The 144,179-nt window shown below is 38.8% G+C and overlaps 2 protein-coding genes across 2 annotated transcripts; one reads left to right on the forward strand and one right to left on the reverse strand.

Annotated features, from left to right (window-relative positions):
- The first annotated feature begins 13,872 nt into the window (after positions 1-13,872).
- Positions 13,873-49,532, forward strand: CLGN (calmegin). Its single transcript, XM_022582460.2, has 14 exons — positions 13,873-17,165; positions 19,896-19,969; positions 20,640-20,698; positions 23,881-24,022; positions 27,589-27,670; positions 29,106-29,298; positions 32,252-32,441; positions 40,175-40,288; positions 40,413-40,563; positions 42,107-42,322; positions 43,472-43,597; positions 43,816-43,975; positions 45,252-45,352; positions 47,175-49,532. The coding sequence occupies exons 1-14, from the start codon at positions 17,022-17,024 to the stop codon at positions 47,253-47,255; spliced, it is 1,833 nt and encodes a 610-aa protein (XP_022438168.2). The 5' UTR covers positions 13,873-17,021; the 3' UTR covers positions 47,256-49,532.
- Positions 49,533-53,947: 4,415 nt separating this feature from the next.
- Positions 53,948-63,917, reverse strand: SCOC (short coiled-coil protein). The gene is made up of 4 exons (XM_022582459.2): positions 63,722-63,917; positions 57,457-57,528; positions 57,003-57,086; positions 53,948-55,559 (listed from the first exon to the last, which is right to left on the reverse strand). Exons 1-4 carry the CDS (start codon positions 63,900-63,902, stop codon positions 55,417-55,419), a joined length of 480 nt encoding a protein of 159 aa, XP_022438167.2. The 5' UTR covers positions 63,903-63,917; the 3' UTR covers positions 53,948-55,416.
- Positions 63,918-144,179: the final 80,262 nt, after the last annotated feature.

Here is a 144,179-nt window from a genome sequence, read left to right on the forward strand (position 1 = left end):
AAATGTCTTGTGGAATTTAAAATATGTAGAACAGGGGGCTTCCCTGGTGGCGCAGTGGTTGAGAATCTGCCTGCCAATGCAGGGGACACGGGTTCGAGCCCTGGTCTGGGAGGGTCCCACATGCCACGGAGCAACTAGGCCCGTGAGCCACAATTACTAGGCCTGCGCGTCTGGAGCCTGTGCTCCGCAACAAGAGAGGCCGCGATAGTGAGAGGCCCTGCGCACCGCGATGAGGAGTGGCCCCCGCTCGCCGCAACTAGAGAAAGCCCTCGCACTGAAACGAAGACCCAACACAGCCAAAAATAAATAAACAAATAAATAAATTTATAAAAAATAAAATATGTAGAACAAAATGCATGACAACACTTACAAGATAAGGTAGGAGAGGGGATAAATGGAGTTAAGTGTACTCAACTTGTAGGACCATTGAGAAGTGAGGTTGTAAGAATTTGTATTAAGCTGTAATAAGTCAAGGATTCATGTTGAAATCTCTAGTCTAACTACTAAAATAATAGTCAAATAATGCATAATGATATCACTAATTATAGTAAATGATCCAAAAAAGAAATTAAATTATTTCCTGACTGGATATAAAAACAAAACCCTGTTTGATGACGTTTACAAGAGACACACTTAAAATTTTTTAAAGACATGGAAATGTTGGAAGGAAAAGGATGGAAAAATATATACCAGCAACCCAAACCAAAAGAAAGTTGGTGCAGCTATATAAATATCAGCCAGGTAGACTCTAAGGCCAAGCACAGCATGTGTTGAACAAGAGTAGAAACACTTCATGAGCAATCAAGGAAGTGCAAGTTAAAAACTCGATACCGTTTCATACCATTCAGATATTTTAACTTATGAAATCAGACATTTGGTGAGGATGTGGAGCTGTAGGAATGAACACACACTTCCCTTTGGGGGGATGTGAAGTACACATTCAATCACTTTCATGATGAAAGCTATGCCTTTCCTACGTCCTAGCAACTCTCCTACTAGTCAGGGCTGAAACTGGCGTGCAGCCTTATCAATGGCTTATGGCCAGCTTCTCTTCTCACTGATGAATACCCATGCCTTATAGCTTGTTAAATATTTAAAATAACATCCCTACCACCATCTATATCCTAGGGAAACTTTTGAACATGTTTACTAGGGAACATGTACCAGAATATATTCTTGATAGCATTTAAAAATAACTTTTCAACAGTAGAAGAGATAAAAATGTTGTTGTATATTCAGAAGAGTGGGACATTTTACAGTAATAATAATGAATGAACTAGAGCTTGACTTAGTGATATGGATGAATTTCAAAACATAAATTGAGCAAAAGAAGCAAGTACAGGAAAATACATATATTATTTATTAATGTCTAAACACCAAATGTGCATCAGCTTGCAAAAGTGGTAAAACCTTAAAGAAAAGCAACAATTAATACAAAACTCAAAACGGGAGGAAGGGGAATTTGATCTTGGAAGGAAACAGCATATCTAAGGCTAAGGTAGTAGTGGGTTCATGGATGTTCGTTTTTATTATTGTCTTTCAAACTTTTACATACTTAAAAAAAAATTAATAAACAGAAACCTCAATCAAACAGAAGTGACCAGAAGGGGGAGCTCTCATGCCCTGAGATGCTGGCAGAGCCCAACAGGAAAAAGAGAGACTCTTCTTCTTTAATGTCAAGGACTCAGCCAATGAAAAGCCATGGACTCTTTGTTTAGCCCTCCCAACTTCCTTTTCCCCTCTGTAAAAGAGAGCGCCTTCCTTTGCTGTGTAGTGACTTGCAGTGACTTGCCATGGTTATGGCCTCCGAATTACAGTTCTCTGCTGATATCAAATAAACTCATTTTTTTTGTGGAGAAATAACTGACAGTCTATTTGTTTTAGGTCATCAATACTCTTTGTAATGTTGAAATATTTCACCATAAAACTAAGGAGTAGAGGAACCACTCATAGGGAGTTTAAAGGGCATGGTACATAGTGTAATTTGATTATTGCAAAGCATACATGGAGGGGTGTAATCTGAAATGTACTTACCTTTTTAGCTTCATCTCCTACCAACTGCTTCAAATATTCTTTCTTTGGAACCACACTGTGTATAAAAATAAGTGAATAATAAGTTTAAAGTGGGCCAGTACTTAAACGCAATGCTTTTTCCCCTTCTTTCTACCCCTGAGTGAATCACTTGCTTTCCCCTCACTACGCCATACTAGTTTATAGTTATGCATTTATGTTGTAGTTTTCTTAGTCAGGAATACCCTTCCCTGCCCTCTGCTGTATGCAAAATTCTATACCTTCTTCAAGTTTTCAAATATTCCCTCTTCTCTGAAACCTTTCCCACTTCCCTCCCCGACACTTCAATCTTCCTTAAGAATTAATCATTCAAAAAAAAAAAAATCATTCCTGCCTCCCTTTGCCTGTGGCACTTAAGGATAATTCCATTTTAACAATTATTTTATAATTAGTTGTTTTTTTAAACTGATTTTTTAACATAAATTTATTTATTTATTTTTGGCTGCGTTGGGCCTTCATTGCTGTACGCGGGCCTTCTCTAGTTGTGGCGAGCGGGGGCTGCTCTTTGTTGGGGTGTGCAGGCTTCTCATTGCGGTGGCTTCTCCTGTTGTGGAGCATGGGCTCTGGGCGTGTGGGCTCAGTAGTTGTGGCACGCGGGCTCTAGAGCACAGGCTCAATAGCTGTGGCGCATGGGCTTAGTTGCTCCGCAGCATGTGGGATCTCCCCAGACCAGGGCTGGAACCCATGTCCCCTGCAATGGCAGGCGGATTCTTAACCACTGCGCCACCAGGGAAACCCCTAGTTGTTTAAATATATGCTCCTTTCCCCTATACCTTGCATCCTGATTGTCAGTTATTTAGAGCAGGAATCTGGCTTTATCTGTGTTTGTTTACCTATCACACAGCACAGTGAGTGACACATGGTAAGTATTAAATGTAAGAAAGTATGACTATCTCAGCTTGCTTATCATTACCAGAGGTGTTTAGTAAATGAAATAAGGTGGAAAAGTCAGGTCGCGGCCATATTGTATCGGATCTCCTATATTAAGGCAAGCGTTTAGATTTTATTCGGTGAGCATCCCGGGAATCATTTAAAGTCTTTGAGCAGTGTTTCCAGAAGATTAAACATAGATTGGAGGTGAGGGACTATTTAAGAGACAATTATAACAGTGCATCTAGAGGCAATAAAGACTTGAACTATAGTAAAGTCAATGCTGAGAAAGATAAAACAATTAAAAGGGTCTATGATGGTGCTTCTCAAATTTTAACATGCACACCAATCACCTGTGAATCTTATTAAAGTACAGATTCTGACTCAGTAGGTCTCGGGTGAGTCCTGGGACCCTGCGTTTCTAATAAGCTCATAGCTGGTGCTGTAGACCCATGCTGTCCAATATGGTAGCCTTTAGCCAGGTGGCTGTCAAGCACTTGAAATGTAGTTAGTGCAACTGAGGAACTGAATATTTTATTTTAAGTAATTTAAAATTAAAAACGGAAACAGTGCAAAATATTTCTCCATTAAGCAAAATTTTGTTGTTTTGGTGAGACTGCATTTAAAAGAAACCATATAGTACATTTATTACGTTAACATTTAACATATCTATATCATACACTGTCACGAAATAGTAAGCCTCCCTGCCCACCACAATGACGTCTCATCAGAACATCTACAACTCTATGAAAGGCCTGAGGTACTAACTGGACGCTGCTCAAATGTGATTTACTCAAAATCCAGGACCTAATTATATGCATTAGGAAGCTGAACCTCACAGTTTGCAGAGGGCAGGCGCTCTGCGGGAGGGAAAAGTCTTCGGATGGATAACGATAAGGATAAGGAGGAATTCCAGGACAGCTCCGGAGCCGGATCCACGGAACGATTGGCCGGCTGCGGCGACGCGGCGAGTGGTCGAGAGGGTGCACCCGACTGCGCCTGCCTCGCCCAGCGGCGCCCCTCTGCGGCCGTTGAGCCCCTCGGTGCAGGTGCGCGCGGCACTCGCCTCGGGCCGCCGGCTTTTCCCCGCCCACGGCCGCACGCGCATGCGCAGTTACCAGTCGCTGCTGGGCGGCCGCCGGCGGGATTGCTCTAGGGAGACGCGGGGACCAAGTGGCAGCGACTCGAACATCTGAGCTGCCACCGCCGAAAACGGGCCCGCAAGGCAGGTGCGTGGGCAGTAAGCCACTTTCCCGCGTCCCTTTGCCCACGGGCTGGGGTGAGGAATCCGAGTCCTGGCTTCTTCCCTCGGGGCTGGGGTTCCTGGGCCGCACCCCTTTCTTTGGCGAGCCGCCAGAAGGAACCGGTAGGGGCCAGTGAGGGGGTGCGTGTTGAGTTCGGGGATGGGGATGCAGCCAGCGAGGTTTTTGGGCGGGCTCTCCTGGCCTCGGGAGTGGAAAGGCCGGCCCGGGCGGCGGGCGTTGAGGCCACCTCCGCGTCCGTTGGGTCCTCCGGAACTGCTGTGTCTGGAGCGGGGGCTGGCGCGGGGAAGGCCAGGTGTCCCCCTCAGCCTGGCCTGTCCCCGTCGGTTAAGAGGCCCCAGGGAGCCGGGTCCGTTATTCCGGCGGTTGCCATTTCAGCCCCGTTCCACGCTCGATCCCCGCTGCGCGCTCCCGAGGGATGGAGAAGGGGCGCGGTAGCCTCTCGGCGCCGCTCACTCCGCCGGCTACTTCTCACAAAAACGCGAACCAAACCAAAATAGGCTCAGCTTACGCCCCCCGCCCCGCCTTTGTAAAGGCGAAGGGACCTAACCCTCACAGAGGTGTGTCCTGTGACTCGCGGCCGCTCCCTCGAGGCGATGCCTGGAGCCCGGTGCGCGCGGATAGGGAGGGCCCTAGAGGGTTGTGTTGAATCCCACGAAGCCCTGAGGACTCGAGACTCATTATCCCCGAAAGCCTGTTTACGATGATCAGATACTTGAGCTGATTTTATTTATAGCATCTGCCTGAGAAACAAAGAGGATGGAATCTAAAAAAAAAAAAAGGTCATGAAGAACCTAGGGGCAAGACGGGAGTAAAGATGCAGACCTACTAGAGAATGGACCTGAGGACACGGGGAGGGGGAAGGGTAAGCTGGGACGAAGTGGCATGGACATATATACACTACCAAACGTAAAACAGATAGCTCGTGGGAAGCAGCCGCATAGCACAGGGAGATCAGCTCGGTGCTTTGTGACCACCTAGAGGGGTGGGATTGGGAGGGAGACGCAAGAGGGAAGAGATATGAGGATATATGTATATGTATAACTGATTCACTTTGTTATAAAGCAGAAACTAACACCATTGTAAAGCAATTATACTCCAATAAAAATGTTAAAAAAATCACTGTAGAATTAAAAAAAAAAGCAAATGGCAACAAAGCTCAGAAGGGAGAAAGTAAATCGAGTGGCTATGGGAAGACCTCTCTAATTAGAAGAGAGTTATTTTATACTGAAGTTTTTGATGCATAAAAGCCATCAAAACCCTGATCTAGCCTTCTGAATTTGCTTGCTTTAAAATTTTTACGTCACTCTAGGTCCTTTAATCACTCTCGGTAGCCCTCCTTTTGGTAGTTGTTTGACTTCTTTTCAGTTTACAGTTTTGTCTTTATATCTAATTGGTTTGATCTTCCAGTCACGTTTAGACCTTATCTCTAAATCCTTCCGAAGATAGTCTTTATCTAGTTAATAAAGTTAATTATTGAGTGTGAATGATGCATGTTAATGGATCCGTAGAAGCTGAACAGTGCTATAAATTGACCTGATTGCTTGTTTTCAGTACCTAATAAGTTTTAGTGCTCTTAACTACAAAGCTACAATGGAACTTTAGATCATCCAGGTTAAACTTGGATGAATCCTTAAACTTGACAAATGAAAAAAAAGGTTTAGAACATCCTTAAACTTGACAAATGAAAAAAAAGTTTAGAACATCCTTAAACTTGACAAATGAAAAAAAAGGTTTAGAACAGTTTGAAGCCCTTCCCTTTTTAATAACAGAACAGTAAACTTGGTGCTATGGTGCCAAGCTCAGTGTACTTTCTATTATATTATTTTGTAGTTGAGCTCCTGAAGCTGCATGACAACTAAAACTTTAAATCGTGATTTTTCAAACACTACTTTTGAGCCATAGTGGTGTTGGTGAGTCCTCAGTCAGCCATTAAAACCGAATAGCAGAAAGGCATTCAGTTATAAGAAATAGTATATAGAAAGCATGAATGTGTTAATAGGTGAGTGTTAAGAGTAAGAAATGAGTCTTAAAAGGGCAGAATTTATACTGAGAACTACAGACAACTATTGAACATTTTTATAAATAGGTAATAAAGTAAGACTTGTTCTTTTTTAGAAAATTCATGCTGGAGAGAAGGTGGCAGATAGATTGATTGATTGGGAAGGCTGGAAGTGAAGAAGCAAAGTCAAAGTTTACTGATCTTTTTCGGAAACCATGGATTCCCAAATTAAGGCTGTGGCATGGATGTAGAAAGATACATTCAAGAAATATCCAAATGCACTTAGTTACCAATGATACAGGATATCAATGAGAAAGAATAATCTTAAGATAGTGGCAAAGCAACTTGGCTAATTTGGTTGACTGGAGGTGAAGGTAATGGGAGAAGGGAATTGAGGAGATAGAGAACAGGTTTGGGAGGAAAGACCAGCCTCAAATTAATGGAGGCTTTGGTACATCCTTGAAGATGGATAGTGATTTGAAACTAAAGAGTGGCCTCTGTGCTGTGGAGATAACATTTGGGAGTTTGTAGGTAGCTTTTATAGGTAGAAGTCAAGAGTATATGAAATGTAAGGAGAAAGTCTGGGGACAGAACCCTAACGAACAGCAACATTTACAGGAGATTAGAGAAAGAGCCCGTGAAGGTGGCAGAGCAAATGAAGAGAATCAAGAATCAGGAATAGCATCATAAAAGCCACGGGAGGAGAGGGCTTCAAGGAGGCAGTAGCAAGGTCAAGAGAGAGCAGTAGGCAATGGGACTGAAAAATGCTATTGCGTTTACCAGCTGAGACGTGGTTGGTAGAACTGTTTCAAAGCTAGAATCAAGTACAAGAATGATAAAAGTATTAGTTTTTCATTGTTGCCACACCAAACTTAGCAGCTAAATGCAGCACAAATTTATTTTCTCACAGTTCTATAGGTCAGAAGTCTGACACAGGTCTCACCAAGCTAACATCAAGGTGTTGGCAAGACATCATTCCTTACTAGAAGCTCTGGAGAGATTCCGCTTCCTTGCTCATTCGGGTTGGTTGCAGAATTTACTTCCTTTTGGTTGTAGGACTGAGGTTCCTGTTTCCTTGTTGACTGTCAGCTGAGAGTTGTTTTCAGTTTCTAGAGACCACCTACATTCCTTGGCTCATGCCCCCCTTCCTCCATCTTCAAGATCTCTATGGTGGGCGGAGTCCCTCTCACTCTTCAAATCTCTTCTGTCCTCTTTCACTGACTTCCTCTTCCACTTTTAAGGGCCCATGTGATTATGTTGGGCCCACTTGCATAATATGGAATACTGTCCCTATTTTAGGGTCAGCTAATTAACAACCTTAATTCCATCTAAAAAGCCCCCTTTGCTATGTGAGGTCACGCTCACAGGACCCAGTGAATAGGGTGTGGACATCTTTGGGGGGTCATTGTTGTGGCTACCATAGGAAGTTAAAAGTACTAACAGTTCATGGATACATTCTTTCTAGATGCTTTTGTTAAGGAAAGGTGATACCTAGAAACATTTACATTATGTACCATGTGATAATTATAGTCAATAGTAAGCCTTACTGTTTATCCTTGAGTTTTGTAACTAAGAAATGCAAGTATCTTCTTAAATACTCTGAAATTTCTGTGAACACTATAAAATTTTAAAGTCTCATAGGAGTATAAGGTAATACAATGAAGTTGTTAGTTTTTATATTTTTATGTAGCCTTAAGCTGCTTTAAAATCTTTGCTGGAAAGATTTTAAACGCCATTTAACCAGCTAACTAGATATATGTGCATAAAATATAATTTGGATACACATCAAAATATGGCTTTTAAAATATAAAGCCCACAGAAACTGGAATGGATGTCTAAAGGATGGAACATACTAACAAAATATTTAACCTTGTATTTTATAGGCCTAGAACCTCACTGCCATTTAGTGAGTTAAATTGTTAAACCTTCTAACCTTACAGCCTTAATGAAAGGAATGTAGAGTTTGAATAGACCTAACTTTGAGTCTTGCCTTTGTTGTTTATTAGCATTCTGTATTCTTGAGTAAGTTACTTAACCTCCCTGAGCCTTGCTTTTCTTATGTATAATGGGGTACTAATACCTTCACCGCAGAGTAGCTGTAAGGATTGGAATTAACATGTCTGAAACACAGTAAATACTTGAAACAGCACTTCCTGTTCTCCTTGTTCCATTCCTCCCTTTTCAGTTCCTTTCTCAAGTGCAGCTTCTTTTGCCCTTGGCCTAGGGGAATCAGTCCTTTGCATCCTTTGCACCTCACTTTGAATGTAACTTTCTCAAGGAGACTTTCTCTGCCCCTTCCCCTACCCTATAAATTCAGTTCCCCAATTACCAACTCTTACAACTTCTTTACTAGTCTGTCACTTGTTACAGTTTACGTGATATACCTGGGTTATTTGTTTAATGTCTGATTTCCATCCCAGACTATAAGCTCTTTGCAATCAGGGGCCATGTGTGTTTTACTAATTACTGTAAATTCAGTGTCTAACATCATGCCTGGCACATAATTGACAACCATAGGCATTTGTCAAATGAATTTGTGAATGATGAATTTTATTGTCTACTGGCTAACCTCTCTTGAATTTCTGGAAACATCAGCCACCACAAAGTTAATAAATCCCTGGTGCAGCTTATTCTGAAGGATGCTCATTTCTTCTGTGAGAAAGTACCTGCATTTCGAATGGAGTCTTTGGAAGAAGGCTGCCTCTTTAAGATGCCACTATTACCTACCTCTCCACCGTATTTGTGATCCTTCAAAGTGAACTTTCTATGTGCTACATAGCCTACATAGCCAGATAATTCCAAGAATACCCTTTAATTTTGGTGAAAATTTGTCCAGTTTTATTTTTCTGATGTGGTAACACAGAATTTTTTCATCTAATTTTTTTGTTTACTGTCTTTTCTAGTAAATTATGAATTGAGTTGTTAAAATGCAGCATGTCTACAGCAAGATTCTGAAATAACTCACAATGAGATGTTTCTTCATAGATGTAGAGTAAAAATGAAAAATATGTTTAATTCCCCCATATTAAATTAGAACATAAAACTGCAAACTTTCTAGATTATTATCTCCTTATCTATAGGAAAGCTTTAACTATGTTAAGTTTTAACAATGTTCTAAAAAACTTTAGAGGGCCATTGTTGGAAGCATTGACATACCCATTTCTCTGTCATAAAACCATAGTTAAAGACATCTATTGTATAAGGATTCAGTCCATAAATTTTTCTAGGAGTTAAATTCTAAAAAAGGATTTTTTCCTCCAAGGATCTTGTAGAGTTTTATAGACAGTGAAAACTCCTTCATTTTATTTCTGGCCTTCCCCTAATTGCCTGGAAACCCTTTTGCCAAATTTATCGTTGCAGTGCTGCTACAACAATAGTCATTCTAGTTTGTTGCTTAGTAACATCTATTTCTCTCCACCCATAACCTTTTCTTCTTGTCATTTATGCATTCATTCATTCTGTGAATATATATCTTTCTCTGTTTATCATGTATGAGCACTCTTTGGCTAGCACTGTGAATACAGAAGTAAGAATTCTGGCTCTCGGTGGGCTTATATCTTTGTCTGTTTTCTGCTGCAAGTTTCCTCAAGCAGTTCTTTTGGAACTACGTAGAAGTAGGATAAATCCTAAATAAATAAATGTATCATTATAATGTTTATATAACCATTGCTTTGAAAATGATGCTATTTAGTCCATTTTAACTTTAGTGTGTAGCTATGTTTTTAAAACCCAGTGCAGAGTTAGTTCATTCTTTCTATAAGTACTATGACCAAATACTATCCCCATATCCTGGATTTCAGCTCCGATCAATTCACTAATCTCAGACCTTAAGTAGTTTCTGAATTTTATAGGATCAGATCCAGAATCTTTGCAACACTTTGTAGGTCTTTGCCTAAATCACCAGAAAGTTGTATTTTCAACTATTATTTCTGCTGTTATGCTTCTTTCCCCACTTTTTACTGTATTTCTTGAGATATTTTCATTGTTTCTAAGTCCTTCTGATTTAGAAAAAAAATACTCAGTTTTAGTTAACAGTATATACTAGATAAGATAATGCTCATATAGAAAATTTTAAAATCCCAGATGCCTAACATAATTTTTGGTTGCTGGTGTCCTGAGGAGTAGATGACTGTGATGGTTAATTGTATCTGTCTACCTGATGGAACCACAGGGTGCCCAGATATTTGGTCAAATATTATCTTGGGTGTGTCTGTGAGGGTGTTTTTGGATGAGATTAACATTTGAATGGTAGGCTGAGTAAAGCAGATTGCCCTCCCCTAGGTGGGTGGCCTTCATCCAAACAGTTGGAGGCCTGAATAGAACAATAAAGCTGATACTCCAGTGAGGAAGAGGGAACTCTTCCTGCCTGACTGGCTGAGCTGGGACTTCAGTTTTTTTCCTGCCCTTGGATTCGAACTGAAACATTGGCTCTTCTTGGGTCTTGAGCCTGCTGGCTTTCAGACTAGAGCTTATAGCATTGGGTCTCCTGGCTTCCAGGCCTTTAAACTCAGACTAGCACTACATCATTGGCTTTCCTGGGTCTCATTTAACTCCATTCACCTGAGTCATGCTTAACTCCAAGAAAAATATAGTATAGTCATGTCTCCTGAAAAAAGAGAAGATAGCTTAGTGATCAGCCAGCAATCTCTCCCAAGTATCTCATACTTGGCCAAAGTTACTTATATTTCAATTTGTTATTGAACCAGCCCAGAGGGAGTGCAGAGAACATACAGGAGATCAAAGATATATGCAAATGGATGGGCTTCTCCAGTGCCTCCTTTCTTCTTCATGAAGGCACAGATATTTTGTGATTTCAGCAACCTGTATGGAGTGAGGAATACACAGGACGCTTAGAACCATGGGCTTGCTATCTTTTATACATTTGTAAGGCAGCACGGAGGTGGTGTCAGCACTAAAAGTTCTGTATTATACCATATAAACAAATTCTTGCTGCACTAAAACTATATAACTTAGGACAACCATATAGCTCAATAAGGAATTAGAAGACTTGAACAACACTATAAAGCAATTGGACTTAATACACATACACAGAACACTTCACCTAACAATAGTGGAAAGAAAAATTAATGCCAGTCTTCCTCAAACTCTTCCAACAAGTTGAAGAGGAGGGAATACTTACACACTCAGTCTATGAGGGCAGCATTACCCTGATACCAAAGTCAGACAAAGACACTGTAAGAAAACTACAGACCAATGTCCCTGATGAATATTGATGAAAATACATATTTTTCTTAAGTGCACATGGAATATTCTCTAGGATAGACCATATGTTAGGCCACAAAACAAGTCTTAACAAATTTTTAAAGTTGAAATCATTCTAAGTATCTTTTCCAGTTACAGTGTAATGAAACTAGAAAACAGTAGCAGAAGGAAAGCAGGAAAATCCACAAATATGTGGAAGTTAAAAAACACACTTTTAAACAACCAAATGGGTCAAAAAAGAAATCACAAGGAAATTAGAAAATATCTTGAGATAAATGAAAAAAAGAATCCCACAAGAGACCAAAACTTATGGTACAGAGTGAAAGCAGTGCTAAGAGGGAAATTTATGGCTGTAAACACTTACAGTAAAAAAGAAAGATCTTAAATTAACAACCTAACTTTACAACTTAAGGAACTAGAAAAACCCAAAGCTAGAAGAAGGAAGGAAATAATAAAGATTAGATAAGAGATAAATGAAATAGAGAATAGATAAACAACAGAAAATGTCAGTGAAACCAAGAGTTGGTTCTTTGAAAAGATCAACAAAATTGATAAACCTTTAACTAGACTGAATTAAAAAAAGACGACTCAAATAATTAAAATCAGAAACGAATGAGGGGACATTACAACTGATTCTATAGTTATAAAAATATTATAAGGGAATGCTATAAACAATCATATGCCAACAAAATGGATAACCTAGATGAAATGGACAAATTCCTAGAAACATACAACCTATTCAGACTAAATCATGATGTTGTAGGAAATCTGAACAGACCTGTAACTAGTAAGGGAATTGAATCAGTCATCAAAAACCTCTCAACAAATAAAAGCCCAGGAGTAGATGGCTTAACTGGTGAGTTCTACCAAAGACTGAAAGAAAAATACCAGCTTTCCTCCAGCTCATCCAAAGCACTGAAGAGAAGGGAACCCTTCCAAACTCATTCTATGAGGGCAGTATTACCCTGATACCAAAACCAGACAAAGAAACAACAAGAAAACTGCAAACCAATATCCCTGATGAATAATGTTGCAAAAATCCTTACCAAAATATTAGCAAACAAAAATCAAAAGCACATTCAAAGATTGGGACTTCCCTGACAGTCCAGTGGTTAAGACTCTGCGCTCCTACTGCAGGGGGTGTGAGTTTGATCCCTGGTTGGGGAAGTAAGATCCCACATGCCATGTGGTGTGGCCAAAAAATAAAAAAAATTAAAAAAAATAAGAAGAAAAGATTTATACACCATGACCAAGTGGGATTTATTCCTGGAATGCAAAGATGGTTCAACGTATGAAAAACAGTTGGTGTAATGCATCACATTGTCAACGGAGGGGAAAGAAACCATATGATCATCTCAACTGATGCATAAACAGCATCCGACGAGTTCCAACACCCTTTTATGATAAACACTCAACAAAATATGAATAGAAAGAAACTTCCTCAATGTAATAAAGGCCATATTTGAAAAATCAACAGCTAACACCATACTCAATGGTGAAAGACTGAAAGCTTTTCCTCTAAGATCTGGAACAAGACAAGGATGCCTGCTTTTGTCACTTCTATTCAACATAGTACTGGAAGCCCTAGTCAGAGCAGTTAGGCAAGAAGAAGACATCCAAAATGAAAAGGAAGAAGTAAAATTATCTCTGTTCACAGACAACATTATCTTATATGTAGAAAACCTAAAAATTCCACCAAAAAATTGTTAGAACTAACAAAAGAATGGTGGTTGCCTGGGGCTTGGGAGAAGGAGATATGGAGGAGTTGTTTAAGGGGTATAGGATTCTAGTGTTGTAAGATGGAAAAACAGGTGTGGAGATAAGATGTACAGCAGTGTGAATGTTCTTAACACTACTGAACTGAACAGTTAAAATTGGTTTAAATGATAACCTTTATGTGTATTCTACCACAATTAAAAAATTTTAAACTGCACAAGTTAGTTACTTCAGTGTTTTGTAAATTACCCCATTGTCAGGCCTCTCAAAGCTCCAGTGCAGGCCTAGCAGTATCTTACCTCTCTTCTTAAGAAATGATGTGTGACAAACCTCACAGTTTTGTTTGGAGCTTGATGACATGTTGGCACCATAGCATGGTAGACGTCCAAGTAATACTGCAAACTTCATGATGTAATTCTCAATTGTCAGTTGGTGCATCACTGAATAATGATAGAATACTGCAGAATTAAGCAGAAACTGTTAGGTCTGTATTTCTGATTTTTTAAGAAAGGAATAAATAGCAAAAACAACCTTGGACTATATCATTTTCTTAATGGAGACTATTATCCTGTAGAACTCCATTGTCTGCAGAATGGTTAATGACCACTAACAGTTTATTTTTAGATATTCCACTTGTATAGTAAGGTTGATATGACCATTTCTGGGTGAATATCTTCATAGCTTAATACTAATAATAATCTAAATTTTGGAAATTTCCAGGAGGTTTGAAATGTGTTATGTTACGATTTTTGCAATTTCTTTCCATTGCTTTATCAGTAAACATATAATCAGTGGGGTAATATTAAAATAAGAAGTAGAATGGTATATTGATGTAAAGTTTTGGATTCTCATCTTGTCTCACATTTCCAGTCATGAGAATTTGATCAGGTTTTTGAATCCTTCTGCTTTCAGTTTGTAGATTGGGAGTAATGATGGCTATCCTCGTGATGTCCTAGGTTGCAAAGATTAAAGTAGCTAGTTCCTTTATGCAAATGAATGATTATAGTCATAGAACTTTAGAGAAGAAACAAACTTTCCAGATAAAGGGTTTTCTAAACTTTTTTTCTGAAGCTTTGGCAACTGTTTCTGAAAGAAAGTTAGGAAGAACCTAATGTAGAAAACAAATAATATACACTGCTGTATTTGAAATAGATAACCAACAAGAACCTACTGTATAACACAGGAAACTCTGCTCAATACTCTGTAATAACCTAAATGGGAAAAGAATTTTAAAAAGAATAGATACATGTATATGTATAACTGAATAACTTTGCTGTACACCTGAAACTAATACAACATTGTTAATAAACCATACTCCAATATAAAATAAAAATTTTAAAAATAAAAAATTATATAAAGCAAAAAAAAAAAAAACGAAAGAAAGAAAACAAATAAAATTGGCTGAAGTAAGAGTAGGGTTCCAGAGAGGACACTGCCTGCTTGGTTTCCCCTTAATTCTTCTCTGGCAGCCCAATCCACCAGAGCTCAAACAAAGCACTTAGAACATGTTTTTTCAACAAATTTAATTATTAAGAAACTAAACTGTGCATTCATTTTGAAGGAGAAGATGTGGGGCTAAAGTGATATTAATGTTCATTATTACTGCTATTATTTTATGCATTTCTATTTTACTGAAATGTTATTGATAGCAAGTCAAGAAAAACACCTTTTGCTTTGTTATATAAGTCATGGAAGGCTCTTAAACTTTTAGAACAATGAAGCTTTTAGGGTCGTTAACAGTTAATAAGCAATGTGTAAATATACTCATATCTGTGCCAATAAGTGAAAATTTTAAAAACCCCTACCTTACTGTTATTAAGTCAAAGTGATCCCTTTATATTTACTTTCTATCCCAGTTAACCTCTTTTCTATGACTCAAGAGAGATTAAACTCTTCTAATTATGATTAGTATGCATCATTTTTTGTGTTGTCTTTGTCTGTAAAAATGGTGGTATTAACACACCTTTTAATATAGAATGTTCATATTATGGTAGAATGGTGTTGATTTTTTTAAACCTGCATTTTCAAAGTAAACTTTAAAGTTGTACCCAGTGGCCTTTAGAAGAAATTAAAGCTAACTGGCCCATACATTCATGTAGAGTTTTGATCTCATTTAAAAGGGTTAGTTGAGCTAACCAAATGGAAAAATGCTTTTTATAGTCTGATGCTTCTTTTTTGAAAACAGCTTAATTGATATATTATTTGCATGCCTACAAGTTGACCTGTTTAATGAGGGTAGTTCAGTGGGTTTTAACATATTTACAGAGTTATGCAACCATTACCATATTCCCATTTTAGAATATTTTCATTACCCTCAAAAGAAACCCTGTGCACATTAACCCTTTCTTCCCATTTCTTTCCTTTCCTTAGGCAATCACTTATCTATTTTCCGATTCTATGGATTTGCCTATTTAAATGGGGTCATACAATATGTGGGCTTTTTATGACTGACTTCTTTCACTCAGCAAAATGTTTTTGAGATTCATCTGTCTTGTAACACATTAGTACTCCATTCTAGTTTATTGCTAAATAATATTCCAGTGTATGAATATTCCACATTTTGTTTATCCATTCATCAGTTGATGAACATTTGGGTTGTTCACACTTTTTTGGCTATTATTAACAATTTTTTTTAAACATTTACATTCCAAGTTTTTGTTTGGACATCTGTTTTCATTTCTCTTGGGTAGATACTTAGGAGTGGAATTGCTGAATCATAAGGTAATTCTATTTTAACGTTTTGAAAAACTGCCACACTGTTTTCCAAAGCTCATTTTGTATTCCTGCCAGCAATGTATGAGGATTCCAGTTTCTCCACAGCCTCCCAAAACTTGTTATTATTATCTCTCTTTGATTATAGCCATTCTGGTGGGTGTAGAGTGCTATCTCATAAATTCAGTGTTTCTTAGGCAGACCCATATAGGTCTGTAGATATGTTCTGCAGAATCTAAGAGTTCTAAGAATATACTTTTTAAAAAAAAATTTTCATGTTGATGGTAATATAACTATACTCTGGAGCATCTGAATGACTGACCACCTAATAACCAAGACTGCCACACTATTTCAGTATTCATATTTACTTGTTTAAAAGTCCACTGGCACCAAGAAATAAAACTTTCATTTTTAACATGCTAATGGGAATAGAGAGGGCTGTAATTACATAAATTATGTATTTCTGCCAAGAGGCAGCCAAATAATATTTGGCCTCTACTCATCTCAATTAATGCTATAAAGAACAGAGGTTTTGCAGTATTTGAATAGAGAAATGGTTATACAATTGACTCATCACAGTATTGTGGGGATGATAAATGCAAAAGAACTTTATGCATAGCACTCAACCTGGTTGCAATAAATCCTATATTTGTTTGAATTTCCAGCTGTGATTTGATTTCAGTAAAATACTATCACATTCAATTGTGATAAAATTATTTTTCTTTTTTTGGTGTTTACATATAAATTTATTTTGTTTTTATGATTGTAAAATTTCCAATTGTATGGTTATATACACTTAAACAACATTATAATAAAAAAGTAACTCGAGCGAACATTTAGGAATCACGATCCTTTTTTCTTTCTTTTAGAGGAGTCCACATATTATGAGTTCATTGGTTACTGTTATCTGTATCTTTAGGTTCGTGCCTTTGGCTCTTTGCTTTTAGAGGCAGGCCTTCAGCTGTAGACTCCTGTGAGATTTTGAAGTTTGTGTTATCACTTGTTCAAAGCATAATTTAAGTAAGTTTGGTAATGATTTGTTTTAAAAGCCATCCGAGAAAAAAAGAAGGATTAAGGAGAAATTATTTCTTTGTAAATATACTTACACATATTTTTCACAACTTTGTTTTGTTTTTACTGATTACTGTCAATTTCAGATAATTAATATGCGTTTCCAAGGCTTTCGGCTATGTTTGGGTCTTCTTTTCATCTCAATTAATGCAGAATTTATGGATGATAATGTTGAGATGGAAGACTTTGATGAAAATTCAGAAGAGATTGATGCTAATGAAAATGAATTCTCCTCAGAGGTAAGGTTATTGAGAAACAAGCTATAATTTATTCTTTTAGGGACTTCCCGGGCGGTCCAGTGGTTAAGACTTTGCCTTCCAGTGCAGGGGGTGCGGGTTCCATCCCTGGTTGGCGGGGAGCTACTAAGATCCTACATGCCTCGCGGCCAAAAAACCAAAACATAAAACAGCAGCAATATTGTAACAAATTCAATAAAGACTTAAAAATTAGGTCCACATCAAAAAAATCTTTAAAAAAAGTAATAAAATATTCTTTTACATGAACATAGGGGTGACTAATTTCTTAAGATTCATTTCTATTCAAATAGTCTTTAGTTTCAATATAAATAGGAAAAACATTGCCTTTTACCAACTGTTTGTTGCTGTGTTTTTAATTTGTGCATGGCACCTAGCACAGTTTTATTACCAAATAAATATGGGGAAGATCTTTACTATCAAACTAGGAGTTCATCACTGGCTAAAGAGGACTAAATACTTTAGCTAAGGGAAAGGTTTTTAGTCTTATTTTTGACACTGCAAGCCCTTTTCAGATAAAAGAAAAGGTAGTATAATTTTTTCCTAGAAGTAAAGAAAGTAGTGTTTCTTTATTTCTCTGAGGGAAGAAAATGCTAAATAGGATGAATTAGAAAGGGGAGTGATGATGAGGTAGGCATTTAGTAAGGCTCACAGTGTTTCTATCTCAGCATTAAGATGTGTGTCTTGAGGTGGTGACTGATAGGAGTCTGGAAAACAGGAGCCTGGAGGTTTTTGTACACTTCGACAATCCATAAGAGCTTTCACATTGAGAATATTCATATCTAATATTGAGACAGTCAGAAAATTTTTTCAGAAATATTTTTGGTGAGGAAATATCAATTATATTGTGCTAGCCGCTGTTAAAGGGCCAAGGAGAATAATATATAGTTGTCACAGACTTCTTTTTAGAGTTTTTAATTTGCAAATGCAAGTGTTATTTAGCTGCTTAAGGCGAATATTCTTTCTCCTGTTAAGTTTTAAGCTCCACAAGGACATTTCTTTTAAAACCTGGTTCTGTGATCCACAGAAACTAAGTAGTAATCAAAGTGCTTATGGCTGACTTAGATACAGCTACTGCGAGGGTTTTGGAGGTTAATACTTCAAAGAAATTTCAGATACCTACGACTCTTAACTATATTTGATGATAATTTGAGAAGATGATAAGAAATGGGAGGAACAATTTTTGATGCTTCTAATTTTATAGCATGAGTAATCTAGATATAGTAAAATACAAGTGAAGTATAAATAAAGCGCAAAATAAATTGCTGGTGATTTAAAGGGTCATCTAACAGAAGGAAGCCTCTTGTAACACCATTGCCCATTTTTGCCAATCCATAAAAATAAAGAGAACAGTAAAGTTGTAAGTTCTAATTCAGAAAACTTCATGGGCGATTGGCAATTTGGGTAGCAGAATATTGACCTGTTAGTAAGTGTATGGGATTTTGTTTAATTACTGATTTTCCTCCCTTAGACAGGAAATGTACTATTAGGGAAGGGTAGGGACAGTGAAAATAGTGAAAGTACTTCTGCATCCTTTTCTCTTAAGGCTGAGAGAAGAAATTTCATAATTAATCATATAGGTAAAATCATAAAGGCTGATTAAGAAAGGACCAAGATTTATGTATTACTGTAAGCAAAATTTTATTTATTCATCATCAGTTCAAATTATCTTTTGAGGGCTTCCCTGGTGGCGCAGTGGTTGAGAGTCCACCTGCCGATGCAGGGGACATGGGTTCGTGCCCCGGTCCGGGAAGATCCCACATGCCGCGAAGCGGCTGAGCCCATGAGCCATGGCCGCTGAGCCTGGGCGTCCGGAGCCTGTGCTCCGCAGCGGGAGAGGCCACAACAGTGAGAGGCCCGCGTACCGCAAAAAAAAAAAAAAAAATTATCTTTTGACAATTTGTCAATAAATTTAATTTAAATTATTTTATTGGTGCATTCGGTATAGTGTAATGGTTAAGTGTATAACCTTTAGAACCTAGGCTCATATCTTTTAAGTCCTGCAAGTGTCTAACTGTATGACAGTGGGCAAATTATTTTGCCTGTCTCCCACAGTTTCATCATACGTAAAATGGGAACAATAAAGTACTTCCCGCATAGAAATATCATGAGGATTAAAAGAGCCATCAAATCACACTCCCCCCATCATCATTATCATCATAGCAGCTAACACTTACATGGCACTTGAAACAATGCTTTGAGATAATTGCTTTGCAGTCCTTTCTCTTTTGAATCTTATTTTTCCTCTGGGTTTCTAATTTCTCAGAATGTTGTCATCATCCTCTAGTTACATAACAGTGAAATTTAAGAGTTAATTTTAAACTAACCCATGTGCTTACTAAGTTTTTCATCTTATATGTTTTTCATCTTACATCTTTTGCTTCTAATGATTTTTTATCCTCAAACATTGTCACCTGTTAGAATCCTTTCAAAGCCACATCCACTGCATCATGAGGCCTTGGCTAATTACTTCCTCCCATCCCTCCTGTGTTAGAAGGAGTCAGTGCATTCTGTTTGCACATAGAGTTTTTTTCCATCGTGTATCTCTTATATTCTTCTGTATTTTCTTACCAGTAGAATACAAAGTTTTGAGGCCTACCATCTATCTATATTACCTATATGTGCATTCCATACTAGGTTCTTATTTAGTGAGATTATTTAATTAAAATAGTTGTGAAGGTGAATAACTTTAGATTTTTAAAATCTATTTTCTAGATTAAATATAAGACACCTCAACCTATAGGAGAAGTATATTTTACGGAAACTTTTGATAGTGGAAGGTTGGCTGGGTAAGTATTCATTCAGGAGAATTTTTTCCTTGATTTGATTAGCTTTTTTGAAGTTATTGGTTGTTAGCCTATGAAAATTGCCTCTACCACAGTACCTTAAAAAAGGGTTAACATACTTTATTTCACGGTGTAAACCAATACCTTAACACATTTTTATTATTGATAGAAGTGTTTAATTTGAATTGTTATCATTTATACAAAGAAAATATACAAATGAATCATGAATGTAAAGTGAAAACTTACATTTCTTCATTCCTTAGGACAGATATTAATAACGTAATTTCAGATGACAAATTCAAGTTAATGTTTTATCCTAAATAATGGTAAAAAAACAATAAAAGTTATTATTTATTGATCATTATATGCCAAACACTGCCCTAAGTAGGTGGGTAAGAACTATCTTTATCTGCCTTTTACCAGTGAGGAAACTGAGGCTTCGTGTACCTTAGCTATGATCACACAGCTAGTAAATTGCAGATTCTAAATTTAATTTAACTCTAGCTTTACAGAATTATGTGTAGACATCCTTGTTTAGCCTCTAAGTATTCATTTATCTTAGAAGGAAAAGCGACTGTTGGGTAATCTTCTGTTGTATTTCTGATATGCATTGTATCTATAAATTGTTAGTTGTATTTTTAATGATATACATTTCTTTCAACTTTATTTATAGGTGGGTCTTATCAAAAGCAAAAAAAGATGATACAGATGCGGAGATTTCTATATATGATGGTAAAATATTTATTTAAATATTCAACATAACCAGTATGACCCAGAGTTCACTAGCTTTTGAGATTATATTTTTATTAAATATACCTGAGGCCCCATCCTGCTTTACAACAGAATCTTGTCAAAAGACAAATAGAGTCTTTTGTCTCCTTTCCAATATTTCTGGAAGTCCAGGTAATCCATACTTAAGCCACCATCCAGTTTTCTAACTCTGAACAGTTAAATTTTCACTCCACTGCAGTTAGTCTCTTGCAGGATTTCCCAGGCTACTGCTGTTCTCTACTGTTTTCTCTCAAGCATGGGCCGCCTAGATCAAGTTATAACTTTCTGCAGGGTCCTCCTAGAGGACATTTGTGAGAGCTGTGGGACATGTGGCTCCTAGCCCACAGCCATTATCACTGCGTCTCTGATAGGTTATCTTCACGCTTCACTGTGAAGGAAAAGTCCTATATGCAAGGGTCATCTTTTCTTCTCCAACAGGACTCTCCTGGAGTGTGATGGAAGACTTTCTTCCTCCTCTTAGTCTAAAACCAGCCTCCTCAGTTGTTACCTCCTAAAGCAGGATCAGCCTCAGTCAAGGTGACAGATAGTGGGAATTTCCTCTCTCTCAGAGGACCTCAGACCCATAAGGATGTGACCTCACACTGAGACTCCAACAGGCGTTACATGAGAATAACAACAGAACAACTAACAGCATGTATAGGCTGGCAGCTGCCTACTTCCGTTTCATAGTGTCTGTTTTAGTGTGAGATAAAGATCATGCCTGCATGTCTTCCTTTGTAGTGTTCTCCATCCCAGTGTATATGCTTATGTACTCCAAAAAGAACTCTACCATATGCCCAGAGCAAGCAATACTGCATTCAGTCTAAATCCATTTAGAGAAAAGAATAATTTCCCTCAAAGAAGCAGCAAGTCTGCAGAGATAGAACACTACCTAAAATAATACCCACAGAAATACCTGCCATCGAACAGAATGCTTGACTTAAAACATCTATGTTTAGCTTACTTTACAGTTTTTTTAGAACAGCATTGGGTAGATATTTGCTTTATGTTTGTGTAAGTATCTGTTGATGGAGTTTTCCTAAAATTAGGATATGGTCTATTTTAGGAGTAAGTTTGTCTCTCTTTCTTGCTGGACAAAAATGACTTAGTGTTTAAATGAGTTTTTTCCCCCCCAGCTTAAAATTAGAGCTCAAGCAAGCAGAAAACAAGCTTCTTAACACCTAAGTTTGGTCTGTAGTCTTATTAAACAAAATTATCCACGAAAATAATTTTTTAGCATATTAGATTTGGTATGTTTGGTTGACTTTTTTCAATTTCTTGAAAGCAACTTTGAAAAATACAGAATCTCTTAAAGTTCCAGGTCCTGAAAATGGCATTTTGTATATAAATATTAGCAATGTTGTTTATATAGTGGTTAGTTGAGACCAATATCAGTTTCTTTGCAGGAATATTTAGTATTTCTAGTCGTTAATCACAACTTCTGTCAAGTGCCATTTGAGTAAAACTAATTCCTGTATTTTCAGGAGTAAGCAAATCTGTGTGAAACATTATGTGCTGGGTAACAGGGTTTGCATTTGGAGGAGACTTATTTAAATTTTTCAGATTAAGTTATTAATAAAAGTATAGCTGTTTTAAAAATCACCAATTCTTTAAGTGACCAACTTTCAGGATACCTTATAAAATTTTGTGAATTCTTTATGAAATTATAGTTACATCAGAGTTCATATTACCTGGCACTGTATAGAATTTGAGTAAATGATTGGTTAATGAAAAGTTATTGTTGATTTGAAGTTGGGAAAAACCTCTTGTCCTTGAAGAATAATCACCTTGTCACAGGTTTTCTAAAATTAAAGTAGTACTTTTAGATACTACCTTTTCATAGTGGATAAATGTATGCATGTAATTACAAAAGAAGGCAACATAGTTTAAAAAAGCCTTTACTATCAGGATCCTAAAACCCCTAAAGATAAATTTGTTACTTCTTAAAAGAAGACCTTTGTGATTTGGTCAAGCCACAGGTTGGCAGTGATAATACAGTTGCTCATCAGTGTGAGAGAAGAAAAACCAAACGAATTCATTTTTTTAAGAAAAGTACACTATAGCCAAATTAGGGGACAAAAAGGAAAAGAAACTTGAAAACTTTAAAAAATGAATTCTTAAAAACCCAATACTGTGTGCACAATGATAGACCAAAATATACCCTTCTCTGGTTCATGAGACTGTCAGGTTCTTGCACTGTTGTTTTTTTAGAAAGAAAAAAACGTGTATAAAGTACATTAGTAATTCAAAAGTGCCCATTAATATTTCAAGTTGGCACAATACCGGAAAATAGCCAGTTTTCGCTAAATTGAGTTTTCTTGGAATAGGCGATACCTCTAATTTTCAAAGCTAGAACATTTTATACAAATTAATATAAATTAGTTATTTTCTGTTTTAAAAAGAGTAAAGGAGGAAAGTCCAATCCACAACTTTGGGGCTGCAGCTAACCCATCTAGCTTTGTATTATATGCTGCCTGTGATCTAATTGCAGGAGCTTCCTGATCTTAAACATGGGAAATTCCAGCCCAGAGAGGACCTAACTCAGCTTTGCTGTGCTACAGCCTAGTGCTTATCTAGTATGTATGACTTCCTTGGCCAAAAGTTCTGAGAACTGATTGGTTTAGCTTAGGAAGTGTTAACTTTAGTTTGTGTTCTTTGGGCATAACAATTTTCAAATTAAAATTTAAATCTCTACAATAACTTCTGCAAAGTAAGAAAAGTAGCTGATGATACCATAAATTTCAAAAAAATTGACTGAGGCAAACTCATTTTGTGTTAAGGATGTACTTTGTCTCCTGTGTAATTTAAAAATACCTCATTTTAAAAGTACAATGTTGATAGACCGTATGAGACAAACCACATTTTGTGATTTCATTGATTACAGTCTTTCAGAGAAATCCAAACTAAGCCAGCTTTAGAGGTGCTTTAATTAAATACTGTAGGGTCTGTTATTTATTAGTTTCCACAGTTTTAAGAGAAAAAGAGAACATACATGTACAGATATTATTTTCTGATTTAAAATGTGATTTTATTTTCTCCAAAGTAGCCTTCATGGAAGAATCTTATTGGTCACCACTTCTGATAAATAATTCTTAAGTCAGTGTTTTTGGTTTTAGTTTAACTTGCTTTGTTTTGTATTTTAGGAAGATGGGAAATAGAAGAATTGAAAGAATATCGAGTACCTGGTGACCGAGGACTGGTGTTGAAATCTAGAGCAAAGCATCATGCAATATCTGCTGTATTAGCAAAACCTTTCATCTTTGCTGATAAACCTCTGATAGTACAGTAAGTTTTATTATGTTTTTAATACTTTTTCTGACATTTATATTAGTTTTATATAATTTGGCTTCTGAATATAGGTATAATGGGTATAAAATGGGCATAAAAAACCAGATTTTCCTTTTCCATTTCATTTGCTTAAATACACAATGCATGTATACACACAGACACCCTGAGGTTTCGAGAGAAAAGCAGGTTAGTTGAAAAATTATATAATATATGCTGTAATATGCAACATTCCACCACCATAAACTATATCATACTAAATCTAAAATACTAAAATCACCATTTTTATTTTAACTCTTTACTTAAAATGACTTGCTATTAAGATATATTAACCTCAGTATATTCAGAATGGAACCATAAATATTGCTGGTAAACCAGTGATAAGATCCAAAGGCAGCAAATTCATTTTAAAGAGGAAGTGCCCTTTTACAGGGCACATGATCTCACAGACAGTCACCCCTTCCCTCCCCTGCAATATGACATAAACTAGTTTTATTGTCATGTTGTTTGCATGTGTAACTGTCGTAAAATCCAGTGTAAATTCCTCAAGCTGTTTCACCTATACTGGTGTAAAACCAAAATAAGTGTGTACAAATACAATTACAAAACCAATGAAATTCATATTAAAAACAAAGAAAAGGAAATGTAGAAATGTTACTTTCTACCTTAGAAGATTGGGCTGTCCAAAGTTAATTACAGTGTAAGGAAATACCATTAACTGTAAACTTAACACTACAGAACCACTTCAGTTTTTTGTTAACATGTTAAATATATTCCTATGTGGTGTAACTAAAATGCCATTTTGTATTTTAGAAATTTAAAACAATATGGCATTTGGTATAATTGGGCTAATTTTTCAGCTGTGATGCTTTGGCTTAGTTGCACTGTTATTTCAATAAATTTAAAATATCAAATAATGTCAAAGAGTATACAGCCATTTAAACAAATGAAAAATATTGTTATAAGTACTTATTGGGATTAATATTTGAGCTTGATATATGTCATTATTCAGAGTTTGGAGTTTCTTTTTTCTTGAAAATTTGAAAGTAATCTTCTTATTCTGTTGAAGTTAGGTGAATATAATATCATTCTCTATTTTAATCCTTTGTGGCTTAACTGAAAGGGTAACGGAAAATAATATAAAGTTTAACTTCTCCAGAGTAAAATGAATCAAATTTGGTATTTTCAGGAAGTATAAATCACTGCTAGGCAAGCAAGTGAAAGATAGCTTGCAAGATTAGAAGCAAAGATAATAAGTCTAAAAAAATTATTAAAGCAGTTGTGAAATTATTATTCTGAAAAAAGAAAAGGAGAATCAAGAAGAATGGAATAGCAGTGTTTGATATGCTTGAAAACAGTTCAAAAAAGGATAGTGAATATTTGTTATTCTTAATTTTGATGAAATGAGATAAATAAAAAATTTTATATTAACTACTATAAATACTATAGATTTATGACATAACTTTACTCTAAAGCTGCTTTTTCCAAATTGTGTACATACTAATATGCATTATGTGGTCATATAAGTTTTAGAAACTAAGAATATCTGAACCTTAAAGATAAGGAAGCATATTTGCCCATTAAAGACTTTGAGAAGTTCTCTGTATGAAAACCTGTTTTTAACTTGAATATTGTGTTTCCCAAACATAATTGACCACAGAAGTTTTTTACCCCCTTAGCAATAATTACTATTTCATGGGACAGTTTAGAAAATGCTACTCTAAAGAAAATAGGGTTAACATATATTCTGCATTTGTCCTCATTTTTCCTATGATCTAAGATTAGCAGCAGTGAAGCTCTATGACATACATTTCACTGATCCTCAAATCCATTGTGAACTATTTATACTAGGCACAAGTTAATGATTTGAAAAATCTGGAAGTTTGCAGCGTATGAAATAGACATAGTGATCGAGTCTAGGCATACTAAGACAGCAGAGCTGTCTTAACATTTATAGAGACAATTTACACAATTGTTCTCTCTAGTTCTTTTCACAGAACCCTTTTTCCTTGGATCACCTATGCTAAAACTATATCTCTTTTTATTTTATTTTACTTAGAGTAGCAAATATTTACCTTTAGTTCACATTATGCACCATTTCTTTTACTTTGTACTCTTCAAAGACATGTTTCATGAAAAAAAAGTTTATCAGCTACTGCTTTAAAGTATTGATAAGGCTTTGAGGAAACAAACTATTTAAAAACTGAAAAAGAACAAAACAAAACTTTTCTTCTGATCATAACAGAAGCTAACATTTTTGAGCATTTATTGGCCCATTACTGTGCATGACAACTTCTAATCATCATAACAGTCCTTTGAGGTATAGGTATGGGCAATATTCCCACGTTACAGATGAGCAAATAGAGACTAGAGCTTCAGTAACGTGCCTTTAGCCAAGGTATTACCAGAATCCAGAAAAAATCTCAGGTCTTCCTGACTCAGAAGTACTTGCTTGTAACCACTGTTGCAGATATCTTGAGAAATAAAGCAGAGTAGAAAGTAGGGAGGGGAAATCACCATAATCTCCAGCAACTCAGAGATGATCACGTAAAAGTTTACTGTATTTTCTCTATTTCTTTTCCATACAAAATACATATACTAATTGGGTTCAAACTGTCAAAGTTTTGTATGGCTTTTTTTTTTTTTTTTTTTTTACTTTGTCTCTAAACTTTCTTCAGAAACATTTTAAACTATAGTCCTTCATTAAAATTATCACTGTGTCCTGTTGCTCCTCTAGTTTTCATCTCTTTTTGCTTTAATTCATTAAACCAAATCATAACTTTTTTGGTTTTCACTGCTTTTCAGCTTGATAACCGGTTTGTTACATGTAATTCATCAATTTACTAAAAATCTCTTCTAAATAGTGTTCAGTAAGACTGTCATTGCCTAAATAAGACAAAACAACAACAGAACTATTGCTGAGAATTAGAGTGTTGTAAATCTGTGAAGAGACTGCCATGTCAGTTTGCTCTTTTAGCTGTTACACTGTGTTTTCCCTATCCCCTGGCTGTTAAGATCTGGAATATTCCAGGTTATTGACTGAGATTATGAAATCTCTTTGCTGGTGGTATTTAATTAAATGTACAACTTATTTAACATGGTTTCAGTGTAGCTGAACTAAAAGACAAATTAGCAGCAGACTGGATATCTAGGATCATTAGCAATTTCTTAGAAATTTATGCTGTAGCCATGACCCCCAAAGTCTTTGTTTTTAGTTTATAAAGACTATATATAGTACGTACCTTATTTTAATTTGAAGTTTCCTGTTAAAAGTTTTAGTCAAAGTATTTTATTCTTAATTCAACAGTTTTGATAAACAAATTATTTCAACAAATTGGTTGGCTTTTGTATAGTTGATTATAATCATTCTATTTTTAATATTTTAAGGATGTGCACAGAAAAGTCATTTCTGCTTGTTCCCTATAGGTTGGGGATATACTTTGTATGAGCTTTCTGGTAATGTAAAATGTTTGTGTCTAAATGAATTGAGAGTAATACATTAGATTTTGAAGAACAGTTAGTAATTTTTATTTATCAGCAGTATGATTCTTTTTCCCTTCATTTAGATATGAAGTAAATTTTCAAGATGGTATTGATTGTGGAGGTGCATACATTAAACTCCTAGCAGACACTGATGGTTTGAATCTGGTATGATATTTTAATGTTTAAGAAAACCTTATTAAAGTTAATAAGTATTTTTAAGGAGCAATTGACACAACTGAAATTTTCATTTTCAACTGAAATCGAAAATAACTTTGAAAATTTTTACCCACCATGAGTTTATATAGCTTTTACAGTGCGCCTTCAAGTTTCATACACAGCTTTGTTACTTGATGGCATCAGTTTTGTAATCATTAGCCACATAAAAAAGTTTGCTGTGTCTATAAATAAAAAATAACCTGGTGCTTATAAATGTCACTAAAAGATCAGCTTACAGTTATTTTCTTTACAAAATAATAATCACAGAAGAAGTAAGATAACAGAGCAAAGCAGTAAAACACAATGGCCAAAGAACCAAATTAAAAAGGCGGGCCAGTTCAGGAATTGGCAGTCTGCAAAAATTTACTAAGTTAAAAATGTTTTCATAGTGAAGCAGGTTACGTTAGGACCATTTGAGGTTTGGAGACATTTCTTATAGCATCCTCCTACAGGAGGCTATGTCAGGATTTCTGCATATAACAAAAATAAGATAAATGAGACATTAATGAGATATTTGTCAGAATGCGTGGCTATGAAACAGATTAAAGGATTCATTTACTGTTATTAGGATTGGGTAACGGGGAAGCCATTTGTAGTAGATGGTGAAACACTTAGGTATTGTGAGGTGATGATCACCTGAAGGTACAATGGCAATAATAAAGTCAAATACCAAGTATTTGTCTAAGCACTTTATCTAATTAATTCAGTTAATCCTCAGAGAAACCTTATAAGGTACGTACTATTATTATCTTCATCAGAGGTAATGAAATAGAACCACAGGGAGGTTAAGAAATTTGCTCAGGTCCACACACAGCTGGTTTAAAGGCAACGGTAGGATTTGAACTCCAGATCCCATGCTCTTAACCAGTGTCCATGCCAAATGAAGAGAAATGACCAATAATGAAATGGGGAGCATGTTGCAGTGTCTGCTTTTGACAGACACAGTCTGTCAAATCAAGAGTCTGAATCTCTTCTTCACATTGTGCTAAGGGGCGCCATTTTCTGGTGTCTTACTGAATAGTAGTAATGGCTAAGTAGGCACTGTAGTCTTAAGTCACAGAATGCTTTTCTCTGTGCTTAATTTTCTTAATAAAATTTAATAATACAGATCTATATAGAGTAACTAAAACGTTATGATGTTGCTAGGGTGGTTCCAGCTTCTCTCCTACATCTTGAGGATGGAAGTAATGTGTGCACTTAAAAAACTATTTTGAAATAAAATTTGTTGTGTTTTCCACATCCTTTATTGTCAATTGTGTCAACTAATTCTTTGGTGAATTAGCATTTGATACATTTTTGTGAACTCTACCCACTGGGGTAGAATAGAGAAATCCATTAAATACTCTAATTCTGGACTAATCCCAATACTCATCTCTCTTTGAAGGAAAACTTTTATGATAAAACATCCTATACCATTATGTTTGGACCAGATAAATGTGGAGAAGATTATAAACTTCATTTTATCTTCAGACATAAACATCCCCAAACTGGAGTTTTTGAAGAGAAGCATGCCAAACCTCCAGATGTAGACCTTAAAAAGTTCTTTACAGACAGGAAGACTCATCTTTATACCCTTGGTATGTCCTTTTAATTCATTCATTAATTCAGAGATATTTGCTGACTACCAATGTTTTCGTGGCAAGTGCTTCGGGAGAAACACAGGTCCTTCTGTTAAGGGCTTATCTTTTTAGGAGAATAAGACACACATACTTATAGCACAGGTAGAAAGTAAAGTGTCATATGAGGTACAGTTAAGAGCTCAAAATCAATATCACTTTCAGTTTGGAAACTTGGAGAAAACCTAGTGAAGGCGGTTATATTTGACTTAGTCTTGAAGTGTAGATATAATGTGGAAGATAGGAGAGGAAAGGGATATTTTAGGCACCCTGACATTAGTGGTGCTGAAAGAATAGAAAACTGGAGAAAAAGGTTAAAGAGGAGGAAGCCCTTAATATTAGACTTTATTCTACAGGCATTTGTCATTGTTGGGTCCTGCCTTGTGGTAGTTGTGGGAAAACTTTGAAAGGGAAAGCGTTGAGCGACCATCTATTAACATACTTAGCTTTACTTTTGTAACTACGAGTTTGCATGTATATTGACTAGGAGGAACACTACATGGGATTCTTTCTCCTCTTCCCAAGAACATACAATTATAGAGGTTTGTTCTGCCCATGATTACTTAAAATCACAGCATGTCAGAACCTAACAGGACAACTCCATCCAAGACTAAGGTATTTCAGTTTTCTTTCCAAAAACTGCAGTTACAGAAACATTCATTTTGTCTGCCAACACAGGGAACAATTTTATTTTTAATATCAGTATTGATATCAAAGACCTTTTTCTGAAATTGGAAAATAGTACTAGACATTTTGGGGAGCATAAAGTAAACTGTAGAAATGTAGAGATAATGAGAAATTATAACTAGAAAAAATGAATTTTAATTAGACTTTGTATAAACCTGGTCAAAAGCACCTTGGTAGTGTAATCAAAGGCCACAATTCCACTTTCAGGAGTTTATCCAAAGAAAATAATCCAGAAGAAAGAAAATGACCTATGTGTAAAAATATACTGTAAATTGGAAGCAACCCAAATGTTACAGTAGTGGTTTTCTTTCTATACAATACAAAATGATAACTATGAAAATATTTAGCAACAAGGAAGAGACGTTTATAATATTAAAATTGGGAAAGAAAACGAGATTCAAATTGGAGGCACATCCTGATGGCCACTAGACATATTATGCAAACAAAAAGAAAAAGTCTAGAAAAAACTAATTTTTATTAATCACCTGATAGGTACCATGCTCTATGCTAGACACTTTGTTTACAACCGTCCTGTGAGGTGAGCAGTTTCTCTCTATTTTGCCTTAATTTAGGTTAAGTAACTTGCCCTAGGAAACAAAAGTAATTGGTTAAGACTGGAATTAAAACTCAAGTCTGACTCTTAAAACATTTGCTTTTCTTACTACTGTACACAAAAACTTTGTTGTGCTAGGATTATCGAGTGGCTATTTTCTTTTTAAAAAAAACTTTCTGTAATGCTACTATATTTCTATAACATTATCCTGTAGTTGTTCTAAGAACCTTACAGGGTCCCTTAAAAGACTTTATAATCCAATGTCTTTTGTTTTAGATTCATTTAGAACATTGAATACAGTTTTCTAAACGGAAAGGTTTTCTGGCTAAAGATTTTGGGCAAAGATGTCTTTTCACATATGTGTAATTGTCATGTGCTTTTCTGATTTACTATAATTTTAAAACATTTCAGATGCAAAATTTATTCAGAAAATAGTCTTTTCAGGATTTTTCTTGAGAAATGTCTTTTTTTTTATTAGAAAGGGTCTAGCACGTTTTTGCATTTAAGATCTTATTCTCAGTTCTGCTTCAATCTTGACTTTTTTCCTTTGTGTAGTAATATAGTTTTATAATCTCAGCTGTAATAGAAGACGAAATGGTGGAGAAAAAAGAGAAGGGAGAAAATACTGAGTGTTCATTTACATTATTTGAGTTTGTATATAAATTGCAATATTTGATTTTGATATAAATAATTTGGCATTGTTGTGACTGAAACCTTTGGAGAGTATTACTTCAGATTATTACTTTACAGAAAGTGGTAGCCCATTTACCTAGTTAAGTCAGGATCATCCTGACATTTATTGACAGCTCCTACTTCCTTAACTTACTAAAAGCAAATGTTAGGCAGCTACTTTCGTCTACAGTTCTTTCCAAAGATATAAATTATACTCAGTGACTCCCCACCCCATGTTTACAGAAGGGAGAAAGAGCTTTTATTTTGTCATTACAATGATAAGGGAGTCCTTTATGAAACTTTTGGCTTAGGGACTTTTAAAGAGCTAGAATTTACCTCAAAACAAACGTACTAAAGTGTGAGGTTGAATATTTTCAATCATCCTTAAGACATTTTTCACTATAGTGCATGAATCAATAAATTTGAAATGCCAATGAGCTTTATAGATTTCTAGGAAATTATAAGAATGTATCAGTGTTAAATTCCTGATTTTGGTGCCTAGATTTGGGTTATATAGGAGAATGTCCTTGTTTATAGGAAATATACATTAAAACATTCAGGGATGATACGGATGAGGTCAGTAATTTACTCTCAAGTAATTCAAGAAAAAATAAAGTTCTTTATAGCATACTTGCAACTTTTAAAGTTTGAGGTCGTTTCAAAAAATTATTTTAAAATAGTGAAGATTGGGTTGTATTCTGTAACTATGAAAGAGTGAAGCTGACTGGTCATGTGAGTCCTAAGCTGAGTTAGCTATTGGGTATTTTTTATTTGAGAAGTAATCGAGTGTTTTATTAAATTATTATTATTACTTAAAATTTTATCTTTGGTTTTAGAAAGCATTATGTCTAGTGATTTCAGTGTATTTTGATTTAATATGTTGGTAATTCCTCTACTGTGGTTGAGAGAAAATTTTACCCATGAAGTTCAGGGTAGAAGATTATCTTTAACATGTCATGTCTGTCAATATGATAAGTGTAATATGTTTAAATTGGTCTTTAGTGATGAATCCAGATGACACATTTGAAGTATTAATTGATCAGATAGTTGTAAACAAAGGAAACCTACTGGAGGATGTGGTTCCTCCTATCAATCCTCCCAAGGAAATTGAAGACCCCAGTGATAAAAAACCTGATGATTGGGATGAAAGAGCAAAAATCCCTGATCCTTCTGCTGTCAAACCAGAAGACTGGTAAGCAAAGAATTCAGTAGCAAAGCGTTCTTTGGCATAAAGTAACGTGTGTTTATGTGAAGTAACGTGTGTTTAAGTGAAGTTTACAACCAATGAAGCTTATTCTTTTAAACATCAGTACCACTTATTTTGACTATTTTGGGTGAAATACTTCTCTAAAACGGATTTTGCAGTCCCCTGCCTCTTAATTTTCATTTTAATTAATATTTTAATTTTGTTGCCCTTTTCAATATAGTATTTGTATTTTGTATGTTTTCAATGCTGTGGGGGAAAAAATTCCATGAATCTAAAACACCAACACTTTAATTTCAGTTCCCAGTTTGATCTTTATCATGTATGTGTGTGCGTACTTTACATAGTTGCGGTGTTTTCAGTTAATGATTAGTTGGCTTAAAAAGCCATATTCTCAGCATCTTATATAGGATTTACTCATACCAGTTTGCTTACCCATAAAATGTTCACTAGCTGAGTATTTGTGTGTTTTCCATTCTACAGGATTATGAATATTTTCCTTAAAAGAAATGTATTCAGTTCCAGATTACCTATAGCCTGAATTCAGATGGTGAGGGATAGTTTTATATCTCTACATTCAACTGAGATATTCTTTGTCCTTCAAATATGTTTTGTAATTTCTCCCTAAAATCTTGTTACCTTTATTCCTAAGAACGTTTTTTTTTTCCTGCTGACAGTTAACTCTTAATTATGGTTTTGCTAAGTAAATTATCTGTCTTTATGTATTTAACCCACCCTATTGGTTATCTATTGCTGTGTAACAAATTACCAAAAAACTGAAGACAACAAACATGAACTCACCCACTTCCTGAGAGGCAGGAATCTGGGAGTGGCTAGCTCCCCGGTTCTGGCTCAGACTCTCCTGAGGTTGCAGTCGAGCTGCCAGTAAGAGCTGCCTGCATCTGAAGGCTTGACTTGGGCAGCTGGAGGATCCACTTCCCACTGGCTTCTTGTAGCCTTTGTCAGGAAGTTTCAGTTCCCTGCCACCTAGGCCTCTCCTTAGGTCAGCTCATGACGTGGCAGGTGGCTCCCCTGGAGGGAGTGATCCAAGAGGGAGAGAGCACAACCACAGAAATTGCAGTGCCTTTTATAACCTAGTCTCAAAAGTGACATGCCATCACTTCAGCTGCATTCTGTTTGTCACACAGACCAACCCTAGTACAGTTGGGAGGGGACTACATAAAGGTAGATGTACTAAGTATGAGTAAAAAAAGTTTTATTCTTAGTTTACTAAGAGTTTTTTTTCTCCATGATTGGGTGTTGTATTTTGTAAAACACGTTTTGTGCATCTATTGAGATGACCACGTGGTTTTTCTCCTTTATTTTCTTAGTGTGGTGAATTATATTGATTGATTTTCTAATGTTGACTAACCTTGCAATCTCCTTGGTCAACAAGTATTGTCCTTTTGATGTTTGCTGGATTCTGATTGCATGGTTTTTTTTCTGTCAGATTTATTGAAGTATAACTTTCATACAGTTAAATCCATTTATTTTAGATATACAGTTCTATGAATTTGGAAAAATATACACAGTGATGTAACCACTACCGCAGTCGTGATGTAGAATATTTCCATCATTCCCCAAAGGCCTGTATATCCTTTTGTAATCAGTTCCCTCCTTCCACCTTTAACCTCTGGAAACTACTGATGTGATTTCTGTCCCTTATAGCTTTGCCTTTTCCAGAATATCATATAAGATGGAATTATACAGTATATAACTTCTGTTTCTGATTTCTTTCAGTCCGAATGATGCTGTCTGAGATTTATCTGTACTTTTTCTTGTATCAGTAATTAGTTTTGTTTTATTGCTGAGTAGTGTACCATTGTAGGGATGTATCATAATTTGCTTGTCCATTCACATATTGATGGAAGTTTTGGTTGTTTCCAGTTTGGGGCAATTATGAATAGAGCTGTTACAAACATTTGTGGTCAGGGCTTTGTATAGACATAATTTTTCCTTTTTCTTCGGTAAATGCCTAGGAGTGTGATTGTACGATAAGTGTGTGTTTAAATTTGTAAGAAACTGCCAAACTTTTCCAAAGGGCTATACCATTTTGCATTCCCACCATTATGTAAGAGTTCCAGATGTTATACATTAACAGCATTTGGTGTTATCTGTTTTTTTAACTGAGATATAATTGACATATAATATTGTAATAGTTTACGTGTACAACATAATGATTTGATATATGTATATATTGCAAAATGATCACTACAGTAAGTTTAGTTAACATCCATCGCTTCACATAGTTAACAGCTTTTTTCTTGTTTTGAGAACTTTTAAGATTCACTCTTCTTAACTTTCAAATGTATGATATAATGTGGTGAACTGTAGTCATCACGCCATACCTTACATCCCCAGGACTTATTTATCTTATAATTGGAAGTTTGTACCTTTTGACCTTTTGGTATTATCTGTTTTTGTTTTTCTGTTTTTCTTTGAATATTCTAAAAGGTTTGTAGTGGTATCTAATTGTAGTTTTGATTTACATTTCCCTAGTGACTAATCCTTAATCTCCCCAATTTTCATTTACTTGCCATTCATATCAGTTTCTTTGGAGAAGTATCTTTTCAATTTTTTCCCCTGCTTTATTTGGGTTATTCTTTTATATTCAGTTATGAGAGTTCTTTATATTCTGGATACAGGTGTTGTGTCAGTGTTCTAGTTCTGTATAACAAATTACCCCAAAATTAAGTGGCTTAAAACAACATTTGTTATCTCTCAGTTTCTTGTGATTCAGGATTCTGACTGCAGCTTAGTGGGTCCTTTGGCCCTGGGTCTTTCAGCTGCAATTAAGATGTCAGCTGGGGCTATCGTCATCTAAAGGCTCAAGGAGGAGCTAATCCAGTTTCAGTTTCACTCAAGTGGGCATTGGCAGGATTCAGTCTCTCAAGGGACTGAATTGTTGTTGGACCGAGGGCCTCGGTTCCTGGCTGGGTGTTGGCCAGAGTCATCCCTTGGTTCCTTGCAATCTAGGCCTCACCACAGAGTATCTCACAACATGGTAGCTGTCTTCAACGGAAGCAAGGGAGAGGGTAAGGGAGGGGAGAAGACAGTGCGAAGAAGATGGAGGTTACAGTCTGTACTGGGTTAACACTGTCCTCCAAAATTCCATGTCTACCCAGAACCTGTAATTGTGACTTTATTTGGAATTAGGACCTTTGCATCTGTAATCAAGTTAAGATGAAGTAATACTGGATTAGGGTGGGCCCTAAATCTAGTACTACCGGTGTCCTTGTAAGAAGAGGGAAATTTGGACACAGACACACAGGGAGAACACGATGTGACAACTGAGGCAGAAATTGCAGTGATGCATCTACAAGACAGGGAATGCCAAGGGTCGTCAGTGGCCACCAGAAGCAAGGAAGAAACAAGGAAATATCCTGTCCTGGAGCCTCTAGAGAGAGCATGGTCCTGCCCAAAACTTTGATTTCAAATTTCTAGTCTCCAGAATTGTGAGATAATAAATTTCTGTCACTTTAAGCCACCCAGATTGTGGTGTTTTGTCACAGCAGCCTAGGAAAACTAACATACAGTCTTTTATAACTTAATCTTGGAAGTAGCATACCATTACTAATTTCTGTTCATTAATAGCACGTTATTAGGTCCCACCCACACTCAAGGAGAGGGGACTTCACATGGACATGAATACCAGGAGGCAGGATCATTGGAAAACAATTTCAGAAGCTGCCTACCTCAGTCTGAGATTGCCAGTGCCAGAGTCCCTGAGGTGAGGACCCGGTTAGGTGGCACCCAGATTTCGCAGTACAGACACCGCAGTAATAAATGTTACTTTAAGCCCCTAGGTTTTGGGGTAATTTGTTATGCAGCAATAGTCAATTACTATAGATATGCAGTATGCAATATTTCCTTTCACTCTGGGGCTTGTCTTAATTTTCGTAACAGAGAGCAGAATTTTTAAATTTTTATGAAGTCCGGTTTGTCAATATTTGTTTTTGATGATTCATGCTTTTTGCATCTTACTAAGATAAGATGTCTTTGCCTAAATGTGACAAAGAATTTCTTTTGTTTTCTAGACAAATAGTTTTGACTAAAACTCTGTTCTGAGTTAATTGTTCTATGTAGTGTGAGGTATAAATCAAGATTAATTTTCAAAAATATGGGTGTCTAATTGTTCCAGCATCTCTTATCATCCATTTAATGTCTGTAATGAGCTGTACTGATGTCCCCTCTTTCTTTTCTGATATGGCAGTTAGTGTTTTTTCTTGATGTGTCTAGCTGAGGGTTTATCAATTTTATTGAGCTTTTTGGAGGACCAGCTTTTGTTTTAGTTTTTTCCCTTCCATTGGCCTTCTTTGTATTTCATTATTGCCTTCCTCTTCTTACTTTGGACTTAATTTGCTTCTCTTTTCTACCTTATTAAGGTAGAAAATAATTTTCGATAGAAGCAGCTGTAAAATTTCTCTAAGCACTGTTTTAACTAAGTTCCACAAATATATATTCAGTTCATACTGTTATATAATTTCCCTAGTGATTTTTTCTTTGAATCATGTATTTTTAAATGTGTTGCTTTGTTGTCAATTATTTATGGATTTTCCAGATATGGTTTTCATTTTAACTCCCAAGTTAATTCTGTTGTGGTCAGAAAACATTCACAAACATCAATTACATCAGCATTGTTCAAAAGCTTTTATATTCTTAATGGTTTTCAGTCTGTTCTCTTACTGAGAGAAGAGAACTAAAATCTTCAACTATGATTGTGGATTTGTCTTTATCTCCTTTGAGTTCTTTTAGTTTTTGCTTCAAGTATTTTGAAGATCTGTTACTAGATCAATTCACAGTATTTCATGACCTCTTGAGGAGCTGACCTTTTTATTATTATAAAATGTCCTTCTTTATAAACTCTTATAATACTCTCTGACTTGAAGTCTACTTGGTCTGATATTAAATCAGCACTCCAATTTTCTTTTAAGTCATGTTTCCATTGAATATTATTTTCCATTATTTACCTGTAACCTGTATATGCCTTTATTTTTCAGGTGATTTTCTTGTAGGCAACTACATTTGGGTCTTGCCTTTTAATTTGAGTGTTTTAAATCATCTACATTTAATGCACTTATTGCTGTGGTTGGGTGTAAACCTACCATCTCACTACTTGTTTTTTCTTTGTCCCATATATTCTGTGGCTTTTTATAAAATGTTTTTCCTGGCTTTTTTCGGATTGAGTTATATTTTATTTGAGTCTTCTATTTTTTCTTCTCTGTTGGCTTTTTGGCTTTTCATCTGTAGCTGGTTGTTTTGCTGGTTGCTCTAGGGTTTGCAATATGCATCTTAAACCTATTTCAGTCTACTCTCAAATAGTGTTATGCCACTTCATGTCTAAGTTAATCATATGAGAGTCTTATATTTTCTCCCGTACATCCTTCATGCTATTATCATACATTTCCTTCTTTATATACTGTGAAGGCCATGCATATTTATTCTTCAATCAGTCTCTTTTTATCGGACAGTTATGAAGGGAAAAGTTCTTTTATTTACCCACATATTTACCATTTCTGGTACTCTCCTTCTTTTGTGTGGATAGAAATTCCTGTCTGTTATTGTTTTCCTTCTGCATGATAAACTTGTCTTAATACATTGTAGTACATACCTGTTGTCATTGCATTCTCCTAAATTATTTGTCTGAAAATCTCTTTATTCTGCCTTCAGTTTTGAAGGATTTTTCACTGTGGGGTTATAGGTTGATAGTTATTTTGCAACAGCCATTCCTTATCATGAGGCTCACACTGATTCTGATGAGGAGTCAGTTGTTATTCTCATCCTTGTTCTCCTTTACCTAATATGTCATTTTTTCTATTTGGTTTTAAGATTTATTTTCACTGTTACTGGTTTTCAATAGTTTGATTTTTGTTGTGCCTTGATGTCATTTGTTTGTGTGTGTGTGTGTGTGTGTGTGTGTGTGTGTATTTGCCTTGCTTTGGATTCTTTGAGCTTTTTGAAATGTGGGTTTATAGTTTGTATCAAATTTGGGTAACATTTGGCCATTATTTCCTTAAATATTTATATATGGCTCCCCATCTCTTTTTTGGGATACCACTTAAATATGTGTTAGACTGCTTTACGTTTGTTACACAAGTCACTGAGAATCTATTCATTTTTTAAAACCAGTTTTTCTCTGTGTACTTCATTTTGGAAAGTGTCTATTACTATTTCTTCAAGTTCTTGTTGTTTGTAAACATTGGGGTTTACCACCTATTCAGATAGAATGTTGCTCCTGGAAAACCAAAAGTGTTAACTTGTTGACTGTCTTTTAGATAAATAGGGGTACTGGTTAGCAGTGAAAATGTCTTTGCCTTAAGGGAAATAGTATAGGGAAGTAACTTGTGCAAGGTAGGAAGAATAGTACTTTTTAAAAAAAATTAATAAGTCACTTATTAGTGTATCACTTCCATGAATTCATGCTATCAGAAAAGGTAGGACTACATCCCTCCATGTGGGCTTTCTAACATTGCTTCACAGTTGTTTGCCCATAAAGAGTAGGGTTGGGACATGAGAGAAACTGTACAATGAGAGAAACTGTATATACCAACCTCATTCTGATTGGTGAAATGTGTGAGAATTTTTTTTATAAAGTGCTAAAAGAGATGCACCCTTAAATTTTAAACCCCGGTTACTCTGAGCTCTCAGAGACCCTAAGATAACATTAATAACAGGCAAGTACAAGTCTTTACATACATAGATTTGATTATTTCAATTTGTTACTCAGTCTTTACATATATATTGTTGATTATTTCAGTTTGTTATTCAAGTTTTGTTTGGAAAATCGTAATGTAGCTTCTTATTTAAAATTTTTACTTTTCTGTAAAGATGAAAATTATGTTAGTAATTCTATTCACTACTTACTGTGACTATGTTTATATACTTTAGAATTTACTTTCTAAGTGTTATTTTTTAATGAAAATAAAAAAATTACTAGAATTAAATATGGAGAGTTTTAAAAAAATAATATTGGAGTAGGGAAGACCTTTCCAAATATGACATAAAATTGAAGAATCATAAAGGAAAATGTTAATAAATTTCAACTACATGAAAATAAATGTTTTACATGGCAAAAAAAAAAAGAAAACCTCACCATGAGCTACATTAAAAAATGCATGAGAAACTGGAAAAAAAATTTACTTCATATAGCTGACAACTGATTTCTTATTAATTTCTAATATATTCCAGGATATTAATTATAGCATTATTCATCATAGTAAGTTTTTGAAAACACTATTCTCAACAACAGATAGATTAAATAAATTATGATATATTCACAAAGTATAAAATTATGCAACTGTTAAGAAGAATGAAGCAGATATATATTTATATAAAACAGAGCTCCTAGAACAGTCTTGACATGTAGTAGTCATCCCATATGTTTGTTGATGAATGAGTTTTTAAGTGAACAAAAGCAAGGTCTAACATACTCTATATAGAGTGCTATCATTTGTGTAAAAAAAGTATGTGTGTGTGTGTATATATATGTATATATATATACACACATATACACACACATACATACGTGCATGTATGTATAGAACATAACAAGTAATATATATAAAAAAGTGTATAGTAGAAGATTTAGGTGGATGAGAGAGGGGAGGTAGTAGGTACAAAGACAGGGTAGGAAATGCCTTTTGGTACCTTATGAATTTTGTAGCGTGCATTTTTAAACTGCTTGAATAGTTAATAATTAGCATAAAATACTGTATTTACAGGGATGAAAGTGAACCTGCCCAAATAGAAGATTCAAGTGTTGTTAAACCTGATGGCTGGCTTGATAATGAACCGAAATTTATTCCAGATCCTAATGCTGAAAAACCCATTGACTGGTAAGCATTCTTCATCTTCAAATGTCAATTTCATATGTTTCTTACTTGCTTTTTTGTTACTAGTTTATATGACTGACAGGAGAGACTTGAGGTTACTCCATTTGCTTTGTTCTAACATCCTAAGGAATGAAGACATGGATGGAGAATGGGAGGCACCTCAGATTTCTAATCCGGCATGTCAGATTGGGTGTGGCGAGTGGAGCCCTCCCATGATAGGTAACCCAAAATACAAAGGAGTATGGACACCTCCAATGATAGATAACCCTAACTACCAGGTAATAACCACTTGTTCCAGTCCCATAGTAAACTTTAAAATGTTGTGCTATTTATCTAGTTATTGATAATGTTATGTTAACTTCAGGAAATTTGATTTGTATAATAGTGTGCCTTAGCTATCTTAAGAAGTCAAAGAACATAGTACTCCAACTAATTTATGTTTAAAAAGTGAAACATTCCTTATTTAATTTTCTGGGGGAATAAAATTAAGAACTAAAGATAAGTTACTTTATACTATATTTTTCCTTATACTGATGATCACTTTGAAATAAAATTTTATTTTAGAATTAAATATAAGAAGTGACTTCTGATCAAGAAGACTCAGGTTGCACATTTTAGTAATTAAAGTCTGTGCTTAATTAACATGCTCCTTACTCTCTGGTATTATTAAAATTGAATTTTTTTCCCTAATATGAATCAGATATTTTTTGAGTATACCTAGTTTTGGAGGTAGAAATCCTTATGTTATCCATTTAACCCTCTAGTTTTATCTAATTATTCATTGACATTTTCTAACATTTATTTTATATATACAGTTATATATTCTTTTTGCTCACTGTAGTTTTTCTTCATAGTATTTATCACAAAATGTCTGTTTTGGTAACTTTTTTAACGTCTATCTCCTTCATTAGATTTTAAACACCATAATGCAGGGACCATGTCTGCCTTGATTACCACTGTATCCTAGCATCTGGCATAGTGCCTGGCACAGAATAGACATATGTGATGGTGGAATAAGTCAGTGAGTGATCATATTGTCCAATGTATTTGATTTGATTGAGTTTAATCATTCAAGATCTAATGGAACTTCTGTGTTGAATAATTGTTCTGAGATTCAACCGTGGTTGATTATTGATGCCTATCATGAGTATATGATGAAAGGTGCGGTTCCGTTTTTGCCATACAGTGATCTCTGATTTGAACAATTTTAATGATATCTTGTCTTGAATATCTTTACTAAATGTAAAAAAAACCCAACTTGTCTAATATAGTGTCAGTTGTGAAATTTGATTACTCAAGTTTCTGTACTGGATTTTCACTCTGCCTCTTTTTTTTTTTTTGGCAGTTTACTTATTTATTTTACTTATTTTGGCTGCACTGGGTCTTCATTGTGGCGCTCAGGCTTCTCTAGTTGCAGCGTGCTGGCTCTAGAGCACACGGGCTCAGTAGTTGCACTGCGTGGGCTTAGTTGTGGTATGTGGGATCTTAGTTCACCAGCCAGGGATTGAACCCAGGGCCCCTGCATTGGGAGCACAGAGTCTTAAGCACTGGACAACTAGGGAAGTCCCCTTTTGCAGAGTTTAAAGTCATTGTTCATAGGGAACATTGTGTACAGGATATATTTCATAGGGAACATCGTGTTCCGGATAAGAAGAAACAAGATTTTATTTCTAGTGAATTACTAATGAATTAATTATAAGTTAAAGTTTTCTTTTTTCCAGTTAGTATTGCTAATTTCATTCAACACCAACTACTTCTTGAGTAACATTTATAATGAAATTATTTTATTTGAAAATGTCTTTAAATTATTTTTTCTCACAGGGTATCTGGAGTCCTCGAAAAATTCCTAATCCAGATTATTTTGAAGACAATCACCCATTTCTTCTGACTTCCTTCTGTGCTCTTGGTTTAGAGCTTTGGTCCATGACCTCTGATATCTACTTTGATAATTTTATTATTTGTTCGGAAAAGGAAGTAGCAGATCGCTGGGCTGCAGATGGCTGGGGAGTGAAAATAATGATAGAAAATGATAATGAGGTACAGTATTTACCATACGGTAATAATAGGATGTGGTTCTGGTTATAGGTTGTACAAATGGCCTTTAAAAAAGGTAAATAAATGTGCCATAATTACTAAATGCTAAAGAAGCATATTTAAATAAATTTATGTAGACAGAGTATTTAGCTTTACCAAATATGATACAGCTTCATTATAAACTAATAATGAATTATATATATGTAAGTCTTCATTTCATTTATTAAATTATGATAGCATAATGGGATTGAGTGCCTTTTGATGGTTATAGAAATGAGACCACTACTACTACTAGAAATGAGACTTAATATCTTTGTCACCTATCATTTTAAGGCCTAAGTGGGAACAGTAATCTAAATATTCTTTATTCATTTTAACTACTTTTCACTTAGAGGAGTATAGAAACTTTTAAAATTTAATATTATTATGTTTCAGTTTTTTTCCCCAAATCTTAACACTACTTAGAAAAGAATAAGCTAAGTATTTCAACACAATGCATCTTGGAGAATCTTATCTTTAAAACGAATTACTGTAAAGAAAAATGTGTACCTCACATTAGGTCTCTTTGGATATTAGCTAAAACCATCAGAAGAGTAAGTAAAGGTAAAGGGATTCTCATTTGGAAACTCTTTTAACTAAAACATTTGATGATTTTAGATTTTATTTTAGTAAGAGAAACAATTTCCTTCCTGAAGGTTGTGTGTAAAATTTGTTAATAAACAAGAAAAAGAAAACACAATGATTATCAGGTTGATTTTTTTTTTTTAGTAAGTTTTTTAAATGTACAGGTTGAGTTATCAGAGAGTTGTGTACTTCTAAATGAACCAGATAATACATCCATAAAGAGTAGTTCTATCCTGAAACTTACCAAAAAAGAAAACTGTCCAAATTCTTGCTGGTAGGTTAGCAATATTCACCTATATAGTATAATGTACCTTCTACTACAAAGTGTCAAACAGCAATGCATGCGAATAATTGTTTAAACTTTATGAAGTATAAAATGAGAAAATAAAATATCTTTTATCTTACAAATTCACGATTCCTTAATATAAAACCACCTAGGTGAAATAAGTTTTTTGTTTTTGTAGGCTGTATTTCTGAATGAAGGTTTATAAAATCTTAATTGCCTTTTTATGCTTATTTCTTCTCTAGCCTAGTATATTCAAACAGTTGACGGCAGCTACTGAAGAGCGCCCATGGCTTTGGTTCATTTATCTTGTGACAGCAGTGCTTCCAATAGCATTAATTACTTCATTTTGTTGGCCAAGAAAAGTAAAGGTAAAGAAAATGAATTTTTGTCAACAGTAAAAAAAAAAAAAAAAAAAACTCTTAGTGTTTAGGAGTTCTATATTGGAGCAAGTGGCTCTTAAAAGTAATAAACTAAATTGCCTGTAAGTTTTTACTGATAGTTCACTATGATATCACTTATTGCAAAAAATCTTTTTGTAAATAGAGCTTTGCTTTTAGTAAAAATAGCTTGTGTTAAACTGCGACAGAAAGGATATGAAGATGCAGAGTTCAAAAAACTGGACATATGTAAACCACAAACAAAGGGAGCACTAGAGCAAGAAGTAAAGGGAGAGAAAGCAGCCCTGGAGAAACCAGTAGACTTGGAAGAGGAAAAACAGCAAAGTGATGGTGAAATTCTTGAAAAAGGTAAGACGATGACGGTGATTTATAATGGGGACAAAGCTGGGCAAAGCTCCCTTAAAATAGTAGATTAAGTGGTAAACACGGGCTGTTGCACTTGTTTATTGTCAGATTTATACCATTTGAATCTCCAAGAAGGCGTGACTGGCGAAGAGGAGTAACATCCTTGCCTGGGTTGTACCTGAGCAGACATCCAATGTATGACTTTTGTTTTCTAGGAAGAAAGAGGTGTAAAAATTGTTCAGTTGCTTCAGAACCTAGCAACTATGAATCCCATATGCCATAGCTTGTTTTTGTTGTTGTTGTTTGTTTGTGGTTTTTTTTTGCGGTACGCGGGCCTCTCACTGTTGTGGCCTCTCCCGTTGCGGAGCAACAGGCTCCGGACGCGCAGGCTCAGTGGCCGTGGCTCACGGGCGCAGCCGATCCATGGCATGTGGGATCTTCCTGGACTGGGGCACGAACCCGTGTCCCCTGCATCGGCAGGCGGACTCTCAACCACTGCGCCACCAGGGAAGCCCTGCCATAGCTTTTTGCAAAGATTTTTCTCCCCTCCAAGGATGAGATGGGAGGTACAGACCATGGCTTCTGTAGAAGAGTAATCGGTTTAAGGCAGGTGATTGCAGCAACAAAATCCACACCAAGTCTCCCAAGGGCTGTTGTTTATCAGATAATTTATCATGTGGAACGAACAGTTTAATCTCTTGAAAGGATTACTAAATCATACGTCCCCTTGCCACCCTCTACTAAACTCCAGAAGATGTTAGAACTGAAGACAGCTGAGGCTTTTTGGTGCCTCTCCAATGTGACTTCCTTATGCACATTGAGGTAGCAATAAAACTATTGATATTTGTCAGGCATCCCAAGCCAGGCTACAGAATGAGCCCTTTATAACCTAAATTATATCTTGAGCACTGTTTTTAACTTAATAGTTGATGCAACAGTTGACTTAAAAAACATACTCCCTCAAAACACACATGCACACACGTATATTTACATATATGTGTGTACACACACACACACACACACATTCTTTGGTTTTCATTTTACATACAGAGTGCTTTAAAATTCTTTAAACCTGCCCCTTTCCTCAAATATGATTTATTTATAAAATGTGATAAAATAAATATTTCTATTTAAATTTTTAAAAATGTCTAATGGAAGAAATTGCTTATAAATATTGGAATTTAAATACATCCCTCCACTTTTATTTAATACTTTTAAGTAGCAAAATTCTAATTCGAGTTTTTGCCTTTAATAAAATCTATTTAATAAAAAATTCCAGAAGAGGAAGGTGAACCTGAGGAAAAGAGTGAAGAAGAAATTGAAATCATAGAAGGACAAGAAGAAGGTAATAAATCACATAAGTCTGGATCAGAGGATGAGGTAAGCAACTCTTTAACAGAAAATAAACTAGTTTCTATGTATGACTGTTAATCCATAAAAAAATATTTAATAAAAACAATCTGGTTTTGAAGAATTTTTTGCCATATTTCTCCCAGCTTTCTTAAGAGCATACATATTGCTTTAAAATGTATCCTTAAGGAAAGCATGAAAATAATGTAATTTATGTCCTCTTAATGCCTAATGAAACAGTATAAAGTAAGCCTTTGGTTTACAAAATATAAAGAGAGAGCTACGTCTGTAAAAAATGACGTCATTAAAGTGTTTTGTTGAAAGGTGTAATAAGCAGACCATCTGAATATTTAAAAAGTAAGTCTGTTTATTACAAGACAATTTTCTTTTAGCCATTGTGAAAACGTTCTCACTGTCACAGTTATTTACTGTAATATTTTGAAAGATTGCATTCATTGGGTAGTTGAGTACTATGCCCGGTAATGGTGTTTTTCTCAAATCTTTAATAAGCTAGTTTCTCATTAACTTGATATGTCTGCCCCCTTTTCCATCCTGATGTATGATAGAACTTTCCACAGTGCCTTTTTTTATAGTCAGTTATTATGGAATCAGAAACCATCCAGGTATAATTCAGAACCCGAGCTTTCTTCTTTCACCTAGTATATACCCCCCAAGCCTGTTTTCTCTGCTTCTCTAGCCCTCTAAGAGCTGCATAACCCCACCTGCCGGTCACCGTCCCCAGCACTCTCATAGCTTAGAGTTAGGTAGGGTAAAGGTCCGTTATGCCTGGACTGTTGCATGTGATGAGATAAACTTGCTATTTTGTTTATTTGAAGAAATCTCCCAGATAAACTTCTGTTGTTAGTATTTTAATTGTTTTCTAAAGCTTATTCAGTACATATACCTGGTTACTGGTCTTAACTGCCTAGTGAGTTTTTTTTAAATGGGCTTTGGGGCTCATTATCTAGTATGCATATCTTTATTTAGAGGGAGCTGGGTGAAGATAATTTCTTTCAGAACAGAGTTTTAAGCAGTCCTTGTTTCCCGCCGTCACTCTTTTAATAATAATATTTGGAATCATTCACTGAATGTGTATTCTAGTTATATTTTGCTTTGTAAAATATTTTGTGTACTTTTAAAAGTATCTAAATTCCATCTTTTCAGTCTTTTAATCTTCTTATATGTTTGTCAGTGAGCTAAAATAAATCAATTTTTATATAATATAACCTTTAGAAATAATTATAACTATTTTGTATAATACCTGCATTATTTTATTGTTATACAAGTTTAATTTATATATAAACGATTATTCTGGAAGGATAGAATTAAAGGAGAGAAAAAGCCCAAACCATAAGTTTAATGTTTCCCTTTCCTCTCTGTTAATTTTTCTCAAAGTGTTAGGTACCAGAAGTTCTGAAAAAGTCTCTGTAAAACCAGCTCAGCAATTCATTACTTACAGAAACATTGTGATGTATAGTTAATGCTTAATATCCCACAATGAAAATATCATGTAACCTTTAATTAACCATGACATTAGATTAAGTTGTAAATCATGAAATAAAATCATGAATTGAGTTATTAGCATTATTCCTTGTCAGATGCATATTTGACAAACAGTTATTCTAAAAATGTAATCATGGCAAAAGATGAACAAATTGAAACATCAATTTATATACACGTTTTTGATCAGTTATTAAGTAAAGGAACATAAAAATAAAGATATATATGTATTATAAACATAAAGATGTTTTGTTAGAAACATGTATTTTAGAGAATAAGAAATACATTACTTACTACTCTCTACTAGTTGCCCACTGTATGAAAATAAACGTTTTCATATATTTTTCCCTAGATGAGGGAAGCAGATGAGAGCACAGGATCTGGAGATGGGCCAGTAAAGTCAGTACGCAAAAGAAGAGTACGAAAGGAATGACCTGTATTCAAGTATTTTTAATTCCTAAGAGAGAGAGTTGGCATTCTCAAGTGAACTAGACTCAATCTGCACATCCTGTTTCTACTATCTAGCAATGATATTCTTTCAGACATTTATTTTAATCTTATTTTTCAGAAAAAAAAAAAAACAACTTTGAAGTTAACCTGGTCTTTGAATTTAGAATAAAAGAAAAGTGGCACGTTACATGTCACATTTTAAGAGATTAATAGCATTAGAAGTTACACAGTTTTAATAGTTTGGAGAAAGTTTTGGTTTCTACAGAGCAAAATAATATGCAGCCACTTCACTGCTATTGGAAGAATCAGTTATTGGAATTTCCCCTTAAACGGCTATACTACAGTATAACTGGTAGTTCCATAGTATAAATAAGTGTGAGTTCTGTTGTACAGAGCTAAATGCAATAAAGTTTCTGCATGGTTGTTTGTTTCTATCAACAACCGAAAGTGTTGTATGTGACCCACATTTACCTCCTTTGTGTCAAATTATAGTTATGGTCCATTGTTCACGTAAATTATAGAGTCCTTTAAAGAGGTGCTTTGTTGACAGACAAATCAACAAAACTGAAATGTCTATGTGTCATTCATAGAATCACTGGTCAATAGTGCAGCATACTTATATTTGAATACAGAGATAAGAGGTTTATCAAAACGAAATGGTGTACAGATTTTTTTGAAGCTGTTACAGTTGTTTTATGCCAGAATGGCTTACTCTGTTTACAAGATTGCTTATGCCTACATTGCTCTTGAAAGTAACATTTAAATATTTTTTCTTCTTTAAATGATACCATCTTTAATAGGTAAATTATTATGGGGGAGTCTTTCTTTTATCTGATCATTAAGAGATTGTAATGGCTAATAGATATCAATCATCATGCTTTGTATTTTTATCTTTTTTCCGACAAAGTCAAATCTATCTTCTGACAAATTCAAATCTATTGTCTCATCTAGCTTCAAAGCTGCCTCTATGGTAGACTATTGCTCCTCTTTTTAAAACACAGTTGACCCTTTTACAACAGAGGTTTGAACTGCGTGGGTCCACTTATACACAGATTTTGTTTTCAATTAATTCTATAGAACTACACGGTATGTTGAATCCTCTGATGCAGAATCTGCAGATAAGGATGGTCAACTATGGGACTTGAGCATCTGTGGATTTTGGTATCTGCCATGCGTCCTGGAACCAATCCCCCATGGATACCAAGGAACGACTGTAGGTACCAAAAGTCACAGAAGTACATTATAGTAGAGCTGTATTATTCCATTTAACATATTTAAGAATTTTTCCGGTTTGGGTGACAGACCCTTTGGAAGGTGATCTAAATCTTTGAGACCATGGAACTACTTTAATACCAACTATCTAGAGAACGCTATACTAGTTGGGTAATATTTTGGATTCCTTCATGGACATATACATCCCATCCTTGGGTAAGCCCGCCTCCTATACATCCCCCTCCCCAGTAGTACATTTAAAGCTTATGTATAAGGAAAAGGAGCCTCTAGCTTCTCCTCTGACATAAAGGAAGCCAAACACAGCCAGTATAGCCACTATTCACTCCTTATTTCAGGGAGTGAACTGAAAATGAAAATAAGTGCTTTATTCCATTGCTGTGTTCTGAACTTTCCATAAATTGGTGGTGGACAATCTTAATATGTAGTTAACCATACTTTGTATTTATTTAATACTGACTAAACTTAACGCATCTTGCAAGGACTCCCTTTCTTGCTTTGTATTTGGAATGTCCAAGTGAACTAGATATACTGAATGATTCTAGATGAGATTGTTTCTGAAAGTAAACTACTACTTCATGAGATAAATCCTTTCTTAACTTTATGGAAAACTTCTTGCCGACAAGTGTCTTATATATGATCATTTTTTTCTAAAGATTATTAAAGCTTTTTTTACTTTCTTGGTTGCAGATTAATTTTAACTTTCACATTTGGTTAAACTCCATGAGCTTGCAGGGGTAAAATCTGAGCAACCAGTTTTTGCCAGTTCACTGCTCCTTCCTGTGGATGTACCATGCCTGATAGGTTTAAATTTGTGTATTAGATCCATGCAGTAGACAAAGCATAGAGTCTTCTTTAATAACGAAATGGCTTTTTCCTTTTACCACCGTAATGTGACTTTATTGTTTAAAACGATTTAAGTTTTATCCTTTCCTCTAATAAAGGAGAAAAATAAATGTATTTTGCCCTTTATTTCAGTTGGCCTTTTTAGAGGCTTTTTAACTTGACCAGGCTAAAGTAACTTCCTTTTCCTTGAACTTTTTTTGAAGGTAACCTTGCTTCCATTGGTCATTCCTCTAGGAAGATACATACTGCTAGAACTAGGAGCCTTTTTAAAGTGTCAGTCTACATTTGCAAAACACAGAGGATAAACCTGCTTACGTGTTAAAATTAACCACTAGCAATGAATATAATGTACCTTGGAAATTTAGAATACTAATTTAGAAAACTAATAGTTTTCAGTGAAAACTATTTAGAATAGTTAAAACATAAATATATTACACTCTAGGTACCTATGAAGCTTTTTTGTTCTCTTTTCAATTGTGGTTCTGTTTTTAACTTCAGCAGGATTTAAAGATGAAATATCATATGGTTAATATTGGATAACTACTTAAATCTCATGTAAAGGATTTATTTAAACATAATAGTAGGATTTTCTACATAAATTCTAATAATCTCTTTCCAAATTATAGCTCCCATTTCCATAGTATGACAGCTGTGAGGAGTTAAGGAAATAAAATTATCCCTAATCCGACAGGTCAGATGAAGCAGGTTGATGGGAGAGAAAATGTATTTTTGAATGCATCTGAAGTTTGTAGAGATCCAAATACATGGAAAAGCAATGGTAATTTTAGAGAAAATGGGCAACAGGATAATTTTTTTAAATGATCTTTTAACACCTAACATAGTATCTTACCACATATTTTGTGTTTCTTAAATGAATACAGTTTTACGTCTTATGTAAAATTTTGGAGTAATTTCAAGTTTTAATTACTTAGACTAAACATTTGATAAGCCATCTATAGATAATAATAGAAAATTTAAAACAAGGCAAATACATTATACAATTGATTACAGTGTATTACTTTAGCTTCTGTCATCACTCCTCAATACCCCTTCCATTATATGGTAAATTAGGTCCTAAGGTCAACATAAAGTCCATGTTATAGTAAATATCTTCAAATACCATTAATCTCTATGATTTAAGTGAAATAGACTGTAGCTTGTTTTTAGGATGGAGTAGCTAGAGGCAATTAAGTCATTCTTCCAATTATTAACCTTTCATTTAGTCACACCTCTCTGTTCTTTCATGATGTACAAGTGGTCTCACCAACTAAGTAATACCTGGTCTTTGCTGGCAATTTTGATTATATCAGCATTGAAGAAATATCTGATGACAACCACTAGAGGGTGTTAACTCAAGATAGGGAAAAACAAAATTATCGGGGAAAGTAAAGAAAGACTGCATTCTAAAGAATTAAGATCAGTTTTGCTTTGTTTCGGACCATAAAAGTAATTCTAGAATATATAATTCACCTTTCACTTCTCGTTTGGAGAAAGGACTTGATCAGGAATATAAATATGACATCATAAACTGGTTGGAACTGCATGCTTGGATGACTTTGGTTATTTCTCCACAAATTGTTTTATTGTTACACGTACAATTCCAAATTCCAAAAATCTCTGTAAATCTGAAGTTTTTCATGTTTGACATCAAAACTCATTTGGCAGCCAAACCTGACCTCCCTGACAGGCTATCTGTAGTCTTTACTTACGTAACTTAGTATTAAATTCATATATTTCGCTACAAAAATATTAATGTATTTGATTCCAAGTACTGCCCCAAGCTGTACTGGTGTATGAGTCATAATACTTTATGAAATGAAAAATTCCAAATTCTGAAATAACTGGTCCCAAGAGTTCCAGATAAGGGACTGTGAGCTGTATTAACTTGCTATAAGTCGAGTCCAAAGTGAATACAAAAAGGACAAATTTTGGATGGAATACTAGTGTTAGTATTGAGGGAAGTTCTACTGGGAGACCCTGAGGAAAAGCGGTCCCTGCCAGTCATCATTCCACCAGCATTTAGAGCTAGGAAGTATCACTATTAAAAATGTCTTCTGACACTGGTTAAAACAATAAGGAAGACTTTGTTTAGGACTATCGCAATAGGGCCAAGACGATCACCATAGGGGAGAGAGAATGGGCTTAACTCCAGATACAGTGAAGACAGCTGGGGATTTATAGTCGTTGAGCAGAGTGGGTCGGGGGAGGGTTGGTGGATGGAAAATTCCTAAGAGGAGACATCGAGGGTAGAAGGGTGCTTGCCATGCCGATTTAACAGGATTCTTGCTGAAGGCAGGCAGGGTGATCAGATTCACTTAGCAGGATTTTTACTAAAACTGGACTAGGCAGGCTGAAGACAGGGCCTAAGATGAGGCCTAGACAAAGAGGGCTCAGAAGAACCTGGTTAAAGTTTGGTCAAGGAGAGAGTCTTGATCAGAAGCTAGGCACAGTCCCTGTGCACACTGTTTACCACCTGTATTTCTAATATAGAAATGACATCCTGAAGATATTGCCATAATGAAAACAGAATATATAACACTGGTTTACCATTCATATGACGAGCAGGTGGGGCATGAATTTCAGGTAACATTTTGTCACTTGAGTTAACAGCTGTAGGACAGCAGTTGGATAAGCCAAAATGTGAAATGAATTGGCTGTTCCTTGATGCTTTTAGCAAGGTATCGCAGGAAGGAACTTACCAGTGTCCAAGCAGAGATGGAAGGGAATAGAGAAGGATCACACATATTAGGTACCTCACAAGATTAGAAAAACTAATTGCTTCTGTACCCTGAATAGCAGAAAAAGTTCAAAATGGTTTTATTTTTGAGGTGTGGGAGGTAGAAGGGGAAGGCCAGTTAAGACTTCTCTTCCAAGTGTTAAGGCAATCAAAGGGACCCAGCCCTGCAGTGACACCTGGGTGTTGCAGTCCCAGTGCAGTCTTATTTTCAGTTGGTTTCAAAGTAGCCTCCATTAAAGAGAGGCAGGGTCCTGTGAGGAAGGAAAGCAAGCAAACTTTTGAGAATTTGGTCTAGAAAAGAGCTTGATTGTGATTCCTAGCCTATGGAACTGAAGCATATCGACAACAAGGTTGTTTTTGAGGGAGTTGTACAGCCCAAGAAATGTGAGCTTGGCCTACAAACGATGGGCAGCAGACTCACACCAGCGCGAATTGGACTGCTTTCACAACTCCCATGAGAGGAATGGACAAGGAGTAACTTTCCAGTTGGGGGAAGCCATGGAGAGCAATGGGTAAGGGAAGTCCCTTGCCAGAGATTACAGTCAGGGTCTAATCAAGGAACTTCGTCCACTATCAGAGACAGGATCTTTACAGGGTCTCTCTCCCAGGAGTATTCCACAACTGCTTTGATGTGTTTCCCTTTATTCCGTTGTCCATATTTCGAGTTCCTATTTAGGTATCCTATCCCCACTACACCATTATAAATGGGCAGAGCAAATAATCTGTCATCAGTTTAGAGGCGGTCAGACTATTAGGAGTCACATCTACAACTGACAGACCTTGACAGAGATCCTAGATTTTGAGCCAAGTCAGTAACTGGATGAGGAGAGGTTGAGTACGTTGTGTGTATGGGAAGAAGGCTGGGCACAGATACTTAATAGCGAGAGAAGAGGGCTGTGCCTGAAGCTGCTGCCACCCTCATCCTCTGTCGGCTTCCATAATAAAGTCATAGCTGGAATATGGCTTCCAGCCAGCAACTACATTTCTCAGCCACTCTTGCATCTAAATCCCCACGCCCTTGGGAATGTGAGAAGACATGAGCCATTTCCAGGCAGGCCCAACCCAAAAACCGTGCATGTGTACCCCATGCATTTTTCTGCAAATCAGAATGGTGATAACTAGTGTGACTTGGAAGCCACGGTTGAAAATGGCAGAGAAATCCTCAGCTCACAAAGCCTGTTTGTTAGTTTACAATGCTCACCTCAGAACCATTAGTTGGAAGAGAAACTTGGTTTTTTTACCACTGCATCTCGTTACAAGAGCTTAGCCTAACCTAAAAAATACAACCACCTTTCCCCTGGCAATCTTGGATCCTTTTCTTTGAATTCTTTGCTTTTATTTTTTAAATTAAGGTATAATATCCTATATTTGTTTTAACAAGAATAGTATCCCCGGACTTCCCTGGTGGCGCACTGGTTGAGAATCCACCTGCCAATGCAGGGGACACGGGTTCGAGCCCTGGTCCTGGAAGATCCCACATGCTGCGGAGAAACTAAGCCCATGCGCCACAGCTACAGAGCCTGCGCTCTAGAGCCTCTGAGCCACCACTACTGAAGCCTGCGCGCCTAGAGCCCGTGCTCCGCGACAAGAGAAGCCACCGCAATAAGCCTGTGCACCGCAATGAAGAGTAGCCCCCACTCGCCACTACTAGAGAAGGCCCACATGCAGCAACAAAGACCCAATGCAGCCAAAAATAATACAAATAAATTAGTTTAAAAAAATAGTATTCCCTTAAACATCCAGTAACTGGTACTTAAATAAGATATGCTACTTATCCTGTGGCTTTGAACAACCCCGATACACCACTGCACCACTGTATATATCCCAGTTACTTACACAACAATATCAAAACACATGCAATCTTTGAAACAGCTTTTTATTAAACAGCAAAGCATAATGGCAATACAGTTTTAAATGTTTAAAAATTAGGTCACAAAGGGATGCAAAATGTTTGCAGTATGACTATTATATATTCATACAGCTAAAGTCATCAAATCTTAACACCAATACAAACATTAAGATTATTCCATGATCAGCCTAAATTTAATAACCATAAACTATATTAGTGGATCTCTTTTCCTATTTAATATTTTAACATTACTTCTGATACTGATTTCTTTACCAAATGGAATGTACAAACTAAATTTTAAAAAAGTGTTAAATGACTAAAACTCTGCAAACCAGTAGTTGGGTTTACAGAAAATTCTGGGAGAAGTAGTGAGATAAGATACTGAGAAAGCATCAATTAGTATACATGTAAAACTCTCCCATTTTATTCATGATTCTGATACTAATACACTTTTTAAGGGACTTTGCAAAGTTGATCATCTGGGTACTGCAAATAAACCTGAGACCAAATTTTATTCTCTTCTAGATACGGTTTATATAAGGTTAGCCAAACTTAATCCATTTTCTTATATATTCCCCCCCCCCCCCCGGCCCAAATCTAATCTGTGCCAGAGATAACACAAATCTGGAGTAAAACTGTTTGGAGTTGGTTACAAGTACTTACCAAGTATTGAATACTTCTCCTACTCTATTTCTATTTTTCCTCAAAATTTTCTATTTCAAACACACACACAACCAGAGCTCATCTTTTCAGGTATCAAGTGGATTATTTTGTGCAAAGGAAGTTTTTAACAACAAATCTTCCCAATACGATAATTCAGTTTCAAAGAAAAATCTTCACCTTTATAGCCCCCGTTTTCAATTGATTAAACAGAAACCAACTATCCTATCTTATTACTAAATATAACAAATAAGCCCTAAACTGAGAAAATATCTTATTTTGGTTAAGTTTCAACAGAGTTCGGGCTACTCTCTTAGATGATTAACTACTGAAATTACTTTTTACAAATGTGAAACCAATTTTTTCCTTAGGGAAAGGAAAATGGGAAGAAAGCAAATGGAGAAGAGGCACACGATGGTGGACAGGGTATATAAAGCTGTGCATTCAGTACGTGATTTTGGTCACTTTTTCACAACACGGTGGTTATTTTCTTGTATCTCTAACTATGCCTATAATAAAAGACAATGCTAAACCTATAAATCAAAGCAAGTTTGATATAACATTCATTTTCAAGTTTCATAAATATATGCATTTCTAATTATAAAGTCTCTACAATACCTTTGCACATTTTCATAGACTAACATAATACACAAACTCATGAAAGTCTTCTGTTAGGCTCTTAATTTTGCTTAGGTCTGACATTATCTTCATAAATACTCAGTGAAGCCACAAACAAAAGTACTATAACTTTTGGAATCTATCCAAGTTTTAAAGAAAAAAAGATCAGCAGCAATTCCGTAAGACATAAGGGATATCAATCCCTTATTTTCTTTTGCTTTTTGTGTCAGTTGTTTGAAAAACACTAGAAGCTGACATGAGGTTTTCTATATATTGTCCAAGAACTTGGTTTTCTGATTTTAGCTTCAGATTTTCTTCCTTAACTGCATCTACTCTTGCAGAGAGATCTATATGAAAAATAAAAAAGCGCATTGTCAATAAAATGATGGCAATGACTCCGTGTTATAAAATGCTTATTAAGATTCATTCTTAAAAGAAATACAATCCTTAAATTTTCTGTTTTTAAACTCAGACTACTTTAGAAGTTAAGGTAAAGAAAGTAAACTGAGTGCAAATCAATAGCCAAAATTCCTAAAAAGAGATTTCACATTAGACTAAATGTTATTCTTTGTTATTCTTTAAACAGCATTTTTGTTAAGTAGTTAACTCTTAAAATGGTTATTTAAAAAAACACTGTTTTTAAAATGTGAATTTTGGTTCATATCATCAAAAAACCATAATGTCTTTACTAGTAATATTTAAGACAGTGTAGTAGGTGAACATAACTGAATTCACATACTGGATATAGGCAGTCAGTTTCCAAGCAATTGATCATTTTGTATTTTTACATTAGCAAGAAATTCAAAAGAGCAGGTCTTGATGATTAAAAAAAGAAGATACCACACCTCAGTCATTCAGCAACTAAGTTACTGAGGTGCCTTCTAAGAGACAGGCACTGTTCTAGAGGCAACAGTAACAAAAAAGGTCCCTGCCCTTAACCAGCTGACATTCTAATGGGGCTTAGGGTGGGTGGGGGTCAGGAGAAAAAGCAAGAAGGGTAAGGGTCACAGGAAGCCAAGGGCGGTTGTCCTGTGATACAGTATAGTCAGGGATAGCTATTTTGATTAAGGAAATTTTGCTAGAGACCTAAAGGAAGTAAGGGAATGAGCCACATGGATATGCAAATGACTAAGGGAAAAGATTCAAGCACAGGGGAACAGCAACTGCTAAGACCCTGAGGAGAAGCTTGCTGAAAGAACAGCAAGGAGGCTGAAGTGTCCCAGTCAGGGAATGGGACAGGACTGAAAGGTAAAAGGGAAGTGAGAGACTTACAGAGAGGAACCTGGCTTCCATTAACTGTGAAATGGGAAGCCACTGGAATGACATGATCTGCTCAACCTGTTTTCAGAAAAAAACACCACCACCTCTTAATTTCGTTGAAAACCAAAAGATGTTTCACTGGTGGAATTAATTTTATGCAAGACATTTAGAAAATGGAAAAACTCAGATCAGTTCCCTTATAATCCCTGAGGCTAATACACTGATTTTACACTCAAATAAGCTTTATTAAAGTGGACTTAGTAACACAATGCAGGGACTTAAACGGGGCTCATTATGTTAGACCTTAAAGAGGGAAGCATAAGAACACTATTTGACTTCCTTATTGAAACGTATCTGTTCTTTGAAATTACCAGCCAAAGCTACAGGCAGGAGAGGAAAAAAACAAAGCAGACTTTGAAATTTATACTTTTAAAAACTGCACAGTAACAAACAAAATTTAGCAATTTGCTTACAATTACAATTTCAATTACCTGGATGTTAGTCAAGAAAAATACAAAATGCAAGCTAACCTTCAAGGGTGTGTTGGAGTTCCAACACTTGATTAATAAGTCGTGTTTTCTCCTCCAGTTCCACCTGATTTTCAGCATCAACTGCTGTAATGAAAAGGTTCAGATTTACTATTAATATTAGCTACCATTTGTGTAGTATAGCACTTAAAAGATCTGCAAAATGGTTTATATTCATTCTTACTTGACTTATACAAGAGCCCTGTAAAATAAAAGGTTATATCCCACATGGCAGATGAGGACACCAAGGTGAAGGTAAAACGTTCTGCCAACATCTCAGAGTTAAAGAATGGAAGTTGCCTTAAATCTTTTCTAGAACTAGATGGGATTATAAATAAGTACACTGGCCAAGATCAAAGCCTTCTAAGTATTGATTCTCTGATCTTTCTATTGCTTAATAAAGCAATGTATGCGCCACAAAACCAGGAACATACAAAAAGGAAAACGAAGAACATACCATCCATGTCAGCATTCATCATCTTCGGTAACAAACTTTCGGGCCTTGGATACAAAATTCTTGATGAATGGTCTGCAATGAGAAAAAGTTAGAAACACAGACACATAGAGTAATGAAATATAAGCTTGTTTTTCAAAAGAAAATTAAGTGACCCAGTAGGACCCTTTTCACATGCTTTACTAAGAATAAATACCCAGTGGGGAAATAAGCAAAGAATATTTACAGTTTACAAAGAGAAGTATTAAGTAAGTAAGAGAAAATGTTGAGTTTCTTGGTACTCAAAGAAATGCATAATAAAATACCACTGTATATTTCGTAAAATATTTTTCTAAAACAAGATAATGATCAATGCTAGTGAAGTTATGGAAAAACTAACACAAAATATTGGACACAAATTTTAAACGTAATATTTTTGGAAAGCAGTACAGTAATAAACAAGATTCATAAAAACATTTAAATATTTTTTACAAAGTAATTTTACTCTTGGAAATTTAGCCTAAGGAAAATTAAGAAGGAAAAAAATTACATCTATAAAAATCTACTTCAACCTTATTTATAACCCAGTAAACTGGAAACAACATAAACTGTCCATTCAGAGCCTGGCTGATTATAGTTGCCATTTCTAATGGAATGGCTACTAAAAATAATTATGACTATAATAACATGAAAGAATGTTTATGCCATTGTATATTCACTGATGTAAATTATGTGAAAAATCTTCAGTATGGATAAAGAACGCACAGCAAATTGAAAAAGCTCTTACATTAAGGATAATGGCAGCAAGGAAGACAAATCTCTCTAAAAATATTCTTCATTATTAAAACATTGTTTCATATATACCAATTAACACTTTTTAAACATAAAATTCAAAAGAAAAATACTCGTTATCTGAAACACTAATATGGGTTAAATGAAAAATATGTACTTGTCACCTCCTGGTTATAGTTAAAATAGATTAATTAGGATGTAAATGAGTAAATAAATATTAACATTTTCTTGTGTCCATAAAAGGCTCCAAAATATTAGAGCACTAAATCCTTGTGAAACATGTTCTGCTCTATTGCTAACATTCATTTCACATGCAATGTACTCAAAATTTATTAAATAATGTACCAGATTATTACTGAAAACAGATTTGTTAACCAATCTAATTTACTCAGTGAAGCAACTTAGATCTTAGTCAATGTTGTTACTCTTTCTTCAAGTATTTACTGAGCACCTACTATACCCAAGGTGTTGTTATGCCTCCATATGCTGAACAGTAGAACCCAAACCTACTGAACAAGGATGTCTACATACCAGAACTAGAATCACAATCAAAACAGTGATCAGTGTATTGTATATTCCCTCATGACACTTCAGATGCTGGCATGAACATGGCAATAGAATGCTCAGTGTACACATGTATAAACTACCTCTCAAGTAAGATATCACTCAGTCTAAAAAAGATATTAAACCTCCTTTACATATAGCTTTATTAAAGAAGTAACACTAAAAATAATGCTTAATACATCTACCCCAAGTCTTCCCACTTATACAGCATTAGCGCTACTCTCCCTGTTTTTTTTTTTTTTTTTTTTGCGGTACGCGGGCCTCTCACTGTCGTGGTCTCTCCCGGTTGCGGAGCACAGGCTCCGGACGAGCAGACTCAGCGGCCATGGCTCATGGGCCCAGCCACTCCGCGGTATGTGGGATCTTCCCGGATCAGGGCGCGAACTCATGTCCCCTGCATCGGCAGGCGGACTCTCAACCACTGCGCCACCAGGGAAGCCCCTCCCTCACTGGTTTTAATTATCAGGTTCTTTGTACTTCAGAAAAAGTTTTAAGATAGATAGGTAGATATAGTTGCGTACACACACACACACACACATAGATGACCCTTGAACAAGGGTTAGAACTATGCGGGTCCACTTACACTCAAATTTTTTTCAATAAATACTACTACAGAACTACACGACCTACAGTTGGTTCAATCTGCAGATGCGGAATTGCGTATATGGCAGGCTGGCTGTAAAGTTATATGTGGATTTTCAATCATGCAGAGGGTCGGCACCCCTAACCATCGTTGTTCAAGGGTCAACTGTATAAATATGTGTGTATATGTGTATATATATGTCTATACACACACACACATAAATCCAAACAGATTATGAAATTCTTTTCAAAAATTCTTTAAGTCATTAAATGCTTTGTATAATAGTATTCGAAGACCACACTTCAAAAATTATTCTTCTCCATTCAATCAATGTGTCTTTATAATTGAAGAGGAAGAGTGCTAGCAGTGAAAACTTTATTTGGCCCTTCCCCGAGAGAAGAGCACTTTCATACCACTTCAACTATTGATACTTGTCTGGGAGGGATGACAGAGGTAACAGCCAAAAGCAAAAGTAAGTGATCTTGGGAATAGTCAGCAACAGCTGACTTCCACTTGGCTATCTTCCCTGCTACATGAGAGAAGTATTCCCCATTTTTTACAAGTTTGCTTTATGCCACTTCACTTGTATGAAAGACCTACATTAGTACCTGTTTTGCTAAACAAAAGAAATCTGATGAGGATTTTCACTTTCGTGAAAAAAGGCAAAAAACAAAAATAGCATTCAGCGTTTGTTTTGCAGCAAGGTGTTACAGAGGCAGCACTCACTCTGAGCAGTGACACCAAGCTCCTTCCCTGAGAACTACACTCAGCATCTCAGCCTCAAGCCACCACAGCTTTGACCTGTGTCTGTGAGCATCCGTGTTCTATTTATTTTGTGCATCTGTTAGCAAGATGTGTCCTAAGATAACTGCTTCATCACTTTACGCCATTTCAGCTTACAAAAGGTAGGAATGCTCTACTTTCAGATAGTAGGGGGAAACCTGTATATTAAATCCTCCAGATTTCTAATATCCAGTCTTTTTAAGAATACACCTGACACAGAATTCTCATGACAGCTGAGAAGAGTGATATGATACACAAGTCAAAGCAACAGATAATCACAAAATCAATGCACTCAACTTTGAAATCAGATCTAGTATAGGGATGGGTTATACTTCTTTTGCCCGTATTTTAGTCTAATACTAAAATTAAACCCAGAAGTCTTCCATAAATGCAAAGTGTTCCAGGCTGACCAATGTAGTAGGTAAGGAAAAAGAAGCCAGTTTCTGAAATTTTGGCCACATATAACCCAAACAGTAGAAAATTACTCTTAGAAAAACACATCCAGATTGGGGTGGAAGCAAGAGCACAAAAGCAGGGCGCAAGGACAGTGCTATAGGATATACCACATAACCCAAGACAGCACTACTCACATCATAGCCCATGTAAGATTGCCCTGAGGGCTGAACAGTGCAAAACCTGCCCAACTGTATATGGCAGCCGTGTGCAACACCAGAGTATCACCGGCTGCCTCTGCATGACAACAAAAAAACACAAGTAGCAATTTTTTCTTATTGTGATGTGATCAAATAGACCAGTCTCAAAACGCTACTCCTGTATATATTCTAAGTCTGTCAGGACATCCAGAGTTATAAACAGATTTATTTTATATATGGGATCAAAAGGTTTGCTGAGCTCTTTAAGTCAAAGTATTTTAGCCATGGATTTTACTTCCTTCAAAATAGGGTCAATCCTCAAACTTTGCAATGCCTACATTAGCACAGTACTACATCATAATATGTACTCGACACAAGATTGAATTTTTCAACTATAAAATTCTTCTCAATCTATAGTTGCTATCATATCAATCCAATGCTGTGTCAGATGTGCTCTTAGGAGTTCATTTTCGACTCCTTCTGCTCCTACACATAAATCCAAACCTGACATTAAAAGAGAGAGAACCCAGGGGCTTCCCTGGTGGCGCAGTGGTTGAGAGTCCGCCTGCCGATGCAGGGGACACGGGTTCGTGCCCCGGTCCGGGAAGATCCCACGTGCCTTCGAGTGGCTCGGCCCGTGAGCTATGGCCGCTGAGCCTGTGCGTCCGGAGCCTGTGCTCCGCAACGGGAGAGGCCACAACACTGAGAGGCCCGCGTACCGCAAAAAAAAAAAAAAAAAGAGAGAGAGAGAGAACCCAGACAAAAGTATCTCAAGTGTGGGAACACCGAAATAAATGTGGGGTGCTAAAGCTGATCTGTTTATCCAAAATCTGCCTTAGCTTATCCAAAATCTGCCTTAGCTCTCCACAATGGATATGACTGTCTGGGATTCCTCAACTCTGACCTAAGCCGAGCTCAGATCTCATAAAACTTTTCTCAAAAATCACAGTAAATTTTAGTGCCTATCTTCATCTAGCCTTGGTCAGTGGAAGAGAATCTAGAGTTATTCTGATAACTTAAGTCCAGGGAGCAAGAATATGGAAAGACAAGGATACAGAAATGTGGCAAGCATTAGTATTGACCCATTTTCCATGCCCTCACAGTCAACTGTGACCAGAGGCTATCATCTTACCAAGTACACCTCTACCTTCTTTTCTAGTATGCCCAACAGTACCATGACATGCTCTTCATAAAAGGCAGTTTTAGCACAGTGATTAAGAACATGGATTTAGGTTACCTGGATTCAAATGCTAGCTCTCCTATTTATAAGCTCTGGAACCTTAGGTAAGATTAACATCTCAGCCTCAGTTTCCTCATCTGTAAAATGAGGTTAATAACAGTATGTACCTCATAGTTTTGTTGTGAGAACATTATGAGTTGATATATATAATGTGATTGCAACAAGACACAGTAGTTATTCAATAATGTTAGCTATTATCTTTTCTACCTTTTAGCTGTACTTCAGGCCACGAGAAGAATTTTTAAAAATTACCTGGTCCACTTGCCTCATTTTTACAACTAAGCCAAGGCCAAGATGATAATGGCCTACCTAAGACCACAGTAATACTTACATAGACAGAGCCAAGACTACATTCAGTCAATGTCCCAGTCTAGTTTTTTCCACCACTCCACCACAGTATGCTCACAACGGAGACCTGAGATTTTGAGACTTTTCTTTTATCTACTCAACCTAAACCTCTCAACTTTTCTGCATCTAAAACTGATTTTCATCATCTGTCATCTACTTACTAAAGGAACTAGCAAGACTACTAAACGTCACTGTACATTAATATACTAAATTCTTTACATATATTAGCTCATCAAATCAACAGAACATGGCACTTTACAAACGTGGACCCTGTATCTCAGAAAGGCTACACATCTTGCCTTAGAGTTCACAGCCGAAGTCTGTACCAAGAATCTGAACTCAGATCTAACTATAAAGTCCCTGCTTTTTCCATTATGCAATGGAAGACACTTTAATATGACCCTAATCTAAATTTGCAAAACATTTTGCAACCCCTGATGTCAAATTTCTTTGCTATTTCTACTATCTAAAAAACTGAAGGTAAATTTCATTCACTGCAAGCTGCAACGACTTTCCACATGGCTTGTTCAAGTCCCTTCAAATTCTGACTTGTTCTGGTTAAGTCCAATTTTAAATTCTACAAAATTAAGGGACTGTTTGGCCAAATATTTGATCAGAAATGAGATCCCCAGAGTGGCTAGCTATATTGAGTTTAATCAATGAATGAGTACACGCATGGAAATATAGGCAGAGCTTTGGATTCTCAGGTACAGTGCTGGGAACAGAGCACACCATCAGTCCTTAATATTATTACGTCATAGTACTGGAATCGATACACAACGAAAATCCTGTCTTTCAGGAATGTCTGTTTCTCCTTTCCAACAATCCTAAGTCCCCAAACTTGTCCAGCAGGACCCCTGAAAGATGCCCATTGAGAAACTAACCCGGGAGCTACTTTCAGAGCCTGAAAAGATGTCGCCAGCCCTGGTTTCACCGCTCACTCGGCTCCCTCCCCGCCCCCGCGTCCTCTCCCCGCCCCCGTCTCCGAGTTCTCCGCCGAGAAGCCGCGGGCTAGTCCAGGCGTGCCAGGTCCCAACCCACCCGAACGCCCCTCCCGCAGTCCCACTTCTAGGCGGACAGAGGCCTTAGCCTCAGGATCCGCGGGGAGAAGGCGGCAGGAAGTCCGCGCCACGGACCGCGGGCGGCCCTCCACAAAGGAACCTCTGCGCTCAACAACGAGAGGATGAGAAAAAAGGCTGCACAGGGGTTCTGCGGGGAGCCAGGCCTCGGCCGCCCACCTAACGCCCAGGCCTTAGGACGCTCTTCCCGGGTCGCCGTACGCCGAGCCGCGTACATCCCGCCCCTCCCTCCAGGCTCTCGTCAGTACCGAGGCCGCAACTCCAGTCGCTCGGGGCCAGGCCCTCCGCGACCCACGACGGCCCTCACCTGCCGTTTGAGGCGCCGGCAGGAGGAGGGACCAGGAGGATACCTCAGGCCTGGACACTCGGACCAACTGCCACCGGCAACCCCGCCCTCTCCGCCCACAGAGCGTGCGCCGAGGCTGGAGTCCCGCCCCGGCCCGGCCCGTCGCCAGCCAATCCCCACTCAAGAAGGGACGCCTGCGCATTAGCTACACGACGCCCCAATCGTCCTACCTCAAACCCTCGGGATCCACCTTTTGCCATAACAAAAGGGCACTGGAACCCAATCAGGGTTGAGGTCGTTGTGGGCGGGTCCGGGAAGAGCAACAGCCAATGACAGTACAGAAGCTAAGCTGAGCGTGCGAAAGCCAGTCCGAGCGAGGCAGTTCCTCAGTCTCAGGCGGTCCGTGAAAATGGGGTCAAGAAATCCAGTGTGGAAAATTGTGGAAAATTCTGACAGCTGTCAGGAAGGAGGTTGGTAAAACCTGGAGGTTGGTAAAACCTAACACTGGGCGAGAGAGAAATCATTCAAATTCAAGAAAAGGACGTGTGTGGACATAACAGAGAAAGTACCCTGGTTCTTCAGTTCTAAAAGCAGACTTTTCCATATTTTTAATTTCCCAAATCGGAAATCTCTTAAGTGTACGTCTAACGGACTGTTCCTCTCCGCATCTTCCCCAAACTAAATTAAAATCCATAATGCGCCGGACCATTTAATAATATTTTAGAACTGAGAAAATACCTTAATACTACTTTAGTGTGTAGCACTTTTGCTCACTTTATCCCATTTGATCCTCACAGCAACCCACAGAAAGAAGCTTAAGAGTAAATAAATTTCCTGCCCAAGGTCGTAGACGCAGTGTGAAATGCTGTGTGCCAGGCTTTGGGATGTAATGTAATCAGGCTGGGTACCATTCACAGGTACCTAGCACTTGACACAAAGCAGCATGCTGGCTTTGAATATTTGTTATTGTTTCGGCTTTGGCACATTCTCCTGAGTTGTAGAAATGAGTCATATGTCCACCTGTCTCTTGACTTTTACTTCTAGCACAGTTTGCCAACATAGAGCCTTACTTTTTTTAAGGAATAGATAAGAATTTTTTCCGTTCAGTGTTTGAGATCTATACATTTGACTAGAACTAAGATACACACTATGAGGAAAATTTACTAGAATGCAATGCAGGAGCTAAATACATGAGAAATAAGAAAGATTGAACATAAATCTAACAGGAGTGTCAAAAAGAGAGACTAGAGAGAATGGGTGTGGTCAGTATTTAAAGAGTAATAACTAAGAATTTTTCAGGGTTGTGGAATATTTGAATTAGATTCAAGAAGCACTTATTCTTGAGCAGGATTAAAATAAGGAATTCTATACTTGGACACATCGTGGTGAAACTGCAGAACACCAAAGACTAAGAGAACTATTAAATGCAGATTTTTTTTTTCTAGAAGAACAGGTTTTTGGGGGGTTGTTTTTTCCTGTTAGTTTTAAATAGGGTAAAATATACATAAAAGACTTACCATTTAAATAACCATTTTAAAGTGTGCAGTTCAGTAGTGTTAGGTGTATTCTCACTGTTGTGCAGCCAATCCCCAGAACTCTTTTCATCTTGCAGAACTGAAATTTTATACCCATTAAACAACTCCCCGTTCACCTCTACTGCCAGTCCCTGGCAACCACAACTCTTTCTGCTCTATCGATTTGACTATTTGAGGCACCTCATGTAAGTGGAATCATACAGTATTTGTCTTTTGTGACTAACTTAGCATAACATCCTCAAGGTTCATCCGTGTTGTAGCATGTGTTAGAATTTCTTCTTATTTAAGGCTGAATATTATTCCATTGTAAGTATATACCACATTTGGTTTATCTATTCATCCTTCAGTGGACACTTGAGTTGCGTTTAGCTATTATGAATGCAGCTATGAACGTGGTATGTGCAAATATCTCTGTGAGACTGCTTTCAGTTCTTTTGGGTATATATCCAGAATTGGAATTGCTAGATCATATGGTAATTCTGTTTTAAAAGCAACTTTTAAAAATGCGATATTAACACAAGAATAGACAAAAAGAAAGTTAGAAAAGCAAGTTCCTGTACCTGGAAGTTGGTATAAAATAAAGATGTCTGGTAAGGAAGAAATGTTGGTAAGGTTGTGGGAAAAACTATTACTCATTATTCTTGGTAGTAAAATTGGCACAGTAACTTTGTTAATTGGCTATATAAAAGACAAATTATGGTGGTTTTAGTGAAATTGGCTATTCGTGTAAAAATATGAAATTAGATCCTGATCTCACACCAAAAATAAAATTAAATTCCAAATGAAGTAAATGTGAAATGTGAAAATACTCTAAACTTTTAGGAAAACACAGATGTCTTTATGACACCACCGTAGAGAAGGATTTGTTAAACCAGACAAAACAGTGTCATTCATTAGGAAAAGATTTTAAATTTTGATTGTTTTATACACAGATGAGAAGACATTTTAAGTCAGGTTAAAAGCAAGCCACAGAGTGAAATAATATAATAAAGCTCTGAAAATGTAAAGAATTCTGACAGATAAAAAAAATATTCAAATAACATAAACAGGCAACTCACAAAAGAGGAAAACTGAGTGGTCAGAAAGATTTTTTTTTAATGTTTACCTTCACTAGTAATCAGGGGGATTGATATTAAAACAAGATAAAGGGGTCAGTTCATTAAGAAGATGCAAAATCGTAACAGTGCTACAAAGTGGAACTGAAGCAAAAACTGATAGAACTGAAATAAGAAACTAGCCTACAACAATAGTCGGAAAGTTCATCACTCCCCTCTCTGTAATTTGTAAAACAAGTATACAGAAAATCTGTAAGGATAAAGAACCCAGGACCCAAGCTTGCCTTCACATTTGAATCACCTAAGAATCTCCTAATAACTCCAAAGAACAGACTACATCCCAGATTTATTAAATTATGGTCTCTAGGGTGGGATACTGACATGAATATTTTTGGAATTTACAAAGGTGATTTCAACAGAGTGCAGGCAAATTTGGGAACTGTTGATATAAAAGACCAGAATAAAAACTTCTATCAACATATTTGACCCATTTGACATTTATAGAACATTCCACCCAATAACTAGAGAACTTGTCTTCTTTTCAAATGCACATGGAATATTCACGAAAATGGACCATATTCTATCATAAAACAACCTCAACAAATTTTAAATGATTGTAGTCATAACAAAATATTTTCTCTGCCCACAAAGGAATTAAACTAGAAATCAGTAACAAAAAGATATTTGTAGAAAACCAAGTAGTTGGAAATTAAACTACATGCTTCTAAAGACACTATGGGTCACAAGAGAAGTCACAAGAGAAATTAGAAAATATTTTCAATTAATGTAAACATGTCAAAATTTGTGGGATGCAATGAAGCAGTGCTTAGAGAAATTTCTTTACCATTAAATGCTTATATGAGAAAACCACCTATGAAATAGTCTTGCAAAGAAAGTTTTTTTTTTTTAATGCAGCCTGACCCAATCAAGTCCATAAACTAGAAATTTAACAGGAAATACAGAGGACAGAGAAATATGTTAAGTCTACCATCTGGATAAGCTTAGCGAAATCTGACAATGGAACAAAACAATAGGACAAGAACAAATAACAAGAAACAAACCCTTTCTTTAACAAATAAATCGCACTGGAAGAAAAAAGAATGGAAAGAAGACTTGTAGATAAAAAGACACTTAAAATACATTTTAAAAAACAGACCCAAAAAACCTATGGTTTATTTTGAATGCACCCTTGGATGATAAAACTAATTTTAAAATGCAAGAAAATGATTACTATAAGTAGGATACGGTAATTCTAGAGCATTCAACTTTTTAAAATTTCAGAATCAAACATATATCTTGCTAGAGAATTTAAACTTAAAGGAAGTCTTTAGACAAGCTATCTGAAGAAGATAACACACAAAAAGGTAACCATAATATTAGAAGAAGCATATCATTCACAAAATGTTGCAAATTGGATAAAACAGTGGTGTCCTTCAATGAATAGAAAAAAATTCTTGAAATGGCAAAAAGGTGAGAAAAAAGAACAGTACACCCAAGTGATTATAAAAAGGGAGTAGAAACCTTGGCAAACTAGTCATGAAGTGAACATTCATTAAATTATTTACTTACATGGTGTTTCATATTTGCGTTACATTTTTCAATAAAAAATCGTTTAAAAGTAGCCACAAAATTCCCTTCTGAATAAGAAAAACATTCAAGTACAAATAGGAACCACTGAAATTGTATAGAAATATTTGATTATAAGATGGATATTCATGTGATCTGGAAGGTGCATATATTATAAACCATCTAAATAAAAGCACAAATTAAAATATTCTTCATAGAGAATGGGGAACTCCAAATGGAAAACTATTGTTACAAGACAAAATATTATGTGAGGAAGAAATAATAAATAAAAAAATAGAGAACCTCCAAGGTTGTTTTGATGTTCTAGTCTGATATACTCTCATCAAGCACATAAAAACTTTGAACTTGTTTGCAGTAATTAGAGGGATCTAAACGTACTGTGGATATTTTAAAGTGAAATATGCTAAATGGAGGCATTTTGATAACTTTCAAGTGTAACCAGGTGTGTTCCCTCCTACTTTACACTCATTAATTTGCAAAATGTGTTTCATCTCATTCCTAAAAAAGAACTCACGTTTTCCTTTTTACTTATTTTTTTTCCCTTGAAAGGTTATTGAATTCATTGGAGAATGAATGTTGTCCTGAATTTGGTGAGTAAAGAATATTTTCTGCTTGTGGAAACTTGATTTCAAGACTAGACTTAATAGTATGCTCTACTGCTATTTGGAAATTAAGTTGTTTTTGTATACTTTTCTGAAGATTATAATTTCCTGATAATAACCAATAGTTGGCTAATTTGAACAGAATCATTTTCATTCATCTGTTCAATAGAGAAAATGTAAGAAATTACCAGTGTATTTTTAGTGCTTCTCAGATGAAAATTCAGAAGGATTTCAGGGTCTCCATGGAGTCAAGCTTTGAACTTCTTGACAAAAATGAAAATAGTAAGGAATGATTCTGTGCAGTCTTGATGCTTATTTTTCTCGAGACAAAGTATTGTCTAATCAGTGTTTCCCAAGTATTGGTGCTTATAGCTCTGGTTGAACATGATGAATAGTTACGTATTTTATCATAATAGAAAAATATGAATAATACAACTAACCCTCAGTTTGCAGATGTTGTTGTTTAGAACAAAGCTAAGTTCAAAAGTGATGTTTAATTAAATGGTTAATTTAATATGGCAAAAATTGCAATGTTGGTATGCAGATGTCTGGTTTGGAAAACCCTGGTCTGTCAACAGTGCAGTAAACATTGGCTTGAAGAAGAGGAAACCTGGGTTCCAGTTCTGACTCACCCTATATATGTTCATTCAATTCTTCATATATTTCCTAGTTTAAAAGTTACTTTAGTGTTCCTTAGAGCTAGATGCTGTAGCATATTCAGATATTTGAAATTGACTGTAAGGTTATGGGGGATGAATCACTTTACCATAGACCCCTGTTTCCTCAAATGAGGGATTGGGATAAAGTTAATTCTGCCTCTCTAATATTGTATGAAATAACTGAGGAATTTATCAAGTAACACTACCAGTGAGTTATAGCAGTTGGTTCCCCATATTTAAGGGTCAACCATTGATGCTTTGGTTGTGTCTGACAGTCCAGCCCTTAGCACTGTACCTGACATAACATCTGAGAGCTTTCCTGAGTTAGTTATCTTTGAGCCACTCCATTTTAGCTTTTGTGATTTGGGGTTTCTGTGGTTCTCTACACATGAATCTACCACTATCAATCATTTCAGCTGAGTGCCTGTTACACTAAATTTTTATAAAATAATCTGCTTTAAAATTAAGACTAATCATTGGGCTCTTGCAGCATTAAGGGGATTCTGTTTTAATAATACAAAATGATTCTTTGAAGGGCCTAGGAGTCAGGGTTGCAAGAAAATAAGATTTCATAAAAAGAATGCACATGAGTTGCTAGCAAGTCTCTAAAATGCTGGGCTGTGGATGGATTTTCTTACTTTTGATACACAAACGTAATCCTCATAGTTTTCTGTTTCCCTGGTAACTGTTTACACTAAATAATCAACTTGGGAGAGTTCCTCTGTCAGGCTGTGTCAGGATTTGGGATTTTACACAGCTCACAAGCTTACAAGTTAGCCTACTATGAGTTCGTGAATGCTGGGAGAAGACATGAGATGCCTGCGTCAGAGTCCAAGGACTCTTACTCACAGCGGCGTGAACTTCATGCTGGTTTGCTTCTGTTTCCCATTTCTCCCAAGCCCCCCATAGATGCCTGCACACGCAGAGGGTTATTGTACAGGGAGGAACGCTGAGCTCAGGGAAGCTATTGCTTTTACGGCAAGTGGAAGCAAGCTTGCTCTTCAACCACGGGAAGGCATTACTTCATCCCTTAGAGTTGCTGTCTGCAAACACACCCTCAGAAACGGCCTGAATAAAGGTCGGGCAGGTCCTTGTGCTCATGGCAAACCAGCAAGAATTTGCAGTGACACTCAGGGCCCATGGCAGACTGCCCCTTCCCCAAACCTCTAACCTCTTTAGTTTGTGACAAATTCCTATTTTCCTTCCTCCTTCCTTATACAATTATCTTGAGGGAAATAGGAAAAAATGTCTCATAAAGTGTTCGTGGGATGCCTATCAGTCAAAAAGGAGGAAAACTACACTAGCTGGCTTTGAAGAAACATTAGTATTGATAGAAGTCAATGGCATAATCATAGTAAATACATTTTTAAATAAATCAAGTCATATTTTGTAACATTCCCCCACCCTTTCTTTTTTGCTATTCCAGCAGACTTTGCAACAATCAGAAGGAAGGACAAGGCTGTCTGTAGTTTGTTTGAAAACAAATGGTTAAAATTAATAATTGACAGGATAATTAGTAACACCCATCACAGCAAAAGCAGATCAAGGCTTCCCCAACTTGAAGCAGAGATCCAGCCAGGCTCCCTTTCTTTTTCTTTGCTAATGAGGGCAGAAAACGAGAGAACACCTTGCTGCTAAGGAATAGGGGCTTTGCCCATCCTGCTCAGATATGGCCTCTGTGTCTTGTCTAAACACTGATGACAACTGATTTAAACAGTTCAAGTCCCCTTAAAGCTGTAGAAGAAATAACTCCTCAAGTTATGGAAAGAGCCCAGGACTCCTTGCTACTCATCCTTGATGGTAGAATTGTGAGTTCTGGAGTTTGAAGTAGGTTTCCTTTATGTACAACATGAAGCAAGTTATAAGTAAATAGGATGTGATTTTCATTTGGGGAGAAAATTGATATGCCCTTCAGAGGCATCCTGGAGTCCATCCTTCTCACAGAAGTTTCTTCAGAGGTGATCTCTATAGATCTTTATGTTTCAGGGCATTAATTTCACTTAGAGCATTGTTTCTCCCCCTTAAAAAGTTTTATGTCAAAATACATTTTAGTATATTTTCTAACAAGCATCATTGGCCACAACCCAACTCAGCATTTTAACATTTTCTGGTATGTACCTCTGTGGTTTAGTTTTGGATTTGATGTCAAAGGTGTATAGTCTACTCTTAATATCACCTCAGAAAAGTATCATCAGCTTAAAAAAGCCCCTGGTTTTGCCATTCTGCAAGTGACCACCTGCAGACGTGGGAATTTAGAGTGCTTGGTGGTCTGCGAGTATTGAGAGTATCGGAATAGAAACCCTCCTATACCCGATTCCTTAAATCCCTTGAAGAAGAACCAGCTGATCTTCATGAATGCAGCCCAATTGCCAGTACAGTGTCTACATGTGTGTCTGTAAATACTGGCTGAATGAGGGAGTGAATGAATTTTCTGCTTTGGGTCCTTCCTTTTCCTGTCTCATGAAAATCAGACATATCTATGCTGCATTAGAGGATGACACAGTATTTCCACAGTGTCTTTTCACTTCAGAGGTCACATGACTTTCTATCAAATTATCTCACTGCCCCTTAACACATCCCAGTGAGAGGGCAGCAAAGCCAAAGAAGTCATTTTCCTTATGGTCCAAGTGGTGGTTCTTCACACTTACAGAACATTAGGCACACATGAACCATCACCTAGAGTGACAACTGATGTCACCTCATCATAACTTATGTCTCTGGCAGCTGTCGGGAGATACTCAGAATACACTAAAAGACACCATGAACAACACTTAGGGGCCGGAGAGAGGGAACTGCTAGTGACTTGCTGGCATATGTTCTCTTTGAGATGGTACGCTAGTGACCTCTAGTGGCAAAATTGATTCAAGATCTGTTTCTATTGATAATTCACCACAAAAGATTTTTCTTATATCAATCCTGTGTTTTCCATTCATGTAGTAACATTTTCTACTTGTAGAATGACCTTAGTTATGCACAATGACTTATTTGTAGCTGTTCATATCCAAACATTATTTTCTCATTTCATATAATCAACTTTTGAGCTGAAAGAGCTCTCGAAAGGATTTGTTGGTTTTATTTCATTATGTGTGGAAAATGAGACCCAGAGAAACAAAACGACTTGCCTGAAGTCTCACCTCAGGGGTGGAACTAAAAGTCTAATAAGTCTAAGGCTCTTTTCAAACTTCAGATGACTGCAGCCCAGCTGACATCTGACTGCAACGGCATCAGGGATTCCCAAGGGAAAACTGCCCAGCTAAACCCCCTGAATCACTGAGCCACAGAAGAGTGAGCAAACAAAACGGTTGTTGCCTTACAACACTAAGTTTTGGGGTATGTTATACAGCAAGAATAATCAAAACAAAGAATTTATTTAGGAAATTTCTCTGATTCTATACAAAATAATGAAAAATACAAAATAATATACACCTCTCAGGTACTAGTTAATCTTCTATTAATAGTCAAAAACATCAGCTATAATAAATCAAAGAGCTCTCAGTCCAAGTGAATACATATTCTAACTGATAGAAATATAAGTTCTCCTTCTTCCACTAAACTACCTATTTTAAAGATATTTACATTTTGAAACTATGGACCCAGTAGAGGATATATGTGTTCTGCACCCTATAAAAATCAATGAGTCAGTCTCAGTCAAAAAGTATCATTGGAACTCCTAATGTGTTGCTCACTTAAGAGAGTACAGACATCTCTCAAAGAATTTATAATCTAGTTGGTAAGACATATCGAACCCACATTAGCTAGAGCAACTGTAAAGCAGGGTGGTGCTAAGTATGACAGAACTTTGGAGAGAAGAGAGAGAGTGGGGCTGGATTAGGAACACATCTGGGGGTAGGGACATGATGGAGAGACCTTCTGACTAGTAGACTTGATATTCTCCCAACTGCAACTATTACAAGAGTTGGCAGTCCTTCTCCCTTCATTTCTTTCTGTATCTCCAATACCTGGCCCATAACAGGGATGCAATATAAACATAGTGAATGAATGGCTGAATGATACGTGTTTGGAGGTAGTAGGAAGTAAGTTGGAAAAAATTAATAAATGAAAGAGTGAATGAATGAATCAGCTGAGGAAAACATGGAAAGCCAAGCAGGAATTTGATCCAGTGGATTCCTAAGGTGGTGAGAGACATGTTTTCTAGAAAGATACATGGAGAACTAAGTATCCAGAGTGAATCGGTAGGAAGACACTACAGGAGGAGGCGTATATAATAACAACAGTAATAGCTAACATTTACTGAGTTCCAACTATCTGTAAGGTGCTGTACTGAGCACTGAACATAAAATAATTCATTCACTCCTTACCATAATCCTATAAGGTAGTTACTATGATTATCTTTACTTTGCACATGAGAAAACTGATATTCCTAGAGGCTACGTTATATGACTCTATGACTGTTATAAAATTCAGTCGTGAGTGGTAGAGGCAGTGGAAAAGGAGACGAAGGGATATTACCATAAACATTTTTTAAAAAGTAGAAGCAGGATGTGTTAACAGATTAATCAACCATGGAAGATAAAAGTGAAGGAAGGGTCCAAGATGACCATGATTTTTAGTCTCGAGTTCTAGGAAAATGATAGTACCATGTTGCAACTCTGCCACCTGGGTGGGTTACCCTATCAGACACCAGCCCTTTTTCACCCAAGGTTCTGAGAGAGAACTAAGCCCACCTAAGGTATTCATTGCATGAAATAAAATCAATTCTCCCCTTGCATCCAGAAAGGTACTTCTTATGTGTCATCCCTGAGAGAATTGAGAAAGTAGTCACTCAGATCCTTTTCCATGTTCCAAGGTTCTTTTGAGGAAGCCTGGTTGAGAAAGGCTATCATTGTTTAGCAGAAGACTTACTTTTGAAAACTGTATTATTTAGCCTGTTCACCCTTGTCCTTCCCTCAGAAAACAACCTCAAACTGTATAACTTTGACTAAGAAAGTCCTGGTTCCAAAGTTCTAACTTACAGCAAATTCCTAGTTCTGAGCTGCAGCCTATTTGATGGCCAAATCCACTGAATATTTGATGGCCAAATCCACTGAATTCTTCTTGAACTCAATAGCTTGAACTGTTAGTTGTTTTGTTTGTTTTGCTTTGGTTTTTCTGTATGTTTTCCTTACAAAGAATTTTCTTGGAAAGATTTTCCCCTTCCACAGTAACTTTGCCTTCTTAAAATGGTGATTCCAGGACCTAGACCTTGTAAGTTGGTGACACTGTACCTCTGTGTAGAGAGCCCAGAATCTCCCAGACTCTATAGGTCTTTCCTGAAGCACTGAGTGCTTCTCTCACCACTTGGGTTTGATGTGGTTTCCCTGCCTTGTAATCCACTGAGGTTGGGAAGGGCTTACCTCATGGTGACATTTCACTGGAAGAGTCCTATGTGTTGACCAGAACATCTGTAAACCCCTTTAGGTCAGTCACCAAGCTGATGGAAAAAGGCTTCTAAAGCCTCCTAACCATAAGTCGTTCACCTTTTATATCTTTAAATACATAAAGCTTATGGAATTTTCGGGAAGGGATTATTAGGACTGAGGTGGTGACAGAAGAAAAATGAATTGCTGTTTCAGGTGGAACAATAAAGAACTGTGGTGGACTTTAGCTAAGTACAACCCAAAGTTCATATTTTGAGCTTAGTTTTTGCATATTAGCGGTGACAATTTTACAAACTTCAAAAATCATTTGTTTAGTCAAGGGTATTAGTTGTAGACAATTTTCCCTTGTACATCACAAGTATTTTTACTATATTTATAATATATGTAACATTTATTCCCCACTTACCAGGTGCCCCACAGTTTTACAAGAATTATTTTATTTAATTCTTACAAAATGTTTAGAAGGTAGGTACTTGGTATCCCCATGCTATGGAAGAGGAAACTAAAGCTTAGAGAGGTTAAATAACTTGCCCAGTGTTACCACAGTTTGCTGAGCCAGGACTTGATTTCAGGGACTTCAACTACAGAGCTTGGAAACTTAATTATTACTCACTGTTGCCTAAGGAAAAGGCATCCTCCATAAATGAATAATAAGGGAAATAACTAGCCTGTGAAGCAATATTTATTTGTGAATGGTTAATAGACTTAGCAGCAATAATTGTAATGTGCAAATTATATGTGCTTAAACCTAAATTTATCTGAGCTAAAGACTTCCTCTCCATGTACTAAAATTATAAAACTAAAACTTTTCCCCAAAATCATTCAATTCAGACTAGTGAAGTATTGTTTCATCTCCTGGACCAGAGGAGCAAAAAGTGCAAAGGTCAGGCCATGAGATTAGGAAGAAGGAAATAGGAAGAGGACCTTGGACAGCATAGATATGAGGACAGCATAGATGGGAAGGAGGGAAGGTAGAAAAGAGGGAGGTAGAACAAGGCAGGGAAGGGAGAAACAAGACCAGAGATGTCAGTTGAGAGGGAGAAAAGTCAAGGTAAATACAAAGAACAGAGTGGATTTTAAAATTTGTGGAGGGAATAAGGAAGATGTGAGAAAAAAGAGAAGGCATGAGGTACAACAAATTAAAGATGCTACGATGAATCAACCTCTATTAGAATGTTGAAAATGAGACCGAATATGATGGTGTTTTCCTTAAAACAAACGTAGGAGGAAGAGTTACAATAAGTAGTCTAGTGAAATGACAGAGACAGTTCTGCTCTGTATCTTGACCATTTTGTCAACATGGCCCATCTGGTATGTGGAAGTTAAGATCATAACCCTAACATGAATCCTGAATTTGAGGTCCATGTGGAAATAGCAGTGTTTGGCTTATAAACATCCCATCTTCTGAGAGGAATTAAGGTTAACAACTTTGGGGAGCCCAGACACATGGTAATAGGAACACGTGCTGTCTACACCCACCATCCACGTGGTGGCCATTCATTGCAGGGGAAGCACCGCTTGAGGCTCAAACCAGACACACTGAAGTGACAGCCTGAACTGAGAACCTGGTACATAGTAGTCTCTCACTAAATATTTGTTGAGTGGATGAATGGACAAAAGAATGTGCAACTTTTCCTTGTTGGTCATTCTTTCCTATCTCTCTTTTGGAGATTAATTTATAAGAGAAGAAGAAATCAAGTGAGTGTAAGTGAGAATTTTAATAACTCAAGGCAGTAGGAAGAGAATCCATATATGCTTGATTAAAATACTACATACAAAAGATTTCAAGATAGTAGGTAGCTCTTCCTCTTCTCCTTCTTTAAGGGCACGCTGAGGATTTTTAACCCACTCAATAAATTAGGAAACCATGAGTCTATTCTGATTTACATACATACATACATAATAGTCTGATGTGAAATGGAATATTTATATAGTTTCAAAATATCTCCCACCCCCCAAATACTTGCTTATTATTAAAAGAAAAAGGAGTAAGTTACCACCATAACCAAGGGGGCAAAGTGAACCTCACTAGTAAAGGGATAAATAGAAATTATGTACCACCTGATAGGGTGCAATGAGAAGAACACAGCATCACTTCTGATATTCTTGCCAAGTGTATCAATATTGAGGACCCTTTTATAAACTAACTGCTCTATAATCTTTAAAAGTATCAAGGTTACAAAAGTAAAGATTGAGGAATTGTTCCAGATTGAAGGAGGCTAAATCGACATGACAACTAAATGCAATGTATGATTCTAGCTGGGTGCCTTTTCTGTCACGGATATTATCAAGACAACTGGTGAGCCTTAAATGCACTTTGAAGATGAGGTGACAGTAATGTATGAATGTCATTTTCCTGACTTTGTTGGTTGTATCATGATTATGAAGGAGATTGTCCTTGTTCATAGGAAATGCGCACTAAAGTGTCCGGGGGTGATGGGGCATTGAGTTGGCAACTTACTCTCAAATAATTCAGGAAGAAAGGATCCTTCTTCACATGCTTGCAAGTTTTTGGCACTTGAGATTGTTTCAAAATAAAACTTAAACAAATAAGATATGACTATGCTGAAGGGTGGCGTTTACAATTTAATGTCTTATCTCCCCTTCTCCCCACCCTCTGTGCCTGGTGTGTCCTATAGCCAAATCTACCACTTTCTACATTTTATTTTCCTAATACAACTTTTTGCATGCATCACTAAAAATGCAAAAGGCAGTAGTGATGTTTTGATAGGTGTCCTTAATTCTAGCACTGGTATTTTCACATGTTTCTCAAAATCAGCACTCATGTTAGGATTAATATCTTTCTTCTGTATATCAGAAAAACCTCTGTTAATCTTATCTTTAAGAAAAAAATTATTGTATAAATAGAACATGAAAATGTAATAACATAATCCCTACACATTAGTAAATACATTTTCCCAAGTTCTCGTCCCATCCTAGTCCATATACATAAATTACTTTTACATGGTTGTAATCACAACATAGGTACAATTTTATATTCTACCTTTCTTGTCTGAGCATACTCCAATATTGTTAGAGAGCCTCTGGGGCTCTTCTTGCCCTCTGAATCTATGATTACATTTTTGAAACAGTGACCTCATAACATAACTAAGGGACCATATTACATTGTTCAATGTCTGCAAAGCACCTTATTGCTTCCACCTTGTCAGTATAATGCAGTTATGCAATCTGGTAATTGCTGTCCTGATGCACTGTCATTTGATGAAGGCTTTGAAGTCACTCAGACCTGGGCTGCTATCCCAGCTCTGCTTCATACAAGTTCCTAAACCTTTCTGAGCCCCAGTCTTCAATCTCAAAAACAGGGATAATAATGTCTGTCACGTGCTATTTGTGAGGATTAAATGAGATAATGAATGTGAAGTTCTGAGCACAGCACCTGGGACGTATTAAGTTCTCAATAAATGTTATTAACATTTATCTAAGAGACACATGACTAGTTAATAGAATGTGGGCTCACTCCAAATACTTAATTTTGTGACTCTCTTAGTTTTATTTGTGATGAATGTGGGTTATTTTTTAGATGGTATCAAATATCCAGAGTTCACCAGGATTTCTAAAGAAACCAACTGATTTTCCTAATTGTCTCCAGAATTGAGAACCTATAGGAAAATTAGAGTGACAGGTGACTAATCATCTTTCTTCAATGTCTGCTTTAGATTATCTGTCTCCCACACCTCAAAACAAAAGGTTGGCAAAAAAGAATCCCTTAAAAATGTAATCATTGGAACATGACAGAAATATTAAACATACAGTTTGCTTTTCAAAAATGACCAGTTAGCTGTGAATTTGCCTAATTCCTTTTACAGTCAAATGATTACATACTATGGAAAATGGATAATGTCCCAACCTACAAAATGGACCAATAAAGGAGTTACTGTTTGTGTTAGCAGGAAATATTCTACAAGTACTATTCTTTGAGAAATTCCTTGAAACATAGGCTCTCCCTGGGCAATTGTGTGTTTGACGATCACTAAGTATTTCACAGAGAGGCACTGGCTGAAAATGTTAGTGTTTAGGGGCCAACCATCATTGCTAACTGTGACTTGCTCAAATTATATATCAACTGTGTTTTCTGGGGTTTTTTCAACATCTTTATTGGAGTATAACTGCTTTACAATTGTGTGTTAGTTTCTGCTTTATAACAAAGTGAATCAGCTCTACATATACATATATCCCCATATCTCCTCCCTCTTCATCTCCCTCTCACCCTCCCTGTCCCACCCCTCTAGCTGGTCACAAAGCACCTAGCTGATCTCCCTGTGCTATGCGGTTGCTTCCCACTAGCTATCTATTTTACATTTAGTAGTGTATATATGTCCATGCCACTCTCTCACTTCGTCCCAGCTTATCCTTCCCCGTCCCCGTGTTCTCAAGTCCATTCTCAACTACGTTGTATTTACAGAAATTCTGTTCTTACACTATTTTAAAGCAGAAGGGACAGGAATCCACTGTACATTGAGGAACACTGTCATAGCACAAAGAAGCTCAAGCCATTTAAAATTCTAAAATTAAAAAGGATAAGAAACAGTGTTGAAAAAACATCTTCTAGATACTTTTATAAACAAAGCTTTCTAAATAGTTATCATGACCTTAGAGAAACCCACTAACCTTTTCACCAAGAATGCAAATGAAAGCAAAATATTCACATAGATGAAGGAATAATAGTTGTCTTTTGTCTGCTTGGAAAAGGTAGTGAAGATTCTCAGGAGGGATAAGAAAGGACGAATGTGTTTTAAAATGCAAGTTTTTTCCACTTTTACTCGTGTCATGCTACCAGCGAGGAGAGAACCAAGCATGTGCACAGCCAAGTAGTCTGAGCCAAAGTCATTAAGCTGACAATGAAACGTGTGTGTGGAGAAACAAGGGAGCAATGATTAAATGGGGAAGAAAGCCAGTAAGGGCTGAAAAGGGGTGACTGTTGGCTGTGTGCATCCCAGGGAGGCTGGTGGAGGGAAGATTCAGGTCGCTCTAACAAAAAGTTGGCAAGGAACAAACACATGAAAAGATGCTCAACATCACTAATCATTAGAGAAATGCAAATCAAAACTACAATGAGGTATCACCTCACACTGGTCAGAATGGCCATCATCAAAAAATCTACAAACAATAAATGTGGGAGAGAGTGTGGAGAAAAGGGAACCCTCTTGCACTGTTGGTGGGAATGTAAATTTATACAACCACTATGGAGAACAATATGGAGGTTCCTTAAAAAACTAAAAAGAGAACTACCATACGACCCAGCAATCCCAGTACTGGGCATATAACCCTGAGAAAACCATAATTCAAAAAGAGTCATGTACCACAATGTTCACTGCAGCTCTATTTACAATAGCCAGGCCATGGAAGCAACCTAAGTGTCCATCAACAGATGAATGGATAAAGAAGATGTGGCACATATATACAATGGAATATTACTCAGCCATAAAAAGAAATGAAATTGAGTTATTTGTAGTTTGGTGGATGGACCTAGAGTCTGTCATACAGAGTGAAGTAAGTCAGAAAGAGAAAAACAAATACTGTATGCTAACACATATATATGAATCTAAAAAAATGGTATTGATGAACCTAGTGGCAGGGCAGGAATAAAGATGCAGACATAGAGAACAGACTTGAGGACACAGTGGGGGAAGAGGAAGCTGGGACGAAGTGAGAGAGTAGTATTGACATATATACACTACCAAATGTAAAACAGACAGCTAGTGGGAAGATGCTGCATAGCACAGGGAGATCAGCTCTGTGCTTTGTGACCACCTAGAGGGGTGGGAGGGAGGCTCAAGAGGGAGGGGATATGGGGATATATGTATACATATAGCTGATTCACTTGGTTGTGCAGCAGAAACTAACACAACATTGTAAAGCAATTATACTCCAATAAAGATGTAAAAAAAAGCTGGCAAGGGAGGCTCACTATTCTCCTGGACCATTCATGGGGGCTGCCACTGAGTCCCTTCCATTTCCAATGTCAAATTCAAGGATTGAAAATGAAGGTTAAAGCCTATCCGTGAAAGCAAAACATGTCTTTCTGAAACAGCTTTTACAACAACTCTGATTCTGTGATTGGAGTACATATTGTTTCCTGTAGGGTCACTGAGAGCTTTTGAATCACTTAAACATCATTCCTAGGGTTGAGGAGCACAGCTGAAGCTGGTTCCTCCAGTCTGCCCTGCTCTTTAAGCATCACCCTCCTTCTCTCTACACTCCAGATTCTGTTTGAAGGCTCAAAGAGAACCTTCAAAGGATCTCTCAGGGGAACCCCAAGCGTCTAAGGAAACCAGGCTCTGACCCTCAAATTCGGAACAAGTCAGGCAGGCTGGAGGCCTGTGAGGGGAAATGTGTCCAAAGTGGATCCAATCCAATTGGAGCCTTTTTGAAATGAAGGTCCCCATGATGGAAAATAGCCCCCTGGCTCCCTTCTTGACAGGAAAAAGACGTGGGGAAGGTCAGCATCTCATTAGCTCATGAGCTCAGGTAAATCAAATTCACCCTTGATCTTTTGAATCTCCTCTGGATTTTTCTCTAGGAAAAAAAATTAGCACAATTATGAAGGCTTTCATATAAATTTAACGTAAAACATTCTTACTCCCTTTTTTGTTGTTGTTAATCTAATAAAAAAACACATTACTGATACAAGGCGATTGATGGATGGTTTTGTCTTTTAAGGGAAGAGTCAAAATATTAATACTTACGTTTTGATGAGAAAATTAGAGAACAATCTAGATTACTGAGAATATTTAGATGCTGCCCTAACATTCTGTTTCTTAAGTTTGTTTATTAAAACTAGTTTTTGCATTATGCTAGATTGTTTTATTTCAGTTAAGTGGATTTCTTCTGATGGAAGATTTTTTTTCGCAGAAAGAGCACTTACAATTTCTAGCGATACATTAGTGACCCCAGAGTCATAGCACTCTCAGAAGCTACTGAGAAGCAGAGTTAATCTCCTTTTTCTTATTGAATCTCTTCTGCTAAGTCTCAAAGGCATTTTGCTGGGCCAGGGGAGGTATTCCTAATGCCACTGTCCATATTATCTTCAGCTTACAGGAAGAGATATTTCACTTGGCCAATGACATTATGTATACTTATATGGATCCCAAATGCCAATTAAGATTTGCTGAAACTTTCTGCCATTGCTGGTGCAACGAACACCCTTGTTCAAGTCACTAAAAACAAAAACACTTGTACCATTCTAGAGGTGATCTCTTTTGGCATCTCTAAGTATGTCTGAATAATCTTTTAAATTAATATTCATGGCCAAATTCATTGGAGGGTGTAAACTGAGGTGAAGCAGGGAGCACTTCACTGTTCCTGACCAGCATATGCGACCAACCCTCACCTCATCCTTGTGTACTTATTGAAGGATGCCTCCACTCCAGGAGTCATCAGCACCATATCCTCCCATGAGGTCCAGGGTTACGCAGTCAAGCCATTACCAGCAGTGCAGGGGACGCTGGAGCGTGGTGCTGGCTGCAAACACTGGCTCCATTTGCCATCAGAAAAGAAAAGCCTGCTCCCTTTTTTCGGACAAGACTCCTGCTATGACTCAGTGTGTCTCCCAGCTGGGTAGCCACGAGTATGTTTCCTTCTTTAGCCCATATTATAATGGAGGGTGAGATGAAAAGGAATACAGGCCCTTGATACCTTGGAGTGCTAACTAATGCAGGGCGTTGTGTCTGATCTGCTGCTTGGCTGAGGGGATGGCAGATGGCCTTCTGAAAGCTTTTCAAACCCAGACTGCTTTCAGTGGGGCACGAGGGGGGTATTGTTACATTTTCCAAACGGTGGTAGGAAGAGGTACCAAATAAAAGCACACGACAATTGTGCCACTTCTCCAGGAAGCTTATTACCGCCTTACAATGAGGGCTAATTGGGATGCCAAAAACAGATGCAGAAGCAGCTTTGACTATTATCCAGGAGAGATTTTAGAGAGCAGAGTCAGGAAGGAGGCTGAGGCATAAAGGAGGACAGTGGTGGGAAGAATATTGGCAGGGAAGAGGTGAGGGCCAGGATGAAGAGGAAAAAAAGGAGCTGTCTTATTTGTATCAGAAGAGAATCATGCTCTTGTTTAAAGGGTTTGTTCGTATCCACCCCCCGCCCCCTTCTACCACAAGCCTCTTTATCAGGAAGACATCAGCAGTCCCGCTTACAGAGCAGCATCCACAGGGCGGTGCCGTTACCACGACAGCCAATGTTGACAAATCTTGGAACCTTTTAAGAAACTTGTGTGTGATCTCTTTGAAGTGGGCAAAGGAGGAATTAAAACGTACTGAATACTTACTGTAGGCCAGGCTGGTTCAGGAAGCTTCCTTTATTATTTCATTTAATCTTCAAAACAATTCAGAGACATACTCTTATGATCATTTCATGACCTAGGAAACTGAGGCTCAGGGATGTTACATAACTCGCTAAAAGTCCAACAGACTCAAGTCCAGGAATTCCTGACTCCAAAGTTCAAGCCCTTTCTGCCACACTACTCTGAGCCAATTCTCCAAATAGCCAGGTCCTGTCTACTACCTGGCAAGTGATAGTAGGTGCTCAATAAATGTTTTCTGAAAGCAGAACTAAATGACCCAGAAGTGGAGATAGGAAAGAAACTCTTAAAACTAGAAATGATTTAGGAAAGCTGACCTTAGGAGTCTATTCTCAGCTAGGGGCCCTCATCCCAGTGTACACACAAACTCAATCAGAATTATTTGGCCAAAATGTTTTGAGTGTCTATTAGGTGCCAGACATTGGGTTAGGTGCCAGAAGTACAGACATTTTAAAACCCAGGTTCCATCTTCCAGCAGCTCACAGTCTGTTGGTGGAAGGAACCCATATACATACAAGTATAATATGCTGTGAAAATATAGGTAGAGATAAGCTTGGCATTCTCAGAAAGGAGAAAGGAAACCTTACTCAGCCTGGGAAGGTCAAGGAAGGCTTCCTGGAGGAGGTGATGCCTGGATGGGTTCTTAAAGGATGAATAGGAATTAGCCAGGCAAGAAAGGGTGAGTTTTGTTATTCTAGGCAAAGAGAGCAGTATGAGCAAAGTCCAGAGGCATGAAATAGACAGCATGTGCATAGAACATTAAGTGTTTCCTACTGAGCCCAAACTTTGTGGCAGGAAATGACACTGAAGAGATAGGTAGAGCCAGGAAGAGGGAGACTTTAAATGCCACGTTAAGTGTCTTGGACTTCAGCCAGCAGGGGATGCAAGGCATCGATCGGTCTCTGCAGGGAGAGGGAGTGATATAGGCAGTGTGGAGGAGAGATGTGAAGGGATAGAAATTGAAATAGGAAGAACAGTTGGGCAGTTGATGCTGTGGTTTATGTGGGAGATGATGAGGGCCTGATCAGGGAAGTGGTGATAAGATTGGAGAAGGCCAGATTAATTTGAGAAACATTTTCAAGGTCAAGTCAACAGGAATCAGTGCTTTGATTGGGTTGTGAGAAATGATAATGGGACAACATGTGAATTTCTCGCTTTAGGAACTGGGTAGATGATGTGGCCATTCATTAAAATTATGAATCATACGTGGGAGCAGATTATGGGGTTCCCAAGGGGTAAGATGAGTTCATTTGACACCTGGGACATATCTAGGTTCTAGCAAGCAGTTGGATTATGAATCAGAAACTAAGAAGAGAGATAAAGACAAACGATAAAGATTTGAGAACAGAAGTCTGAAAATACCTTCTTCTGCAGTCATATGTGACCTGCAGATGTGTTTTGTTTGGACTTCCATGATATTGTTTTTAAAATTAGGATTAGGTGGAAAACAGGGAAGAATCAGGAAGTTGCACCAAAAAAACCCCTGTATTTTTGGTGTCTCTTGAAAACTGTGCTTTTTTGCATTTCCATTCTTTCATGACAGCAGTCAGCTAGAAGTGGGAAGCAGCTTGGCTCTCTGAGCAGGGCACATGCTCTTCAGGAGCCTCAGTCCGCACCTGGCTGGGCCCCTGGCCCAGAGGCTCAGCGTTGGTTGCTATCTCATCATCACAATTGCTGTTGCCTTGCTTACAGTAGAGTTAAAAGAAAAGTAAACTTTTCTTGTTCTCTTCATCAAAAGTAGCAAAAGAAATCTAGTCCAAGAGGACTATGTGTTTCAAAGAAAATGATGTTGTGAAATTAATAATGTTCCCATGTATTTGATGTGCAAACCAACCATGTCCTTGTTGAAAGAATTAAACTTGAAACATCACTGTGAAATAAACCATATAAGAGTAATATCTGCTATATGTAAAAGATACATGATGACTTTCCATTTGTTTGTATCTTCTTTAGTTTCTTTCATCATTGTTTTGTAATTTTCAGGGTACTAGTCTTTACTATTGTTAAATTGTCCATACCACCCAAAGCAGTCTACACACTCAGGGCAGTTCCTATCAAAATCCCAATGGCATTTTTTACAGAAATAGAAAAAACAATTCTAAAGGTAATATGAAACCACAAAAGCCCCCAAATAACCAAAAAAAACCTGAGAGAAAAAAAGAACAAAGGTAGAGGCATCACACTTTGTGATTGCAGAGTAATAAAAATATATTACAGAGGTGGACCTTCAAGATGGCAGAGGAGTAAGACGTGGAGATCACCTTCCTCCCCACAAATACATCAGAAATACATCTACATGTGGAACAACTCCTACAGAACACCTACTGAACGCTGGCAGAAGAACTCAGACTTCCCAAAAGGCAAGAAACTCCCCACGTACCTGAGTAGGGCAAAAGAAAAAAGAAAAAACAGAGACAAAAGAATGGGCACGGAACCTGCACCTCAGGGAGGGAGCTGTGAAGGAGGAAAAGTTTCCACACACTAGGAAGCCCCTTAGCGGGCAGAGACTGTGGGTGGCGGAGGGGGGAAGCTTCGGAGCCACGGAGGAGAGCACAGCAAGAGGGGTGCGGAGGGCAAAGCAGAGAGATTCCCACACAGAGGATCGGTGCTGACCAGCACTCATCAGCCCGAGAGGCTTGTCTGCTCGCCCACCGGGGCGGGCCGGGGCTGGGAGCTGAGGCTTGGGCTTCGGAGGTCGGATTCCAGGGAGAGGACTGGGGTTGGCTGCGTGAACACAGCCTGAACGGGTTAGTGCACCACAGCTAGTGGAAGGGAGTCCAGAAAAAAGTCTGGACCTGCCTAAGAGGCAAGAGTCCATTATTTTGGGGTGCACGAGGAGAGGAGATTCAGAGCACCTCCTAAACGAGCTCCAGAGATGGGCATGAGCTGCGGCTATCAGTGAGGACACCAGAAACGGGCATGAGACACTAAGGCTGCTGCTGCAGCCACCAAGAAGCCTGTGTGTAAACACAGGTCACTGTCCACACCTCCCCTCCTGGGAGCCTGTGCAGCCCACCACTGCCAGGGTCCCATGATCCAGGGACAACTTCCCCAGGAGAATGCACGGCACGCCTCAGGCTGCTGCAATGTCACGCCGGCCTCTGTCAGCACAGGCTCGCCCCACATTCATATTATAACTACTGTACCCCTCCCTGCCCCCGGCATGAGTGAGCCAGAGCCCCCTAATCAGCCACTGCTTTAAACCTGTCCTGTCTGGGTAGGAACAGAAGCATGAGGGCGACCTACACGCAGAGGTGGGGCCAACTCCAAAGCTGAACCCCAGGAGCTGTGGGAACAAAGAAGAGAAAGGGAAATTCCTCCCAGCAGCCTCAGGAGCAGTGGAGTAAATCCCCACAATCAACTTGAGGTACCCTGCATCTGTGGAATACCTGAATAGACAACGAATCAACCCAAAATTGAGGCAGTGGATTTTGGGAGCAACAGTAGACTTGGGGTTTGCTGTCTGCGACTGACTTGTTTCTGACTTTTATGTTTATCTTAGTATAGTTTTAGTGCTTGTTATCATTGGTGGATTTGTTTATTGGTTTGGTTGCAATCTTCTTTTTCTTTATTACTTTTTTATTTTAATTTAAAATTTTAATTATTTTATTTTATATTATTTATTTATTTATTAAAATTCTTTCTTTCTTTCTTTCTTTTCTCCCTTTTCTTCTAAGCCATGTGGCTGACAGGGTTTGGTGCTCTGGCCTGGTGTCAGGCCTGAGCCTCTGAGGTGGGAGAGCCGAGTTCAGGACCTTGGTCTACCAGAGACCTCCCAGCCCCACGTCATATCAATTGGCAAGACCTCTCCCAGAGATCTCGGTCTAAACGCTAAGACCCAGCTCTACCCAATGGCCAGCAAGCTCCAGTGCTGGACACCCCATGCCAAACAACTAGCAAGACAGAAACACAACCTCACCTATTAGCAGACAGGCTGCCTAAAATCATACTAAGTTCAAAGACACCCCAAAACACACCACCAGACGTGGTCCTGCCCACCAGAAAGACAAGATCCAGTCTCATCCACCAGAACACAGGCACTAGTGCCCTCCACCAGGAAGCCTACACAAGCTACTGAACCAACCTTACACGCTGGGGACACACACCAAAAACAATGGGAACTATAAAACTGCAGCCTGTGGAAAGGAGACCCCAAACACAGCAAGTTAAGCAAAATGAGAAGACAGAGAAATACACAGAGATGAAGGAGCAAGGTAAAAACCAACCAATGCTATGAGACTAGATATCAATTAAAGGAAAAAATCTGTAAAAAATACAAACACATGGAGGCTAAACAATACACTACTAAATAACCAAGAGATCACTGAAGAAATCAAAGAGGAAATCAAAAAATACCTAGAAACAAATGACAATGAAAACACGACAACCCAAAGCCTATGGGATGCAGACAAAGCAGTTCTAAGAGGGAAGTTTATAGCAATACAATCCTACCTTAAGAAACAAGAAACATCTCAAATAAACAACCTAACCTTACATCTAAAGCAATTAGAGAAAGAAGAACAAAAAAACCCCAAAGTTAGCAGAAGGAGAGAAGTCATAAAGATTAGATCAGAAATAAATGAAAAAGAAATGAATGAAATGATAGCAAAGATCAATAAAAGTAAAAGCTCGTTCTTTGAGAAGATAAACAAAGTTGATAAACCATTAGCCAGACTCATCAAGAAAAAAAAGGAGGAAGACTCAAATCAATAGAATTAGAAATGAAAAAGGAGAAGTAACAACTGACACTGCAGAAATACAAAGGATCATGAGAGACTACTACAAGCAACTACATGCCAATAAAATGGACAACCGGGAAGAAATGGACAAATTCTTAGAAATGCACAACCTTCAGAGACTGAACCAGGAAGAAATAGAAAATATGAACAGACCAATCACAAGCCCTGAAATTGAAACTGTGATTAAAAATCTTCCAACAAACAAAAGCTCAGGACCAGATGGCTTCACAGGTGAATTCTATCAAACATTTAGAGGAGAGAAAACACCGATCCTTCTTAAACTCTTCCAAAATATAGCAGAGGGAGGACCACTCCCAAACGCATTCTATGAGGCCACCATCACCCTGATACCAAAACCAGACAAAGATGTCACAAAGAAAGAAAACTACAGGCCAATATCACTGATGAACATAGATGCAAAAATCCTCAACAAAATACTAGCAAACAGAATCCAACAGCACATTAAAAGGATCATACACCACGATGAAGTGGGGTTTATGCCAGGAGTGCAAGGATTCTTCAATATATGCAAATCAATCAGTGTGATACACCATATTAACAAACTGAAGGAGAAAAACCATATGATCATCTCAATAGATGGAGAAGAACCTTTCAACAAAATTCAACACCCATTTATGATAAAAACCCTCCAGAAAGTAGGCATAGAGGGAACTTACCTCAACATAATAAAGGCCATAAATGACAAACCCACAGCCAACATCATCCTCAATGGTGAAAAACTGAAACCATTTCCACTAAGATCAGGAGCAAGACAAGATTGCCCACTCTCACCACTATTATTCAACATAGTTTTGGAAGTTTTAGCCACAACAATCAGAGAAGAAAAAGGAATCCAAATCAGAAAAGAAGAAGTAAAACTGTCACTGTTTGCAGATGACATGATACTCTACATAGAGAATCCTAAAGAGGCTACCAGAAAACTACTAGAGTTAATCAATGAATTTGGTAAAGTAGCAGCATACAAAATTAATGCACAGGGCTTCCCTGGTGGCGCAGTGGTTGAGAGTCCGCCTGCCGATGCAGGGGACACGGGTTCGTGCCCTGGCCCAGAAAGATCCCACATGCCATGGAGCGGCTGGGCCCGTGAGCCATGGCCGCTGAGCCTGCGTGTCCAGAGCCTGTGCTCCGCAACGGGAGAGGCCACAGCAGTGAGAGGCGCACGTACCGCAAAAAAAAAAAAAAGAAAAGATACATGATGGAGAAACCTAATAAACTGAAATGAGCATAGAAATTTCAATAGTTTGTTTTGGAAACTGAATGAAATAAACAATGATATACCATTGTCTCTTTCCCACAAATACACTGCTTGGCCCTAAATGTGTTTGAATTTACAAGGTGTTTTAGAGTCACTGGTATATAGCGTGGAACCAGAGAGAGAAGGAAAGCAGGCCAAGGGCAGAATCTTGGGGAAAGACTTGTAGGAAAGGGTTCCCAAAGGAGCCTGAGAATGATGAGGAGAGGTTAAAGGAGAACCTGAGAACTGTGGTAGCATCAAAGCCAGGGGATCAGAAAGACAGGAAGGAAGGACAGATCAATACTATCAAATGTCTTTGTCCTGCACTGTGTGTCTGTCACCCAGAAGGGAGGCCAGTGCAACAACCGTACAGCTTAGACCAGAGATTCCCAAACTACCTTGGTTCACGGTGCCCTTCATTTTAAGTTATTTTTTTACAGTTCTCCAAGGCCAAGAGAAATACCAAACAGTTCCACAAATTAAGTATTCAGGTCCAAACATCTTAATAAGTATTTGTGGCCTTAAAACTTAGTAATCATTTGAAAAAAAAAAAAACACTACACCTAAGCTTAAAGAAATTTCAATTTCTTTAAAACTTCATTCTTAAGTTTTCCTTCTTAACAGCAGGAAACTCAGCATGGAAATAGATGTTATTGAAAGAAATGTAGGTCAATCTAATGTGAAATTGTGAACAAGCTGCATTTGTTTCATCATAATTTGTCTTCCCATTTTTATTTATCAAAGACCAAGAACCTCTTATTAACAAGAGCGTACCAGTACTGCCACATCAAATTGATACACTTATCTCCAAAAGTCAAAGAACATGGGGTTTCAGTTCTTTCCTGCTACAAGTACCTGAGCAATTTCTATTTGCCGTCTTGGAAAGCTGAAGCAGCACGAATCAGAGCTAGTGCCTCAGCCCACTGCTGGTTACCACGCTGGACCATCACTGAAGGCCCCTGGTGCCCCAAGATTCTGTGACTCGTCTGCCCAGGGATGAGGAGGTCTTGAGGGCGAGCAAGGAGCCTTCAAAGCCCTCCCTTGGCTGCGACAGCTCACCACCAACCCAGGCATCCTGCTTACCCCGTCCCAGTTTATCACTTTATTCCGTGCCTACGCCTACTGCCGGCCTCACATTCGGTTAGCTAACAACTTCAACGGTGTCCCTCTCCAAACCGTTGACAACCTTGGATTAGACACCTGACTTCAAATCCCCGCCCTCCTCTGCTTTTGTGGGCCCTGGAAGCGCGAGGGCGGCAGAGGATGAGACACGGAGGGTTAGGGATGAGGCGGTGCCGAGGACTGGATGAAAGTCATCTGTTTCACAAAGGCTTCTTCTCAGCCTCAGCGAGCATCAGCTTTCAGGCCCAGCCCACGTCACAAGGGAGAAAGAATCCTGGGCGGGGGCGTCTTCGGAGCAAGCCAGCGCCCCGTAGGAACCGCACGCGCCCACGGCATATAGGACTTCCCACGCGCACGCTCAGAGCTCATCGTGTCTTCCATGAACTAAGGAGCAGGTTTTCCCAGGTCTTTGTTTCCTTCGCTGCCATCTGCAGCTCTGTCGTTTTTCTAAAACGCCCTGATGGGAGCATGTGAAGGCCAGCGGTATCCCACTTCTTCAACAGCCCGGGGACCTTGTACTTTTCCTCGCGTCGTAAAGGCTGAAAATGCGCCTGTTTGATTTTCAAAGCCCCCAGCATGTTTACGCGGTGCCAGGAGGCCAAGCTTAGCTCTGGCTGGCTGGCAGTTCGGCTAATTGGCCACACTTTAGAAAGAGGCTTTTTGAATCTGAGCATTTAGGGAGAAAGTGGAGACGCGTGGCTGTATGAAAGCAATTGATGTTAAATATTCATGTTCTGCTCTGTTAATCAGAATCAGTAACCCCCATTGCTTAGCTGCAGTCTTGCTGGCTTCTATGACTGTGCTAAGGGAACTTGGATACAAAACAACGCCACCAACCCTCCTCCCCCCCCCCACACACACGACGTAGTTGCTTATAGGTTTGAAGTGTTTCTAGTTAACATTGTGCCACTCAGCAGTGTCTGTTTTCTCTCGGATGTTGAATGAGCCATAGTTATCCCTTCCATCAGCGTTTTAGAACCACTGCTCCCCTCTTTTTCCTTCTCTTGTGTGGAATTCAGCAAACTTTGTCCTTGCTTAAAAACCGGACATTTTCTGCAGTAATTTTTAAAGCGAATTGCAGTGTATTCTAGTTCATTTTTCAGAAATGGTAAAATTATTTCACGAAATAGAGAAGTAGTGGACTATAATTGAACAAATTGGGGTAATAATATCCTAGGTTGTTTTAGGTCTTCTCTCATCACTGACTTCATATTGGCAAACTGGTGCTAAGTAATATAAATGGGGCGTCTGTACTTTATATATATAACATACACTTTACATATGTTGAGGTCATGTTTCCTGAGCTCTTAGGAAATAAACATTTTATATTTTTATTTGTCGACTGATTTTTTAAAGTACGTGTAATTCAACCACAAGAACCTTTAAAATAATCACTTAATTTTAAAGGAAAAAGAAAAATAGCTCTTAATTAAACATTTTTTTGGTTTTATTTTTGTAGCTATATTTTTTCAAGTTTTCTACAATGACTATGTTTTACCATTATAATAAAAACAATAAAAACTATAGTTTTAAAAAACAGCTGAGCAGTTGCTGAATTTTATGTTTCAGAATTCATCAGGTTCTTCCTTACCTGTGTCGTCTGCAAGAGAAATGTTGGTGAAAGTACGATCCTCCTCTTCCTCTTGGCTGGACCCGTCCATCTTGTTCACTTTTCAGGCCTGTTAGTGAGAAAAATGGGGGCAGGGGGAACGGCAGTTCTCTCATGTGATCGCCCTTGTTAAATAGTTAATAAATGAGCGCCCACGTAGGTGCTATCTGATCCTTGCACAAGCCACCCTCTTCCTGCTTTCCACCTGAGGAGTTCTTAGTGCGTGTTGTGGACCTAACCGGAAATGATTAGAGACCCAAGTTAAAGAGTTACAAACCTTTACCTGAAGCTGTTGAGTTGGCACTCCTGCTGTACTCTGGCTAGATGTCAAACCTCGCCTTCAATCCAGTGTCAGTTTCCTTAGACTGAATTGTCCAAGAACATTGCCCCAAAAGCCCTGGAATGAGGTTGGGGGGAGAAATTGAGTTTTATGTGATTAACAAATCTTTTGGACACCTACAATAAAATTCTAAGGGATTTGGGTCAGTGACCTAGCACATGACTTGGTCACAGAGCCTCAATTTCCTATCCTGTATCACAATGTCTTCTGTAAGGATTAATAATGACTCCAAACAATCAGGCATACGTGAGGGAATAAGATTCTCTGTGTATTAAGCTCATCAGTGCCCTCTCATATTATTGTATATTACTCCATGAAATCTCATTAAAATGACAAGATCTCCCTTCTCTATTTCTGGAGGAGCCAAAGGGGAGAGATGTTGGGCTTGCCAGCCCTTAGGCCAAAGGCCCTTTGCTAGAGGAGGAAATTTTCTTGTACAGCTGTTTTTCTTTGCCCGTAGTCCCCCTCGATATACATAAACAAACCCAAAACTTTAAAAAAATTTTACATCATCACTCTTTGGGGGAAAAAATCAGCCAAATTTGATGAAGAATTTTAAGCAGGTATTAAAATTGAGCTACTACATGCTATATTTTGCCCTAAGTGCTTTGATACATAGGATTTTTTTATTCATCTGAGTTCATTATTGCTATATCAAGCAAAATGGATGTAAGCTGTTGGAAATCCTAATGTTAAAAATTAAATTTCGCTAGAATTCCCCCTAATTTTCCAATTCCATCCTACACATATTATGTGCCTATTTGATACAAGCTGGGGACTTTGGAGGGCTCAAAGTAAGAAATAGCTATTGCTGTTAATAAGCTTATTAAAAAGCTCAAAGGCAAGATTCATTGAGGTTTAAGAAGGTAAAGAGTATACCTGGTTGGCAGATCTTGAAAGACTTAGAGAAAGTGACATCTGAGATGCTTGATCAGTGACAAGTGGCATCCAATAGGCAAAAATGGCCGGGTGGTGAGTGCTTTCTCAGTGAAGGGACATGGACAAAGGCTCAAAGATGAGGAAGCATTAGGCACATTTGGGAACCAAGAGTGGAAGGTACATGCAGCTAAGAGATAGTAGATAAGGTGGCATATAGGTTAAGTTCATAGCTAAGAGAGTTTTGAATGCCAGACTGTGTTAGTCCTCTAAGAATCGGACACTAAAGTAGGATTAAAAGGGTGAGAGAATACAGGGATGGAACCAGGAAAGGCTGGGAGAGCCATCAGAACATGATGCAGAGCTGACAAAGCAGGATGGAAAGTCTAGCTTGTCCTTCAGACTAGGGAAATTTCAACAAGGTTGTCAAAGAGTACTCAAGCCAAAGTTGACCATAAGAGGCGTCCTGTACCTCCCAGGAATGGTCTCCCTTAGCACTCCTGCAGTGCTTAGTTACTGGATGGGAGCAGCTGGTGGGAAGTGAGACCTCTGTGCAAATATGGTGATGGATTTCAGAGCACAGCAGCTGGGGCTCTTGGTCAGTTACACCAAAGTTGGAGGTCTACAAGGCATATGCTCATGGCTATCATATGAGCTGCATTTTCTAGCAACTCTATATATAATCATGGAAGCATAGAAATACCTCTCTTCCTGATCCATCCTCTGTCAGTCCTAGAAATAATAGCACTCACTCAAGTAGTTACTAGTGCTAAGCAACAACCCCATGAAGTAGGCACTAATATTATTTCCATTTTAAAGATGAGGGAGCTGAGGAATGGAGAGAGATTAAATAAAAGACAAGCAGCTAAGTAAGGCTGGGATTGGAATCCAGCCCCTCTGGATCCAGGGTCTGTGCTCTTAATCACTATATTTATACCATTTTTCCTGGCAAAGAATTTAGAAACCAAAGTGTGCATTTGGTTTAACCTATGTATTTGGGTTTTATTTTTATTACTTATGGCCAATCGTACTTTTTGTTACTATTAGCCTAGGCACTTGTTTTTTGCCTTCTTTCTGATTACCTTCAAGGACATTTCTCATGAAGTATCTATGTTAATGGACAGGGGAGTGAAAAGAGATAAAACTCAAGTCAGTCAGCTTTGCCACTATTCCCATAGTCTTTGGGCAAAGTTATAATGGAGATGTTCACTTTTAACTGTAGTAGAGAATTATCTGTGGATTTAAATTATCTATGTCAAATATTTACTCCTATGTTTTCTTCTACTAGTTTTATTGTTTTAGCTCTTAAATTAAGGTTGATCCATTCTGAGTTAATTTTTGTATATGCAGTGAGGTAGGGGTGCAGCTTCATTCTCTTGCATTTAGATATCCAGTTGTCCCAACACTACTTGTTGAAGAGACTATTCTTTCCCCTATTGAATGGTCTTGGCATCCTTGTCAAAATCAATTGACCATAGATTTTTTGGGGGGGTTTATTTCTGAAATCTCAGTTCTATTCTATCGGTACTTATGTCAGTACCACACTGTTTTGATTACGGTAGCTTTGTGGTTAGTTTTGTAGTCAGAAAGTGTGAGTACTCGAACATTTTCTTCTTTAAATAAAGTTTTGACTATTTGGGGTCCCTTGCAGTTCCATATGAATTTGAAGAGTGCATGAATTTGGTAATGAATTCTTAGATTTGACACCAAAAACACAAGCAACAAAAGAATTAATAGATAAATTGGATTTCATAAAAATTAAAAACATTTGTGCATTTTGATAATGTCAAAGGACATTATCAAAAATGTGAAAAGGTAACCTAAAGAATGTAAGAAAATATTTGCAAACCACATAGCTGATAAGGATTTAATGTCCAGAATATATAAAGAACTCTTAACAACTCAACACAAAGAGACAGACAACCCACTTTTGAAAAAGGACAGACAAGTGCCTGCATGTGGTCACGTCTGCCAGAGACAAGCGCTGCCTGTCTGAGCCCCAACGTCTGAGGAGAGGCTCTGAGGCGCTTGTCCAGGATGGTTTTTTCCTAAACAGCACAGAGCCTTGCTTTTCTGGATGCTCCCCCGGTGGTTTACTCCCTACTTTTCAGGCATCAGGGCTGTGCCTCTGAGTTGGGAGAGCCCAGTTCAGGACATTGGTGCACCAGAGACCTCCCAGCTCCACATAATATCAAAGGGCGAAAACCTCCCAGAGATCTTCATCTCAACGCCAAGACCCAGCTCCACTCAACAACCAGCAAGCTATAGTGCTGGACACCCTATGCCAAACAACTAGCAAGACAGGAACACAACACCATCCATTAGCGGACAGGCTGCCTAAAATCATAATAAGGTCACAGACACTGCAAAACACACCACCAGACGTGGACCTGCCCACCAGAAAGACAAGATCCAGCCTCATCCACCAGAACACAGGCACTAGTCCCCTCCACCAGGAAGCCTACACAACCCACCGAACGAACCTTAGCCACTGGGGGCAGACACCAAAAACAATGGGAACTACGAACATGCAACCTGCAAAAAGGAGACCCCAAACACAGTAAGTTAAGCAAAATGAGAAGACAGAGAAACACACAGCAGACGAGGAGCAAGGTAAAAACCCACCAGACCTAACAAATGAAGAGGAAATAGGCAGTCTACCTGAAAAAGAATTCAGAATAATGATAGTAAAGATGATCCAAAATCTTGGAAATAGAATGGAGAAAATACAAGAAAGGTTTAATAAGGACCTAGAAGAACTAAAGAGCAAACAAACAATCATGAACAACCCAGTAAATGAAATTAAAAATTCTCTAGAAGGGATCAATAGCAGAATAACTGAGGCAGAAGAACGGATAAGTGACCTGAAAGATAAAATAGTAGAAATGACTACTGCAGAGCAGAATAAAGAAAAAACAATGAAAAGAATTGAGGACAGTCTCAGAGACCTCTGGGACAACATCAAATGCACCAACATTTGAATTATAGGGGTTCCAGAAGAAGAAGAGAAAAAGAAAGGGACTGAGAAAATATTTGAAGAGATTATAGTTGAAAACTTCCCTAATATGGGAAAGGAAATAGTTAAGTCCAGGAAGCACAGAGAGTCCCATACAGGATAAATCCAAGGAGAAACACGCCAAGACACATATTAATCAAACTCTCAAAAATTAAATACAAAGAAAAAATATTAAAAGCAGCAAGGGGAAAACAACAAATAACATACAAGGGAATCCCCATAAGGTTAACAGCTGATCTTTCAGCAGAAACTCTGCAAGCCAGAAGGGAGTGGAAGGACATATTTAAAGTGATGAAAGGGAAAAACCTACAACCAAGATTACTCTACCCATCAAGGATCTCATTCAGATTTGATGGAGAAGTTAAAACCTTTACAGACAAGCAAAAGCTAAGAGAATTCAGCACCACCAAACCAGCTTTACAAGAAATGCTACAGGAACTTCTCTAGGCAGGAAACACAAGGGAAAGAAAAGACCTACAATAACAAACCCAAAACAATTAAGAAAATGGTAATAGGAACATACATATCGATAATTACCTTAAATGTAAGTGGATTAAATGCTCCAACCAAAAGACGTAGACTGGCTGAATGGATACAAAAACAAGACCCGTATATATGCTGTCTACAAGCGACACACTTTAAGCCTAGGGACACATACAAACTGAAAGTGAAGGGATGGAAAAAGATATTCCATGCAAATGGAAATCAAAAGAAAGCTGGAGTATCAATTCTCATATCAGACAAAATAGACTTTAAAACAAAGACTATTACAAGAGCCAAAGAAGGACACTACATAATGATCAAGGGATCAATCCCTTTACAATAACAATTGTAAATATTTATGTACCCAACATAGGAGCACCTTAATACATAAGGCAAATACTAACAGCCATAAAAGGGGAAATCGACAGTAACACAATCATAGTAGGGGACTTTAACACCCCACTTTCACCAATGGACAGATCATCCAAAATGAAAATAAATAAGGAAACACAAGCTTTAAATGATACATTAAACAAGATGGACTTAATTGATATTTATAGGACATTCCATCCAAAAACAACAGAATACACTTTCTTCTCAAGTGCTCATGGAATGTTCTCCAGGATAGATCATATCTTGGGTCACAAATCAAGCCTCAGTAAATTTAAGAAAATTGAAAACGTATCAAGTATCTTTTCAGACCACAACGCTATGAGACTAGATATCAATTAAAGGAAAAAATCTGTAAAAAAATACAAACACATGGAGGCTAAACAATACACTACTAAATAACCAAGAGATGACTGGAGAAATCAAAGAGGAAATCAAAAAATACCTAGAGACAAATGAGAATGAAAACACGACGACCCAAAACCTATGGGATGCAGCCAAAACAGTTCTAAGAGGGAAGTTTATAGCAATACAATCCTACCTCAAGAAACAAGAAACATCTCAGATAAACAACCTAAACTTACATCTAAAGCAATTAGAGAAAGAAGAACAAAAAACCCCCAAGGTTAGCAGAAGGAAAGAAATCATAAAGATCATATCAGAAATAAATGAAAAAGAAATGAAGGAAACGATAGTAAAGATCAATAAAACTAACTGGCTCTTTGAGAAGATAAACAAAATTGATAAACCATTAGCCAGAGTCATCAAGAGAAAAAGGGAGAAGACTCAAATCAATAGAATTAGAAATGAAAAAGAAGAAGTAACAACTGACACTGCAGAAATACAAAGGATCATGAGAGATTACTACAAGCAACTATATGCCAATAAAATGGACAACCTGGAAGAAATGGACAAATTCTTAGAAAAGCACAAGCTTCCAAGACTGAACCAGGAAGAAACAAAAAATATAAACAGACCAATCACAAGCACTGAAATTGAAACTGTGACTAAAAAACTTCCAACAAACAAAAGCCCAGGACCAGATGGCTTCACAGGCGAATTCTATCAAACATTTAGAGAAGAGCAAACACCGATCCTTCTCAAACTCTTCCAAAATGTAGCAGAAGGAGGACCACTCCCAAACTGATTCTATGAGGCCACCATCACCCTGATACCAAAACCAGACAAAGATGTCACAAAGAAAGAAAACTACAGGCCAATATCACTGATGCATATAGGTGCAAAACTCCTCAACAAAATACTAGCAAACAGAATCCAACAGCACATTAAAAGGATCATACACCATGATCAAGTGGGGTTTATCCCAGGAATGCAAGGATTCTTCAGTATACACAAATCAATCAATGTGATACACCATATTAACAAATTGAAGGAGAAAAACCATATGATCATCTCAATAGATGCAGAGAAAGCTTTCAACAAAATTCAACACCCATTTATGATAAAAACCCTCCAGAAAGTAGGCATAGAGGGAACTTACCTCAACATAATAAAGGCCATATATGACAAACCCACAGCCAATATTGTCCTCAAAGGTGAAAAACTGAAACCATTTCCACTAAGATCAGGAGCAAGACAAGATTGCCCACTCTCACCACTATTATTCCACATAGTTTTGGAAGTTTTAGCCCGCAGCAATCAGAGAAGAAAAAGAAATAAAAGGAATCCAAATTGGAAAAGTAAAGCTGTCAAGGAGTAAAGCTGTCACTGTTTGCAGATGACATGATACTATACATAGAGAATCCTAAAGATGCCACCAGAAAATTCCTGGAGCTAATCAATGAATTTGGTAAAGTAGCAGGATACAAAATTAATGCACAGAAATCTCTTGCATTCCTATACACTAATGATGAAAAATCTGAAAGTGAAATTAAGAAAACACTCCCATTTACCACTACAACAAAAAGAATAAAATACCTAGGAATAAATCTACTTAAGGAGACAAAAGACCTGTATGCAGAAAATTATAAGACACTGATGAAAGAAATTAAGGATGATACAAATAGTTGGAGAGATATACCATGTTCTTGGATTGGAAGAATCAACATTGTGAAAATGACTCTACTACCCAAAGCAATCCACAGATTCAATGCAATCCCTATCAAACTACCACTGGCATTTTTCACAGAACTAGAGCAAAAAATTTCACAATTTGTATGGAAACACTAAAGACCCCGAATAGCCAAAGCAATCTTGAGAAAGAAAAACAGAGCTGGAGGAATCAGGCTCCCTGACTTCAGACTACACTACAAAGCTACAGTAATCAAGACAGTATCGTACTGGCACAAAAACAGAAATATAGATCAATGGAACAGGATAGAAGGCCCAGAGATAAACCCATGTACATATGGTCAACTTATCTTTAATAAAGAACGCAAGAACATACAATGGAGAAAAGACATCCTCTTCAATAAGTGGTGCTGGGAAAACTGGACAGCTACACATAAAAGAATGAAATTAGAACACTCCTTAACACCATACACAAAAATAAACTCAAAATGGATTAAAGACCTAAATGTAAGGCCAGACACTATCAAACTCTTAGAGGAAAACATAGGCAGAACACTCTATGACATAAGTCACAACAAGATCCTTTTTGACACACCTGCTACAGAAATGGAAACAAAACCAAAAATAAACAAATGGGACCTAATGAAACTTGAAAACTTTTGCACAGCAAAGGAAACGATAAACAAGACGAAAAGATAACCCTCAGAATAGGAGAAAATATTTGCAAATGAATCAACTGACAAAGGATTAATCTCCAAAATTTATAAGCAGCTCATGCAGCTCACTATCAAAAAAACAAACAATCCAAAAATGGGCAGAAGACCTAAATAGACATTTCTCCAAAGAAGATATACAGATTGCCAGGAAACACATGAAAGAATGCTCAACATCATTAATCATTAGAGAAATGCAAATCAAAACTACCATGAGATATCATCTCACACTGGTCAGAATGGCCATCATCAAAAAATCTTCAAACAATAAATGCTGGAGAGGGTGTGGAGAAAAGGGAACACTCTTGCACTGCTGGTGGGAATGTGAATTGATACAACCACTACGGAGAACAGTACAGAGGTTCCTTAAAAAATGAAAAATAGAACTACCATATGACCCAACAATCCCACTACTGGGCATATACCCTGAGAAAACCATAATTCAAAAAGAGTCACGTACCAAAATGTTCATTGCAGCTCTATTTACAATAGCCAGGACATGGAAGCAACCTAAGTGTCCATCAGCAGATGAATGGATAAAGAAGATGTGGCACATATATACAATGGAATATTACTCAGCCATAAAAAGAAACGAAATTGAGTTATTTGTAGTGAGGTGGATGGACCTAGAATCTGTCATACAGAGTGAAGTAAGTCAGAAAAAGAAAAACAAATACCGTATGGTAACACACATATATGGAATAAGAAAAAAAAAAGTTCTGACGAACCTAGGGTCAAGATGGGAATAAAGACACAGACCTACTAGAGAGTGGACTTGAGGACATGGGGAGGGGGAAGGGTAAGCTGGGACAAAGTGAGAGAGTGGCATGGACATATATACAGTACCAAACGTAAAATAGATAACCAATGGGAAGCAGCCACATAGCACAGGGAGATCAGCTTTGTGCTTTGTGAACACCTAGAGGGGTGGGATAGGGAGGGTGGGAGGGAGGGAGACATAAGAGGGAAGAGATATGGGGATATATGTATATGTATAACTGATTCAGTTTGTTATAATGCAGAAACTAACACACCATTGTAAAGCAATTATACTCCAATAAAGATGTTTAAAAAAAAAGAAAAAACATTTTTGAAACATTTTACAATATAAAAAAAATCTACAAACAATAAATGCTGGAGAGGTGTGGAGAAAAGGGAACCCTCTTGCACTGTTGGTGGGAATGTAAATTGATACAGCCACTATGGAGAACAGTATGGAGGTTTCTTAAAAAACTAAAAAGAGAACTACCATACAACACAGCAATCCCACTACTGGGCATATACCCTGAGAAAACCATAATTTAAAAAGAATCATGTACCACAATGTTCATTGAGGCTCTATTTACAATAGCCAGGACATGTAAGCAATCTAAGTGTCCGTTGACAGATTAATGGATAAAGAAGATGTGGCACATATATACAATAGAATATTACTCAGCCATGAAAAGAAACGAAATTGAGTTATTTGTAGTGAGGTGGATGGACCTAGAGCCTGTCATACAGAGTGAAAAGTCAGAAAGAGAAAAGCAAATACTGTATGCTAACACATATATATGGCATCTAAAAAGAAAAATGGTTATGAAGAACCTAGGGGCAAGATGGGAATAAAGACGCAGAGCTACTAGAGAATGGACTTGAGGACACGGGGAGTGGGAAGGGTAAGCTGGGACGAAGTGAGAGAGTGGCATGGACGTATATACACTACCAAATGTAAAATAGATAGCTAGTGGGAAGCAGCCGCATAGCACAGGGAGATCAGCTCAGTGCTTTGTGACCACCTAGAGGGGTGCGATAGGGAGGGTGTGAGGGAGGGAGTCGCAAGAGGGAAGAGATATGGGGATATATGTATATGTATAACTGATTCACTTTTTTATAAAGCAGAAACTAACACACCATTGTAAAGCAATTATAATCCAATAAAGATGTTAAAAAATGTATATGACTATGCCTTCTAACAGACAGAACAGTTCTCAGAGCTTTCTGAGAGTCTGCTGCCTGTGTTATAATCCTCAGTTTGGCTCAAATAAAATTCTCTTTTTTCTTCTTAAAAAAATAAATAAAAAAAAAAACTAAAAATGACCATGAACAGATGTTTCTCCAAAGAAGATATACAAATGGTCAATAAGCACATGAAAAGATGTTCAATATCATTGGTCATTAGAAAATGCAAATCAAAACCACAATGAGATATTACTTCATATCCAGTAGTGTGGCTTTAATAAAAACAACAACAACAAAAATGGAAAATAAGTATTGGCAAGGATATGACAAAATATGTACCTTTGTGTGTTGCCGGTGGGAATGTAAAATGATGCAGCCACTGTGGAAAACATTTTGGCAGTTCCTCAAAAAGTCAAACATAGTGTTGCCATATGACCCAGCAATTCCACTCCACCCAAGAGAAATGAAAGCATATATCCACACAGAAGCTTGTATATGAATGTTTATAGCAGCATTATTCATAGAAGCCAAAAGGTGGAAACACCCAAATGCCTGTCAATGGATGAATGGAAAAATAGATTGTGATATATAAATACAGTGGGATTTTGTTCAACAATAAACAGGAGCAAAGTACTGACACATGGTACAGTTAGATGAACCTTAAAAACATTATGTTAAGGAAAAGAAGCCAGACACGAAAACTCACATATTGTATGATCCCTTTTATATGATATAACTAGAATAGGCAAGACCATAGAGTCATAAAACAGGGGATGAGAGAAGGACGGAATGTGGAGTGATTACTTAACGGATATGGGGTATTATTCTGGGGTGTTAAGAAAGTTTGAAACTAGAGAGAGGTGGTGGTTGACCAGATTGGGAATACACTAAATGCCCCTGAATAGTATCCTTTATAATGGTTAATTGTTCGTTATGTCAATTTCACCTCAGTTTTTTAAAACCGATTAAGAAAATCCAATCAGGAAAAAAATTATCCATGTTTTACCTGTCTATCCATAATATAAATGAATGAATGAAGTACCTTAAATCATAACATACCCAACAATTTCAAATTCAGCATAAGACTAGTCTACCATGTCTCATAGAATTAATAAGGCTAGGAAGGAGGTTAAGGTAAGGATACAAATCTTTACTAAAATACAATCTTCCCTAAAACAGGATTCAAAAGCATATACATTAAGGCCAATATACTTATATAACAAATCATTTTCTCTCATTTTTAAGTGTGGTGTGTGAGATATAAGAGTGTGTGTGTGTGTGTGTGTGTGCATGGTAATGGGTGTTGGGGGTAAGAGAGCTGAAGAAAGTCTAAAATGAAGAGAATTAGTAAACTAATCAGGATTATCACATTCTGTCATGATCTTAAAATTAAGTTTCAATAATGAAGCACTTTGGGGATTCCCTGGCGGTCCAGTGATTAGGACTCTGCACTTCCACTGCCTGGGGCCAGGGTTCGATCCCTGGTCGGGGAACTAGGATCCCGCAAGCCACTCAGCTCAGCCAAAAAAAAATGAAGCACATTGGAAGCTAGTGTTTACTATGGCTTTTCTCAGAGGTTTTTCTAAGCAATAACCCAGGAAACATCTCTAAGGGCTCTGAGTACCAATTATGACATCTGAAGTGCATGTGATCAGGAGATTCCTGGAGAGAACCTGGCATATCTAAAGAAGGTGCTAAGCATTCCTCTGCTGTATAAAAGATTCTTTCTTTAGGAGTAATTTCACGTGAGACTATTTGGATATTTTCAACAAATTAGTGCAAATTGGATTAATTCAACCCATTAGCTACAAAGGGGGAATGTGATGGCAGAACTTTATTTACATTATATGTAGCTAATAATAATAGCTAGTATTTGTTGAGTGATTACTCTGTGCTTAACACTATTCTAAGTGTTTTACCTGTAACCATCTTATTATTCCTCACAACAACCTTAAAAGGAAACAGACACACCTGGATGAGATAGTTTGCCCAAGACTCACAGCCAGGAGGTGGTGGAGCCAGATTCATATCCAGGCAATAAAAGTCCAAAGCCCACACACCAACCACCCTGGTGCATGGCTTCTATAATCACAGGCATCAAAATATACAATCTGATTAATATTGTATTTTTACTACTCTAGGTTGATTTTAAAGATAAAGATCAAGCACTAAAATATGTAAGAAAGGAAATAGGAAATTTTAGATTTGCACTGTTCTCTGGTCTACAAGGAACTAGGTTAGCTATTAGTGTGGTATTTTAAGTAAAATTTTTTCCTTAGTTTTGCCCTGTTCTAAATAAATTTATCGTGTGGTTTTCATAAGTATATTTAAATTATATGTCATTTGAATCAGGTATTGAATTTCAGTAAATATACTTTAATATGCTAACAGCTCACATCAAGAAATCTTTAACATACACAATTAGCTTTGGCAATAGGATGATAAATAGAACACAATTCCTGACTTCAATGATGGATATTCCTTCATAAAGCATCATTCTGGATTCTTCAGCATTTGCAATAGTGAACCACAGCATTCATAATATACTCATTTAGTTGGGTATATAACATGTATTTAGTAATAAAATTTAATAGCAATTGGTAAAAATGAAAAACATATAGTAAATTTAACGTTTTGTGATTCAGCACAAGGCCAACAAACGGTTAAGTAATGTTAGTTAGTAGCTCTGTTCTACCCAATGACCTTTAGGCAGTCTACTCACGGAGCACAAAGATGGTGGATTTCAGTCCACTATTCATCAGACATTATATGGCTTCAATGTGCTTCAAGGGTAAATACCGTATTTCTTTCAATGCCTTTCAAGATGTCCAATTCTGGAAAATTTTAGGTAAATTTTAATACCTTTTATTTTATATATTGCATGTAAGTTTTAGCCAGTGTATAAACTGACTAGATTGATTCAACATTCATTCAACAAATATGTATTGAACACCTGCAACATGCTAGGTACTGGAGCTGTAACAATGAATGAAACAAAATGCTTTCTATCATAGAGCTTACCTCATTCTTGGTGGTGAAGACAGACAAAGATCAAACACACATATACATACACAAATATAGAGAGAAATATAAATATACTATATGTACAATATATACAAATGTATATATCCAGACACACGCACATACAATGGAGAGAAGTACTGTGAAGTTCTATGAAGGAAAATAACGCAGGGTAAAGGGGACAGAGAGGGTTATAGGAGTGTGGTGTTACTTAATATAGTGTGTGAGGGAAGGCCTATCTGATAAGATGACACATGAGCAGAGACTCAAGGAGTTGAGAAAGCACATGTGAGGACATCTGAAGGATGAAAGAACAGCAGGTACAAAGACCTGGAGGTGGAAGCAAGTCTGGCATGTTCAAAGAAGGTCCCAAAGGACAGTGAGGCTTGAGAGATACCCAGAAATACAGCCTACCCATATAGAGCCTTCCAGGCCCTTTCAAGCTCTTCGGGTTTCACTCTGGGAAGTGGGACACATCATGCAGAGGAGAGACACGATCTCACGTAGGTTCACTTAGGATCATTCTGACTGTACTGAAGAAAATTGACTCTGGTTGGAGAGTGGGGAGGAGAGGAAGGGCAGAGGCAGGGAAGTGAATTAGAAGACTTGCAATAATCCGGGCCAAGAGGTGATGCTGACTTCCACCTGAGTGGTATCTGGTGGTGCGAAGTAGTCCAATTCCAGACATATTCAAATCTGGAGCCAGCTGATATTGCTGATGTGGGGAGTGAGAGGAAAAGATGAGCCAAGGATGAGTCCAAGGTGTTCCGTATGAGCAACTAAAGAAGGAGGTACCACTTGCCCCGGTGAAAAAGACTGTGGGAAGTGCCCCTGGGGGTGAGGGAGAAAATAGTTTGCTTTGGGGTATGTCAAGTTTGAGATGCCTTTAAACATCCAGATGGGCATGTTGAGGAAGCAGTTAAATGTGAGTCTAGAGTTCAGGGCAGAGGTCAAGGAAAATATAAACTTAGGACTTGGCCGGGATAGATGTCATGTAAAGCCACAGGCCAGGTGAGATCTCTGAGACAATGGTGTAGACAGAACAGAGGAGAGGATGGTTTATGGATGTCAGTCAACATGTGGAAATCAGGAATATGAAGAGGAATCAGTGCAGGAGACGGAGAAGGAGCAGCCAGCATGGGAGGAGAATCCAAAGAGCTGTGTCCTAGAAGCCAAATGAAGAAACTGTTTCCAAAGGACAGAGTGATCAGCGGGGTTAAGAGCCGTTGTCAGGTCAGTTAAGGTACGAACTGAGACGTGATCGACTGTAAGATATTTAAATGCATGCCTGGTTTCAGTTTCCCCCTACAAAAAATTTTAAGCCATGAGAAAAATCCACGGTTACAAAAATAAGGGGCTAGGACGTGATCAGGAAATGGAAAGTATAAAGAAAAAGGCAACTTGGAAAATATCAACAAGACCTTTCCAGCAGGGTAGATTGAAATCAGAGGAGAACAGGATGGAAAATGTATCATTTCCACAGTTTAGTAGTGGGTCCAGAATTTCTCTTTAGGAAGAACTTAAGGTCAGTGTTCTGATTGGAAGGGGGCAGGTGGGCAACTTGGAACCACATTTTACATGAGATAAAAAGATTATTGTTCTGTGGGGAGAGAGAGGATTAAAAACCACCCTCAAGCATTCCCTTGGAGCCACCACTGCCCAGACTCGGGCTGCCGAAAATGTCGTGCAATTATTCCCGTGCAGAGCTGCCTGGTAGAGGAAGGTAGGGCTTGAAATCCGTCCCTTATTCCTGTTCACCAAGCTGTGCCCCAGACTTCACATGTGTGCCTTTTTCTAATTTGCATATATGCTAGCAGTGGTCCTACATGGATGCAATGGAAACTGTTCTTTCATCTCTAAGAGGTACAAACTTTGTTTATAAATTAAATTCACGTATTAAGGAGAAAAATTGCCAGAACTCACTTCTCCAAATGAAAACTCTTCCTAATCTATGTTTTTCAAAGGTGAACTATCCTTATTTTCATGTCCAAATCCTGCTTAGGCATTTATTAGTATTAATGCCATCAAGATCAGTTGCCTCTTATTATTAAAACATGTTTACTGTTGAGGAGAAAAAATAAACCCATGAATTAAATCTGACTTTAATAAAATTTCACATGCCCTCCTAGGAACCAAGAAATTGATACTTGCTTGTGTGTGGAAACTGCAATCCTTGTCTGAAAAGCTTAATCAGTTGGCTTGCTAGCGTCAGTATGTTCCTAGTATGTGGGCTGTGTTGGCTTCAGTGTTTTGAATCCTTGAGGACTATGCCTATTCATAGTGAGTGACAGGAGATTTCCCGTAATTGTATATGCCATGTATACACAGGATGCCTTTGGGAGGTATCAAGGAAAGGACTGTCAGGGTAGCAACGGTGATCTTGTAAACATGTGTCAGATGGAATTGCTATTGATAGGCAAAGGGCCTTTCAAGATTTTGTTTGGAGATATAACATATGTAGTAAAGTGTGCAAATTGTAAGATTGTAGATATGTAATATATAACCAACACTCAAATCGAAATCATTTCCAGCACCTTAGGATAAGACTTTTTGAAAACTGGTTTACTTATTAGCATTCAGGTCTATTTTGCAGCAGAGAAAACAAAACAACCTTTAGTTACAGAACTGCTTCCAGTAGTCTACCGAAAGGCACTGTGAGAAAAATTGTGTTAAATGCATTGAGATGAAGTTATGTTGGTACAGCGGTTGACTCTAAGGTAGCACACAGCCATTACTATCCTCCACTCTAAAGTGAAAATTGCTCATTTCTGTCCCTTGCTTGGTTGCAATCTCTTTGCTTTCTCAAACAATTTTCCAGTTCTGTTCCTTCTCTTCAGTTCAAAACACCTTGATTGAGTGCTGTGTGCGTGGGGCCGTAGGTACAAAGGGGAAGGAGTTATGGTCCCTGCCCTCCCAGAACTCACAGACCAGTTAAGTTTAAAGCAAAGGGTGGAAATGGGTGATTCCAACCCAAAGTGTTAACTGTGACAATAATAACAGCTAATGTTTATAGAGTATGTCCTAGTATCAAGCTTTTCTCTCAGGATGTTACATGCGTCTCCTCACTTGAACCTCATCATTATTACCATTACTTTCCTGATGAGAGGATGAAAGCCCAGAGCTGCTGGTGATTTTCCCAAGGACAATATGGCTGGTGAGCATGGCTGCCAGCCTCTGGCTCCATCACCCACACACGTATCCACTTTCCTGCAGCTGTTTCTCAGGCATGGTGTTGGGAGCACATGCAGGGCAGGAAGGGAGAAGGGAGGTCGCTGACTCTTTTGTCTGTTGAGCTGCCCAACCAGGAGCCACATTCGGCACTACAGAAAAATATGCCCGTCAGCGTCTTTCTCTGACGCAGCCCTAGTCCAGCCCCTAACTTGCTATCTGACAGACTCAAATAAAAGCTGGCCACACCACTGCAAAAATTAAAAGACATGTTTTATTTTCGTATGACATATAGCAAAAATTACTCTGGAATTAACACTTGACTATTTGTTGTTGTGGCATGAATTTCTCCAAATCACAGGTAATCAATAGAATCAGGTGTCAATTTTTTAAAATTTTCTGTTCAAATTGTTGAGTTATGAGTGCTGCCCACTTATGAGTGAATTTTTTTCGATCTTGAAAGCACAATAGAAAACATTACTGTAATCTTAGGGAGTTGCAAATCGTTCAAAGCAGATCAGTGTAGTGGTACCAGATTTTGAAATCCCACCTAAGGGTGGTGTTTGCACCTTCCTCTCGTCAGGACCTTCTAGAGCAGGCAGAGACTCGGGGCAAAGAGAGCAGAGCCTTCCCTCATGATCGCCAATAGTCTTTTCTCCTCAAACACAGACAAATCATGTCCATCTGCAACCTCGTGATGTCTTTGCACTTAAGCTCCTCAGGGGATGAGGACCAAGTTTAAATTTCGAATTAAATTTCGTTTAACACAGGTTAGGGGCAGATGGAAATAGGATAATTACACAGAGTCCAGTACTAGTTATGACGGTGTTCTTGTGGGAAGTGATTCCAGCCTCTTCAAGCCATCTTACATGATGTCAGGTAGGCTGTAAAAAAAGGAGGTTTGTGTAATCGTTTGCAGAGAAAGTAATGGCAGGAACACTGAGTAGTCCTAACGGTAGTCAGGGATGCTTACCTAAAAAGACCCAACCACATTGTGAGCAGTGACTTGGTTTCACCAATTTAATATTATTAGATTGAGCTTTATTGGGGCTACAGTTTTCTTTGTGTTTGGTTTATAATTTTGTTATGGTTTCATAGCTGTATATGAATTGTAAACAAAAATATATATATTTGTATGTTGATACATATTCTTAAAACAAGATGGTACGACAGATGAATGGATAAAGAAGATGTGGCATATATATACAATGGAATATTACTCAGCCATAAAAAGAAACGAAATTGAGTTATTTGTAGTGAGGTGGATAGACCTAGAGTCTGTCACACAGAGTGAAGTAAGTCAGAAAGAGAAAAACAAATACCGTATGCTAACACACATATATATGGAACCAAAAAAAAAAAAAGGTCATGAAGAACCTAGGGGCAAGACGGGAATAAAGATGCAGACCTACTAGAGAATGGACTTGAGGACACGGGGAGGGGGAAGGGTAAGCTGGGACAAAGTGAGCGAGTGGTAGTGTATATGTGGACCTACAAACACTACCAAATGTGAAATAGATAGCTAGTGGGAAGCAGTCACATAGCACAGGGAGATCAGCTCGTTGCTTTGTGACCAGCTAGAAGAGTGGGATAGGGAGGGTGGGAGGGAGTAAGACACAAGAGGAAAGAGATATGGGGATATATGTATATGTATAACTGATGCACTTTTTTATAAAGCAGAAACTAACACACCATTGTAAAGCAATTATACTCCAATAAAAACGTTAAAAAAGAAAAGACAAGATGGTAAAAGACATCAACATTATGAGTTGACAACCCATAAGAAGTTTTACTCTTAAAAGGGGTATGTGTAGATTACTCGTGTTGGAGGACTATACTGCAACCCACCCACCTGTAGAGGGAGGCAAACAAACACAGGCCTTGCTCCTAGGAGCTTCCATTAACACAGCATTCATGTATCGCTGGCAATAGACAAAAGTGAAGAGATTGTGCACCAACATTTTTCAAGCCATGACACTATATTTCTTGCTGGTTTTTTTTTTCTACTCTTCGACATACTTTAATAGTTGTTACTCGGCAAATAGTATTTTTCTGCATTCCTTATCCCTATAAGGATCTCCTGGACATCCTGTTTTTCAATGTGCATGTAGTAAAGTTCACACTTTGTAGTGCACAGTTATATGGAGTTTGACAAATGCATAGAGTCATGTTTCTACCACCCCAGTACCATGTAGAGCATCCCATCACCCTAAAAATTACCCAGTACAGCCCCTTTGTAGAAAACCTCTCCCTTTTCCCCCAACCCCTTGCAACCACTGACCTGTTTTCTATCCCTATAGATGTGCCTTTTCAATAATTTCATAAAGATGTAATCATACAATATGTAGCCTTTTGAGTCTGACTTCTTTCACTTACAGAATGCATTTAAGATTCATCATTATTGTGTGAGTTAAAAGCACATTCATTCCTATGGCTGAATAATAGTCCATTGTGTGGATATATCAAATTCATTTATCCATTACTCGTTTGAAGAACATCTTGGTTGTTTTCAGTATGGGTGACTTCGAATAAAGTTATTATAGACATTCTTATATAGTTTTTTTGTGTGAACATAAGTTTTTAAACTCACTTAGAGTCGAAATACTTAGGAATGAGATTTCTGGATCATGTTGCAAGTGTATGTTTAACTTTATAAGAAATGACCAAACTGTCTTCCAGCATAGTTGTGCTATTTTGCATGTTCAACCGCAAGGAATGGAAGTTCCTGTTGATCTGCATCTTCACCAGTATTTGGTACTGTCAGGTTTTTTGATTTTAGCAATTCTAATAAGTATGCGGTACTATCACATCATGGTTATCATTTGCATTTTCCTGGTAACAAATGATGTTGAACATCTTTCATATGCTTATTTGCCATTGATATTTTCTTTGGTGAAATGTCTGCTCAGGTCTTTTGCCCATTTTACAAATTGGGTTATTTCTTTTCTTATTGTTGAGTTTTAACCAATTCTGGATACAAGTTTTTGTGAAATATGTGATTTGTAAAAATTTTTTCCCAGACTACCTTGTCTTTTCATTTTCTTAACTGTATCTTTGGCAGAGCAAAGATTTAAGCTTTAATAAAGTCCAATTCATTAATTTTTTTCTTTTATGGATTGTGCTTTTGGTGTCAAATCTAAAAACTCATTGCCAAACCCAAGGTCCTACAAACTTTCTGCTATGTTTTGTGTTAGGTGTTTTATCATTTTACACTTAAGTTTTTCACTTAGGTTTATGATCCATCTTGAGTTAACTTTTTTGTTCAGTAAATGTAGAGGTTTATTTTTTTGCCAATGGGTGTCCAATTGTTCCAGCATCGTTTTTTGAAAAGACTCTCCTATATCCATTGCATTGCCTTGGCACCTTTGTCAAAACTCAGTAGACTATATTTCTATGGGTCTATTTATGAATTACCTTTCACTTCCATTCTTCTCTGCGTCGATCCTTTAGCCAATACAACACAGTCTTGATTACTGTAGCTTTATAGTATGTCTTGAACTCCTACAGTGTGAGTCCTCCAACTTCTTTCTCTTTTCTCTTTCACAATTGTTTTGGCTATTCTAGGTCCTTTACCTTTCCATATCAATTTTAGAATTGGCTTATCATCTGTAAAATGCTTACTGGGATTTTGCTTGCGATTGCACTGAATCTGTATTTTAATTTGGGGAGAAATGACACCTTAATAATCGTGAAGCTTCTAAGCCATGAACATAGTGTATCTCAATATATTTAGATTTTCTTTACTATCTTTCATCAGTACGGTTTTCAGCTTACAGATCTTGCACATATTTTGTTAGATTTATACCTAACTTCTTAACTTTTTTGGTGTAATTGTAAGTGGTATTGTTTCTTAATATCAAATTCCAATTATTCATTGCCAGAATATAGGAATATGATTGGCTTTTGTATATTGACCTTTTAAAACTTACTTATTTGTTCCAGGAGTGTCTTTGTAGATCTTTGGAATTCTCTACATTAACAATCATGTTGTCTTCAAATAATGACAGTCTTATCTCTTTCCTTTCAAGTCTGTATGCCTTTTATTTATTTTTCTTAGCTTATTTCATGGGCTGTCACTTCCAGCATGATGTTGAATAGGTATAGTGAGATTGAATATTCTTGCCTTATTCCTAAACTGGGGGTAAGCATTCAGTATCTTACTCTTAAATATGATGTTAACTGTAGATTTTTCATAAATTCCCTATATAAGATTAAGTTCTCTTCTATTCCTAGTTTTTCTGGAGTTTTATAATGAATGGATGTAGAATTTTGTTTTTACTCCTATTGAGATAAGTGTGTGTGTGTGTGTGTGTGTGTGTGTGTGTGTATTTTTTAGGCTGTTAATACAGTAGATTATGCTGATTGAATTTTGAATTTGAGCTAGCCTTGGGATCTGGGATAAATCCCAATTGTTAATGTATTATCTTTTTAATGTATTGCTAGATTCAACTTACTAATATTTCATTGAGAAGCTTCCCTTTACATTTATGAAGTATCTTGGTCTGTAGTTTTATTTTCTTTCAATATACAGTTTGGTTCAGGCCTTAGGATAATGCTGATCTCATAAAATGAGTTGGGAAATATTACCTCCTCTTCTATATTCTGGAATATACTGTGTATAATTGACATTATTTCTTCCTTAAATGTTTTGTGGAATTCACTAGTGAAACCACCTGGGTTTTCTTTTTGGAATTTTTGAAGCTACAAATTCAATTTCTTTAATAGATATAGGACTATTCAATTTAAGTACTTCTTCTTCAGTGAGTTTTAGTGGTTTTGGTTTTTCAAGAAATTGGTCCATTTTATCTAAGTTGACTTTATGAACATAAAGCTGTTTATAGTATTCCCTTATTATGCTTTTAGTGCCTGTGAGGTCAGTAGTGATGTCCTTTTTCATTCCTGATATAGGTAGGTTATGTCTTTCTCTTTTTCTTGGTCAGCCTGATGAGGGGCTTATGAATTTCATGACTTTATCAAAGAATCAGCTTTTGGTTTTGTTGATTTAATGTATTGGGGTTTTTTTCAATTTTATTGATTTCTGTTTTCTATTTTTTCCTTTCATCTGCTTGCTTTAAACTTAATTTGTTCCTCTCTAATTTCTTAAATTGGAAGCTTAGGTTACTAAATTCAGATCATTCTGTAGCTCTTTTCTGATATCAGTATTTAATGCTATAAATTTCTGTCTAAAGACACGTTAGCTGCATCCTACAAAATTTGATATGTTTTATTTTTATTTTCATTTAGTTCAGAATATTTTAAAATTTCCTTGGAGGCTTACTCTTTGACCCATGGATTACTTAGAAATGTGTTACCTAATTTCCAAATATTTGGGTATTTACCAGATACCTTTCTATTATTGATTTCTAGTTTAATTCCTTTATAGTTTGAGAATATACTTTATATATTTCCTAGTCTTTTTAAGTGTTAAAAGGATATGTTTGAGAATACTCTCTGTGCACTTGAGAAGAAGGCACTAGATTCAGTGCTCTATAACTGTCAAATGGGACAAGTTGGTTGATGATGTTATTTAGGTCATCTGTATCCTCACTGACTTTCTGCCTATTTGTTCTAACAGTTTCTGAGAGAGGACTGTTGAAGTCTTCACCTAAAATTGTAGGTTTGCCTATTTCTCCTTTAAGATAATCTACCGATTTTTGCCTCATGTATTTTAAAGCTCTATTGTTGGGTGCATACACATTTAAGATTGTTATATTTTGTTGGAGAATTGACCTTTTTCATAATGTAATATCCTCTTTATCTCTGAAAGTATTTCCAGTTATGAAGTCTACCTTGTCTAAAATTAATGTAAATACTTTGTGTTTGCATGATATATCTTTCTCCATTCTTTTATTTTTAACCTAAATATGCCTCTATATTTCAAGTGGGTTTCTCATAGACTGCATATACTTGGATCTTGTTTTATTTTTAGTCAATTCTGATCACTTCTGTCTTTCAACTGGTGTGTTTACATTGTTCACATTAAAGATAGTTATTGGTATGGTTAGATTAAAATCTATCATCTTACTAGCTATTTTCTATTTCTTTCACTTATTTATTTCTTTTTGCCTCCTTTTCTGCCTTCCCTGGGTTTTGTTCAACATTTAAAAACGTTTTTATTGGTTGACATAGGGTTTACAATATACATTTAAAAAAATCTAAATCTACCTTCAAATAATATTATTCTGTTACACATGTAGTTCCAGAACGTTGTAACAGTATATTCCCAATTTCTCTCTCCCTCTGATGTGCCATTGTTCTCATACATTTCACTTTTACCAATGTTCGAATACGATAATACATTGTTAATCTTGTTGCTCTAAATGGTCAGTTATTTTTAGAGCAGTTAAAATAAGACAAAAATGATTTTATAAGCCTTTTATTTATTCTATTTCTGACACGCTTCATTTCTCGGTGCAGGTCCAATGCTGTGACAAATTTCTCCCTTGAAGAAAGTCCTTTAGCATTTCTTGTAACGTAGGTCTGCTGCTGGTAGATAGGCCCCTGCATTTTTGTTTGTCTGAGAAGGTCTTTGTTGTTTCTATACTTTAGAAGGACATTTTTTTCTGGATGTAGAATTCTGGATTGACATTTCCCCCCTCTTTCAGCATATTGAAGATAGCTTCTATTCTACAGTTTCTCATAAGAAGTCTGCTGTAATTCCTAGGGGAGATGAAGGAGATGTATCAGGGTAGCAGGTCTGGGCAGTAGCTGCTATTCTCCTTACCTAGCTAGCACCTTTGAGGGCATTTTCTTAGGGTTCTCCCCTAAGAGAACCCTAAGTGAGTACCTGATGTTCCTGGAAGAAAAACCTAAAGGCGGTGTGAACCCTCCTATGTCTGCAGCCCCCTGGGGCTTCACACTCTCGAGCTGGCCCACACTTGGCCTTTAGCAGTTCTTTAAGCATTTCTAGTTTAATCTTCTTACCAGCTTTTAGGGCATTCGGCAACATCTGTCTCAGGTGAGCAAACACTTGAATCTTATTTCTCCCTGCAGGCCTTTGTCTTTTTCTTGGTTTTAAGTTAGTTGTTTGCCTGCAATATCAGTTCTCTGATAGGTTCAGGAAAAGTTGTTAGTTTTACGTTGATCCAGCTTTTTCCTATTGGAAAGATGGGAGAAATGCTTTTTCCAGCTCTTAAGTCTCTGCTCTTTCACCAGAACCGTTAGTTATGTTTTCAAATTTAAATTTCATCAGCATTAATGTGATTTTGAAAGTTTTGGAGGATTTTTGCAACAGCCCCAAAATCTCTCTCAAGGTATATTTGGAAACTACAGCTGGGAGTCACCAATGAAGAGGGTATACTAATATGATGGAATAATATTCTGTGTCACTAATTTATATAGATTTTTCTTTTCTGTATGTTTCTCTCAAACTTGGAGCTGATTCTGTGTTTCAGTGCCTCAAGGGAGGTATGTAGTAGGACAGGAAGAAGTAACTTCCAAGAATTTCTGGGTGTTGTTTCCTGAAGCCTGAGCCTGCAGTATAACTTAGAAGATTGGCTGAGAAAGAACACATGGGGGTTTGTGAGAAGAGGCAAAGAGGATAGCACAAGGAAAAGGAGCCTTTCCCAGACTGGAAAAAATACCCCTGTACCGACGTGAGATGAGGGAGGCCTTGGACTAGAGCAAGAGAAGGCTGCAAGAAGCCATAAAGGAGGCACTGTATACGCTATCTGGGCAGACAGGACCCCTAAGCCACCAAGAGATTCTCCTGTCTTAGGTATGACTTGAAAGTGTAAAAAAAATAAATAAACAGAAACCTGAATTAAAATAGTTGGGAGACCACAAAATATACAAACAGCTCATACGACTCAACAACAAAAAAATAAACAACCCAATCAAAAAATGGGCAGAAGACCTAAACAGACATTTCTCCAAAGAAGACATACAGATGGCCAGTAGGCACATGAAAAGATGCTCCACATCACTAATTATTAGAGAAATGCAAATCAAAACTACAATGAGGCACCACCTAACACTGGTCAGAATGGCCATCATCAAAAAGTCTACAAACAAACAAACAAACAAAAGTCTACAAACAACAAATGCTGCAGAGGGTGTGGAGAAAAGGGAACCCTCTTGCACTGTTGATGGGAATGTAAGTTGGTGCAGCCACTATGGAAAACAGTATGGTGGTTCCCCAGAAAACTAAAAATAGAATTACTGTATGATCCAGCAATCCCAGTACTGGGAACATACCCATACAAAACTATAATTCAAACAGATACATGCACCCCTATGTTCATAGCAACACTCTTCACAATAGCCAAAGCATGGAAACAACCTAAATGTCCATCAACGGATGAATGGATAAAGAAGATGTGGTACATATATACAATGGAACACTACTCGGGCACAGAAAAGAATGAAATAATGCCATTTGCAGCAACATGGATGCAACTAGAGATTATCATACTAAGTGAAGTAAGTCAGAGAGAGAAAGACAAATGCCATATGATATCACTTAAATGTGAAGTCTAAAATATGGCACAAATAAACCTATCTACAAAACAGAAACAGACTCCTAGGCATAGAGAACAGACTTGTGCTTACCAAGGGGGAGGAGGGAAGGGAGAGGGAGGGACTGGGAGTTTGGGGTTGGTAGATGCAAACTATTACATTTGTAATAAACAACAAGGATAAACAACAAGAGTGGATAAACAGCAAGGTCCTACTGTATAGCACAGGGAACTATATTCAGTATCCTGTGATAAACCATAATGGAAAAGAATATGAAAAAGAATGTCTCTATGTGTATAACTGAGTCACTTTGCTGTGCAGCAGAGACTGGCACAACGCTGTAAACCAACCACGCTTCAGTTAAAAAAACAAATAGTTGAGAGACCAGAAGAGGGAGCTCTCATGCTCTGTGACCACAGCAGAGCCCGACAGGAAGAAGAAAGATGATTTTTTCCTGGCAAGGACTCCGCCAATGAAAATCCATGGACTCTTTGTGTACTATCCCTCCCAACTTCCTTTTCCGCTATAAAAGAGTTCTCTCCATTTTTGCTGGGGAATCATGGTTGCAGACCCCAAATTGCAATTCTCTGTTGATCCCGAATAAACCCATCTTTGCTGGAGAAGTATCTGGCAGTCTATTTGATTTAGGTCAACAGAAGCATCAAAGTGCCACGAGTCCTGAAAAGCCCTTGCAACCAAAGACAATGAAGTCTTCGTGGAAACCTATGGGACAGGTGGAAAATACCAGAGTACTTTACCTTCACAGACACCTTCACATTGCAGAATGTGCTCGACACCTGATGTGACCTTGAGGGAGGGAGGGGAGCTCCCCAGAGTGACGGAGATTATATTTTCTCATGAGCCCAGCAATATCGGGGCTCAAATTCGAATTTAGCTGATTTCTAGAACTACAGATTTAATATTGCTTGCACTCCTTAATTTGTGGACTGAGGATCATACCTGCTACTAAAGGATTTCATTCTCAGGGACATAGTTATTGTTCTGTTGAATATGTTTTGGATTCTAGCAACTCCAAATTTTTCCCCACTTAGATACATCTGAGAGGTTGGATGTGCCCTCAACTGTAAGGATTCCTCCTGGGGTGTGGGGTGGTAGAGACAGCAGGGGAAAGGCACTTTGAATAAATCCCCCAGGGGATTCTGAAACCGATTCCTTGCGCACCGCTTCCCTGAGATCCCCTCTTCTCTCTTGTTCTGTGTGCTATTTTTCACTTAGGACCCTGAAGCAAAGACACAGTTTGACTCTTTTGAGCAGGAGGTGTGTTCCTATAAAGGTGTAAGTAAAGCAAATGTATTTCTGTGAAAACATATAGTGCTATATACATAAGTTGGAATGATGACCTTTATGCATTACAAACAACTGAAAAAAAAAGTGTATTTGTGAATCTGTGGCTAGAAGAGAAAAAAAAATCCCTGTATTTCCTTCTTGGGAAGTGGTTATTGACTTGGGAAACTGTCCTCCTTCTGACCGGCCTCCCACCGAGGGGGTCGTAAGAAGTATCCTGTAAAACTCACATAAGCATCTGAATGAAAATGTCCCCAAGTGCCCAATCGAGAGAATTACCAGGCTTCTCCCATTCAGTTCTGTTGACTGAGGCCCCTGGCCCTGGTTTATCGATGAGAGCTCCTTGATTTGACCATAGCAGAGGTGTGTGTTTTTTGCTAGTGTTTCTGTCAATGGGAATAAGCGTTGGGGGCGGATAATGCATTTTGTATCACATTTTCCAGAGCTTCTGTCTGATGCCATTGTGGAAAAACACAGTTAGGGACCTGGTTATGGGACTCACTTTCTTATTTTTGGAAATGTTTCACCGCCACAAAAGGCCACAGCAACCTGATCTCTTACAGCTGCTCTACATGTTGGGTTTATCTCTCTGATCTAATAAAATCATATTATAGCACTCTTCTCCTCTGGGGGTGGGGAGGCAAGAATCAGGTAAAGCAGAGACTTCTAAAAATCTAGGTTAAAGTGTTCAAAAGCATGCTGAGAGAGGAAGGTTATTCCTTGTGATTCCACCAGACAGTGTGGGTATCACTGGAGACACACTGAGGGGAACCAGTTGTTTCCCAAAGAGGTGAGGTGTGGGCTGTCCTTGGACCTGCTAATGGAAGATGTCCTGGGAACAGAAAATGCCATCCAGAGACTGGATGAAGTGTGTTTTTGAGAGTTTGCTCCTATGACAGGACTCTGGTTAGGACCTCAGGCTCTGGAGTTAAAAATGAGTTTGAGGGGAAAGGGGGAGAGAGATCAGCTAGGAGTTGGGGTTAACATACATACACTACTATATATAAAATAGGTAAACAACAAAGACCTACTGTATAGCACAGGGACGATACTCAATATCCTATAAGGGAAAAGAATCTGAAAAAGAATATATATATTATATATACTATATATATTATATATAACTGAATCACTGTGCTGTACACCTGAAACTAATACAACTTTGTAAACCAGCTATACTTCAATAAAAAATAGAGTTTGACACGGCGGAGAAGGGGAGGGTGGGATTAATTGGGAGATTAGGATTGGCATATATACACTACCATGTGTAAAACAGATAGCTAGTGGGAACCTGCTGTATAGCACAGGGAGCTCAGCTCGGTGCTCTCTGACGACCTAGATGGGTGGGATGAGAAGGGGGTGGGAGGGAGGCCCAAGAGGGAGGGGATATATGTATACATATAGCTGATGCACTTCGTTGTACAGCAGAAACTAACACAACATTGTAAAACAACTATACACCAAAAAAAAAGAGTTTGAATCCCAATTCTACCAGTTACTAGTTGTGTGGCTTCAGGTTAGTCACTAAAATATAAAAAGGGGACAAGTAAACACCTATCTCACAGGGCTATTGTGAGGATTAGATCACGGCATGCAGTACAGAGCCTGTGGAGCTAACACAGTAAATGTTAGGTATTATTAGCCACATTCTTCCCTTTTAAAATATTTAAGCTACAGTATACTACTTTGTATCATTACTCAAAGGTCATGTCCCCCTAGAAAAGGAATGTCTGTTGACATCCAGGGGAAGAATAGAGATTTGCATTTTTATTATTCCACTCACTGCGAAGAAAGAATAGTACATTCTGTTCAGGGGATTTGTTGGGGTCAAGAACCAGGTTCTTTATGTAGGAGTCCTGACATGTTATGGGGACACTGACTTGCCACCTAGTCCTCAGGTTCTTGATAGAAAGTGTGGTCTGGTGCTTGATTCTCTTGGGTTCAGGGGACTCAGACCCATTTGGTGGTAGGAGCTTATTGTAAGAATAGACAGGAAAGTAAAAAAAAAAAAAAAAAAAAAGGCAGGGAACCGTCAGCAACCATATAGCCATGACTCCTGGAGACTTGGAGGGGCACAGTCTCAGGTCCCAGTGGCTCCTCTAGCCCTGGTTATCTCATTGCACTCAGAGACCAACTTCTCACTGCTCCTGAGACTAGTGTCTCCACCAAACACCTAGCCAGCTTCTCTGCCAACTTCTGCACCTGCTGCTCTTGCTTCCTTGCCTCCTTGAGATTCACATGCAGGAGAAAGAATTGGCCTGGCATATTTTGTTTTCCTCCAATGTGTAGGATGCCTGATATGGCGCTGAGTTCTCACTCACAGGAAGCCCTGAAATCCCAAAAGGACGTAAAGATTAGGACCCCATTCCTTCATGAAATGATGACTTCCTGCCTTACCCTTGGCTTTAATTTGTAAATTAGCAAGAGGGTCTTGAATTTAATGGCCACCTCCCCCAGGATACTAGCTTAGGCTCTAAGATCTGAGACTCCTATCTCTTAGGTGCCAATGGAAGATTTGCAATAAAAGAGAGAAATGTTTTGCTCTTATTACTCTCCACACTAGCTCATATGCTCAGTTTAAATCCACTTTTCCAGTTTGATACTTTTTGCTTGCGGAATAAACTTCAGCTTAGTGACTGTTTAATTTGTTCAAGTAGAAGCACAACAATGAATGACAATACATCAAATGACCTGAAGATCCCCTGGCATGAAAAGACAGAGCATGACTCAGGGAGAGGTAACCCGAGGAGCCTCTCACCTGGACATTCCAATTGGAGGGTAGGAATAGAACCTAATCAACCATCATTTATTATGTCACCTTTATTTAGTTAACATGTAAAATGTCATCTCAATTTTACAGAAAACTCATGTGAAGGCGGATGTGACCTTCGAATAATTTTTTTTTCTTGGTAGTTCTATAGGTTGTAAAATTCCTAGCTGATATAGTGAACAGTACTTTAAATTTAAAAAAAAAGAAAGTGGCAAAGAGGCATTCTGCTCTGTTGCAGTAACAGCTACATGTTTATGAGATGAGACAACAGAAATCCCTAGATTGAAAAGATAATTTTACTCTAAACTACAAATTAAATATATAATTATGTAATCACATATGTAAATCTGGGTCTCTTTTTACTTTCAGTGCCCCTGGTTCAAGCACAAAGGGTATTTTTAGTTCCTGTTTTTCCTTTTTTACCAAGCTTGATCAGTGAACGAGAAAGTCTTATCAATCATCTACTTGTTGGAAAGCGTGGAGCTTTTGAACCACACAGCTCATTTCAAAATTAGAAATGCCCCGACTTAGGACCCCACATCAAGACTTTCAGGAGGCAGTTGTCACTAGATCTTAGGTCTGACATATGTCTTTGGATAAAAGCAGCTAAGAAATGTTCCTTGAGATGTTGTGGGTGGAGAAAGCAATAAAAATGGGATTTCTATTTTTTAACAAGTAAACTCCAATTTGTATTTGCTAGAAAGCTATGTAGCTGTTTCTCACTTAACAGTGTTCCTCCTAAACTTTTTGCAAAACAAAATTATTTTAAACGCAAAGCACATTTTCCCACTGACATATTCTAAAGATGCATCCTCCTGGGATATTTTTGGTGACAGAAAAATATTTTATTGCTGCGACTAATGATCACTAACATTTATTGAGCTCTTACTACCTGCCAGGCATTGTTCTAAGATCTTTACATAATTCTCTCATTTTGTTCTCCACAATGATCCTAAGAGGTACTGTCCCAATTTCCCAAATAAGGAATCTAAGGGAAAAAGCGTGTAAGCGGCCAGCCCAAGGTCTTATTGTTGGGGTGAAGAAAGGATGAACTCAAGCACTGGTCCTGAGGTCCACCTTACCACACCCCTGTGTTGCTACCAAAGCACCCCAGGCTCACCAGGAGGAGAGGGGCAGTTTCATAGTCTACCAGCCATTGAGATAAAAATCTACTGTAAATTGGATGGTGGGCTTGAGGTCTCCACCATCACCCTTGATATCATTCTAGGAACTTAATCTAAGATGGCCCTACGGTTTCTCTTGGCTTTAAACTCACCCATGGTGGACACTTGGGAAAAGTTAATTGTATGATACAGATTTACTCATTATAAGGGTATGAGTCATCGTGCTCTCTCCCTTGGGGTATTAACAGAATTGGTAGTTTAATTGAACTGAATGCAGATATTATGGTTTCCTAAGTGCTACTGAGAAACAGTTGCAGAAATCAGACAGCTAATTTGTAAAATATGTTTTACCAATGATAAAGCTGGGTTGAAAAGTAAGTCTTCATTGTGGCCATAGTCAGACTCCCTAATGCTTTTTCCCCAAATCTAAAATTGGTACAACTCACCCAAAGAAGGGTTGGCCCTGCAGAACATACATACAGAGCAAAACAGCTGCATCAGCTGTGTCTACTGTGGCCCTCCACTGAAACAAAGTGAGAGCTAGGTCTTTAGACCTGGCTGTAGCAGCAGGTGGCCCTGCACCCCTCATGACTGCCATTCATGAGGCAGGAGGTGAGCAAAACACACCCATCCTCAGATGGGGAGATTTAAAAAGAAAGGGGAAGAAAGGGCTGAGTTTCTCATGCTCAGTCCTTCCAAAGTCACCAAGCAGACAAGGTATGACTTGGCCCCCAGGGAAGAGTAAACAGGGTGAGAGAGGGGCTGAAGCTACTTCCCAAGGCTTTCAAAAGGGAAAAAGTTCCTAACATATAGTCCAAGACCAGAACCCTATGAGGGAGAAGAAAGAGTCCCTCAAATGCCAGGAGTTGTGTCGAGTGCTTTGAGCATGTTGGTTGCTGCTTCTTTGATGAGTTCTTGTTCGTATAAAACAGGGACGCAGATCCATTGCACATGGAGTGAAGGTAACTGGAAAGTCTATTGTTCTTTGCAATTTATTTAAGATTTGATCCTAACCTATGAAAAAGGAGATATGAATCCAGCTGGCAGCAGTTAGGTAGCTGGGAACACACCCACCCTGGCATCCTAAGAACATGGTTGTCAAGGGGAGAAACTGGCTATTTTCTGTGTCTGAGAGGCAGGAGCAGACTATTTGAAATAATGAAGCAGCAGATTTAGATTTAGATTTATTTAATTAATACTATATTGCTTCCAGCACTCTAGGAATTCAATAGTGGAGCAACCCAACCAAGAATAACTAGTTGAAGATCAATTTGACTTGATTTTCCATGTGGCAAAGATTAAAAAAAAAAATCCATGTATGAGAATTTACAACCATTCTTCACCCCACATTTGAAGGATGTTATCTCAGTTGCTCAGTCCTTAGGTCTCTGGTGTGTTGGTCAGGAAAATGGGTAGAAAGGGCAATTGGGACAAAGTGAAGAGAAGTAGTTTGATCTAAACAGGAAAAGACATAGAGCCACCGAAGGAAGCAAAGACCAAAACCAAAACCAAAAATGTTCAGGACCCAAGAAGGATAGCAAGAGAGGGGGAAAGCGAGAGTGACAAGAGAGGCAACCTGGGCTGGAGATTTTTTTTATTTATTTATTTTAAAATTTATTTATTTATTTAGGGCTGTGTTGGGTCTTCGTCTCTGCGCGAGGGCTTTCTCCAGTTGCGGCAAGCAGGGGCCACTCCTCAGTGCGGTGCACGGGCCTCTCACTATTGCGGCCTGTCTCGCTGCGCAGCACAGGCTCCAGACGCGCAGGCTCAGCAGTTCTGGCCCACGGGCCCAGTCGCTCCGCGGCATGTAGGATCCTCCCGGACCAGGGCTCGAACCCGTGTCCCCCGCATCAACAGGCAGACTCTCAACCACTGCGCCACCAGGGAAGCCCCAGGGCTGGAGATTTTGGAAGAGAGAAATTTGAGTAGCTGCCATGTGCTGTGGGACTTGGGGGAGAGAGGGATGGAGAAGGGGGTTTGCAGCAAGTTTGTCATGGGTACTTCTGAGTCACTCTTACCTCTATCAAAGAAAGTTTTAATAAAGATCTTCATCACTCTTCAAGATTTGGGGATGGGATTTATTTTTCTCTTGGATAAGTTATCATGAGGGGTTAGGCTTTAAGGAATGGCAAAGAAGCCCAGATTTATTTGCAGCTATCTATTTGGACCTTTCTAGAATGAACCACCCTGTGGGTATGGGTGACGAGCTTGTCCACACCGTGTAAAGTGGTGATTGTAAAAGGGTGTGCCCAGGAGGTGGCCAGAGGGCACAGCAGGATGTGACGGTGGCTCAAGCACAGAGCGGTGACAGGGTATGTTAGAAGCTGGCTCTCAGCAGAAGCCAGAGACCTGAGGTACAATCACCTCTCCAGGCACTGCTCACCAACACACTTCGGGTCACCTACTAGTGGGCTTCCCTGACTAAGACTTGTGAACAGTCTTTAGCACGTTGTCTTTGGGCCTTCCATTCTGAAGGATGTTTGGTGAAGAATGGCCCACTGGAGAAGCAAGGTTCCAGCTGCTGGGCACAGGGCAGGGGAAGGTCACTGCTCTGGGATTCAGTAGTGCAGGCCTTCGAGACCAGAGCTAATGCTGCTTACTCTCAGCCTCAGCTTCCTCGCCTGCAAAACAGCAGTCTTGGGGAGATGACATTAAGGGTGCCTTTCAGCTGTGACACTCACTGATACCCTTCCAGGTTCTCCTTCTTTACTGCAGCTGTTGGCGCCAGTTGGTCCTGCTCCAGAGGCCTGGCCAACTCCCCTTCCGCACTGCGCACATAGTGCCCTTGCCAGTCAGACCTACCCGGGAGTGAGCAAGGACAGGGGGCCCTGGCTAGAGCATGAAAGCGGCAGGCTTCTGAATAGTAAGCGCTAAGCTGGCTGGGGGAGACGGAGGGCATCTCCCAGTGACCCAGGAGCTCCGGGAACCACGGCTCCTGCCTGCGTGCGCCCATGGGAGTGTAAGAGCGCGTGCGCGCGCACACACACACACATACACGCAAACGAGACGTTAGAGCCTGTCCCTGGAGTTCAGACAGCTTGCCTAGTAGGAGAAGGCAGCTTTGTTGTTTTCCAGACACTTCTCAGAACCACTGAAACAGCAACTGGATAAATATAGGAGGATGACAATCATCACTGAGTGCGTGTGCGTGTGCTAACAAGCCCGGGAGCTGCAGACTGCCACGTGGTCCCCAACCTCCAGGAATGGACACTCGAGCTTTCCAGAGCCAGAAAATCTGAACGTAATGTGCCTTCATCAAAGAGACCCGGCAGGAGGGTGAGATGAGGCCGCGGGCGCGGTCCTGCCGCGGCTCCTCCGAGCATTCTCGGAGGTCGCCCTATGCTTGGCCCTGCCTATATATAGCCCTGCTGACTGCAGTGCACATGCGATCTTTCTGAATGAAATACCAGAAATCCTTCCAGGCTCTGTGAAAGCAGCAGCTAAGTGGTATTTGAAAGTCCTAAGAAATGAGTGGGGGAAACAGAGCAGGTGTTTTTTCTCCTCATGAAAGGCAAACGCTGATTTGGAAGGTTTTGAGGTAGGGAACGTGGGCCAAACTCAGTACTGCCAATTTTTAATTACCAGCACAATTAGCTGCCTGGCTTCACAACAAGCTCTGTTTAAGAACCAGCAAATTGCAGCGTTAGCACCAAACAGATGAACAGCGCAGTGATCATATCCTACTCTCGAAAAATCAGTGCTCTGCCTACAGAGTCCTGGGCTTGTAGCAGCTCCTGCCACCAGCAAGTACCTGACACCCTCTTCCTGGCCCTGACTAAATTGGCATAAGGGCAGGGATCCTGTCTCTATAGGGCCATCTGCCCTGTGGTTGATCACTCCACATTAAGTGAACTATATTAAATCAGTGTGATATACACATCAACGTTAACTCCTCAGGATAAAACACAACAGAGCCCCTCTGTCCTCTTATTGGCATCCCTAGTGATGAACGTCACTTGAAATAAGTTCCAGCTATTTAATGTAAAGGCATACAACCCCTACAGGTTACTAAGTAACATCTCCTTGGGGACAGGATTTCTATGGGAGACCCAGTGTCCAGGAGTGTCCATAGGGCCTTGGAATGCTTGGCAGAACTTTTATATGGTTTAATCTGTTACTCACATCAAGACTAAGAGACTCAGACAGGTCAGGAGTGCTCCTCTGGGGTGTGTGAGGTCTCTGAGGAGCAAGAGAGGCTCAGAAATGACAGCAGAGGAGCTTTTCAAGGAAAGAGAGACTGCAGACACTTCTGGACCACAGACTTTGCCTCTGGGATTGAGCCAGAGAAGCAGAAACCACAGACTTTGATCAGTTCCTACTCTGCTTTCACTGAGCCTGCAGCCCTTTCCTTCCTGGGTCAGACACTCCAGAGCAAACCTTAGGGCAGTCATGGTGGAAGGAATCTCAGACCCCTTGGGAGAGACCTACGCAACGATTCTGATTTCAGCTACTCTGCAGTAGGACAGGCAGTGGACTGAGTAGTGTTAATTGCAGAGTCACTAAGAACATCTTGCCTGCAGGTAGTGCCTCCCTTGATGCCTGATTCCACTAATTATAAATCCACTTGCAAGAGACAGGCATTGCTTTTCTTTGAGAGTCACCTGCAGATACTGAACAAGGGAATGCCAGTCATTTCCCACACTTTCCCTACAGATACCTACAAATGTACAAACGGCATTTCCTAGGTTTCCGTACCAAGTGGCTTCCATTCAGGTGAGGCCAAAGGGAGGCCCTAACAGGAAGGGGAGAAGTTGGGGTATTTCCATCCCTCTCTCTCTGCCTGGGCGGCATCTCTCGCGGTATCCGTGTTTCCTTGTGGTCCAAGCTCTCACCAGGCAGCTTGGCCATGGCTCCAGTGTCCTCTGGACAGTCCAGGCTCTTCTTCCTTGATACCTCCAGCTCTAGCTGTTATGCGTCTCTGCCTCACCATCTCCTATTAGCTCTTCAGCTCTTCCGTCTATTTGTATCTAGGTTCCCTGTTCATTCCCTTTATTGAACTATGTGACTTGAGCTCTGTTTTCTTGTCTCAACTCTGGCTTATTCAAAGGGTTATATATAAACATATTATAAGGAAGCCTAATGATAATTTTTTCTCAGCAAGACCTACAGTAGCAGGGAAGGCTTGGGAAGCTCAAGAAATAAGGACCCAAAAGGGAAAAATGATGAAGATTTTCCCCCAGGTCTTGACTACCCTACAACAGGCCCCTTTGACTCCAATGTTGTGTAGGAAGGCCATAACCCAGCAGCCCCCTGCCAGCATCCTGACTTGTCACTCTCTGGCTTTACACTGTGAAATCTTTGCCCCTGCTGACATCTGTTTGCTGGTACCCATGATTCGTGAGCTCCCAACTGCAGACTTTTGCACACCCATCCTCCTCCCCTACGACAGTATCTTTCCTACTCACCTCTCTGTCTGTATGACTCTTCCTCCTTTGCAGCCCTACTTAAAGCCTAAAACCTGAGCATTCCGTTATGGGTGTATGGCCTTAGCAAGTTATAAGTGCAATCTGAGCTCCAATGCTCTTGCACTCTCTTGTTGGTTTTTGCCAGAGATCTTAGAGTTTTAATCATACATACTTTCCTATTTGACCAATAGAATTCTAAGGTCTATACAGCAATGCGAGCATGTCTACTATTTCTTTTGCTCCCCTTTCCCACCCCTCCCTTGGTCCCTCCAGTCCCGGCAATTATAACATCTAGCACTGCTCTAGTGTATTCAACAAATATTGATATACTGCCTAAACGGCTTCCCTCAACTAGGAAGATAGGCTTATATCTATTTGTCAGGACGGCATGCTTTCTGTGGGAGCAACGCTGGTCTGAAAAACCTCAGATCTGTTCTTTCTCTGACAGATCACCCCCAGTAGAATGCAGTCTCCAGGCATGAGGTTTGCTCAGTCATTATTTTTAACCCTCCCTGGGCCTTGTGTGTTCAGACTACATTTGCAATGCAGTTGTTGGTTTTTTGTTTGTTTGTGTGTTTGTTTTTTCCCCCAACACGGACCTCCTGAAGGGGATTCTTGCTGATGGCATCTGTGGCAGAGACAAGCTCATGCCTGAAGAGATAAATTATTTACGGTGAATGGTGCCCTAATGGATTGTGTGATCAATAATGCTTATAATAGTACAGCACCGGTCAAATCACAGAAGGGCTTGAACGCATGTCTACATCATTCTGAGAAGACAGGGTCTACCAGATATCAAGAGGGAAAAAAAGGGAGTACTCATGACATCAACCTCAAAACAGCTCTAAATGAGGAGGAAAGTGCAGCACTTTTTGTTTTTTTTCGTTTAAAGAGACAAGTCAGTTTTTAGTCACAGGAATCACTGCACCAAAATGCCCCCAACAGTAGCCACTTACCAAGACCAACCTTACTGCACTGATCTAGCAAAGAGTCTCCCCATGTTTCTAAGCTTTTCCAGAAGCTCCACAGACAGAAAGCTGAATTTCTCCCTGCGTGTTGGTATAGGGCCTGCCTGCAAGTAATGAAGACATTAGTATCTGTTGCTTAGAGTGTTAATTGCTTAGCTCCAGTTTCTAGGCAACATCCAATAGCTCAACAGGCCTCTGTGTGCACGTATGATCCCAAGTCTGAACTTTCTCAAGGCTCTGCTCTTTTTGTCTGCTGGAAAGCTCCACTGGGAGGTCCAAATGGAATTTCACACTCAACATGTCCGGAGTCAGTCGCATTATCTCCCTCTCTCTCCACCTCCTACCTGCTACCTTACTGTCCATCGCCCTCCACCAAAAATGAATCCCTGTTTTCCTTCTTTATCTACTGTCATCCTATCAGTGGCGCTGACATCTTGTGGTTCGCCATGCCGGAGCATCACGCTCTTCCCTTTCAAGGCCCAGCTCACATGTCTTTCCCTCCCTGAAGCCTCCGCTGGAACCCAAACCCCCATGGTACTTGGGTCTCTCCCACTGCACTCGTCACATTCACGCTGATGTCACGGATGTTTGTGCATGTGTCATCTCTCAAACTACACAATGAGTTTAAGGAATGGACCATGTCCAATCATCTTGGAATATCCCGAAGAGACTAGCACAACACGATAGCAGACTTTCAATTAGCATTTGCTGAATAAATGAGTGAATGATGAGCAGGCAGTGGAGGTGGCATAGGCCATGTTTGTCTTCTTTATCGCTTCTACCCCTAAAGTGTGCCCTAGAGGAGAGTGGAAAGGAATTAAGAGGAATTTAGGTGAAAAATCTCTGAACACTTTCACTAGACTGAGCTCTACTTCCTCTTCTCTGGATTCTTGTAGGTGTTTCACAAAGACATAAGAGTCCAAGGTGTTGGTCCATAGCCCCAGCTCAGGAGCTCAGGAGACAGTCCTGGAGAAAGGGGAGAGGAACCTGGGCTCTTCTGGGCTGGTTTGAGTGTGGAGAAGCTATCCCAGACATCCTCAAGACTCCAGGAGGCTGCAAAGGAAAGAACCAGATCAGGACCCCAACTACGGCACTGGAAAGTGCCTTTCTAGTCCTTCATGGGCTCCAATAACCTAACAAAGTTGGTGGCAGGACCATGGGGCCTGAGGCTTCACTTCCACACACTCACACAGGCTTTGTCTCATCTTTCTGAATCAGTGGGGTTGTCTTGGTAGACAAGGTGTAGGGGACAGAGAAAGACAAAATTATTTTTAGGTAAAATTCATACACACATCTAGCCAGGAGTAGGGCAATCAATAAACGGTAATTTCTTTCTGTCACCCCCTGCAATCAGTGGAATCCAAGATGCACTACTGGGTGTAACTCTCAAGATAAAGGCTCTTTGCATAATCTCTAAAGAAAGCTTTCCTTCAAGCTCTAGGAAAGGTGCAATAATAGATTTGCAGGCAGTTCCCCAGTCCAGGTTTTAGTGCCCACATCACACTGAGTTCCAACATGTGTGGCAAAATCTCTCCTTGTTGCAAGGTGCTGTAAGGCTCAATTGTTGCAGTGAGAACTTTAATTTTGTATTTTCTCACTTGGGTGCAATTAAGTTTTCAAACATAAAAGTGAGCTAATGTCATCTTTGAGCATTTCATTTACTTTCTTTTTCTTATAAAGGAAACCGCCCTTGAATATATTTGGCTATGTGATTGCACAGTCAAATAAGGACACATTTAAGTGTTCTAGTGGGTAACTGCATCTACAATCTACTTTCATTACTGGCTTCCAACACTATACATGTATAGGAACACCTACCTTGATAATGTCTGTTGATAGTCACTTTGGTTTCTTGTGAATGACATAAGCATTACTTAGCTGATTTATTTCCCCTTCTAATCTTAGCAAATCACCTGATTATCATTGAGGACGATATCCATTCTGGAGAGACCAGTTAGGATGACTTCAGGACTAGAAATACTATCTGGCTTATTTTTAGTGCATTTCATCTAAGGATTTTTCATATGAATAGGGAAATGAAAACCTTTAGATAGGTGACTGACTCTGCACGGTCTTACATTGATTGGTTCAGGGCCCATGCCAGAAATCAAATCCATGATTCCTGATTATTCCCTCAATTCCTCTAATTCTTTAAAGGCAAGAATCTCAAAGCACCATATCTCTTTAATACCTTTTGTCAACTAGGTTCTCCTCTCCTGTATAACTTACCCCCAGGACCATAGCAAGTCTCTAACAATAAGTTATTGATGAGGGCATGACAGAAAGAATGAAAAAAACAAAATGACAAAGAACCCCTTGACCTTCTGTGGTTACGGAACCTTGTCTCTAGTTTTGTAATCTGAAAAAGAAAAACCAAAAAACAAAACCCGGCTGATCCAATCCATGACTAGAGAAATCAAAAGCATGTTCCATGTGCTTTTGACAGTTAGGATTCTTTACAGAAACATAAATTCTCAGGAAAAGAGTGATTATGTAATTCCACGGCAGGTTGACTGTTATGGGAAAATGTGTACTTTGCATTTATCAACGTTCAACTGTGACTGTCTGTAACTTCACAACTGAGACCCAGGCTCTCATTTTATTTTCTTAGCTAGGCAGGATTGGTCAAGGATCCATCCTACCAGAAAAAAAGCCCTCAGGATCCCGACCTCAGTCCAGTAGAAAACGGTGTTGGTGACAGAGTTCTAGGAGAGGCTTAGCATGAATCTCTGTGGAGCCAACAGCCGGTACAATTGCCATCCCTGAGGAAAGCTACGATTAAGAGCTTGACCCTCGGTAGTAAACAAAAGGGTTATGAGATTGTATGTAGCACCAAAGAGTTCACTGGACTGAATATTTGTGAAGCCCACGAGTACAGAAGTATCAGAAGGAAGATACTTTCAAATTTTGTATACTCTATCCATCCTGATTCTGCAGAGATGAATTGAAGATGAATTTTTTTTTAGCTAAAAGGCCCTAGGAAGGAACATTCAAAACCTTACTCTTTTAGAACTTACTAGAAGTATGGAGGAAAGAACAACAGAGTCCTGTCTGCTGTAAGTTCCCCATCAGATATATGCATTCTCCTCACCTACAGCTTCAAATATGCCCCCATCTTGAAGCTGGGAGAAAAGCCCAGGTTAGTTCTCCACCATTTTCCGTCCGCAGTGTCCACTCTAGGGTGACGACTGCCTTTCTCCCTGGACCATGACCTAAATATCCTCTCTGCTTTTTTGTAAGCTTAGCTCATAGTGGCAAATGTCCCTTTCCTCAGGCCCTGGTTTTTTGAGGCGTGTGTAATGTAAGAAGATGGCTGCCCAAGCTAGCCAGCTCCTCAAGCTTGATCTATTGATCAAAATGTCACTGCCATTAAGGAGGTGCCAGCCCTCTGTCCTGAGGTGGTGGCTCATTCCAGAAGAAGGCTGCCTTGCCTGTACACATGATGTGTTTGAGGACAGGAGCTGAAGACTATTTCATCTGAAAACACCAAGTTAATCCATTTCCTTAGAGCCACTTAGATGCTAAAGAGCAAAAGCAGAATTCCTACTAGTGCTGTTGACATTTTCTGCCTCAGAGCGATTCCCTTTCAATCAGCAAAATGAGTGCTTTACGGAGTCTGAGCTTGGCTTGAACAGCACAAGAAAGACCAAAATACCTCCCATGAGAACCCTCCTGACACAGGCTGGCTTCCATCCACATGCTCAGTAGGTTTTAGGTCTCTCTTGCCCAGCATAGTTACCCGGCTTTCTCTCCAGGGCTATTCTGAGCTTCTGCCAACATCCAGTGATGAGGCCGACATTCATTAGCACTGATGATTCATAAGCTGTGCTTTCTGATCTGGGGTCAGGCACTGAGGAACATCTGCAGGAGATGCTGGGCTCTGACTGCTAGTGCCTCTGCTTTCTAAAGACATAAGGTGCCAGCAAATGTAAAGATGCAGGCTCTAGCCTTGCCTATCTATCCTCCCAAGGAGGGCAGACTGAGATGAGGAAGTGGGAGCGGGAAGAAGGAAGGGAGGTCACATGGAAGCATCATGCTGCTCTGACACTCCAGCTCTCTTCATGTATGAAACAATTCGTGTTCTTTGCTAACAAAGCATTAGTCACTGGGAGCCTTGTGCCGTCAGAGAATTTTGCTTACGAATATGGCAGAGAAGCTGCGATGTGCTCACCAAACCTGTTGCCTTTCTCTCCTGGGTCCACAGCTAGATGACATTTCCCAGCCTTCTTTGATTAGATGGAGCCATGTGACAGTTCTGGCCAGTGAAAGATGTGCAGAAGTGACGTCATTACCTCTGAGGCAGGCCCATAGGACATCCGGCATGACTTGCGCGCTCTCTCAACCCCATTAGTTGGCTCAGTGTCGACACCCAGGGTGAACTTGGGAGCCACTCATTAAAGGCAGAGGTTAGGTCCCCAGATGACTCTGGGGAACAATGGACTGCAAAGGTGGGTGAAAAGTAACCTTCACTGTGTTCAGGCACAGAGACTTTGGGGTTGTTATAAGAGCTAGGCTTACTTACCCTAACTAATACAACCATCTCCTTTCACCCCAGTCCCCAAATTGTGTGGCTGCCGCTCTAAATTTTTAAAATATTAGCAATAAAGGCTCCAAACTCATAGATCTTTAAAGAGGCAAATGACATTACAATTCTAAAGGGGGCTCTTCAAATCCTTTAGTCTTAGAATTCATTTGTATCCAGTACGGCTCAAAGTAAGTAAATTCCATGGTAAAGCTTTGTTATTTCGAGTCTAATCACAGATTTGAGCTATAGTCATCTTTGTTGATACAGAGTCTGACCCGTATTCTATTTGGCTTCTAAGTTTAAGAAATGTCCACTGGCAGCTGAAGAGTCCTAATTCCTTGAAAGGGAAAAATGAAAAAAAGGAAAAGGAGGGGGGGCAATTACGAACTGACTTCTTTTTTCCTTGTCAATTCATTTGACCCCTGAATTGGTATTTAGCATTACATTTATTTGTGTAGGCTTCTTGCAGATAGACCTATGCTCTGTAATACTTTATAACCCTCCCAATGGCTAGCACAGCATTTTATAGTTTGCTGAATAGTTTAGAATAAAATCCTTCTTTGTCCACGTTTTAGTTGCATCCCTTGGATCATCCCTCTTTTCAGTCATTTTGCATTTTTGACCTCAAGAAAAGGATGACACAGCAAAAATTAGAGAAAAGAGGAGTAACTAATTAGCCATGGGGAGGAGGGAGTCGGAAGAAAGCTCCAAGCACTTAAAGGCTGGTGGGTCCCTGAGAAACATTCCAGGGGTCCAGACATGCAGGATTGAGGAGGAAAGACAGACGCCCTCCTAACACACCTTGGTTGGTTCTGCCTAGAGAAGGAAGGGACCTGCATCCAGGTTCCCAACTAAAGCCCGGGAATCAACGTGATCCCACGAGATAATGCTATTCTCATACCCCTCCGTGGTGTGGGGCACTGCTCGGAATCATGTGAGTGGCAAAGAAATGGGGCAAGGTTTTGGACAGCCTCTTCTGAGGCCCAGACTTGGGTGGCAGAAGCAGTTAACACCTACCTGCCAAAGAGGTCCTGGAAAGAGCTGAGAGAGAGCTGGATGTGAAGGTGTCCCGTGGTCAGGAACAAGGGATGACTCAGCAGCCCCCTGGTGAACCAATAACTGAAGACCAGATGGCGGGTTAGACACCTCGGAGGAGGCCAGCCTGGATGGAGAATGATCCTGAGGACCAGATGTCCCCTCCCAATACCTGGCACTATGGAAGGCTCCAAAATTTAGATGCAACCCAGGGAACGCTGGGAGCAGAGAAGCCAAATTAATTGAAATTCAATTTCTGCAATCCTCAGAGGAATGGAGGCTCAAAAAGAAAAGAGGAAAGCAAAGAATTGCATCTCTGACCCTCCTGAATATATAGAATGAAATTGATACCTGTTAGGTGTGATCCAAGAAACAGGGGTTTCTATTAACCTAAATGAAAAGGCAGAAGGATGTTAACTAGTACTGTGACTTCAGAACAATGAAAACCCCACTTTCCATGACCTCTGTGCTGGTGTGTGAATTTCCACCATTATCATCTGTTTTGCCCTTTGATTTAAGATTTTCCTCTTAAAAGATGCATGCTGTTGAGGGATGTTAACCTTATTAGTCGCTTATTCCTTAATGTGAATCAGTTTATCCGATGTTTCTCTGACATCAGGGTGCAAGCAAGGAACGTTCCCTAGAGAAGGAGGGAGACAGAGGGTGAGGGATGGGGAGAAAGGAGGGACAGACGTAGGAGGACAGGAGAGAATGAATGAATCAAGGGGCGAATATATGCAAAAAGAATAAGAGAGTGGTACCTCTGGATATGAATTTTGCCTACGTCGTAATTTGGGGTAGGAGCAGCCATATGGATGGAGATAATTCTGTGTTGTTAAAAATTGTCCTGCTTCCTATCAAGGTGGCTGCCCTTCCTGAAGTGGGGGGGGGGATTGGGGGAAGGAGGGGGAGGTGGGGCGCTTTGTGTGATTTGTCTCTGAGTGCTGTGTGGGCTAGGGCAGCAGCGCCCACCAGACCTCATTCCCTCCTTGAATGTCACAGAGCCTTACAGACTAATGAATTCATTAAGCCCGACAGGACATCTGCAAGGCAGGTGCCTATTAAATCAATTAAGCACAGATAAACATTATTTCAGTATAGAGATGGTGCTCCAAACAGGCAGAAAAGACGATTCAGAAAAGTCCCAGGGCTGATAAAATAACAGCTTTCTCTTGAGGAGTTAAATCAGCCTTTTGTGCGACGAAGCTGCGGCAGGGCCAGAGCATATAAAGCAGGTGTTGGCTGTGACATGAATCTGAAAAGTTAAGCCAGGGGAGAAACAGGTAAATAACAGCAAATGTAAGACCTAAATCCCACGGCAAGGCCAGTGACAGGGAGAGAGAGTCGCTGGGCAGCCACGGAAAGATACTATTAAGAAGGAAGAAAGGAATGCCCGGTGCTTTGTGTACCAGAATAGTGAATTATGAGGTTTTTTCCTCATCGTGACCTTGTGATATTGAGTAGCGTCCCTTCCGACAATCACTGTTGACATCTGCTACACGCTCCGATCGATAGACATTTCGTAGGATGTGGAGAAACTGTGTTCTCAGAGGCAAAGGCGGCAGCCTGTGTACCTGGTCCACCGCTGTGTCACCTGCTTTGCGGGGAGATTAGGCTGTGGAAATGGGTCAGCATCCTTCAGTGGCCTCAGCGAGAGAGGCTTTTCCGCTGCACTTCAGGGATGAGTCGGTCTGCGGGTTATTTTCCACTAACCCAGGCACGTGGCCATTCATTAAATCCGGAAATAAATCATGCGCAGGGCCCCCGGGGAACTGCGTTTGCTTTGCAAGGTTCTAATTCAGCACATGCAGCTAGAAAAGACAGCCGCTCCACCCTTACCAGTTCTGAGGAAATAAATTGTTGCTTATATTCGGCCTTAAGAGATTGCCCGTCGCCTGCTTGGGATTTTGAAACGGCATTTCTCAAAAAGAACACACTCATTAACACCCATTTTGGATTTGATCCTGGTGAATATGGGGGCCAGTGGGGCTTGTGAAGACATGCCCCTCTCCCACCACGAGGAGCCTGCCGCCATCACATGCGGATTCACACCTAATAGGCAGGTGGACGTCCCCTGCCAGAGTTTGCCCAGTGTGCCCAGAGCAGCGAGTCTGGAATTTCATTGTATAAGAATCACCCAGAGAACTTGTTAAAATATATATATATATATATATTCCTGGGCCTGGATCCCAAAGATGCTGATTAAACAGATCTGTGGCGGGGACCCAGGAATCTTCATCTTTGTAAGCTCCTCAGGTGATTTCCCTGCGGGCGGTCTTCTGACCCCAGTTTGAGCCAAGCCCAGCCAGCAGGCAGGACAATGTGGAGGACAGGGCCGTGTCCCTTTTCATCTTGGGGATCGCCTCCCCTCCATGCTGTTCTTGCTGACTCCCAGCCCTTGCCTGCAGTTTCCTTCCTGCATGGCTTGATTCTGTTGACTCCGCTGCCAGATAGCACTTGGCCAGCCCGACTCTGACCACTGACTCCTGGAGAGCAAGCGTCTGTGTGACTTCAACCCCAGTGTGGCTGTGAGTGGCAGATGTCGTGTTCACATGGGGTCATGGTGAGCGGCGATAGTTAGGGCTTCAGCGATGTTTTTTGCATGGTCTAGGCCACCAAGGTTACTTTTTTCTAGTACTTTGCTCCTTACCTGTCAACTAAAGGTACCAGACATGAGCGCCTACAAACTTCCACCCGGGGTAAATGTCAAGGGGAGGGATCCCCATCATTACATTATAAGCACTTTCTTCAAGCAGGAAGGAATTATACTACTAAACTCTCCCAATAACCTGTGCTAATGAAGAAAGCCACGGCACAGATAATCCAATTCTTTTTTACTTTGAAATTAATTGCATGGTTTCTTGACAGCAGATATGCTTCCTAACTGTGCCTTGTTTTTACTGGTATGTGGCTGATATTTCCTAAGCCATATGCCAGCTGATTGCATGGTGAGATGGGAGTATGTGGGCTGGCTAGGGGAAGTTAGTATGGGATTTGACTTCAGATTTATTATAATAACTACATTTTTGCACAGTATGGAAGCTCTCAAGCTCTCACGTCACAGGGCCCAGGCATTTGGACACAGAAAACCCTGGACAACAAATAACTGTAAGAGCCAGAACGTGGTCCAGGAGCTACTTCTAGCTGTGTCCAGAACAGCAGAAAGGGAGGCAAATGTGACAGCAGAGTTGACATGGATGACATCACGAGGCCTGTACATCCACATCAGAGTCTCGCCAACTTTTCACGTCATGGGCGGGGTTTGCATTGGGATGTTATGTGTGGTCCCTTCTAACTTTGAAATTCCATGAACTTAGAACCACAAACCCAGTGGTCAGATGTGGGTCTAGAAATGAGAGTGACCCTTAATAAAGCCTCCACTAGCCCCAGAAACAGAACATAGCCACTAAAATTCCCTGCTTTTAGAATTTGGAGTCATTCCTTCCAAGTTTTTGAACAAGAGAATTCATTCAGTTCGTCAGGCAATTAACATGCACCCAGATGAACTCCCCAGGGTCTAAGTTCCTGCCTGGCAATGGGCAGGATAATTGGGTATTAAACAGAGAATTGCATTCACACGGGAAGGGAAATTTTATGCTTAAGCCCACATGGAAGCAATAATATCTTAAATCAGGGATCGCTTAGTCTTCATGGTGGCATCAAGGGCTTCCATGGGAGGTAAACTGAGACTTATTTGGCAGGTCACTGCCGCCTCCTCGATACCTTTCCTTGGTATTGACACTGCCTTATTTTCCTACTCATAGATGGAAAGAGGCACTTGCAAGTTGGAGGGAGATGGGCATTCCAAGCGGGGTGACCTGGCCTGACACATCTGGAATATGTGTCTGAGACGGCCAGCCTCAGCATTACGTGGTGCTTTGGAAGCCATGGTCGTTACCACACTGGCCAGTGTGGGTTTTAGGCTCTGGTTACAGCTGTCTCTATTTTTAGGTTCTTTGGACCTTTAAGGGTCTTCTTTAACTTCTCCCCAACTTAACCAAAGTGGTAGAAAGTTATGACTGAATAAGAGAAATCTAAGTTAAGAGTTGGTTTCTGGGGACCCTCACCCTAATTCTTCTACTGCATGGTATGCGGCATGTGTATTTTGTGTTGTGTGTGTATGTGTACATGTTGGGGGTATGATGCGGGGCAGTTTGTGTACATGTGCAGTGTCTGTGTGGTATAGATGCATGAGGACTGTGGGGTTGATGTGTGTATACGTGTGATATATATGGATATGTGTGTGCTGCATGCATGTGGTATGTGTAGTGTGGTGTGTTCATGAGTCTGGTGCATGTGGTATATAAACATGTGTGATGTGTGGTACACGTGGCACATGTAAATTTGTGTGATACGTGTGTGTATGTGTCTGTGGCCTGTCTGTGGTAGGTATGCATGTGATTGTGTACGTGTGATTGTGTACATGTGTGTGGTATACGTAGAGGGTGTGTGTGGTGTGTGCACACACGTGTGACACATGATGTGTAGGTGTGGCCTGCGTGTGGCATGCATGTGTGTGCCATGTGTGCAGAGTGCATGTGTGTATTGGCGTATGTGTGTGGTCTTCCAGCTGAGCGGCAAGCCCTTTGGGGGACCAGCTGCTCTCACTCCCAGAGCACCTCCACTCAGAGAACACTCGAGAGCATTCTTGGCTGGCAAGAGTCCATTTCCCAGGTAGCGTGAAGGCAGCATGACTCCCATGGTCGTCCTTGACAACCTCCTCCTGCATACATCACACCGCCCCGCCCAGTGCTGGGCCGGGAACTAACCAGCCGTGATATTGGCAGTCATGCTCGTGTGCTCCAACCACCCGCCTGCATGTGAGGGGGCGAGGGGCACAACTGCACGCACCACCCCATCTGGGCCCCTGACATCAGTGCGTCCTTAACGAGCAGGCTGGCTCATTAGAGGGAGATGCGGGCTGTAATTCCATGTTACATCACCTCCTGGCTTGGGTTTGTCTTTGCAGAAACTGGGTCTCATCCATCGCAAGCTACACATGGCTTGTTGAAAGGACAGAGTTAGGGAGAGCCGGCAGCAGGGCTCACAGACCAGATGCCACGGTCCCATCCCTCCCTCTTTTTTTTTTTTCAGCCTTTTAAAATGTTTTCCTCTCTTGGTTTAGCCTTCTCCTACCCACCCAGTAAAAACTTTGCACCTGTAGTAACTACCATTTATCAAGTACCTACTCTGTGCCAGGTACAATCTTACATGATCTCCAATGCTCATGGCAACCCAGCAAGGTCAGCATTCTCATCCCGCGGAATCAATAAGGAAATTACGTCTGGGGGCTTAAGGGGCCTGCCTGCGTGGAAGCGCATGGGTGGGAAGCCAGGTCTGTCTGGCCCTTCCCACTTACAGATGGGCCCACCACACGGTAGTTAGTGCTCAGCGTTATCTGGGTCCACTGGAGAAAGGAAGAGGGTTTTTCCCTACCTAACCTTTGTTACAAGGGGAATACTGCATTCTCATCAAATTTCTCCAGAAATTTGGAAAAGCCCTATTTCCATATTATGTCTCTTGGCATCCCCAATATGCCCAAAGACAAACATTAAAATCTAGAGACACCTACAAATGCCCCAGCTTTTCACAGCCTCAACTAAGAATGCAATGACCAAGAGCTCCTTTCCTGCGGGCTCTGTCCTCAGTCTGTGTCTTCAAGGGACTGGCCCCTGGCCCGCTGCTGATCCGCTAGGGCAGGAAACCAGGCCCCGCATCAAATAAGCTCACTCTCTCCGTTTATTCCGTTCAGCCACCTGGGATCTTCAAAGACCTGTTTCTTTGAAGAACAAAGAATTTTCCTCCTATCAGCTAAATTGGCTCTTCTCTCCTTTGGTTCCTTAAGAAAACCTGCTCCTGATTGCAAGGATGTGTCTGTTGCACAGGGGCAGGAGAAGAAGTATAATGTAATGGCTATGAACACAACTTTTAGAGTTAGACCTCAGAGATTCAAATCCCGTTTACACCGTGTACAAACTTTGAGATGTGGCGATTCGCTTGGATCATCTAAGCCTCAGTTTCCTCATCTGTGGTGTGAGGAGAATAATGTGTGCAAAGCTCTGAGCGTGATGTCCGGCCCCCGGGAAAAATTCAGGATGTTCACTATTATCATTAGAGTTTTCACCTGGAATGAATAGGCGACTAGGTGAAATTTGCATGATTGTACTTTTACAGTAAGCCATTAATGATGCAGCCGTTTAGTTTTGTTCTCTGAAAGAACATAGATTTGATTAATTACAACAAGAATTTAAAATATTTCCATTATTCAGAAATAACCTACAGAGAGTCCAAGCTCGTCCCCCCCTCCTTCCTCCCACCTTTCCTAGTCCTTCCTTTTTAGAGAGAGATAAATAGCAATTCTGTTGTCAGATTCACTGGCTCTTGCTCACCCTGGTTACAGGCTAAGGCTTTAACCTTGATTAAGCAACATCACATCTGATGCAGTTCTGCCCTTCAACCCAGCCTGTGCTCTCCGGGCTCAGCCCTGCACTAGACTCTCCACCCCTGCTTAGCATCAGGACACTGCCAAGGCTAATCGTCCCCAAATGTTTCTCTGAAACAGTTGTCTACCTACTTGAAGTTGGACCATTTTATCTATTCTGCAGGACAATCCTGCCCCTCAGAAAACGCTTGAGCACGTTAAGTTATTTCAAATGCACTTCAGAAGCAGGGCCAGAATCCAGGCCACGCCCCTCCCTGTATTTCCCAGCCGAATCGCACTGGTATTCTCTCATGACCCCAGAATGCTTTCCCCTTACCCTTCCTATAAATGCAAGGCAAGAAAGATCTCTTGACACAACAAATTCAGAGTAATAGATGGATTTTGGGCACTTCCTGCCACTCAAAGCAAACCTATTTCTAGATCATAAAGTACGAAAGGAGAGAGCAATCAGGTTAACATTGAGGAAAATTGAACATTGATAAATGAATTGCTTTCACTCAGTCTCTCAGATTCTTTCTCTATTGCACACACACACACACACACACACACTCATCCTTAAAGGGTGCCTATTTCTTGCACGTCATCCTTATGTTAATCTCAATTCAAACACAGATGCGCTGACAGCACTGAGTCAGTCATTCACACTCACAAAGCCTTAGATTCCACTAAAGTATTAAAACTGGACCGTGAACTTCCAATTTGGAGCCCAGACCTACTCACTAATAGAATGACCTCCTTGTTATGGGTGAAGACATATTTGACACTAAATTTGTTGCAAATTTTAACAGCATTCAATCTTGAGACTGTGAGTTACTGCATCCTACATGTGTTGGTACCTTACTTGGATTAAAAATGGGATAAATCAGTGAGAGTCCTTTCACCCAAGGCCATGTTCCTTTTACACAAAGGTCATATATGCACTAATTGGACAAAATATAAATCGTTTTTCTTTCCATGTTCAGTTGTAGATCCTGACCTGCTTTGTGTCAAGAAATCACAGGGAGCCCAACTTGTGTCATCAGATTGGCTTGATTTGCAGATGATCTCCTTAAATCATAGCGTGATATTAAATGCAATTCCAAAATAAGGAATGTAAAGTTCAAGGGGACAGTTATTAAAAAAAAAAAGCCTATAGTGTTATAGAAAAGGTGATGGGAACCTTGACTCCATTTGCTTTCCTGTGTCATAGAAACTTTGAGGACAGTAGAAAAATATAACTCCCGCTGATAACACCTGTCACGTCCTTCCTGGGAGAGCTGATATAGAAGAACTTCTATCATTTTGATCAGTTGAATAGCTGGTTTCTCCTTGTTGTAGGATTCAGTGTTCTGGTCTCTAATTTCTATAAAGTTTAGAATTTTTGTTGTTGTTGTTGTTGTTTGCTGTATGCGGGCCTCTCACTGTTGTGGCCTCTCCCGTTGTGGAGCACAGACTCCGGACGCGCAGGCTCAGCGACCATGGCTTACGGGCCCAGCTGCTCCTCGGCATGTGGGATCTTCCCGGACCGGGGCACGAACCCGCGTCCCCTGCATCGACAGGCGGACTCTCAACCACTGCGCCACCAGGGAAGCCCAAGTTTAGAATTTTTGACCTTGAATAAAGTGGGTAGACTCCATTTTTATTTTTCCTGTTAAATATTTATTTTAAAAATTTTAAGAAAAGTGTCCTGGCAGAGTTTTCATTCCAAGATGCCCATTCTCTAAGCTTAAAAATAAAATAGGCATATGCTTACTGGGAAAGGAAATAGACAAGTCTGCTTCCTTAACAGTGGGTGCAGTCTCGACGGGCGTGAACAGAAGCCAACTTCTTCCACCCTCGGCCTCCCGCCTCCCATAACACAGGTGCCCCCAGATAGGATTATCAGATAAAATATAGGATGCCCAGTTAAATGCGAACTTCAGATAAACAACAAATAATTTTTAGTATAAGTTTGTTCCAAGTATTGCGTATCCTTTTTCCTTTGCTCAAGCTGGCCACCCTACACCAAAGCCTTTGAGCAAATTCTCCACAGCTGTCCTGGGGAGTCAGAGCTAAAGAGATGGATAATACCACAGAATCAAAAGCGGGGTGGTACCTAAATGTCACTAAATTAACCTTTCATTTTACAGATGATCAAACAGAGGTCAAAGGGATAAAGACCATTTCTAAGAACACGTAGCTCCACCTCCTGTCTCCCAGGGCAGTGCTGGGCCCTCTAAGGAGCCTGTATCCTTCCACAGTTCCTTGAGGCGTTGGCTTCTGACTTTATTTATTTATTTTTTATATTTTTTGCAAAGCAGAAATAAAGACACAGACATAGAGAACAAACGTATGGACACCAAGGGGGAAAGGGTGGTGGTGGGATGAATTGGGAGATGGGGATTGACATACATACACCATTGCTACGATGTATAAAACAGATAACTAATGAGAACAGGGAACTCAACTCAATGCTCTTTGGTGACCTAAATGGGAAGGAAATCCAAAAAAGAGGGGATATATGTATACATGTATACGTATAGCTGATTCACTTTGCTGTACAGTAGAAACTAACACCACATTGTAAAGCAACTATACTCCAACAAAAAAATTTTTTTAAATTAAAAATAAAAGGATTCTGACTTTAGAGTTAGCACACGGGCACATGCACTCCGTTTCCCTGTGCCTCTGTCTACTAAAGCAATAAGAACACAGCACAAGTAAATCCTATCACCTCCCAGAGAAGGGAAGGAGGGCTGGCCACCTTCATAGGGAAGGGATGGCATGAGGCAGAGGGAGGGGAGGCAAATTAAGGAAAACAAAGCACAGGTTAGCATCTCAATAAATTATCCTGCCTTCTAAGACTCACAAGTCAGGCTTTCTTAAAGTGGGGACACACTCACGTTATTAACTTGTGATTACTGTGGTTGGTTACAGAATGTTTCCCCTGGAGACCTTTCCGATCAGACAGAAAACGATTTGTCTTTGTTAGCCAAGTTGCAGACCTACCTAGAGACCTGCAGGGGGATGAATTTAAATGACTTCCCCAGGACTCTTCTGAACCTTGGAATCTATGAAAATTTAAACAACTAATATTATAATGTTCAAATCTAAGACTAGAATAAATGCAAAAGTAGCTCGGTATTATTACAGAGCTTCAATGTTGCTCAAGGCTTTACAGAATCAAGGAAAATCCCTCTAAAGGCCTGGGTTGCTTTCTTGAAACATTACAAGGAAAGTGTAGCGCACTGGTTGATGACGATTAAGGATGCTATTTACATGCATATAGGACACTCAGTTTCCTTACCACTTGCAAGGGATTCATTCTAGAGAGCACCTGAAATAGGAAAATGCATTGTTCAGCTGTAAAGTGGGATAATCAAGGTCAGAGACCAAGATGCCAAGACCCCCAATTTCCCAGACTCTCCATTGGCTCAAGGGGCTTCATTTCCAACTCTCCCCATTCCCATTTCTTCTGCTTTTCCTAAGTAAGCTGATTAGGGGAACAGGGAGAGTGTTCAAACAAAGTTCCTCATATTCCCTGTGCCTTAAGTGGTCCAATAACCTGGAGATAAAGGAGGACCACCCTCTCCCCAGCCCTGTAGCTGGGTGAGGGACTTGCAAGGTAGAGGTAAGTTCTCTGGGATCCAAGTGACAAAGCCCGGGGCTAAAAGGCGAGAAATACATCACTGCCTGTGGAAGCTTCCCACATAACCCAAATCACCAAAAATTGAAGCCATGAATATATAGTTGCAATTGTTTCACATATGTTGGGGGCTGGGAAAGGCTTTGGAGCCTACCTAGTGTAAGCGGTTCATTTAACCAGTGAAGAAAGAGGGACTCGTGACCAGAAATAGTTTTTCAACCATGGCTGATATGGGAGAGCGCTTCTTCCCCATCCCCATGGAAGGAGAGTAGTTAGCATAGAACCCCTGGCCTTCCCCCACTCCTTACCCCGGGGAAGAGAGGGTGACTTAATAGGATGGGGACTTTTGGAAGAGATTGTTCCACCTGGCCTCTTCCCCCTCTGTCTTTCTTGGGAATAAGTTGTCCACTGGAAGCCTGTTCTGCTTGCCTCTTTCAGGGAAGGTGCTCACTTGGTAGGGAGGGGAGAAGATGGTCTGCTCAGGTACAGGGCTGTAGAGTAAGTTTGCTTAAGTCTAGTGTTCAGTATTGGTAAGACCACTTGTCTTCCAAAACAGATATTCCACATTCTTTTTTTTAATTGAAGTATAGTTGATTTACAATGTCGTGCTAGTTTTCAGGTGTACAGTAAAGTGACTCGTATACTATACATGTAATATATAATTTTTCAGATTCTTTTCTGTTGTAGGTTATTACAAGGTATTGAATATAGTTTCCTGTGCTATACAGTAGGTCCTTGCTATTTATCTATTTTTTAAACAGTAGTGTGTATCTGCCAATTCCAAACTCCTAATTTAACCTTCCCCCCCTTTCCCGTTTGGTAACCATAAGTTTGTTTTCTATGTTAGTGAGTCTGTTTCTGCCTTGTAATAAGTTCATTTGTATCATTTTTTTAGATTCCACATATAAGTGATATCATACGATATTTGCCTTTCTCCGTCTAACTTACTTCACTTAGTATGATAATCTCTAGGTCCACCCATATTGCCACAAATGGGC

This window comes from Delphinapterus leucas, chromosome 5 (genome assembly GCF_059928025.1).
Source record: "Delphinapterus leucas isolate spDelLeu-1000000601 "Yukka" chromosome 5, BTC_Dleu_Yukka2, whole genome shotgun sequence".
NCBI lineage: Eukaryota > Metazoa > Chordata > Mammalia > Artiodactyla > Monodontidae > Delphinapterus > Delphinapterus leucas.

Excerpts from the sequence above, each read along its gene's own strand:
- CLGN (XM_022582460.2), top strand. The coding sequence starts at position 17,022 with ATGCGTTTCCAAGGCTTTCGGCTATGTTTGGGTCTTCTTTTCATCTCA. Across the intron at positions 40,289-40,412 it reads GCTGAAAAACCCATTGACTG|GAATGAAGACATGGATGGAG; the intron begins GTAAGCATTCTT and ends TAACATCCTAAG. Across the intron at positions 43,598-43,815 it reads GTTGGCCAAGAAAAGTAAAG|AAAGGATATGAAGATGCAGA; the intron begins GTAAAGAAAATG and ends AAACTGCGACAG.
- SCOC (XM_022582459.2), bottom strand. The coding sequence starts at position 63,902 with ATGCGCAGGCGTCCCTTCTTGAGTGGGGATTGGCTGGCGACGGGCCGG. Across the intron at positions 57,087-57,456 it reads GATGAATGCTGACATGGATG|CAGTTGATGCTGAAAATCAG; the intron begins GTATGTTCTTCG and ends TTTTCATTACAG. Across the intron at positions 55,560-57,002 it reads ACTCCAACACACCCTTGAAG|ATCTCTCTGCAAGAGTAGAT; the intron begins GTTAGCTTGCAT and ends TTTTTCATATAG.